The sequence below is a fragment of the Malus sylvestris genome, chromosome 1 (assembly GCF_916048215.2).
Source record: "Malus sylvestris chromosome 1, drMalSylv7.2, whole genome shotgun sequence".
Taxonomy (NCBI): Eukaryota; Viridiplantae; Streptophyta; class Magnoliopsida; order Rosales; family Rosaceae; genus Malus; species Malus sylvestris.
In genome coordinates, this window is record NC_062260.1 from 28,746,098 (window position 1) to 28,884,526 (window position 138,429).

The following is a 138,429-nucleotide window of genomic DNA, read 5'->3' on the forward strand; positions in this document are numbered from 1 at the left end:
CATTTCTCAGCCTATATACCTTGTCTTCAGCCCTTTTAATCACAAAGCCATCCAGTTGATCCACATATACTTCCTCATCAAGAACACCATTTAAGAAGGCTGATTTAACATCTAATTACCATAGTCTCCATCCTTTATGTGCAACTAGTGCAATGAGTGTCCTAATGGTGTCCAACTTTGCCACAAGAGCAAAGGTTTCATTAAAATCAACCCCAGGTTTCAGTGTGTAGCCCTTGGCCACGAGTCTAGCTTTGTGTTTTTGAATGGAACCATCAAGGTTCAGCTTTGTTTTGTAGACCCACTTCACTCCCACAATTGGTTTATTGCATGGTCTATCAACTAACTCCCAAGTAGAGTTCTTTTCTATCATCAACATCTCTTATGTCATAGCATTTTTCCAAGCTTCATCTTATCTGTTAAAATACTCTTAAAATTGACATGTGCTTGGCACATGAGAGGACAAAAACTTAATTTTATTGGACACCCACTAAACTTGGTCACAAGTACATAAATAGAGAAAGTCATTCATTTAAATTTTCATTATGAGATTATTGTTGACTTCTTGTTCGATTTCAGTATAAATGAGACTACATTTGTTCCAATTAAATCTGCACATAAACTTGATCACAAATATATTCCTATATGCACAAATGAAAACAGAAAGCAACTTCAAAGTGAACTCTAGCAAGATCACAAAGAAAACTAATTCCATGCTTTTGTAAACGTAAAAAATAAAACCCATGCTTTAATTCCAAATAGTATAAAATGAAGTTGCTTTGAACTCCACCAAAAACAAGTACTACATGGTCTTTCTCGTACATAGATACCCTACTGCCAAAGAAAAACTAAAACAACTCAAACTACAATCAAATATTCTTTTTCTTTGAACTTGTAGTTGCGTTCGTTGTATAAACAGTTTTGCCAGGTGGTTCCCATGAATATGAAGTTCCAGACATACTTGAAGTTTAAGTTGTAGTTTGTATGCTTAGCCTGGATATGCTAGGCATGTACATACTAGAGCCTGAGGCTGTTTGCGGCATTGGAAGCCTAGCTTGCAAAGAAGTTGGGGTTGCACTTGGCCTTGTCACATTTGGTATAATGAAAGTGTCTTTTCTAGGCCTAGACATATTAGAGCATATGATTGTTTGTGGCATTGGAGGCCAGTTTGCATGTGAAGAAGTTTTGGTTTTGGTCTTGTCTCTATGTGACATGTAATTGGTTTCCTTGACACATAGTGCCCCTTCTAGGGCCTCTAGTGATGGTTGGTTGAACAAAATTATGAGGTGGATGAAACTGCAAATGTAAGTATTAAACAATTGTATCTGATAATATATGTGTAGGTTGGTAGATGTGTTAAGAAAATGAAGCAAGGAATGTAATAGGATAACTTACATTGGCATGATTGAAGTATTTGGGTTGGGAAGTCTATAAGGAGGTCTGTTGAGACTTCATATCCCAAGTCTCTATATATCTCTGACTGAAGCGTTGTCTTCTTAATCTTAGGATCATCTTTAATCCTACCCATATATCTTTCAGAAAGAAAAGTTAAAGTTATGTTTTTGTTAGAGAAACCTTTTTGAACATGAATGACCAGGAGTGTAGCTCTTGATTTGAAAAGTATTTTCACCCTGCATCACAGAAGCAAACAACCTCTAACTGCAACCTTGCTTGCACTTAGCAGACAACCTGATCCTATCATTCTTCCTTATCTTACATTTATATGACCCTAGGACTCCACATTTTTGTATAGCTTGCTTTAACACCTTTTTACTTGGAAATTTCATCCCAACATCGAATTATGGGTTTTCCATATCAGTGTCAACATTAAACTTTTTGCATCTACGACCATGTCCTTCTTCATCAGAGTTCAGTGGCGAATGTAATTCATCTAAGTTATATTGCTTCTCATCCATGTTCAAATCCTCAATGTGTATATCCGCTTACCAATTGTTTTTTTTTTGTTTCTTACTGCATCCAGTGAAACTCTCTGGTGTACCTGCATTGTCATTGAAATTGTCATCTTCAACCATTGCATCATTATCTTCATCATATAAGGAACTGTCTGTATCAGAATCACCAGTGTCACCATCATTATCGCTTTCCTCATAAAGGGAATTCTCTGTATCAGATTTTTGCTCACCATCACCATCATATTCACTCTTTGGTTTGTGTTGGTACATCATAATAATATTGAGGTTGACCATGATACAAAGCAATGCTCTCTTCTTGAAATAAGAATTCATTGCTAAAACCATTTCGGCAATACCTGTTTTCATCAACCTGACTAAACAATTCCGCAGGGAATTCATTAAATGATTCTTCATAATTTATTTGAGCTTGTGATAATGGTGGTTGGGTTAAATCCTCAATAACTTGACGAAAATTTGCACACATAAACAAAATATGCATTATTGTTAAAGAAAGGCATACGCCGATTACAGAATGCTATGGTTATTAGAAAAGAAAAAAAACATCTAAATTCAAAAGAGCTAACTTTGGTAGTCATGGTTTCATATGACAAGTTGCAACCAATAAAAACCAAGTAAAGTGATATCCTGATTTTCCTACCCAGTCTACCAAGCCATCTCAATTATAAAAGCACACAACAAATCCAACAAGTCATACCCTAGACCCTAACAATATTGAAAGCCGAAGACGATCGTCACCTTGATTGTTTGGTTCAATTCGTCTACTTGTCATCTTCTCTGGAGTAGTCACCAAAATCTCAATTGGCAACCCCACAAATTCTGACCGAATGGATGAACCCTAAATCGCATAGTATTCAAGTGGGTGAAACGAAGCGTCAATTCTTAAAGATATGCATTGCATATGTTTAGTGGGTTTACAATAAAATTACGTTTTTATCCTCTCACGTGCCTAGCACATGTTAATTTTAACAGTCCTTTAATTGATTGTTTTGAATTAACTAACGAATATAAACACAGGGACCAATTTGACCGAATTGAAAACATAGGGATTAAATTGGCCGATAAATTAAAACACAGGGACCATGTTGACATTTAAGCCTATTTATTATTATTATTAAACATATCCACCTAAAACAAAAAAATAAACTATATATAAGTAAATACCTAAGTGAAATTATTAAATTTCAAAAAAATATATTAGCTAGGGGCCCATTTATTCGCCTCTAATAGTTGAAACTAATAGCAGCAATTTTTGTTTCGCCCCTATTACTTCTATTAGAGGCAGATTCATATATTCGTTCCTAATGCAAAGTAATAGAAGCAAATCCATATTTTTGCCCTAATCTACCGCCCCTAATAGTCAATATTCTTGTAGTGATGATGTGATTTCATGGAATGAGAGTGCTACAAAGTTGGTATCTCAAGTCAATCACGATCTATCATGTCGAAGACATAAAATGCATGAGCATGTTCGATTGACTCGATATACTGCTATAATGGAATCTCCATAATAGGTAAGTGATATGTCGATAAAAGTTGGTGAAATTATCAATATGATTTGTAACAGAAATAAATGTGATGTTTAATTGACTTGATATACTGCTATGTTGGAATCTCCATTATAATAAGTGACTTGTCGAGAAAAAGCCATTGAAATTAACAATATGATTTGTATTAGAAATAAAATTTTGAGGCCCCAGTGTGATGTTGGTGGTGGCTCATGGCTCTCCAAATTCCAAAGGGTAGATGGTGGTAGGTTTGTTTCTTATTAGTTGATAAACCATACACTATATGAGTGGGTTGGTAGCTCAAAACTATATTGGTTGTTGGATTAAGGTTAATGAGTCTAATAGTTCCTCTTAATGATAATTAAACAATATTTGTTTAGAATTTGAGAATAAGGTCACACTCATGAATCATCACAAAGTGATTAACTATTCTCACCAACCCCCTTAAACCCGATTCACATTCCCTCTAGCTTATTTGACTTGAAGTTCTCTACTTGCTTTTAGCTTTTGCTTGGTAAAAAAGCAACTTTTTAACAGCAAATAAAAAAGGGTAACAAAAATGCTTTTGATATATTTGGCAACAACTTTTGCAAGGCTTTTTTATACAAGATTTGGTGGCATCTGAAACCGTCACCAATACTGCTTTTTAGTTATTTTGGCTGGTGGGAGATTTTTACTATAAAAACTCAGGCGGGATGCCTGACACGTCATTCGTGGAATAATATATCTTACGAAAGCATGAAACTTCTATAGTTTTGTTTTACTGAATCTTATTCTAGTCTAGTATCCTTGTCAAAAGAGAGATTTTTCAGGATGCCAGAAATACGGCTTGTAACACAAAATGTAATATAATACAATTGGCTGTAAACTTAAAAAAAAAAAATTTAAACTAATAGTATTACTGTATTATGACACTTGATATATCAGGCCGTATTCCCGGTATTGAAAAATTTTTCCTACCAAAATTTATATCGATTTTGACGGAGAAGGATCCGACTGTTCATCATACATCGTACGGTCAGAAATCATTTCAAATTTTAAAATTTAAAATTAAATATAAATAGTACCTAACGAAAACTGACCGCATAATATATGAACGATCACGATATCTAGAATCTTAGGATTCCAGAAAAAAGATTCGACGAGGATCCTTTTACGACTTTGACGAAGCACAGGAGTCTCTCTTTTTCAGTGAGCGTCCTTTTGGAGTGGACCAAGAATCCAAGAAAACAAAGGAATGCTGCAATATAAAGCAACATCATGAAACACACCTCCATTATTTCTCAAGGGCTTCTTTTAGGCTCTTTTTTGATGTCTTGATAGTCCCCATTCGTCATGAAGAAAATAATTATTGCTCATCATAAAGATGGTTAAAAAAACTTCATTCAAGTGGTCCATATCTTACTTGACTTGGAAAGGTGAGAGGGTAGGAAATGTACAACACGTGGGAAGGTATTTTATATTTTTAGTTGGAGCAATTTTCCGTTGTAAAATGAGTTGAGTGATGGTAGCTGCCCCTAGTGGGCATATGATGCCTCCATCCATGGGCCCAGGAGTCCGTTACATCATGGTCTGATGGCTCGGCCCTACAAAAATACCGCCAGATTAAAAGCAAGTTGGTTGAGATGGTTTGTATATGATGCCACGATGGAATGTATTTTGAATTGTTGTCCGAAAACAAAAAAGAAAATCACATTAATACAGGTAGATGAAGATGATGATACTCACGAACACTTCATCAATTGGGCAAGTAAGTTTTGGTAGCTTAAATCACATTTTGGTATGTGGTAGGCACCTGTTTCTAAGGTGGGTGGATTTGTTTTTCACATGCTTTTTCTGGTGATCAGTTCCCATCTGTCACCATACAAGAAATTTTTAGTTGTGACGGAAACACAAATGGTATACCACGTGTTTTAATTGGAATGGTGGGAAATTTTATTTTTTAAATTATTAACTTTTTAGCACACATATCCCACCATTTATTTAGTAACACGTGGTGTATCACCTCGTGTACTGATCACACTGAAAAATCTCTTGTCACCATACAATCATTTTCAGGCCTCAATAATTTGGTTAAAGGAGAGGCGGCGCAGAAGAACTTGTACATTTGCAGAATGCATTCATTGGGCCCCATATGTTGCCGACAGTTTTGCCTTGAGAAAACCAGAGCCCATTATTGGCCCAACAATTTTTTCTGTTGCCTGAGATGGGCTATTATATGGGCCTTTTTGGGCCAAATTTTTATATGTGGATCCCAATTTCTGGAGTTAGGATATACCTACATCCTCGGGATGCTACAGTGGCATTATGAACCAATAACGCGATGTCATGTGTTTTAAGTTACTCACGTGACATCACGTTCACCTTCCCATCCCAGTTTCATGTAAGTCCTTCATTTTGCATGCCAAAGAGAGGGTTAAAGGAACATCAACAAGAAAAGAAATTGAGATTGGAATATGAAGCAAAAGAATAAACAAATTTGTTGTTCCCGGAAGGGCCATAAACACAACGAAAGCGGTCAACCAGCTCACAAACAGCTCACAAAAAAACTGAACCAACAATGTTAAAAGAGATCAAACCGGATCACAAAATTTTCAAGAGTCTAACCCCGAACTGTTTTGAATTGCATGATCTAAAGCTCGGTGTCACATAAACGAATCATCAGTCCTGAAACCATTCTTCGAGCAAAAGGAATGTAACTCAGGCTGTACCTGAAACAGTTCAGCCGTATATAAGTTGTCTGGATGAACCATTAGCATCCATATTATGTTTCTAAACTAATATGTTACAAGGTAGACAAGCTGGAAGTTTTTTCCAGATGGGTGACATGGCACAAAGTGCAAATAATATTCGGCTACTTTGACATTGAATTCGGAAAAAGCACAGGGTGCATACCCTTTTGCATTTTTTCACCGAAGTGGAAAATAAAATATGGTAAAATAGGCGAACATGAAAGGGGAACTTACCAAATAAGAGCGCAAATCTCACATATGATTGCAATTATTGTTAAAATCTTGCTACGGATCTGCAAGATGACGAGGTAAATGTCAAGATTTCAATTCAGTCCAATAGATCAATGTATTCGGAAAGATCCAATAATCATGTACTGTGATGATAAATTGACATGTGTAGTGGGCACGAGCCAGTAAGCGGGAGGCTGTGAAGACAAGAAGTTGAAAGAAAGGAAGAGTCAACCAACATAACCACCTTGCTAGCATCACTCAGAAACACAATATTTTAGTTTATACATATTGAAGGTGGATTGTTGGACAATTGTGGCCATTAGGGATGAAAAAGTGTCGAACCAGGAACCGCATGGGCTCACATATATACAGTATAGAAGTTAGAACCATCTCCCTTTAATTACCACGACTTACTGAGAATCAGACCCCAAAAAATTTCCGAAGTTGTAGCTTTCACTCAAATTTCTCCATAATATCATAGGATAAAGATTTCATACTAACCAAGAGAGCGCAAATGAGTGCTAGAACAACACATCCAAGGTAAATAGCTGTTGCAAACACTCGAACAGTATCAAACATCATTCTCAATTGTCGTGCAGGGCCAAACAGGAAAGCTGTGCTGCCAAACAAGAATACAGGTTAGCATCTGAACGACTGTGATGAATTTTAGTCAAACTCAGTCGGAGACACATGCACAAGAAAAAAAAGGTAATTTAAACAAGCTTGAGGAATAACAGTAGAACTAATGCCATCACAAACCGATTCATATTGACCTACCTTCCAACTGCCAACAAATTGCCAAAGGTGAACAAAACGGCAAATTTGATGGGTTTGGCAAAGACAATCATCGACTGCCAAAGAAGCAAAAGTTGTAAGGAAATGAAGTAACAAAACATCGTAAGCAAAAGTTACTTTTCTCATAATTAAGTTGCAACTCCCCATACTTGGTTGCATTATTCTCCCAGTATTACAAAATGGAGATGGAAAGTTCCTCTCATGCATAACTAATCATACAAGAAACTGGCTTTAGCTGAACAAGAAGCAGAAACGAGTTTAAAATCGCCCGATTCCTGCCCATGAATAGAGCTTTCTTTCCTTATCAACAACATTCATGTCGAAAAAGAAATTAAATTCCAATATAGTGAGTGTACATACACAATTACATATTAACTCCACCCTGAAACTCCAACAATTTCACCAAAACACAATGAATCATATGTCGAAAAAACCAATTATTTTCCAATTTCTCTCCCACTATATATAATTCAGTACACCAACAATGCACATTCAAAACAAAATTCAGTAAATAATAAGAACAAAAATTAAAAATTAAATACATAGAGCCTAGAGGGGTGAAGAATTCACATACCAGGAACATACAAAGCATCCCAGCCAAGAAACAAGCTGCAAACGCGTACATTCTCTGATCAACTCAAAAACCCACATACCCAAAAGCAATGTCAAGCTAAAAACAAAGAAATATAGCAAAAATCACACTAAAAATTGAAACTTTATTCGCTATATAAATTGGAACCTGAGTAGCAGAGAGATTAAACAAGCCCTCAGATTCTTCATCCAGTAAGCTCTCTCCTCCCTCTTCATTGTCTCCGAGGACAGATTGGTTCAGCTTCCCCCACATATTCCCACAAATTAGCCGATACTCCTTCTCTCTCTCTCTCTCTCTCTCTCTCTCTCTCTCCCTCTCCCTCTCCTCCTCACTCTGCAAGTTTCAACGGCTTCGAGGAGCTTTACAGCCTGCAGCAGAAAATACTGAGAAAATTCGGGGTTTTATTAAACAAAAAAGAAGAAATTAAAGGGAAATTGCTCAAAGTACCAACTTGATTTTTCACTTTGTGCATTTACCACTAGAAGAAAAATTAAGGTCTCAAAATTACACTTTCGCCTAATTTTTATTTTGCTAAATATGAGCACATGACTTGCATGTAAGCCCTTTTTAGAGGTCATTTTTTCTCTCATGCATTCCCAAGTGCAGTGACGTTTTTGTCAAAAAAAATTCTCCTATTCTTGGACATATAATATTACATACAAACCTATTCCCCGCACAAGTTTTCCATTATTTTCTATACAAAAATTCTAAAACAAATAAACATATGACATACAATCAATAAACTTAACAGTTGTGTTACATTTTCTATAAACTCCTTAACAAGAATAAACTTATAAAACACGGGTCAGAGACTTGTGAATCGATGAAAATGCCCTAAAAAATTGCCCTCGTACAAGTCACGCTCTCATATTTGACGAAACTGTAGATGATAAATGTCTGGGCGGTTGATTATAAAACTTTTCAGTTTGAAGGGTAAATTCACAAGAGTCAAGAAGTTTAGTACCTTTTTTGCAATTTCTCAAGAAAATATTCCTCTTTTTAACGGCCAGGTGGCAGGAGCAGTGTTACTTCTGCAACCGCCTTACTGTAAAACGGCCTCCCTCAAACGATGATAAAACGCTGTCGTTTGCGTATCACCGGTTCCTTCTCGCTCTAAAAATTTGGGGAGAGAGAGAGAGAGAGAGAGGCCCAAAGCCCTAGCTCCTCCGTTTGGCAGAGAAGATGTCGTCGACGCTGCTGGAGCAGACGCGTGCAGCTCACGAGGAGGTGGAGCGGCTGGAGCGGCTGATAGTGAAGGACTTCATGAACGAGCCGCCGTCCAGCAAGGACCGCTTGTACCAGGGCCACCGCGTCCGCCAGCTGATCGACACCATCACCTCCACCACCGAAAAACTTGTACGTATTATTCCCTTCCGTTTCTTCACTTCCTACACTCTGGAATTGCGACTGTACGGAATGTGTGTGGATTCTTTGGAATTTAGGTTTTTTAATTGCGGAAACTCTAGGGCTAGGGTTTATGATTTTGACTGCGATTTGGGGGGTTTCTGTGTGTGTGTGTTTTCAGATTGAGATCTATGAAGATAAAGATAATGCGAGGAAGGACGAGATTGCGGCTCTCGGAGGCCAGACTGCCACTGGCACCAACGTTTTCAGCGCATTTTATGATAGATTGAAGGAGGTATTTCTTTCTTTCTCTTCGTTTTGTCTGTCGATTTTGTTGTATGAAAAAGTTAATAGTTTTGATAGTAATGGTGTTTACTACTTTGGGGATTTTTGAAGTGGGAGCTTTATTCATTTAAGGGTGAGGCTTGTGTCGAAATCTGTGTTTTGCGTGTACGTGTGTGCGCTTTGCGTTCTGATTTTCTAAAACGAGAAGTCCGAGTACTTGGTAGTTTATCGATGAGTATCAATTAGTAGGTGTGGCTTGGATTTTAAGTTTTTTGGTGTAATGTTTGCCATACGTGCAGATTCGTGAGTATCACCGAAAGCATCCAGTTGCTCGTGTTGTTGATGCTAATGAGGAAGAAGAAGCACTGCTTAAGGAGGAGCCTCAAATCGAGTTCAGTGGAGAGGTCACTATCTCTCTCTCTCTTTCCCTGTCTCTGTGTTTATTTCTCTGTATCTATCTCTATGTGTATGCATGCCTGTGTAAACTATGCTTGAAGTTACAAAGACGAGTGAACTTAGATTGATTCAGTTATTTTGCTTCCACACAAGATGTGGAAATATTGATCCGTAAAATGCTACTTCTTTGTTGTTTGTTTGTTCCTGTTGACAGTAACTGTGTAGTTAGGCAAATAATACAGAAATGGGTATATCTGGTTATCATCTTTGTTTATTCAGGTTATTTAGTTGTTACATTTATACTTTCCTATCCTTTCATTAATTTGTTTAGTTCTGTTTTTAGGAAGCTTTTGGACGATACCTTGACTTGCATGAACTATACAACCAGTATATTAATTCCAAATTTGGAGAACCTATTGAGTACTCTGCTTACCTTGATACTATTTCACAACCACAAAAGATTCCTCGCAAGCTGAAGTCGTCAAGGTGAAGTGTTATATTATTTTCTTCCACCGTTGCTTTTAATTCATGTACATGAAATTTGGGAATGACTTTGTTTTATTTTTTTCAGGCAGTACAGGGAATATATGGAAAATCTACTCGCATATCTGATATATTTTTTCCAGAGGACAGAGCCTTTGCAAGATCTTGACAGGATATTTTTGAAGGTTCATATCAATACTATCTTCTTTACTTGTATTAGTGTGATGCAACAGCATCAATTTAGTCTTGCTCTTATAGGAAAGTGAATCAGAAATATATATTTATCATTCTTAATAGTTTCCAGTTATGAATTTTCTTAGGTTTGAATGTAATAATTCACTAGTACTCTAGTAAATTTGCACGAAATAATGATAAACATCGCAGTTGAGCATACCTTGTTATATTTTAATGATTTGAAGGCTTGAATTACAATTGACCGTAGTAGTAATTCATGTTATACATGGGTGTTAACAATGTTAACAATCTCTACGAATGTGTGTGTATGTATGAAGCCAATTTATCATTGTTACCTTTGTCTTTGTGAACTTAATGTTTTTAGTTGAATGGGCTTTTGTAAATACATTTATGCATGATTTGATATAATTCCATGGTATCTATGAACCTGGACTGTAGTTGGATTTGGAATTTTGAACGATGGAATATTTTTTTTTGGCAGGTTGAAACTGAATTTGAAGAGCAATGGGCAGATGGTAAGGTAAAAGGATGGGAAAATGAGAAGCAAGAAAATGGGCATGTTCAAGATCAGCTTACTATGATTGATCTTGATTATTATAGCACGGTGGAAGAACTTATGGAAGTGGGTCCGGAAAAGCTAAAGGAGGTAAGGGTGACATTTATGACCTAAAGAGAAAAGTTATTGGCCAAATATTATACCTTAAATGCACCAGCTTGAGGTAAAAAGTTACTAAATAATGATTATTAAAAGCTCCAAAGTAACTTGTTAATGAATACAAATGTTTTAGTATTAGTGAGACATAAGAAGGGAATGGGAAAAGTGGAGAGGAGTTAGGGAATAGGGTTTCGTTCTGTCTTCATTTTAGAAATTCAAAATCGATAGTTACCAGAATTACTTGCGCAGTCTTTCAAATGTGTTTGAAAATGAATTAAAAATTCTTGTAATCAATAAATTTTGTTAGATGTGTGTGGAATTATAGAACTAGAACGAATTTAATGTCACCCAAAAAAATATAAGCCAAGTTCAATACTATGTTTAAAACACATCTTAAGCGAGCTCTATGTATTTGTTTCTTACAAAATACAAAAGAAACTTACCTTGTATTATCTCTTTAATTTTTCTTCCAGGCACTAGCATCATTAGGACTGAAGACGGGTGGTACTGTTCAGCAGCGTGCAGAGAGGCTTTTCCTTACAAAGGTGATTGTTATGTAACTTTTTCTCCGAGAAAAGTGGCCTATATTATATGTGCTTGTACATTCTCTGTTCTTGTTGTGATGGGGATCAATAAGACTATTAAATTAGCCAGAAATCGGGATGCCCTAGCTTACCCAAATCATTGCACTGCATGCATTGTTAATGATGTATTATCCACAAATATGAATCCTTATGGAAACCTGTCTGATAATTTGACATCCTTTTCACTGTTTCTGATAAAATTTCCATTCCACGTATTACTTAAATCTCTTTGTTTATGTTACGCAGGACACACCTCTGGAGAAGTTGGACAAGAAACATTTTGCCAAAGGTTCGCGTGGTGCTGAACAAAATGGGGCTGCTGCAGCTCCACAACAAGTTGACAATTTAAAAGAAATTGCTTTATTGGAGGCTAAAACGAAAAAATTATGCGACTTACTGAGTGAGGTTGGCATATGTTTACTAATTTTCTAGTCTCACATGTTTGTGTCTGTAGTCTGTTTTTAATGGCCCACTTCTATTGTTTTTGAGGTTGAATATCAGTGCACATTTACAAAAAATAATCGGTGGAAATTGTGCAGGCTATTGAAAGAACAAGAGACAACATCATGAAGAAACAGGCTTTGACATATGAAGAAATTGAAGCAGAACGTGAAGAGGTAAGAAATCACCCCCTAAAGAAATATGCTGACATCAATGAAACCATATGGTTAGTTTTCTTTGTTGGATCACATTTGTAGTGGTTTTGTAACAAATGCTTTGATTGGGTTTTTGATTCCTCACAGGAAGAGACGCAGGCCGATACTGAAAGTGATGATGATGAACAACAGATTTACAATCCACTGAAATTGCCAATGGGTTGGGATGGGAAGCCCATTCCGTACTGGCTGTATAAGCTTCATGGTCTTGGTCAGGTAAGCTAATTTTATTTTGCAGAATGATTTAGTTCTACATATGTTCTTGTTTCCCGCTAGGATGTGAATCATGTTACTTCCAAGGTCCCTGGGGACTATTTTACGTGTGAGATTTGCGGAATTAAAGGTCAGGTGATTACAACTCTATCCATGCATTTCAGGAATTCAAGTGTGAGATTTGCGGGAATTACAGTTACTGGGGACGTAGAGCTTTCGAGAGACATTTTAAGGAATGGCGCCATCAGCATGGTATGCGTTGCCTTGGCATACCGAACACCAAGAACTTCAATGAGATCACATCAATTGAGGTATATTCTTTTCCGAATAATTCGCTAGCTTGGTATTTTACAGAAGTCTAAACCATTTCACTATGCAGGAAGCTAAAGAACTCTGGAAGAGGATACAAGCACGACAAGGCGTGAACAAGTGGCGCCCGGATCTTGAAGAAGAGTACGAAGACAGAGAGGGTAACATATACAATAAGAAGACATACACCGATCTGCAGCGACAGGGACTGATTTAAAGAATGCAGCTGTTTGGTGTTGTATCATTCTTTGCTTGATGTTATGTAATGATGCGGAGTGGGGTTGTGCCAACGTAGCCATAGTCTCTGGGTTGCGACGCGGTTGAGAGCGGGCCGGTGAGATTGTAGGATTTTTGTAACGAAGAGTGACGAAAAGTATAAGATCTCGATGTTATGTAGCATTTGAAAGCACATCAACCCTTCTACTGCCGCTAGAATCTGTTGTGTATGTTCTATCTTTATGGAGTTGCTTCGTGTTTTTTTCGCTCAGTCTGACCCTCGGTTTGATACTGAGGTGATTCTAAAAGAAGTGGCTATCAAAAAAAGCTGGGAGCTTTTTTATGTTTGGTAAACATTCAGCTTCAGTTTTTTTTCACGGTTTTGGGTGAAAAAAAAGTCAAAAACACAAATCTACAAAATCCAGCTTTGAAAAATCAGCTTTTTTTCTTTTCAAAAGCACTTTTACTAAAAAGTTTATCACTCTTCTGTTTTATTTCACAGCTGCTTATTCTCACATCACAGCAGAAAAATATTTTTTCAAAGCACAACAATACCGAACCAGCTCGGGATGTTTTAGTTGCATGTGACCATGAGCGTGCTCGTGCTCGTGTTCGCGTTAGATGTTAATGGAAATCATAGAGAAGGAATAGATGTGGTTTCTCCAAATTGCTATCACTAACAAAAGAGACGACAACTTGATAATTAAACTCGGAACAATTGTTATTTAACAACTTTCATCGAAACCAGACCGTGTAAAAAAGAGTGCAGAACCATTTACCCCACGAAGGACGAGCAGTCTGGAGTCGACGTATGTTCCACACGCGAGCTTCGACAAATCGAACATTTCAGGCGGGACTTGTATTCGAATTTCTTGAACTACATTTCCTGCGCTATTGAGATTTTTACTCAATGGATCACCGAGATTCAGTGTTACATCATCAACGCCGCTTGAAAGGAGTTTTGCCACTGGCAGGCTTGACGGAGATTCCTTAAATGGGAGTGCTTTCCTCCACTTTCCACCTGATGATTTCTGAGCAAAGGCGTCGCGAGCATTAGATGGGCTGAAGGAGAGTTGTCCTGTGTTATTTTCTTCTTCCTTGAGATATAACCGTCTCCCGGCCATTAATCTAAATAAAGAGTTTACTTGCAGTTTCCCCTCTACACCAGTCTTGTCATGGGGCCAGTTCTTGCCGGTCATGACTGTGAAGCCAATGTCAGATGTAAACGACAGGTTCATGTTCAACTTCGATACTCTTGATACAGTTAGGTGTACATGGCCAATGAGGACTTGTTCAGGAGGTTGCCGAAAGGTTAAACCAATGTGCCTTCCAGTACAGTACAACAGACGCCACTTTCCTGGCAGCAATTCCAGCCAATTCTGCATGTTCAAAATATAGAAGAAAAAGAATAGAGTGAGGATAATAAGAGGCGAGAGTATGGAATGTTGTCGAGCAATAGCCGAGCAAGAGACACGTGAAAGAACACATAGTTCACTACCTTTGGCCTTGAATGAGGATTTAGCATCTCCATTAACTCGATGAAGTGAGATAGCCTGCTACGCTGAAACATAAAACTATACAGTCAAGTAAATTTCCCACTCACCAAGTTTCTGCATTCACAAATTATGACGACGAGATTTACTCACTGTGACTCGTATGAAAAAAAGTTCATATATGTTGGAATAGAGACCATATACCTGAGGCTGGCCATAAATATATTCTTCTGAGATTCGCATTGCAGTTGAGCCAAGACCCCATCTGATGATATCAATGGATGGGACTACCCGCCACCGAGGACCACATAGAAATGGGTGTGTAAGAGCATCTAAGCAACTGTGAAGCATTTTAAAAGGATAATTGTATTTGGAATTAGTTCTCTCCATAGGAACACTTCACTTGAAGAGTATCTGCCTCACATATGAACCGTTGCATACCTTACTCTTTTAGAAGGTTTTGTTGCTAGCAACAAGGATAAAAGGTTCCACCCTGCACCCCAATTCCTATCAAGTATCTGCACGAAAGATAATAAACGAAAAGGCTTCACCAAAATGGGAAGGGGTCATGAATCACAGTAAGTTGCACTTAAGGCACAGTACTTACTTGCAGTCCAGCATTTCCAGATGAGGAATTTCTATGGAGTATTTGCAATAAAAATTCACGCAAGCATGAAGGGTCATTTCCCTGAATTTGCACAATTGATAAAAATAGGCGTTAGAATCCATCAACCAAAGACCAAATTAGGAAAAGTTTGCATTATACCTTTGTGAGAAATGACTTGAACTTTGCAAATATAACAGGATCCATAAGTTCCTGCAGCACCATTTTTGCCACCATGAATCCAAGACATCTGTGCAACACGTATTGAACAAAATGAACATTCAGATCCAGCAGAGAAATCAACGTGAAACTTCTTACAAATATCTCTTTGTCATCTCCAAATTGTACCTCATGTCAAATGCAATCATCATTTGTCGCCTATCCAAGTTATTATCCATAGTTCCATCTGGGCGATCCTCATAAAAGTCAGCAGCACTACCTAATATTCCTACCTGATAGGAGAGAAATTCATTACACATAAAAAAGATTCATAAATAGGAGGGAAGTGTTCTTATCAGATTACATATTATAGATCACGTAACTCATTAGTATCTATAAAAAAACTGGAGCTCACTTTAATGTGTCTATCCACTGGACTTATGTGCACGTTCTCCAGCCTCAATTCCGTGTGGGCAAGTCCATGGCTGTGCAAGTAATTCACCTGAGTTGAAATAAGCATTTGAAACATCACAATCCATCATTTTCTTGAAGGAAATACTAGGCACTTATTACTAAAGGAATCGTACATACTCCGATTAAGAGATCTCTCATTAATATTCTAGTCATTCGTAGTTGCCGAGAAACTGCAGATCCTCCAACTGTGTCATCTCCCACCTTTCTAACAGATTCCTTGTCCAATGCAAGAGTAGCCTCCAAGGTTGGAAGCCAATCCGATTGTTGTAGCCAATGTCTTAAAGAAAAACTACCATGATACTGCAACAGAAAAAAAATATTTATCAGTTCTCTCTGTGCTATCTAAGTAGACCAGATGATCAAATGATTCAGAGAAGAACGTTTTCAGGTATACTTTGTTCAAGCCACATGCTATCTATGTAGAATTCATGATACAACAGAGGGACCTACCCCGTGGACCAGAGTGAATGAGGAACGACCACTACTTGTAGCTGAAGAGATGTAACCATGCACTTGCATTGAATAAGAATGGTACATGAGTCTACGACGAGCTAACTTCTTTAACACCTGATGACATCAATGATTCAATAGTAAAGAATTAGAATCGAATAAGACGGAGCCTTACATAACAAAGTATAACAATTTAACGCGTCCACAGACCTCTATTGCTCGTCTACCCCTACGCTGAGCTCGAACACTAGTAAGACGTCGAAGTACAACTTGTGTATTATACAAAGGGCTGCAATTTCATAATACGAATTATCAAGATTGATCTTGCAGAAAAATGTCATTATCAAAACAAAAGTAAACTTACCTATCAGTATCCTTTACTATAGCTTCAAAAACTACTTCGCCTGCCTACAGAAAAAAAAGCTCGGATCATTTAGACAACAACGAAATCAACGGATCACAGGTATAACATTAGCGCTTGCATAAAAGTACAACCGCTTCATACCCGACCACCAAGGCCAGCACTAACACGGTCAAGAATCTTGAAATCAGAGATCTTGAACCTTATGACATGCCCTGATTCTTCCTCCACAGGAACAGACAAGTCACTTGGAGCATTCTCCTCCATTTTCAGCGATGAACAACGGACTCCCAAACACGGTCTCCTCTTCCAATTCGATGTCTTTCCAACGGTCCGCATAAGGCTCGGTCTGATCAGTCTTGTCGACAAGTTTCCACTAACACAAACTACTTCAAAACTTTCAAAACTTGGACTCAAGCCAACCCCACATAGCGCCATTAATCGAGCTTAAAACGCCACGTAACAAAAAAGAGATGATATCAGTTTCTGAAACTTCTCAATTAAGAAGCATGTTGGAACACAACCTTTAATTAATAAACTTCTATGATCAAGTACTTCATACCGTTCCGGTTTAATCAATTAGTTCCATAATCCAACTCAATTAGGTCCGAATTATTCATTTCCAGCATTACTTTTCTTTCCGGTTCAATTTTCTCACCAGCCAAACAAAACAAGTTCCAACACAATTCTTCCTCAATCAATCATAAAAACTGAAGATTTCGAAAGAAATCTGCTTTCACATTTTTCAATTCCAGCTCCCCAAAAGAAACTGCAATCTTCGAAAACTAATTCAGCTCCAATTAAACTAAAAAGTCATTTTTCTTGACAGTTATTGTGAATTAAGTAGAAGTCCGGCAAAACTATTGAATCGAAACCAAAAAGTTCCACAATTTTATGAATTTTCTCAGCAACCAAACACTCAAAAGCTACAAAATTTAAGAGGGAAAATCCATACAAAGGAGCGGAATTTTGCAGGACTTACCGGAAAATATTGAAAAAGGAGGCCACGGCGGTGTTAACTGTTCCTGAGAAATGAAGTTGTAAAGGAGAGGAAGAGAGTGTATGTATATATGTATGTATAGGTGTATGTGTATATGATTGCGAGCTTGAGGAGGAAAGCGGTGCGCGCGTGGAGGAGGAGAGTTGCGTGTGCGACAGACTGGGCGAAGCGTTTCGCCATGGGTTTGTCGCACGTCTACGTCCCGCCCCTCCGAATATCTTGTGGCTTTCCTCTTTGTTTCATCGCGGCCGTTCGTTAATGTATGCCGATCATGAAACGACGGTTCTGATTCGATTGAATTTAATCGGCGTTGGAATCTAAGTTTAAGCAGATGTGGACAACCTCGATGTTAGTTTTATGTTCCGTTTATTGAAGTTATAATAGACCTAAAGTAATACAAATTATATGAGAAAAGTTTGAGCTCGATTTGGATACAGTGTTTGAAATTTCTTAAAACGGTCATTATTTTTGTGAAAATATTGGAAAAATCAAAGAAAAATTTGAGAGGATGAAGTCTAAACTTAATAAGATTTTGGAGAAACTTTTAAATTTCGGCTAAAATCGATAAATTTTGTCGATACTTATGAATTCAGAAATATCAGTTAAATATCGACCAACTGCCACATGACATTCCTTAAATTTCATTTTAAATGTCCATGTTTTTAGCACATTTCCATCATTTACAGCGAAAACAATTAATATGTCCATCAATATTTTCATAAATTTACATATCGGATTATGTATAAGAGTGTGGCCAACTAAAATTTCTCAAACACTCGGGTCATCTTTCATTGTCAAGTTAATTTCATCTTTTCATTATACAATGATATTAAAGGTAAGAGTGTGGCCAACTAAAATTTCTCAAACACTCGGGTCATCTTTCATTGTCAAGTTAATTTCATCTTTTCAATATACAATGATATTAAAGGTTAGGAATTTCCAAAATCACGATCACAAGATTCCTAGAATATCCTTACGTCGATGAATAGTTCTGTTGGGAGGTTTGGCATGTTGAGTTTCGAACTTGGGACTTGGGAGGGCAGCTGTAATTTTTTTTTTTTAATTTCACCATTTTTTTTTCTTTTTAAATTTGTGGTCTTCTTTGTTGTTGGTATGTTAAGCATTTTAGTACACAACTTATAATTTATTTGGATGTGTTTTTAAAATGACTGAAAACGCTTTTAGAGAAAATGTTTTTTGATTCCAAAAGCACTTAGTGCTTTCTGCATGAAGCACCAGTTATGTGCTTCTTCCAGGAAGCACTTTAAGTGCTTTTCCACAATTTACTTGCATTTTTACTAAGGACTGGTTCCAAAAACATTTTCACTAAAAGCGCTTTCAGTCAATTTAAAAGCACATCCAAACGAGCTCTTATTTGACAGACATTCACAGTCACATGCATTAATATTTATTTATCGAAAATTATTATTACTTTTAATGCAAAACGACAAAGAGATATAGGAGATGTCAAAAAATGCACGAAGCTTGACAGAAAAATGATAGAAGAGCAATACTCAATTCTTCGTTACCATACAATTATAATTCCAAATTGTCTCCTTTAGCATATCAAACTCCCTCCCTAATATACTAGTGTGCCAAAACATCTTCATCAATGCAAATACAACTCCCTAAGCCACTGAAACATATTAAATGACAATTGTTCCACCTAGTCACTTAATTTAAAACACAACTTACAATGCATCAAAATTACTACAAGACATTACATCACAACCTAAGATACATGAATCTCAAGTTAATAATTAATGGAATGGCTGAACACCAAAATACCCCGTTGAAAAACTCCTTATGCACTACATCAACTTTTGTCTACATGGAGTTTTGTTTCCTTTTTGTTTTTTGTTTTGTTTCTAAAGATGGACAATTAGTGGCAAACCATAATTATTCATCAATTCCAGGAGTCGGGAAAATTGTTTCCTTTTTTGGGTAATACTTATATTTCAATGAATAATTTATCGAGTTACCTGTTAAGAACTCGTTAACGAGTCGAATCGTTATTAAGTCAGGTGTTAAAAACCTGACAAGATATCATTTGCATTAGGCATGACAATTTTTTAAACAAGCCGTTAACTCAATACAAAACGACGTTATCTAGTCACCTATTAATAATCCATTAAAATAACAGGTTTGACACAACACACTCCATTAAGATAACAGATAAAATACAAAAACAACATAAACACGACCCATATACAGGCCTATCGATGAGTTATTAACAACTTGGAAGAAAGAAAAAAACCCCAATAAAAAGAAAAAAACTCAAAAGGAAAAGATAAGTATTGTTTCTTGATTTTATTTTATTTTATTTTTTCAGGTAGGAAACTATGGAATCAGAGGAATCCCGATCGGAATCGAAATAAACGGAAAATGGGAAGGGCAATCGCGTCAGATAAAAAACACAAAAACTGTCCACCAAGTCGTCTCCGAGTCTCATTTACCCTCTCCAAATCCGATAAACCAACAAGAAACAGAAGCCTCGCCTCTCTCTCTCTCTCTCTTCATTTTTTAACATCACATGTTTTTCCACATTTATCCCCAGCCGACGCCCACTCCCTCTGTCTCAGCCGTAATTTTCACCATTTTCGATCCCAATCTCACACCTTCTATCCCCCGGCGATCCGCCCTCTCCGCCGCCGCCCGCTCTTTCCTTCCGGTTAGGTTTTTTATTAAATTTTATTTTCTAGGCTTGGTTTAACCTTTAGGAATTAGGGTTTCCAATTTTGCACATTGGATTGGAGCATTCGGTTTCGTTACAATTAGGGTTTCAATCTCCAATCTGATCACTGGATCTATCTCGGCGATTTGAATCTGGGATTTCCGCTATTCGGTTTGGGACTTCAATTTTTCGTTAGGGTTTTTTGAAATTTTGAATTTTGTTTAGATTTTGATACTGTTTGAGGATTCAAGATTAGGGTTTTGAGTACTTCGCAGTGATGACGAGGAGTTCAAGGCACAAATCAAGCAAGCATAGCTCGAGGGATGCCAGGGAGTATTCGGATTCGGAGAAAGATTCGAGCTTAAAGGATCGAAAGGGCAAGGAAGAGAGTGGTGTAGTTAGGGTTTCAAAGGATTCAAGTTCAAGTGAGAAGCGGAAGCTTGATTTAAAGGATGGGAAGGACTCGGGAGGCGGCTCCGGGAATGGGGAATATTCGGTGGATTTAGTATCGACTAAGCGGCGCAAGGAGAGGCTTGATGATGGAGGGAGTGATAGGTGGAATGGAGGCGATGATGATCACCGAAGAAGCAGTGAGGGGTCAAAGAAGTCGTTGAAGGCATCAGGGGAGTCCAAGAGTAAGAAAAGAGATGAGAGTGTGGAATTGTATGCAGAGGGTGGCGAAGTGAAGAAGAATTCTAGTAGTAGTGGAAAGGGTGAAGGGAGGCATAGGGATAGGGATAGGGATAGGGATAAGGAGTCAATTCGAAAGGAGGGCAAGGAAGGTGGTGGAGCAGAGAGGGAGAAGGAAAGGGACAGGGAAAAGGAGAGGGACAGGGAGAGAGAAAGGGAAAAGAAAGGTAAAGATGGGAGAACCGAGCGATTGGTCAGTAGCGACGAACAACGTGTCACTGCAAAGCAAGTCAATGAAAAAACTGGTAAGGTAACTGATTGGGGTGTTTGTTATTTTGTAGTTTATACGTCTATATGGATTCTTTTCCAGCAGTGTGTTACTTAGCATGACTAGTTTACTGTGTAGACATATGCTTACAGTTTTACTACCCCTCCCCCACTTTTCCGGCCAAGAGAATGTTGATAACTTTGCACTTATTTTACTTCATCGTAGTTTACTGTGATTTAGTGTGATGAATTACAATATAGTACACCATTATGGTGCATCTGATCCATCTTTGTTTGATTGTAGTACTATATTTCTGAGTAACCGTCATATCATACAATACAGAATGCTGACTCTGATAGGGAATCCATTTTCAAAAAAGCAAAGCAAATTGGAAACAGCTTATGAAGAATTTGTTGGCATATCTAGTTGCTTAGAATTAAAATTCTCTTTCTATCCATCTATGTAGTGATTTCCGCGTGTCATTGTAATGTGATTCTTTTCATTGTTTACTTTGCTAGAATATTTATACGCTTTTCACAAATAATTTATGGTGGAAATTGAACTCTGATGGGGGGTTAGAGATTAGATAAGAGGAATAAAATTTTTGGAGCATGCCGTATTTGATCGGCAAGATTTTTTTAGCACAATTTGAAAGGAAAATATATTTGAGTTCATTGAAGTCAGATTCATGACTTTTGAAAGGTGATCCATCTTGGTAAAATTTGGATTTTGTTATATTGCATAACGTAGGTGGGAGTGGTACCAAATGGAAAGACTAACTTTGAATACGTTCTCTTCAAACGCAGTCACACATACACTTAAAATCATAATACTATCCTTAACGTGTGAAAGTTTTTACATAGATCTTAATGCTTCATTTTGCAGTTGGTGGATAGATCTTACTTTGTTGAATAGATATATAGATTGAACTGGAGTGATGATGTAAAAGGGGTTGCTATTATGGCTTTTTGTAACATCTCATATCTATTGGAAGCTGCAGTCTGCCTTAATCGTGGGACCTACTGCTGTCTTTGAATATTAGTAATTATGTTCCTTGTCATTATTAGTTTCATAGTCACTTAAAAGAGGTTGGGCTCACTATGGTAATTTTTCCTTTACCGTTATGCTCCATTGTACTTTCTATTCCCAAATTTATGATGGATGCAACATCTGGGGAAATGATCCACATGACTGCTTGAGGTATAGTGGGATTGTCTGACCTATTAGTTGCCATATTCTCATTGGTCTACTTGATGTGGCCGTTTCACCTCTAGATTTTGGAATTATTACTCATCTTTTATACCTTAAAGGTTCAAGTAAGACTGTATTTGCAGGGGTGATCCTATCAAGTCTGTGCAGATAACCTCTCTTCTATCACCTTCTGAATGTTTTTTAATGCCCATATGTGAATCGAGGGGGGATCGAAACGTACTCTTGAGAAGTTTGGAGGTGTAGCTGTTTTCTTTAATTTTCACTAATTCTGGAGTGATTATGATTTTCATCTTTATGACACTTTGGTTGGCTTGTTAATGGTTGTTTCCCTTGGGGAAGATGTGGATGTTTTGAGCCAGGTTTGCATTTCTCATATTTATAGGTTTTATGAGTTATCGTTGTATTACTTGTGTGGTTGAAAATATGGTCTTTCCCTTGTCAGTCATTAAAATCTCGTAATCATGTTTATTGATTCAGTTTCTTAATTGCTCTTTTCCACATCTTTTGTTATTTTAATTGTTTTTTCTTAAAATGTTTATTAGCGCAAGGGCTTATCCTGTCGGCTGTTTTAATAATTGTTATAATCATTAACTGATTTTCATTTTAGTTAACATTCAATATTTGTTTGGAATGGAACTAGATGTATGAAGGCACCAATTATGTGTGTCAATTGCTGGATTAATTGCTAAGATATGAATTATTGCTGTTAATGAAGAGGCAAAGAGATCAGATCATTAACTGATTTTCATTATTTTTTTCTGCATGATTCTTCAGTAAGACACAGTAAAAGCCATTGGAATGTTATTTTGTTTCATGCAAAATATAATTTATGTGTTGGACCAATAAAAATTTGTATGTATCGTTTACCCTATGCCAAATGACGTATGTTGTTTTGAGATATGTAAAAAATATTTAGTGGTACATAACACGTGTGACCAAAAGCTAAAAAGGTTTCCAAATGACACGCATCTGGCTTCAACATAATCTTTAGGGGGCATGTAGTATTAATGAGTTGACAATATTCTATAGTATGTAGATGACTTTGCTAAAACTAAACTTTATGTTCACAGTTTTATTTTGGAGTGCAATTCTATGTCTTATTTCATGTGGTTTTGCAGATTTAAATGCATGGGATGAATTGGAGAGTCCGGACTCAGAGAACCAGATTGAGAGACGAATGAGGAAAAGGAGAGATGATTTTGGTGATGGGGATAAGCATCAAGATGATGTGGAAGACATCATTGACGGGCTATTATCTTATAGGGATGATTCTGGCAGGGATAGCAGGCATAAAGATGAGAAGCGGAAGGATGAGAGATACAGAGAAAAACATCGGGAAGATGTGGATAAGGACAATAAGCACCGAGATGACAAGCAAAGAGATGAGCGCCCTCCAAAAGATTATGCTAGCAGCAAGTCTGAAGAGAAGCATTTAAAGGATGAAAAGGATTTGATAGAAATCCAACAGAAGAGATCCAAGATTCAAGATGGTGAACGCAAAGTAGATCATGATCGCGATCGTGATCGCAATAGGGACCGTGATTCATATCATGTCCGTGATCGCGACCGCTACCATGATCGTGAACGTGAACATGGGTGGGATCATGGTCGTGAACGTGAACATGATCGTGATTGGGATTGGGACCGTGAGCGGGAGCGAGATGGGGACCGCGAGCGAGACCGCAATCATGATCGTGATCGGGGCCGAGACCGTGATAGAGATGGTGATCGAGATCGCGATAGGGATTATGACCGGGACTATGACGGGTCACATATTGATGATCGCAGCACGAGATACAAAGATAGTAGCAGGGGAAAGAAAAGATCTCCGGATGATCATGATGATGGTAGTGATAAATCCAGAGGTATGAAAGCTCGGTACTCTGACTTGGAAAAAAAGTCATCCATTGGTGATAGAGTTGAGTCAGATGCTAATAAGGGAAGATCTCAGTTGCGGCAAGCTTATGTAGACACTAAATTGAGTGTCAATAAACGCAGGACTTCCCTCGTTTCTATTTCACATGGTGGCATAGATGAGTACAGGTGCCTCTCTCTCTCTCTCTCTCTCTCTAGTTCTGTATGCAATAGTTTCATGGTTGGAAAGGAAATACTGTGATTGTGTTTAACCTTTTCATTTTTTGATGCATTTTTGTATTTTATGCTAATATGTCATCATTTTTTTCCTGGTCCAAGGTATCTAAATTCAGAAGATTTGAAATATAGGGATTCTGGAGTAGAGCATAGGTCCAAAGCAATGCCTCCCAAAGATGGTTCTGGTCCCACTGGAGTTTCAGAAAGAGGTTCCAAGTACAGATCCATGGAGAAACCCAATAAAATGGATGATGGCCATTTAGGCGAGCTGTCAAATGACAAGTCTTCAAGTTCCAAGGCTTCACCCCTGCCCTTGATGGAAAGGTCTCCTTCATCATCAAGTATTGACCGCAGGTACATGAACAGAACTGGTGTCAGGCAGAGTCTTGACATTGAAGAAACAGGTCGAAGAAGCAGTGCTTCAGTGGACAACAGAGATTTCTCTAATACTGAGGATAGACTGGGTCGGGACCTGCCATCAGAGAAGCCTTTGGCAGATGAGTCATCCCCAGCTGATTCGTCAGCTAACAATAGAAGTAATCAGAGTAATTTATCTTCTTTGTATCCCCCTCACCCCAATTTTAGGGTCGGAGTTGACAGCCCTTTTATTGGTTCAATGGAAGAAGAAGGTAGAGGTAACTCCAGTTCACGTTACAGGAGGAGTAATGATCCCAATTTGGTTCGAGGGCATGGTAATGCATGGAGGGGTGTCCCAAGCTGGAATTCACCAGTTCCAAATGGCTTCATGCATTTCCAACATGGGGCACCTCACGGTGGTTTTCAAGGGATGCTACCACAGTTTCCAGCTCCAACAATTTTTGGTGTTAGACCTTCAATGGATATTAACCACTCTGGGATGCCTTATCATATGCCTGACGCTGAGAGATTTTCCAATCACTTGCGGCCACTTGGGTGGCAGAATATGATGGATGGTTCAGGTCCTTCTCACTTGCATCTATGGGATGGGAGTAATGGTGCCTTTAGGGATGAGACTCACATGTATGGCGGTGCCGAATGGGATCAAAGCAGGCATCCAATGAATGCTCGTGGATGGGAATCTGGTGGTGAGACATGGAAAGTACATAACAATGATGTGAAAAGGGACTTGCCTTCCCCAGCACAGAAAGATGATTATCTTGTGCAGGCTGCCATGGATGATGCTGTGGCTGGGAAGACAGGTCAGATGTCTCTCCATGAGGATAACCTGGATCCTGGAGTTTCTAAAACCGTTGAAAGAAGGTCCACTGTGACCTCTCCATTAAAGGAGCCTATGCCTAAAAGTAGTCACGAGAAGTCACCTGGCCGCTCTAAATTTCAGAGTGATGATGTCCTCTCTTTAAGTCATTATTATCTTTCCAAGCTTGACATTTCATCAGAACTTGCTCATCCCGAGGTGTATAGCCAGTGTATGAGCATACTGGATAGTGAACGAAGTGCAACTGTTGATGAAGATGCTACTACACATACAATTTTGGAGGTGCAGATTCCTTCCAAAACTTAGTTTAGAGCGTTTTGATTTGAGAACCTAGTCTTACTAATTGCATCTTCCTCTTAATGTCACAGGGTGTAAGAGCAGGATTGAAATCGTCCAGAACCTTATTAAGTTCCTCACTTTTTCCTCCTTTGAAGGATTTTGTCTTTCAGGTATGCTTGAATTTCTTGCTTACATAATTGCAGGTATTAATCTTTATGTATTTGCATCCGTGTTGACTGACATTTTATTTTCTGACTTGCAGAAAGCGATGAATCTTTACAAGAAGCAGAGGATGGAAACTATAGGCTTGCCAATTATTGCTGGAGGAGCATTGGATATTATTTTAGCATCTGATCCGGAGAATATGGAATCAAAAGACCGTTGTGGTGTGGAGAAAGTAGAGGGAGTAGTCCTGACTTCTGATGCAGAAATGGAAGGTGCTCCTGTCCTGACTTCTGATGTAGGAATGGCAGATGCTCCTCTTGGCACTGCATTGGGTGATGGTGCTGAGAACCTGGAGGTACCAGTTTCATCTCCGAATCACGAGGTGCAGAACGACACATGCGTCCCTTCTCCTATTTTGGAAATGGCAGCTGGAGATAATGGTGGAAGCAAAGCAGGAGATCCCCATACAATTCCAAATGGGGTGGAAATAGAATCCTCGGAGCAGGTGAAATTAGAGGTCGGCGATGCAAATGGTTTCTCATCACCTGGTATCGAGTCTCTTGCTACCACCACTTTACCTGCAGCTGCCAACGACAATGCGATTAGCAAGACTGAAGATGATAATCCAATTGATCAGGCTTCTACCGAAGGCGCGGCTGACGCAGTAACTGGTCCTTTAATAATACCCGAGGGTTCCCAAAAGGCTTGTGAGGCTTTGATGCCGGGGTCTAATGAGTCTGATTCGGTAATTTTAAGTCGGATACATCATTCTCCTGAAAGTACACATTGAACAATTTCTTCTATATCCATGTTTTTTACGGTTCCTTCTATTGCATTTCAGTTAATCATGCTCATCTTATTTTCTGTGGCTTCTCACTTCAGCAAGGAAATAAAATCAAAATTTCGGTTTTCCGGCTCGTTGAGCTTTGCCCGGAGTCTTGTTTTCTTCCAGCCCTTGACTTTGCTGCGTTTCGTTTTACTGTTGATTGTCTTGCATTGTCGCCATTTTCTTCGACTTCGATAATTTGTTGCTTGAATTTCTTGCATGGTGTGTTTTCTGCTTCTACCTGGCTTTTGTATAGTCCACACACACACACACACACACACACACGTGCAGTAACTTGTGGAGTTTGTGTTTCTTAGGACTTGTGTAAAATTCGTTAGGTTTTTTAGCCAAAATGGTCATTGAGATTTGCATAACTCTTCACTTTGGTCATCGAGATTTGAAATAGATAGAATTGGTCTCTAAGTTTGTCCACAATCAATCATTTTGGTTATTCCGTGAAAAATCTCCATAAAATAAGATTAAAATGATAAAAATACCCTTAATTTTGGTCAAATTATTTTGGCCTATTGTTTATTAAGTTGAGGGTAATTTTGTGATTTTGATCCTTATTTAACGTAATTTTTCACTGAATGACCAAAATGATTGATGGTTGACAATATCAGAGACCACTTCTATTGGTTTCAAATCTCAGGGACCAAAGTGAAGAGTTAACCAAATCTCAGGGATCATTTTGACTAAAAGGCCAATTCGTTAAATGTCTTTAGATGTACAAATGAACATGATTTGGAGTGTATGTTACAAGGAACATGACCAATTCACCATTTGGAGACACAAAATTAACCAAAAAAGCCGACTGCCAATCCAATCAGTAACGGTAAAATATAACATCCGGCAAATATATGGAGTTCTGATCTGAAAACCTCTGTATGTTATCGATACCTTCGTCCTCAAGCCCTACGTAGTCATCTGCACCGCCTTCGTTTTCATCCTCGTCAAGAACCCCAGCTGCGATTCCCTCATTGAGACGCCTAGCTTCATCGGGCATGGACTTGGGGATCGCATAAGCTTTGTCGTCCTGATAATCGCGAAGCCCGACAAGAACAATATCATCTGCTGCAATCCAAACCTTCTTGTGCATCTTACTGCGGATGTGACAAAGTTGCTTCTTCCCAGCAATGCGCATGGCTTCACACCGGCCATTACCAAACATTCGGAGCACTTGGGCATACTCCTGTCCATCTTTCTTAAAGAAAAGCTCACCTTTTCGTCACCAGCCTCATTCTTGCCTCTCTTCCTGTTCTTTCCTCCCTTACCCTTGTTCCTCGCCATGATTACTAGCTCTGTTTCTCTGCTTTGCGAAGGGGCGAAACTTGCAGGTGGATTGGATTCGATGGAGGAGCACAATACAAGCAATAACGAGCAATAAATCCTAATAAACTCATAGAGAAAACTAAAGCAAACCCTAAACGTATAAACTTGACGGGCAAGCAATATAGTTTTTTTTTGGGTTAAAAAACAGGAAGGTAATATAGTTTTTTCTTGGGGTAAAAAAAGGTAATATCGTTTTGGCCATCCTTGTTAACATCGGTAAATCGAAGCTTCATGCTTTCCTTTTCTTTTGGCCAAGCAGTTTGTTTCCTGCATAGAAATAAAATAGTTTCTTGGAAATGCTAAGCTTGTGCAATTTGGGACACAGACGACTACAAGTACCCTATAAGTATGTTACAAATACAATACTGCATTGCATTCTTCTCCAATCTCCCAAGGGGAAGAGCACAAACAAGAAGACGACGAAGACGTTGTTGAGATGGAGTTCACTGAAAAAGACTTTGATGCCTCACAGAACAGGATGATAGCCTTGCTTGAGGTTGCTAGGCTCGCTACCGAGGACCTGGTGCAGGAGGAGCTTATGAAGCAGAAGAGGAAGATCAAGAAGCCTATGCTGATCGATTGGGCGGCCAAGAAAAATAGGTCGTCGAATATTTCTTTCAAAAGAAACTGGGAGATGGTAGATGATCCTGGTGATGTTGGTTGGACGCCTGTGGAACTCAAGATGCAGAAGATGTCGTTGAAGAACAATAACAAGAAAGGCGCAGACACGATGAATATCGCTTTGAAGAAGAAAGAAACGATTAGTCCTTCTGCGCCACTTGGGTATCATGACTTGCCTGAAAAATTCAAGAGAGAAATTGAGAGGTTGGGCGGGACTAAAGTGGAGTTGGTGATAGAGAAACAATTGACCAAGACTGATCTACGTTCGGGTAGGATGTCAATGCCTCTAAACCAAATCGTTTCAATTAGTTTCTTGGAAGACGAAGATATGGAGATGCTTGAGAACGGTGAGACAATGACGGTTCGGTTGATAGACCCTGGTCTTGTACAAGGAGATATCAACTTGCGGCGGTTGGAAAAGAGAGAGGGGAAAAACCCGATATATGTTTTGAGGACTCAATGGGGGGATGTTGCTCGGAAAAACAAACTCAAAGCAGCCGATCTCGTTCAAGTTTGGTCGTTTCGGGTTAATCGAGCGCTTCACTTAGCCCTAGTTTTGGTTAAGAGCAGCAGTGTTGACGGCGATCGTCAGGAGATCATGGAAGAATGGAAGAGGTGGTGACAACTAAGGGAAGCTTGCAGTGGCATGCAGGAAACTAGAAGATAATTAAAGGCTTTTAGTTATACTTTTTTCAAACTTTTGGATTGGGATTTTAAGTTTGACTTCGTGGATCAAAGTTTGTTTGTAATCATTCAGTTTCCATTCAAGAAACATCTTAATTTTTTATGAAAAAATGATTTATCGTTATTTTAATACTTATTTCAGAATCAAGTTTCCTGCATCTTTTAATTTTTATTTCTTCAAGCTTCAAAATCAATAGAACACAAAAAATCTTTCAAGAATATCATGCATAAATTATTACTTACGGGTTTCATTTAATTTAAAGAAACAGAAAATAATCATCGTGAATATTGAGTTGCATGTTGACAAAGAAGCACTAGCAGAAATCTGGCCCAAGGCATTGATTTTCTATGACAATTTTGTCCTCAAAGGCCACAAAAGAGCCACAGACTCCATGTCAGTGAAGTAGGAGAGTTGCTGATCATTCAGGCCCAGATAACGGTATCTGTGGCCCTGTGGGACAATGTGACACAAGGGCCCACATAATTTTTACTAGCTAGTGCTTATGCTAGAAGATATTTTATAAAAAAAAGGTCGTACCCAGTGCACAAGGCTCCCACTTTACGCAGGGTCTGGGAGAGATGAATGTCGGCTAGCCTTACCCCCATTTATGGAGAGGCTGCTCCCAAGTCTCGAACCCGAGATCTACCGCTCATGGGCGAAGGCACTTGCCATCGCACCAAGTGCGACCTCTTCTAGAAGATATTTTATGATTTAAAAAAATAATTTGCAAGGCTGATTGAAAAACATGAGTATAGTCACATTTTTTACGAAAAAAAATGTCTTTTGAGTTTGAAAGTTTTAAGCCATTTGGAAGAAGTGTTCATACATTTGGAAGAAGTGTTCATACCATTCTTGAGTCTCATAAGTATTTTTCTTCTATTAAGTAATAATATGGCGTTGCATGTCATTGCTGCCTCTGTTGCTAGGGAGAATGGTAATTGTCCAGGAACTGAAGGTCCAGACATCTCCGAAATAGTTGCACGAATTACTAAGTGTCAATTCTTTCCTTATCTTTGTGGGCAAGCAGTTTGTTTCCTATATAGATACGGATTTTTTTAGAAATTCCAAGTTCGATTAGTGTTATATTACCAGTGTTTCAGCAACTACTGTACCTAGTTTTGGAAGGATTCCTAAACCTATGCGGGTTTAATTTCCTAAAACCCTAAGATTCCTATACTTGAAGGGCACGCTTTTAGCCGATTAGTAATCCTAATCACACACTGATCGGTGCTGTAAAAACCCTATAAAATCTCAGTAAACCCCTGCAGGGTTAACCAGAATAATACATTTATATTTGTTCTAAGCTCTGTGCCATACTTCGCTTACCTCGTATCTTCTTCAATCTCTCGAAGAAGAAAAGGAAGAAGATAACATGGCGCGGTTATTAAGTGCAAAATACTTCGATGGCTTGACGGAGTGGCCTCAGAACTTTACCAAGTTCGACTGGTTAGTTACAATTGCTGGGGTTGAAGTTGAGATGCATACGCAGGAGGAGAAACTGATGGAGCGAAAGAGAGAAACTTTGATGAAAGAGAAGGCTCTCAAGCAGCCGATGCTAGTCGAGCCGCCCAAGAAACAAAGGTCGCCCCCTATCGGTTCTACAAGAACAGATTATTCGTTGAAAAGAAAATGGGCTAGCAATAGCATAAATGATGATCGTGCGCCGAAGATACAAAGGTCGTGTGGTGGACCGAAAATTATTTTCCAAAGCATGTATCGTGGTGATGATGATCTTGGTAGGGGTGACCTGGGATGCAAGAAACAAAATGTGATGCCGAAGGACAAAGTCAAGAAAGCCAAGGGATCGACCAAGAACTCTCTGAAGACGAAAGAACCAATTGGTAGTCCTTCCACGCCACCGAAATATCACGACTTGCCTGACGAATTCAAGAGAGAAATTACAAGGTTGGAGGGGACTAGGCTGAGCTTGGTGATACAGAAGCCATTGACTATGACTGATGTAAATCAGAACGACAACAGGCTGTCAATGCCTGAAGCTCAAATCGTATCCATGGATTTCTTGGAAGGTGCAGAGAAGGAGTTGCTTAAGGAAAATCAAACAATGTCGGTTCAGTTGATAGACCCTGGTCTTGTAAAAGGAGGTATAAACTTGAGACGGTGGCATATGAAAAAGAAACCGGATAAAAATAGTAGCAAACCGGAGAAAAATGGCAGCATAATCTATGTGTTGAGAACTCAATGGGGTGCGGTTGCTAAGAGGAATAAACTCAAACCAGATCAGCTTGTTCAGGTTTGGTCGTTCCGGGTTAATGGAGCGCTTTACTTGGCTCTGGTCTTGGTTAAGGAGAGTCGCGGTGAAGGTGATCATAAGGAGAGCGATGGCGGCCATAGCGGGGGTAAGAGTGGTGTTGTTGAGGGTGAAACTAGTGGCAGTAGTACTGGTATTGGTGGTAGCGGAGGAGGAAGTGAGATAATGGAAGAAAAGAAGGATGACAACAATGGGAATGCTAGTGGGGCAAGTACTGTGATCAATGGGTCGGACCATGCAAGTCCCAACCGTAGCGGAAGCAGGAAAGAAGATGCCGACGTCGAACCCAAACTCTAAACCCTTAACTGTAAACTCACACGCCAAAAGATGAACTTTTTTTTATAAATCCTTAAATGTGTGCAAATAATTTTTTGGAATAAATTTTTTATTTCTTTGATATTAAGATTTTTTGGCTGCACTATATCACTTTGTTTCCCCTCAATGCTTGGGAATTAGTAATAGTCTACTGATGAGTTTTTTTATTTTTTATTTTTTTTTATGGTGTAAGTGCATTGAAATTTAGTCCAGTCCGAAAGAAGAAAACCTTGATTTTACTTGCTAGGTCAACATTTAAATTTTGTTATGTACACGAAATAAAATTAAACAAACTTGGAGAGGCAGCACCTTATGTCCAACAATCCAGTACCACCAGAGAAAATAGGGTGTTCTACCTTCAGATCACGTGTCTGTATAACCATATACACAAGGTCAAAACCTTTTTATATTTTGTATCTTACATAATCATTCATGAACACGCTCATAAAAGAGTGATACATACTGCTAGTCGGACATAAGAATTCCTTTTTTTTAATATCATAATGATAAAAATAAAAATAAAAACGATCTCAAACCAACAAGACTCTCTACTTTGCAAAAAAAAAAAAAAAAAAAAAAAAAAAACCGTCTATCGTAAAAAATTATTTATACGCCTTACCATTTTGATATGACCTGAAAACTAGTACCAATTAAAATGGTAATGCATAAAAATAATTTTCTACAAGTCCATGTGTGGATGGGTAAAGTTGACCACGTGGATCATTATTTCTGGCCTAAGCCAAGCAGAGAAATTAGGACCGCTCGTGTCCACAATATCTTATCTTTCCTCCTAACAATTTATCGTCACCCTCCACAAATACAAAGGATCAGAAAATGCAGAATTCAGTGGCATATACTTATATAGAACAGAATTCAAGATGTAATGTAAGTTATTAAAAAAACAGAAACCAAAAACTAAGCAGAAGATATGGCGCATCATTTGCTAGCGAGCTACCATATATCAGGAAAACTCAGCAAAGAAATTTCATCATATGGATTTACTCCTTCTAGACCAGCTAATATTTTTAGGACAAGTAATTCATCATCTTCTTCAGTGCAATGCAGCAGCAGCAGCAGCAGCAGCAACAGTTTGACGTCGTCGACCGATCGGGAAGAAGTAGGGTTTGTGGGGAGTGGGAAGTTTGGTATTGACAGAAAGGGAGAGTTCAAGTATTTGGTGAGTGAGTTTGGTTGGAAGGTCAGGAGTTTGTTCAGAAATGGGGATGAGGTGAGGAAGGCAGCTTATGTTCAAGCTGAAGCATTTCATGAACCTGTATCTCTCTTCGATGATTTCTTCTTCACCTTCTTCCAGGTTTTTCTTATATCCTTTACTTTCTTATATAAGCGATATTTTTGTTTATAAATTTAAACTGATCTAAAGTGCAAGAGAGAAATTTAAACTCGGTGCATAAGAGCCATATTTGCTTTAATCCTTTAACGAAAATGACTACGCTTGTTTTTTGGTTACTCTTCAAATTTCATCATCATATATGGTCATAAGTTTAATTTAATTTGGTTTCTGCAAATACAGGCTGAAGTGCTTTCTGGGCTTGTATATAAACTTAGGAATTCACCCCCAGATAGGTAAACAATTTTACTTGAAAATTGCAATGTACATTGTTACAAGTATTATTTAGCGTAATAATTATGCGTTTTTATGGTATCTCATTAATAATTCAACAGATACGCTTGTTTAGTTGCTGAGTCTACCCCTGAAACTTCCGAGTCACAAGAACTTGTGGGAGTTGCGGACGTCACAGCGTCGAGGGACCAGGCCGTCCTTCAGCATCTCCCTTCTAGGGCACCGGAATATCTTTACGTATCCGGCATTGCTGTTTTGAAGAGTTTCAGAAGGAAGAAAATAGCTACTGTCCTGCTAAAAGCGTGTGATGCGCTCTCAGTCGAATGGGGTTTCGAGTATCTTGCCCTCCGGGCATATGAGGATGATTACGGAGCTCGCCAATTGTACTCGAACGCAGGCTACCGAGTTGTCTCCAGCGATCCTCCATGGCTGAGTACTTGGATTGGCCGGAAACGCCGTGTTCTGATGGTCAAACACTCTACTAAGACATGATACGTTAAATCATTGTGTGTATGCAACGTAAAGGTAGCGATTTTTAATGATAAGTGTTAAAATCGCTAGTCATAAATGACGAACTGATACCATCGCTAACAAAGAAAGAACGACGATGTTCGAAAAGCCGGCGAAAACTATTAGCTTTTATAGTTTTATTAAGCTAAGAAGTTTGTCCAAAGAAAAAAAATGAAATTAAGCTCTTTTTTTTTACCTTGGCAAAATTACAAATTTGGTATATGGATGGACTGGAGGGTTAGTTGTTCCTTGCGGAGAAACAATGGCTGTGCAAGTGAGGGCCTATATATCCATCATCCTACTAATTCATGAATTTCCGACAGTTGGGAGCTTTACATAGACACGGGACTTTGAATTCGTCAGGCTCGTTAGGATCGAACAAGTAATCGTACCTGCGAGAGTCAATAACGGAATATGCAGCAGCGTTAAGCTAATAGCTTCCTCGTAAAGAACTGAGAGACGGAGAGAGAGAGAGAGAGAGAGAGAGAGAGAGAGAGAGAGAGTACGAGAGACGCATACGTTAGCTCATCGCCGCAAGTTACATCAGCCTTTGCAATAAGTACAATCCGGCTTTCTTCATCACCCACACTCATGATCCTCGCATAGCAATTCGGCATGCACTGTAGTAAAGATAGGCAACAACAATAAATCCGTAAAGACAAGTCACGGAAACAAACTGACAACAAGTAGATGATTGAATCTATTGAAGAACGGTGGAGGAGCAAATCATGAACGGACAGTACCATAACATTTATCAGAATGACTTACCGAATGGTTGATCAGGCGTGCTATATTTCCTTTATCAGTGGCATCTACAACCACTTCTTCACTGATCTTAAACAACTGCAGAGTAAAACATGAGCCATGAGAAAAGAAGCAAAAACGGAAAGAAAAAGGAATGCAAGGCATTTAAGAGCTGAAATTCTAGCTGGAAACAGAACTTGGGAAACACGTGGCATGAGAGATAACTAGAGCAAATTTTGAAGGTAATAATTACACCACTTGAAAAGAATTCAACTCACATAACAGTCTTTGCCTTCTGATCTATACCGTGTCTCCCTAAGATCTGCAACACTACGTCTCACCTGTTCACCACGATATTCAAGAACCTGAAACAGACGCATGCTTCTTAGTACATTCTGTTTTCAACATAGTGGATTAACTTCTCAAGATACAAGAGCTTATACACTTAATGAAGGGAAATCATTTGAAAAGACAACGTTCAAATTCCATACCATTTCTCCTTCTTGTATGTCTCTACGGGCAAAGAGACCCCATCCATGTATCCCAGATTTACCAAAGCAAACACGATCGTGTTCTGTTCTCTGCATTCATGCACATATAGTAAGAAAATCAAACATTGAAAATTGAATGGGAAATGAGGAGGATACTTGCCTGTAAATGGTGTAGCCGTTCTCTAAAAGACGAAAAAGTTGGAGGATCCTCTACTACCTATTGAAAAAAAAAAAAAAAAAGTCAATTTGAGATTAGTTTATTTTAAATCCCATATAAAAAGGGAAATACTATTTCATCAAACCCTGAAAAGGTAAAAAAGTTACTCTGAATGTGTTCAAACTTCGAATTGCTTCCAAGGGATGATGGGAAGGTCCCTTCACATGGTGGGCAACAGTTTCTTCTTCTGCTCTCTAGAATCAGAGAAAAAAAAAAACAGTGAGAAAAGATCAGGCTAATTACAGATCTAATAATTCAACAATCTAACTGTTTATATCAACTGAGGATGACTATAATGTGTATGGACAGATAACTAGGCATCAAGGTAGAATACCTTCTTGTTATTTTTCAATCTATTGTACACCCGGCACCTTGCAGCAGATAATGGCTCGGGCTCAGACTCAGGCTCCGTCATTTCAACTGTCAAAACCTCTTCAAGCTTTGTTCTATTAGATGAAATTAACCTTGAACCAGGCTTCTTCTTATTTTGGAGAAGGCTTTTCGCTGAAAACACACCTAGAGGAGTCTGTATGATTAAAACCGTATCTGGATTTGGAGCCCTGCACGAACAATGAAAAACAGAAGAGTTGGGAGAAACTTACATATGTACAAGAAAACCAACAATTTGGAAGCAAATGGAAATAAGACAATATGAGAACCCACACCTGTGGTAAGCACAATAAGAAACCATTTTTGTGGTCTGTTTTCCATTTTTCTCCAAACAATGCAACTGCATATTAAGAATGCACATACAAATGCAATTACATATCACCAGATATATGAATAATCTGATTCACAACGAGAAGGTGCCATAGATATGAATATAATGAGAACGAACAAAGAGCAATAAGATACTCACCTCCATGCGATAACCTGCCCTTGAGGCACACATTGCATGGTAATAAGTGGAACACTTGCAACATTGCGTGCATGAACCATGAATTTGCTTACAAATAACGCAAATCTGAAGCAGATGTGAACAACAAAAAAAACCTTAGATTGCATCCTCTAAATATTTCAGGGTTCAATCTGTAAGATAAAATTAAAAGAACAAACTAGACTCGCAATCAATGAGATGCATTCTGGAACATTTCTAGATCCACTATGTCAAAGTTATCGCACAACTCAGTTCTTTATTCACTAATTGTAGATATGAAGGGTCAGGTGTCACTTTTTTACATTACCATGTTTGTTACATTTAAGAATAGAAGTCTTCGAAAGAACAATGTCAAGTTCAATCATATGATTAGATGTAATGTATTGTAACCTTATCCTGAGTTTGCATTGGAATAGCCAAAAAACAATATACGAGAACAAAGAACCCACCTTCACAAAAGAATTTGATGGAATACTCAAGATGCCAAGAGCAGGCTCCATCTTTTCATCACTTGCAAAAGAGACTTCAGGTCTGAACCAAGCACATGTAATATGAACCCACAATCCGTCAATATCAGTTGGCTTTAACGCACCTCCTGCAGGGAAAAAGTAGATAAGCAAGATCAGATCAAAGACATGAGATCATGACAGCTAAGTGAAACTTGATGACAGGACAGTGTATGACTCAACGGATCCACTCTAGCCAGAAACTTGCCTTTGACAGGACAGAGGCAACATTCTTGCTTGACTTTGGGTGCTTCACATGCTTTGCAGACCCACGAAGTGAAATCCCGAACATTTCTTGCTCCATAGCATTCTTGATGGACAGCTATCTGACATCTGATCAAAATGAAACATTAGACATTTCCCGGTTTTCATGCCTTTATAACCCATGGGAGTCTCTAAGGGGCATCGCACAGTTGGTCCTCCGACATCACTGATTTGACAATGATAACTAATGAACTCTATTGATGATACCTATTGCAGATGATGATTTTGTTATAGTCCCAATCTTCAACCCATCTACATACAGCGCATCGTTCTGTTGTCCACTTAGCATGAACAGGTTCATACTTTTCTGTAATAGCAATCAGATAAATACAATTAGTTTACATCAAATGTAGAATTATATGCACAAATATAGAAAACAAATATACCTTGCAAAAAAGTAAGCAACTTCTGCTTTCGTTCTTTAATAGAAGGCCGTTTAGGGGGTTTAGAAGACACAAGAGCATTTTCATGATACTCTGCTAACTGCAACATCTGCAAAGTCAAGCGGGATTGCAATATGAGTATGATTCCCAAATTGAGAGGTCATAGGCCTACTATTGAACGATGGGGAGTAAACTCAAAGAATAGTACCCATTGTTCCAGTGGCAGTAAGGAACCTTTCACTCTGACACTAGTCCTCCAATTTCTCGATTTGGAACCTGTGTGTCGCTCCCATTCACTAAGTGCTTGCTTTTCTGCCCCACAGAATCCACAATTGCACACGACACTGAAACATAAGAAAGAAAATGTATATGAATAAAACATTTTCACATGTCAAACCAAAGTAATAATCAAATTGACTTATTAAGGTAAAATAAATTAACGGTTAAGTAATATGAATTTAACCACCAAGACTAACATCAATTATAAGTCCTAAGAAAAAAGGAAAACCGTTCATTCTTATGCTTACGAGTGAAGACTTGGAAAATAAATGCCTTCCACGCAGTTGCAGAGAACAGTAACCTTGTTAGGCAGCACCAATTGACCATTATTTTTACTCCATCTGCATCAGAAACTCTATAATCAATAGGGACAAGTCGGTGAAATAATAAACCCAATTCACTCATAAAATTAAAATTTGGATAAACTTACTTTGCATTTGGTTGCCCCCTTTCAGAATCTGATAATTCAAAATTAAACTTGACTTTGCACGTAGGGCAGTAGTAATCAGTGGCTCCCAAGTTCTTCAAAAAGGAAATAACATAGTCAGGGAAGTCTAGAATCTCTTTAAACTAATTATGAATGAGAAAAACAACGAAGTTGGGTAATTTGCCATAATAGACGGACCTTAAAAACGTTGCTGGAAATTTTGTCACATTCTGCATGCACCCACACTTTACAACCATCACATCGGACCTACTCCCAATGCAAATATATTACAATAAATTGACAATGAACTGCACTCTAAAAATAGGAAGTATAAATCACAAGCCAAGCATAGTTTGTAGGTTTCCTCACCCAACTTCCACTGTCTGAATCATTCCAAATCTTCTTGCATATCCCACAATAATGTTTCGATTTTACTAACTGCAATAAGAATGATGCAAGTATTGTCAACAATGCACAATATCCAGAACGCAGAGAAAACCTTCTTTTACTTTTATTAAGAACTGAATTTAAAACCAATAAATAACACCTAACACAAGGTAGGTCATACTAACCCTAGCACACGATTTACAAAGATATTGGCCTCTGGGACTTGGATCCTTCATTTTCTTTATCATTTTAAAAGGAAAATACAAGCCGCAGCCTTCACAGGGTTGTATGTCTTTCTTCTTCCCATATACATCCTGCTCAACGGAACCAAATTCAATACACTGGACATAAAAAAGAGAAGTGTCTACTACTGCAGCGAAAACTTCCCCCTTTCAACAGCTGAGAGAAATAAGGAAAGTATATAGTTTGAACCCAAGGTATATTTACACTGGATAGCTAAGCAAAGAAGCACAGTTCTGTAAAATTCTCAATAATTAAGCAAAGCAATAGCCAAACTTCCATCAGCAACCCCGTTCTGATGATATCAAAACTGTTTGAATTAATTTTTGGATGGTGTTTGAGAAATTCTATGCTCAATATTGTGTCCTAGAAACTACACAATTTAAAAGACAGGAAACAGTGCTCTAAGAGAACTTGCCTGGTCCAGGTCATGGTTTGAACCGGTAGCCTCTTGAACCCCTCTCCGTACAGAGTCATCATACATTGCTGCCATATTTATATCCGCTATCAACTTTTCTGTAAACCCTTGTTCCACCAAAAATGCCTCCTCAATTGCCATCTGGAATTCACAGGGCTCGCAGTTGTTCAATTCAGGCTGCTCCTGGAACCTATATCAAGTAAAATGTTACATAACGACAAAGCGGTTACTACATTGCAATTCAAAAATTTATGAAACAACAATAGCCACACACCTGTCCACATAGTCCATAAAGGGAAAAATCTTCCCACGTTCAACCCAAGCATAATCCTGCTCAAGATGATACGAAATCTTAAAATAAATGCCACACTCTTCCAAACATGAAAACATCACAAGTTCATAAAAACAGATGAACTCCGTACGGAAAACAATTCATACCCGTTGATTCCCATTCCCAGAGTATCCAAAGAACATCACACAAGCTGCATCGGGTATGCAAGACCTCAAAACAAGCTCAGGCGCTTGCGACATTGGATCAATGACAATGGCAGGCCAGAAAGGCTCCTTTTTCCCTGGCATTGCCCACACTATATCGCCTGAATAGAAGTCTTCGGGTCCATACAAGCCATCTTTCCTCTCACCATTCTCCTTTGCAGCCCTCACTGTCTCCACTAAACCATTTCCTTCATCTATTTCCACAACTGCACACTTGTCATCTTCACCCAATTGCGCATGCATTGACGAGAGTGGGCTTGGTGAGCTCGAATACTTCCTATTGTCGAAACTCTTAAATGGCACACTCCCCTCAACTTCCTCCTCTTCATCTTCTTCACACAAAGCCGAATACTTCTTACTGTTATATCCAATTCCACCCACATTTCGCATCTTTTTCGTATTTTGGCTAACTAATTTCTGGGCTTTAAAGGTAGGTTTCTCTTTTTTACATTCAATCTCCTCATCTACATTATAATCTCTTAAACTAGTCTTACTTTCTTTCTTCCAATTCTCAATTACCGAATCATTAAACCGAGAAGGAAGTACCTGAACTCGGCCCCGCGACGTCCTCACCAGCGGCGGCCGCGAAACCTCGGTCTTCGCTGTGGTGGCTGACTCTCTGTTCTTCGATTTCGACTCATCCTCAGGGGAGCAGGAGACTCTGGTGCACCACGAAGCAGAGAACCCTGGCTCGGCGGCCCCGACCGAGCCGAGCAGGCCGTGGAGGCTGACGGGGATAATACTGGCGGCGACCTCGCCAAGCAGACTGAGAGGATAATACCCATTAGTCTTCCTCTTCTTCCTGCCCGAGTTATCGTCGTCCTCACCCGGTGACTCGCCGAGTTTGCACCTTTTCAGACTCGGCATTTGGGATTTGAGATTCTTCTTGATAATCATTGTATCAAAAAATGCAAAACTCAGAGGCCCCACGAATCGATGAATCCCATAATCCCAAAAGAGTAAATCTTTTCACTTCAACATCAACACCCACAAAACCCTTTTGATTTCATCAAAAACCCAATTCCCAAATCTCCTATAAACCCTAATTCCCAATTGGGTTTCCCCAAACAGAGTAATTGGAAACGATTCCCGCTACAGAATTTTTTTTTTCTCGGGAAACAAACAGAAAATTGGGAGAGAAACAGAGCAGAAAGAATGCTCGAGAATTAGACGAAAAGGATCGAAATTGAGAAGAAAAATGTTGGATTGGGAAATAGGGATCGATCTATCCAGGAAGTCTCTTCCCAACTGCTTCAGAGCGCAGAGAGAGATGAGGAATGAGACACAGGAGAGAGAGAAAATCAAATTGTTGTAATTGTAAAGTAATTATGTCAAGCAGCTGAAGGAAAACCGTAAAATTCGAGACCTGGAAATGTCTCTCTTTTTAGAGAGAGAAAGAGCGAGGAGAGAGAGAGAGAGGGAGCGGGGAGTTAGAGAGAGAGAAGGGGGTCGGCGTTATCTTTCCAAAGCGTTATATTGGGGGGGGGAGAGAGAGAGAGAGAGAGAGAGAGAGAGAGGCTAACGTGCGCCTGACGCGTATAGAGCGCAATTCTTCCTGGCAAGGTCATGAGAGAGAGAGAGAGAGAGAGAGAGAGAGAGAGAGAGAGGGCATGGTCATCGTGGACAATCTGGTAATATAGTAACATACTTCGGCCGTGTTCTTTTATTTTCGTGATTGTTTTTGCAGATTTAATTCGAGGTTGTTTCGTTTTAAAAAATTTCGTTGCAGAGGCCAAAACATGTCGCAACGTTTTTGTGTTCCAAGAAAGTTGGCAACTTTATATGCGAAACGACAATGTTGGCATCGAATCCAAGTTCTATGTTTTTCGTTTTGTTTCGATTCGCGTTAGTCGAAAGTTGAGTTAACTCGACCGAACTCAAAAATTTTGCAAACTTTAGTACGATGGTTTGTTTGGTCGATTGATGTTTGTTGGATTTTGGTGGTGGTCACCGGAGCACGGCGGCAGGCATAGGTACAGTTTTCAAATTCTTTAACTTTTTTCGGGGGGTATGATAGTTTGAAGCTCCACCAATGGAAATCAAGAATTTTCCCACCAATTTCTTTTTTGTGAGGTTATTTTGGGTATTTTGCTCTCAAAGAGTTTCATGTTGGTTGCCCTGCTAACAGGTCACAATTAATACGACGACGTCTGTGTGTAATTAATTTTAATTTTAATTTTTTCTTATGTTTAATTAGGAATTTAGGACAACCTTTGGAAATTAATCATCTGCGAGCCCTGGAAAAGGAAAAAAAATTGATAACTTTGAAGTTGTCTGGGGACGGAGATGGCCATGGTTGTGTTGGGTTGAAACTAATATGTTTCTGAAATTGAATAGCATCATGGCCTCCCTCTGTTTTCGATTGGCTACCCAACTATGGCGGATATGGGATCCTACTAACCCGAGAGTTTAAGAACGCATTTTGTGTGATTTTGCTCAAAATGAACAAACCTAGACCAATATAATCTTACTTGACTAGACTTCGTGTAGACAATCAATCACTTTAATGATTTGCTATACAAATTCACACTACTATGTTCGACGACCTCTCCTTGTTTTTAGGCCCAAATGAAAGTTGACATTTTCCATCAAATTTTTCGATTTGTAAATTTGTATTTTTCGATAAGTTTTTTCTTGGTTGCATCGATGGATAGCTCGTGAGAGACAGGTGATGATATTTTTCCCAACATTTTTGTATTGTGGGTTATGTTGCAAAGGTGGTTGTTTGTTTTTTGAGATTGGTCGTGTTTTCAGGTGGATGGGTTTTTGAAAATAGGAACAAAGTTTGGTGATTTCGCGTAGAGATTCACCCACCTCCCACTTCAATTTTTTGGGAGGTCAACGTCAACTTGCAAGCACAAGATCATCGCCAAGCAATGTTTTTTTGGGGTTGAATCTACGAAGAAAATGATTAGGCACGGAGAAAATTTTGTGTCCAGCAGTCGAATCACGTGTTTGCTTGTATACAGAGTTCCATGCATTACAATATCAGAACTCTCTAGTCCCACCTTGTGAGAAAGATGGCTTGCGCGGCCACCCGTACTGGCGTACGCAACTTCTTTCTTCCACAAAGCTTTGGTGGTTATGGTGTTTCAACAAAGACATGGATCCGGAAGAGTTTTGTTCCAAGACTAGAGGAAATGTTACTAAAATTGGACACTAAAAGGGTTCGACAGCTGCAGCTTATGTTATGTTTGTGGTCCATCCCTATCCCATGTTTTTGGAAGTCAAAATTTGGAACACACTTTAGACTTTACTTGTTCAGTTTGCATGGAGTTGTATAAGAAACTGGAAATGAATAGTTAGGAGTGGTAGGTAAGAACTAGGAGGGTTGCAACAGGACGACAGCGGCCGGAGCAATGAGGTGGTCACATGGCGGCGCGATCTCTCCTCCAATTTTAAGATGGGATCTGATTTTATTTGGATGAGTGGCATGTAAAGTTGTGAACTATGGGCGGCCGTCAGCGGACCCGCCTTAACGAGGGTCGTCGTCCTTGCATTGGTAGGGTTGTCATACAAGAGAGTTCTCTTGCAAAAGTGAAACTAATATAAAGTCGGATGAGATTAAGATACAAAAAATTTGTTATTCCATAAAATTGGTCAAATCACTCACGTTGTTAGGCAGTCTGATCGAAGATTTTCTCGTAGTGGAGAAACCTATTGGTACTATTAGGAAGATTTTCCGGTTGAGGAGAGAACCCAATTGGTAGAAGTTGAATCTGGAAATGACGAACGATGGAACATAAGCATAGCTTAAGTGTTTAAAAAGTTATTGGCGAATCGATCGAAGACGGGCAGAGAAATCCTCTCGCACGTTCTATTTTGTTTTCTGTGTTCTATATGGTTGAGTTTCGCACTTCTTGGTTGGATTTTGTGCTTGATGGAGAAGTTTTTGATAATTTACGTATTTTGTTAGGATACATATTTGATTTCCTTACCTATTAGGATTTTAAATTTACTTCCAATTAGGATTAAAATTCTCATTGCTCATTTTAATTTAAGTCCTATGCACTATACATAGGACCTTAAGATTAGTTTATATAGTTGCCGTCACCATTTGTGTAGAGAGTTTTCTCTTTTTCGGTTTTGGGGTGGAGTTCACTACTTGAAATTATGAGTATGTAGCAAATTTGTGGCTTATTTGAGTGGCAGATTAGTGAAAGCCAATTTGTGAGTTAGAGAGTTAGAGAATAATTTGGAAGAATCTTCTTCTTTTGTTATGGGATCTGTACTCGTTTGGTTTAGAATCGTCGGGTCAATCAAACTGTATGACTCAAGCCCCATTTTGAGATTGTCTTTTCGTCATGTTATTCTTTGGTTTAAAATATTATTTGAATGCGAGACATAGTAGGTTGAAGAGAAAGACTCTATCCACCGTAACAATCCATCACTAGTAAATATACAAAAGAAAACTAAAATTAAACCGGAAACTGCTTTGGTTCTATACATAATCCCATCAAATTACTTCAATAGTTAATAATTTATTCAATGGTAAATACTTATATAAGGGGGAAAAAAACATGAAACCAACCAAACTGGATTGTGTTCTCACAAGCAAATAACATGAACAAGAAAAGATTACAGCAGTGGAAGAGAGGGACTAGAAAAGATTGCCATTTTATAACATGTAACATGAACAAGTACAACTGTTTGCTTCCCCGGCCCGATTATTCCACATACATACGTATTTACATCCGTTCGTAGATTGGCCGTGTACATACGTAGATCTAGAGAAGAGGTTGTTATTACAGCAGATGATATAAGAGATCAAACACTTAGCAGAGGAGGATTTTAGGGGGTCTAGTTTATTGATGAGCAATACCTAAACTGACTACACTACTACTACTACTGATCTCATCTCTTTCATCACATCATCATTTGACCTGGCTACTTCATTTCTACGTTCATTATTTTATCATATGTATAAGTTAACAGTTATAGCCTCTTGGCATACGATTCTTCGGTCCTTGCAAATCTTCCCCGGATCCTTGGCTGGTTGTCTGCAAGAGCCTTCCTGCATGCGTACTGAAACGAAAGCATTTAATCAGTTTCCCACCTACTGCAACGTATCCGCTCAAGGGCCGAATCCAGTAAATTGGAAGTATATAAGAAAGTGCTTCAATCGACACGAGATGCTATAACAGTTAAAGTATGGATATGCAGCTCTTTTTAATCTAAGCTATTAAACGGGACTGAAAATCATCCACTCATATAAAGCAAACAACCAACCCTGTTTCAACAGCCTCGAGTGTTTAATCACAAAGGTCAATCAGAAAAGGTGAAATGTTTGTAAGATCATTGTCAAATGCTGCAAATGTTGCTTCAGTAGGCTCTATATCTCACTCTGTTATGATTCCATTCAATTATTTATTCAGTATTATAATTATAGTAGTGAGTCCATAGAAACAATGTTGATCAGGATTTTACCTTGATTTTCCTGCCGAAGTTCCTCTTTGTCTTCTTGTTGCGGTACCTTGAAAGCTTTTCCCTGCGTTCCTCACTGCTGTAGTTGCTGGTAACTATGGGCCGCTCTAGGGAGGACTGGATGAGGCTTGTGTTACTGTTACCGAGAGTCTGTCATAAAAACTCAGTATCAATGACCTAGTCCCATCCTGTGGAAATGGCCAGACATGTCTAAACATTTCTCAGTCCAGCAGTCTTTGTTACAAAGCCAATAATTGCATATAGCCAATCATCACTTATTGATTAATTCAAATAAATGAATTATCAATCGGTCTAAAAAACTCCCAGATTTGTAGACATGGGGTCAAGAGATTCACAGACATCGGTTGCACAAATGCATCAATCTCTCAGCTGGAAAATGTTTGATAAGTTCTCTTAGGAATTGCATTGTTTAATAGACCGAAGAACGGTAAGGAATGGGGTTATAGACGGTCTAAAGGCTATGAGAGAAGGATTTAAGTCTTTGTTTGTATGACCTTTTAATTCATAACCTCTTCTCAACCGAATCGTTGTTGTGTAGATAGGTAATATTTTAGTTCTTGTAAGAATATGAATACTTTCAAACCTAAGATATATAGCATAAAATAACTAAACTAACTATATCTGACCTTAATATCACCTTCACTGTATGCTCGACGAATCCCATAAGCACTCAACATTCCAGGAAAATCCAGAAAACTTGCCTTCGTTGAAGTTCCATGCATCCAGTCCATCGAGGTTAAACATCCTGAGCTCCCACTTTTCTGGAATGACACGTCGCGAAGCGGTTTGTTCTCCTGAATATGATTTCCATCCACCGTCGAAACAGAAATTTTGATATCTACGGCCTCAGAAAGTGGTGCTCCTATCGCGTCTTTCCCTAAGAGATCCTTGTCATAGAAGACATCATTCAAAAGCTGCTCGCTTTGAAGTGATTCAAGGTCTGCAACCTTGAGTCCTTGAGAGGAGGTGACATCTTCGCCGCTAGATATCATTGAAATGGCTGCTGTCATGGGATCAAGGCCAATGGCCGGTTCTTCGATGATAGGCTCTGGAGCTTTGAACAGATCCCATTCTCCTCCCAGGTCATATTCCGAGATCATCGAGGCCTCGGAGAAGCAATTCTGCATTAGACAAAGAAAGAACTGAACTTCAGAACTAAACTAACATCAAAAGTGACTCTGGCAATACCTAAAATTTCAGACCAAAACAAAGAAAGAGGAAAAGTTTGCAAGCTCTCAACTTTATGAAACTCACTAATGGATGGGGACCAAAGCAATTACTACTGCTGAAAGTTCCATACAAATTTTACTGCAAAGTAATTCTTTTAACACATAAGTTACAGTTCCAGGAAGATTCAACTTTCTTTACTTTTTACCACAAAGGTGAAAAAAAAACAAAGTCAAGTCTTTTCCTTTTTAGCATTCAGATTGCATTTAGAGGAAAAGAAAGTTTTTTCCTTCTTTATCCAGCACATAAAGCAAAGTCCAGCTGTTCCATCGCATGCCCTGATGAAATAAAAACAAGACTGTACAGACCAAGATATTTTTATTTTCCTTTTCTTTTTCCATTTTTTTTTCTGGAAACACAGACACTGTTTTGGACTGAAATTTATGATTAAAATTTGACATTTGTGCCTTGTTTTGATTGTTACATCTTCCAACTTTACAATTAATTAGTCAGAGAAATTAACAATTTTCTCACTTTCCCACTTCCTAACTTGAATTAACCAAATTTGGCATTTTCCCACTGGTTTTCTCAGCAACCAAACAGGGAATTAGGTGAAAAATTAAACCAATGAACATAAATATATGCCAAAAACTTGAACTTTGAGCTTCTTTGGTTCTGACAAACAATGAATACATAAATAGTCCCCATTTTCTCGAGAAACAAGCAGAGGGTTGTTGATGGTATCATACAGAGTACACACTAAATCACAAGAGAGCAACCCAAATTCACAAACTATCTACTAATTCACCTAAAACCCATCTCAGAATAATCAATTCAATGCAGATCATGCAAATCTATGAGAAAAACCAAACAGGTGCATATATTTGTTTGTAGAGAGAGAGAGAGAGAGAGAGAGAGAGAGAGAGAATAAGGGTACCATTGAAGCATTTGACTTTTGGGTTCTGCAGAACTCATCCAGCTGCTGGAAATCTTGAGAAAAGTTCTGGAAATATGGGAACAAAAGCCCAGTTTCTGCATACATTCTCAAAAGAGAACCCAGAAAACAGAGCAAACAGAAATCACACTGAAATGACTGCAACAGAGCAGCCAAAAATTTCTAGAGAGAGAAAGAAGGAAGGAAAAATGAGTCTAGGTTGGTTTGGGTTTGGAGATTACAATTTATAAGTTGAGAAGGAGGAGAGAGAGAGAGAGTAGACAGAGAATTTATATAAATAATTATTGAGTGGGGGGAGTAGTAATATTGGCAGAGTGATGATAATATCATATAGTAAAGGACAAATTAAAGAAAAGGACACAATCATTTTTATAATGCAGTGTCCCCACGTCTTTTATCATGCTTCCTTTTTAATATTTATTTTTTACTATTTAAAATATTATTTCAATTGCAGATATATGCTATTTGTGTTTATTAATTTATCGCAATTTGCAAGAAATGCTATTTGTGTTTATTAATTTATCACAATTTGCAAGATATGCTATTTGTGTTTATTAATTTATTGCAATTTGCAAGAGAGTGAGGGTGAATTGCACCAGGCCAAAAAACTCTCTTGAGATGTTTGTGGACTTGACTGTTTGGTTGGAAGTTGGAAAGATCATCCTAATTAATTTCCCATTTGGCAATTTGGCAATCTCAACTTCAAGTTCATTGTATTTGGAGTTCACCGTAGAACTCAATGTAATTACATATCTTCTCCTTTTGTATAATTTTAGGTCAAGGTTGACTAATCAGGGTAATTATGATATCGGATGACGTGATCGAACATCCGTACGTATGTTGTAGGCTTGGCTTGTATTGTAGTCTATGTTTTACAATTCAACGACTTGCATCTAGCTAGCTATACACAAAGGCTATTTAGAGCAAAACGTAGTCTTTGGTTATGTTTTAGCCCTCTAAAATTAATATTTTAAAAATTATTAAGGGCTAAGTTTTTCCATCTTCAACCATAAAGGGCTATATTGATTTCACTTTAATTTTTATTACTTTTTAGAGCCAAACTTAGTCTGATTCTTTTAGCTCAATTCCCCTAAATGCTTTGATTGGAGACTAATTTTATCAATTTTAAGGTTGAATGTGACTTTATAACTCTTGGCTAGAGATAGCCAAAGTTACATAAAGCTATAGTGGATTAGTCCCCGCTCCCCAGTTATTAGCTACAAAATTTAATTAACTTTTCAAATCGTAGGTGGGAATCACTTGCCAAAAATGATATTGAGTTGGAGCTCCTTTTTTTGGTTTCCTTTTTCCTAATTAAGGTTGTATTTTATTTGCTTTGCTTTGTTTTTACAAGTCTTATGACAGACCAATATGCAAAATTAGCATTGTTGTGATTATGTTTCAAATGACACATCATCTCAAAGTTCTTGTTTTGTGAATGCCTTCAAGTTGTTTAACAATTTGAAAGGTCATATCAAAGTGCTTCTACTTTCCTTTATATTTGCTCATCAAACACTTGAAAAAAACTTTACATGTTTAATTATTTTTAAGGTAAATTGCACTTTTGGTTATGTGTTTTGCTTCGATTTCAACTTTGTTTATTGTGTTTTCTTCAGCAATTTTGGTTATGTGATTTGCTTTGATTTCATCTTTGTTCAATTTGGTAAAAACAATCCACTTGTTTTTTTTGTAAAAACTGTTGGGGGATTGAAAGACCACCTTACAGACTCTCTAAAACTAACTCTAATTTTGTGTTTATTTTATCGTTAAATATTAAAGTTATTATCATTTTTAAGGTTATAATTTTAAATGTATAAAATAAATCGATAGTCTAGGTACTATAATATATTCATGATGAATTTTTCATTTATTTAATACGTTTGAAGAATTAAATGATCTTCAATTCAATTTTTTATTTTTTTTTGTAGGATTGATCTTAATGAAGAGTAATAAATTAAATGGTTTCAATCATTCATTTTATTTAGTCAAGATATCTTATTTGCAAATGAAAGAATATGTACGTCATATTATCTTATTTTTAATCATTGACATATAGTTGATTACAAATTTTCCCGTAAATAAAACGAAAACAATATTATTTGAAAATACACAACAAAAGCCCATACACATGCAACCATATATTGTTGGATACACATAATGAGATATACAGTACACTTGTAGGTAAGGTTATGTGCTCGTTGCTCAACCATATGTAAGCTCATCAAAGTCACTATCGATCTGAGATAGATTGAAAATAGTTCACTAAATTTGGATCGACGAAAAGTTTGAAAGAAAGAGTAGTCGCTTGAGCTAACAATAAATATATATAATAGAAAGGTCGTCTTGGGATTAGCTAGTGTCACACAATCGACTAGTTTTGCCTGTAATTATTGACATTTGATTTAGATATGTGCGAGGACAGAATATAATACTGTTGTAAAAACACAAATATCAGCACTAGCTTATCAATCCAGGATGTTATCATAATGGGTTGAAAAATAGGGAAAGAGGACAACCAATTTTACGTTGAATAATACTATATAGATCAACTTTTTAGATTATATTTGCAAACTATATAATGTATCACTAATAGGAAATAAGTATGTTAATCAACAAATAAATAATAATGCAATCATAAAAAACCACATCATATAGTTTACTAAATATGATTTAAATAGATGGTCTCCTTAGCATTACACTTTCCATGTTTTATGCATATATTGTATCGACTGTGAGGTGAGAGATTTGGTTTTAAGCCACACAATAAGTTAGTCATAATAGTCTGATATTGAACTCATCATTCACTAGAGTCAAATTTAAAATTTCCCACTTATAAATAAAAAAGAATATCATTAAATTGTAGTCAATGCCAAACAAGTTAAGTATAGTAGTTCCATCATATCTTATTAGTGTAAGACTATAAGTTTTGTTTTGATTTTTGTTTATATATACAAAATAAAAAGTTACTCTCGAGCATGACAAATTGAAGGAGTATGTCTATATACATCCAAGCATAAAATATGTCATCTAATATTGAAGCCAACAGTCATCGGAAAATATATAAACTGTTAGGAAAATGACTTATTAGCTGTAAAACTAAAAGGTTTGAAGATAGATTCTGCATGTCCTCCAATTTGATCAAATATTCAAATTCTCCTTCGATCGACGTAGAGACTTCTATTCGTTCACACTGCAATTTGGAATTAAGGGGAAAAATCATGTTAAAGAGTCAAATGAAATTTAGTCCTTTCCTCAAATCCAAAGCATAAAGAATAAGCCTGCTGTATGAAATGAAAATGCAGAATTAACATTAGAACAAAGTAAATTACCATCCTTATAATTAGGATGGGTGGTAGCAAATGTCTTTGAATTTTACCTCATGTTTAGTTTTCGTCTTTGAATTCTTATATTAGTTTCTTCCGTCCTTCAACTTAATTTTGCGTTGCATAAGTGGTCATTCCGTTAAATCTAATCTTCTTTTCCGTAAAATTTAAGGGTATAGTGATATTTTCATACATAAAAAACTAATTTATTTAAAAATGAGAAGAGCTTTTGGCTCCTTAAAATTAAGGAGGAGTTCCTCCTCAAAATACTTCGTGACATATTCACAAAATTTCGTGATTATAATCGGTGTCGTTAATATTATAAATCACTATGTAAAGATCATATTTGCAAAACATCAGTTAAAACTAATTAAGATCGTTTAGTCAATCATTAAGGAGTTATGTCATAATAAGCACGAAATAATTATGTGAATAGGTCACGAGGTATTTTAAGGAGGGTTACTCCTCAATTCTTGAGGAGCCACGTGTTTCTCTTAAAAAATTATTTTCTTATTTGGATGAAATTCCTATTTTATCCCTCAACTTAATAGAAATATTGTTGGAGTTAATGAAAATAACTATTAGTGCAACAAATGACATAATTCGAAGATGGAAGAAACTATTAGTAGAGTTCAAAAATGAAAACTAAACCTGTGGTATAGATTAGGAACCTTTACTACAAACAGCCTTATAATTATTTGAATAGTTGTTTTCTGGTGGGAAAAAGGAAAATCCTGATTACTTTATAGAGAGGATTGTTCTTCTTGACAAGTATACATTGATGATTTCTTTATTAACAAAGTGGTACTTCACTTGCGGTCCCAAGCACTTTTAGTATGAGAAATTTTGTCATGATACCGATTTATATACGACCTTGTGCCTATAACACACATGATACATATAAGTATATTGATGTAAGTTATAGGCATAAAGTTGTATATAAGTTTTGTTCATGAGATCGATGAAAAGGAAACCCTACTTTTGATTAGCTGTAATTAACAATGCCTGGGCAAAAAAGAAATATATGGATATAGTGACGTATATAGGCATAGCATGTAGCTTCTAGTTTTATCAAACTGGAACTGAAGTGTGTTGTTATTAAAAGGAAGTGGGAAAGTGAAACCCAAATAGGAATAGGAATAACCCACTAAAAAATGGAATTTCTTTTTCAGACGTGTAGCTTTAAATAATTGTTCAGTCAAATAGCTTTCAAGTTTGAAATAAAATTCCATGTGACAAATATGGAGTCGGGCTGTAAAGTTAGAAAAGTAAGAAGCAGCTTCTACGAAAGTGCTTAATTATAGGGGAATTTCAACCAAGGAATGTACATAAAACCTTAACTCTCCCACATTGGGAAAAAAAGAAAATGTAAAAGGGAAGCTCTCTCAAGCCATATATAAATTAACTTACCATAGCTGGCAAGGAACCTCCTTAACAAAAGGCTTTAAGGTGCTCACACTTTGCTAGCTAGCTCATTCCTTTGCATGTCCATGTCATGGGAGATAGATAGATTGCATGAATCGCTCGCTTCCATTTGGCGCTTTTGGATCGGTACACTTGGCAGCTGAAATTTGGTAGTGGACACACTTTAGCAGACAAAGAATGAAATAATGTCTTTGGCTTTGCCAGTTATCACGGGAAATGATTGTACATATGGCTGCGCAACACATACATATTTATGGGTCGGCTAGTTTTTTTCATGTTTTTATTTATTGTTATATAGCATAAGTCAAGTATATATGAAGACACGAACTCTGCAAGTGCTGACGTTGACTTGAGAGGAAAGAGAGGTGAAGTGAACTTAGTCATTTTGTATTAGCATCTTTAAGCTACACGACTCTATTTTCTGAAGACACTAATTATTCCTCTTTCTCAAAACCCTAATTATTCCCCTTTCTCGGGAAACAAGAGGTGCGCTTGAGAATCTATACTTTGGGTTCCATTTCTGTTAATCTGATTCAAATCACATTGCTAAATAGCAAATGGTACAAGCTTTAGATGAATATATAGGTGCTCATGAAAGTCAACTGATCGTGAATCCTTACATTTCACTTCATCATGCTGATGCATGCATGCATGCTGCAAGAAAAAAAAGTAGTAAAAATTGAGAGAAGTATTTAAAACTGAAATAGGATTCAAAAAATAAAAAATAAATAAGAGCATGTAAAATGAGAAAATTTGTGTGCGAAAATTATTTTTCAAAACTGAAATAGGATTCAACCTCCTCTAGTGATTTATAAGTTTTGAGGTGAAATCGTAGTGGTCAAAATTACAAGTATAAATAGAAGAGATGAATGGGGATTTTTAAAACTGCAGGAGAGGAAACAATTACAGACCTACAAATTAGACAGTAAATGCGACAAAATCTTCTCATTGCAATTACTAAATATTTGGCAGAATTAGGGTTTTGTAAGTTTTGAGTTGAAATTTGTGCATGGTGCATGGTAGAAAATTGCGAGGCGAAGGTGCGAATATGGAAAGAGATGGGTGGGAGGGGTTGGTGAAAAACACAGTTGGAGAGGAATATTGTCTGGTACCTAATGGAATTTTGTCTTCCTTCACCAATTGCAATTGTAATTGCTTTGGTATCAATGGGGTCCTCACTCCTCACTCGAAGGCGCTTTTTGGATTCTTTTGGATGTAAACCCTGAAGTGATATGTCTGTTTGTTGTGAAGAGTTCCTGAAGAGAAAAAGAGAGGAAGGAAGGATATATCGAGCCAAATGGTGCTTTAGATTTTGGCCCTTACAATTCATGATTCCTAGATAAAAACTCATTTACATATAAACGTTTAATAAAGTTCAAATTTAAAATTTGTAGCCACATCGGAACACTATTGACTTACTAATACAATTTATTTACATCCAGGCCACTTTCCCAAATCCCTAAATTTATTCCAAATTAAAAGTTGTAGAAAAAGTGAAATAAAATATATAAATTGTTGTATTGCATTAATTGTATCCATATCATACCAAAAATTTTCCTTTTTGTGATATATATATATATATTGCATTAATTGGGAAGTAAATTAATTTGTTCCAATTATTAAATAAAATTATACTAAATCCGTATTATATATTTTGAATCAAATAACACTTCTCTAACTTGTAGGTAAATTATTTTTCATGTATTATTACATATATTAGGCACGTTTATTGTTACATATTTTGTAGGTAGGTAAATTAATTTGTTCCAATTATATAAACAAATATATATACTACACCTAGATTATATATATATATATATATATATATATATATATTAGAGAAAACCTAGATTATATATTTTTAATCAAATAACATTTTTGTATACATGGTAGGTAAATTAGTTTTCATGTATTATTACATATATTAGCCTATTAGGGACGTTTTTTGGTAAAAATATATATAAAGTAATATGTATATGATTGTTTGTAGGGAAAAGATAAAACCAAAAGCATGATCCAATTCCTAAGTTCATGCAATATTTTGTTGTTGGTATACAATATTTTGCATCATTGGAAATGAACATTTCAAATAGTAGGTGGGTAAATTAATATGGTCTAATTATATAAATACACACACACATGTATATATATTTATACACATTTTGAATCAAATAACATTTTTGTACATGGTAAGTAAATTTTTTTTTATGTATTATTACATATATTAGGTTTTTTTTTGTATAAATATATATATGAACTCATAATGCCAGATACATAGAATTAAGCCAACAATTCTCATATTTGATATTAATATGCAATGAATTTTTTAACATTAATGTCTTATTTTTCTTTTTGAAAAATCATTAACTTTCTCTTTACAATCTGCATAGAATTAATTGCGCAATCAAATATGCAATAGGGGTATTTTAGGCATCTAAAAATGTAAAATGTGTAAAGTAATATGTAATTAATGAATTCACTTAGGTGGATCCTAGTCACTGGGTTTTTTTTTTAGTAAAAAACTTATAACGGGTTTTATATGGAAAAAAATTAAATTTGAAGGATTAAAGTCATATTTTCAGTAAAAATATAATCTCTTTAAATTGTCATCAAATGGATGTCCTAATCAAATACTCAAATTCGGATGTGAAAGGCAGATCACGCGGATTTGTGTACCTCACTTCATGAATGTAGTAAGTCTTCAGTCAGTATAACAAAGGAAAAAAAGTGTTGCAACTTGGCAGCGTAGTCGTATTTGGTTTCATTTTGGTTTAGCAGATAAAGCCGAACAATTGGACTTCGGCATGCAGTGTAGCAACTTGCCTCTGATTTAGTTAATCTTTACTCTTAATTACGAGAGATTCTGCTTTGTAATCATATGTGTTTTCACATATTTTTATGTGAGTAGAAGAAGAAGATGACATGATGAAAGGATTTGGAGGCGTTGGTGAGGGACAAGGATTGTCTGCCCTCCTAGTTGTGGTGCCCTTCCATGCCCTCCTATTTTGTGCGGTCACGGTTAAGCCACGTCAATATTTTATATTTTTATTGTTTTTTGTCTTATTATCTCATTAAAAAATTAATATAAAATATTAACGTGGCTTAACCGTGACCGCACAAAATAGGAGGGCATGGAAGGGCACCACAACTAGGAGGGCAGACAATCCTTATCCGTTGGTGAGACAAACCCTAGAGCCTAGTTAGGCGGGTACCATGTAGAAATATTATTTCTGGATTGAGCGTACAATGTTTACATTATATAGGATATTACATGACCTATATGTGGTAGGAATCTAAATTATAATTACAATTGAGTTAACCTATAGTATAAGGAAACATAACTCAACGACAAGAATCCGGAGATGATCGTTGAACTTTAACATATTCATATAATTAAGATGATGAAGGTATTCGTACCGACATTCAAGATTTTCTCAATATATACTACTAGCTAGCTAGTTTAAGAGTTGTATACAATACTAACTTTTAAATTTTCTTAAATGTCTACGTCAATGTGCAATATTAGTAATTTGTAATTGGTCATAATACTGCAAGTGATAGGACCATCGTCCAATACAAGCATAAGTGAGTCAGTGGAAAACAAAGTTAAGTGATATGTACATATCATATATGTTTTTTTGCTTTGGACATATCATTTCATATTTTATCATGTAATTTTGTTTGGTTTCCGCTCGTTGAAAACAAACACTCTTTTCCAATTGCAAATTAACTTGCAATGGTACGTTTTGAATTTTTTCTTTTTTACTCGCTAATATTATTAATTGGATTTTCTTTTTGGTCTCATCGCTAGCTTCCATTGTATAATTGTGTTCACGCATCCTTTTCTCTTATTTTTCCAGCACGATTAGTACGTAGAATGCCTTGGATGGATCATGGATGCTAGGGCATTGAGAAGGAGGGACAATCTGAAAGAGCAAAAAGAGGGGAGATGCACTAGTAAATGTGACCTTTATTATGTTGAATTAATTCTCTCAAATTTTGGAAGGTGTGGTAGATGTACGGTCACTTTCATAAGTTTTCTTTTCGAATAATATTTGCATCCTTCATGTGGGGATGCACATATCTTCTCGATTTGTGTATAACCTATTTTAATTGAATAAACTCAACGATCGGAACTGTTCAATTTATCAATCTTCATTTGAATGTGACTCTTACAAAAAAATCATTTAAATAGGAGATCGTTTTATTATCTAAACATATCAAGTAAATGAACGGGTCATCATGAATATGTTGCTTGGTACCTACATCGTCGCTCTGTACACTTCAATGATCGAAATAATTTTTTATAGGAGTGATCTTCAAATGAAGATTAAGAAATTGAAGAGTTCCAATTATGAAATTTGTACAGTCAATATACATTATTTGTAAGGGAGAATGAGCTCGTCCCCAAGAGAGAATGGAAGTATTATATTTATTTTTTTCTTGCTAATGAAAATTAAACTAAACTGCATAGTATAACTTGGAAGATAATAAAATCTGTCCAGGTCCACACTCAGAAAATCATTCCAAAATAGAGGAAAATTATGCATATTCCCGCTCATTTGACTTTATTATTTCCTAGTATACATATTTGTGGTGCTCAGTTACTAACATGTCAAGGTCGCTTGGTTGGGGAGGGTTACATCCTGCATATAATATAATATTCAGTTTCATATTGCTTTTGTAATTATGTCAAAACTGTAAAAGCCTTTTAAACATTGGAAGCTAGGACCCAACTTTTTTCAGACAGGTAGTAGATAGTTTTCGGGAGATATTCCATATTTCACTCGATGAGTGAAACACTCATTTGGAGATATGTATCGATCCGGATTACATCTATAATTTTTCAAAATTATGTATAAGATACTTTGAAGCATTATAAGGTTTTGGTGAATTTTGATCAAATTTTTAGAAACTGTATGTGTGATCAGTTCATATCACTGTCACCAATAATGGGTTTCAATTTGGGTTACAATTCAGACTACCTCCTCACTTTCAGAAAAAGTAGCACCATTCCATGTGTAGGACACGTTGTCTTACTCGAATTATTTGCAGTACAAGTTCCCTTATACTACATATAAAAACAACCCTAATAGGGTTCGTGACCACCCCACTTGCAGAAGAAGATACTAAAACCTAACAACCAAGCAGAGACTGAACAAGAAATTTCTTCTGGTGGGAGCAACTCGGAAAACAACTAAGAAATCCTTATTATAGTATGGCTTAAACCCACTAGATAATACCAATGATTTCAAATGATGATGAATCACGTTTCCAATATTACAAAAATTTCAATGTAGTAGTGGAAAGTGCAAAGTGATGAGAAAAACATAATAAATGAGAGGCGGGAATGGAGTTTTTCGATTTGAATGACAGAACTTCTTCAAAGATAATGCACATATGTAACTATAGTATGCAGCTTAATAAACGAATTAATTCAGTGAGGGCATCTACCCCCAGTAGGCCTTCGTTGGATCCATGACAACCAGGCATGCGAGGGAATGCAATACATCATCTACCATCCATACATGCATGCCATATTGTTATTATGTAAGAGAGTTTAGAAAATTAACTATATATATGTAGTTTTGACCTAATTCCCTCCCATTGACATGTTGTCCTATGCGATCGAGAGAGATAAGGTGTCAGTTCGCATTATTGAGCCATTTGGAGTTTTATGCAAAGTTACATGTGTCTTGTTCCACTTGTGGAATATCTAACAGTTCGTGTATGAAAATAACTTGAGTTTTTGGAAGAAGAACAAAATGTTTTTTTTTTTTCGTTTTGGTAATCGAACAAAATGGTTTTTGGACTTAAAAAAAAGGCTAAAATAATCATAAGTTAATTTCAATTGTTTGAATATTGATCAAATATTTAACGATATAGCGATTAAAGATTGACAATATATATCGATCAAACATGGACAAGATGGTCATCAGATATTGACGACATATTGAAAAACTAGTTATTTTAGCAATTGGGATTTGAAAAATAATGATCATTTTGACCAATTTTTCAAACAAACAAGAAAGGTTATACGGGTTTTCTTTTCTTCTAATATGTTATTTTATTAAGAGGTTATTTGAAATAACCATTCCGTTTTTAGTTTTCACTTTTTTTGAAAATTGAAAATCAAAAAGTAAAAATTCAAGGCCAATATTTGCATACTTGAGAAAGCAGTTCCGTTTTCATTTTTTTGAAAACCGTAAACTTGAAAGTAGTTACCAAACAGGATTTCAGTTTTTAAAGTGAAAACTGAAAACGAAATGGCTATCAAATGACCCCTAAAGAAATGCTCCTTTATGGCCAATTTTAAGATAAAATATACAATTGTTTGAGTTTTAACGAGACTAGTTTGAACGCATAAACAAATAATGAACTTTCTATTCTTGTTTTCTCCTTCACATGCGTATGCATCTTGAGCAGTAAAGGATGCCCTCGCTAGCTACTTTCACAAAAAATGTATCTGTTAGTTCAATAACTAGGATCGGATCAAACTATAAATTGTAGTCATGAAACTGTTTCTAATACCCTAGCATCACGCTTTGACTCATTGACCAAAACCCTACCATCCAAACTAGTCTAAATGCTAATTAATCTAGAAGTAAATCGATTGTCTCTTGCCTGCGAAACTGTTGGAAGAGTAAGAATGCATCGCTTTCGGATCATTTTGATTTTTCAACTAAAAGGGTTAAATATGGGCAGCTTAAAGAAAGAAGCCTCAACGTATCCCAACGCACATAAACTAAACAAAGATTGGGCAGCTTGATTAAATCCCGTTTTTCTTATTCTTTTAAGGGAACGAGTCGGCCGAAAACGACTGCCACTAGCCCCGGCCATCACACTAGCAAAACAATCAAAATCCTGTGTTTGCAAATGGGAATAATAATAAACCAAATGATAGTGGCATTAACCCTAATTAAACCAATTTAGAATTGTAACACGATCTGTAATGCCTATCTTCGATATTAACAAAGGCGCAGGGTAGCAATTTAGGGTTTTAAGTGATAGAGAGATTAACTATTCCGATAACTAGTAACGCGTAAATCATGTCAAACAACGATGAGACAAAGCATGCATCGTAGTCCAAAGAAAAGATGCACAACCCTACAGAAAGAGAGGATCATTTAAATGTGATTACAGCGAGGAACAAATCCTGAGTGAGTGAGTGAATCTGCCTCCCAAATCCAAAAGGGAATCGGGTTTGTTCTGGAATAGCGGATAAAACAAGGGGTCCTTTTCTAGGGCTATAGGGTTATGTGACTTCCCTCCCTCCCTCACAACAGGACAATTTGTGGGGGGATCCCACTACCTTTTTAAGGAAAGCGGCAGCCGAGGATGACCCAACTGGCATTTATGGACACGTGGCAGCTTGTGGTGCCCTCTGGTTGAACTGTGCACATCTCAAGCCAAGGATGCTTGAGCGTGGGACTAGGTCGAACAATTTTGACACGTCCCTCGCTCGTTTACTTACAACAGAAATGTTAGTGTGTTGATTCATAATTGTGAATAGTTAGAGATAAAGTCATATTGATATCTCGTTGTAGTTAAGCTTTTCTCCCCAATTTTGAGGCATATACGTCGCAAGTTTTCAATGCCAAATGGCAGAGTTAGGTTCGATGTCATTGCAAAGAATGTACAAGTCAAAGGACACGTACGGAGAACAAAACATGAACGTCGAGGCTACAGATGCAAACAAGAAAAAAGTAGAAACCAAGCAACAAATCAAACTCGAACGATAAAATGTGCAGGAGAAAAAATTATACTAAAACTTGAATCCATAAATGAAACAGATCCCACAATATTAACAGCGTTCGAAACAAATTAGACGTCCAAACCACCCGTAAAAAGATCACGCACCGATGACATCAATTTGTTTCCTAACTCAACATTAAGCAGTAGCTGAACGAAAATGTGTTTTTTTCCCTCTCTCCCTTCTGATCAATGAATACAAAGTTATTAAACAATGTCCGCGAACCGAATAACTCAGATTTACTTTCTCTTGGCCCTTGAGAAATCCATCTCCGGATGCTGCAACAGAACGGTATATAAACAATGTAAGTAAATTTCTTGATTGAATGACTAGAGCGTAGAAGAGCCTCAAGAAATTACCTCAGACATGAACTTCTTTAACATTTCTTCTTTTTCAATCTCCTCGCTGGTGGGGAGCCCCAACTGCTTCTGTCTCTGATCAAACTGTAAAATCAAAACATACACCTCTCAGTAACTATGAATAAACAAAACGTACAAATAGGCAGCGACGTGAACATGAATGGTGAACATATAAATTCGCGGAGGACCAAACTGCAATGAATGATAGTCTCTACTTGGAAACATCACGGCAAGTGAACTGCCTTTCACAGATGTTACTCGGTTAAAAACAATTAGCAGCGAAAACAAAATACAGAAAAAAGCAGAAGTGGGAGAATTACCATCATCTTTTCAACAGTCCGGCGCATTTCAGAATCCAGTTCAGACAATTTGCTGGGCTCAGGCTCAACCTTGTGAGTGTCGATCTCAGGATCACCTTTCACCAGACACTTCCACCACTCCATTTGGTTGTGCTTGGTCAGAAGAATTGAGACAGCCCTCTGATCCTCTGCAATTAGCATGGATATTACGAATTCAAACAGCTCAGATGCTCAAACCCATGGATTATAATTAGGATATCACAAAAACATGATACACGCACTTAAAAGACACTACATCCTAAAAGCTGTGTGTGGAAGTGAAACTCATAACCATGGAACCCTACAGGCATTCCGACGTGTTTAAAATTCACGATGTAATTATGAGTTATGAATTTATTTATTATTCACAAAAGTGAAATATTTTTCAATGCTTATTTATGCTCCAATGTACATAAGCAAAATGATAAGTAATAAGTTGAACAATGTCAATCAATATACCTATGCTCCAGTAACAATCATCGGGCTTGATAGACTGCAAAAGTTCGCCCTGCAGGTATTAAAGTTTACATTAGACGAGGGATATATAACCTAAACGAAACAAACTGGCAGAACGAAAGGCATTGTCTACTGGACAAGCATCCGTTGTCTCAGATCAGTCAGATGAACAACCATCTTCCTTATTTTCGATTACATTCACACTCTCCAACTGAATCATAGACAATATGTTCATCACAAAAGTCGATAACTATCCAAAATGAAACTTACATCAATGATCGGAGGCTGCCCCTTCAGTCCAACCTTCAGATGATTCTTCTTGATCTCGCACACAACAAAGCTAGATTTAGTTCCAGGCGGCACATGGACAACGACATTAATCTCCTGAAGGCTCTGCGTCCACGAGTACTTCTCCAAATCCAGTCCATTCCCTTTGTTTGGATCTGTTCACATAGATTAGTGTTAAATAGCGAAAGCAAGATTATAAGTTACACACATCCAAAAACACTTGTATCCCAACAGGCATTGGTGAACAATCATATCAAATTTTACCCGAAAACTCACGTCGAACTGGTTAAAAGATTCAAACTATGTTAGTAATTTATCTTTCACATAACAAAAACACATTATCCCACCTTCCAATTACTCTTTAAGAACAAAATTTAGGAATTTATGGACAAAAGAATTGAAATTTAAGATATATCAATACTAAATGCTCAAAGAAAGTAGAATTCTAATCAAATATGAAGCAAAGATAAAATATTTGATACTTTTTAAGCCATTTTCCTCCTCAGTTTCATCCTTTATCACCTCCCCCCTCAGCTCCGCCTCCGCCTTCTTCTCCGCCTCCTCCTTCTTCCTCCTCTCTTCCTCCTCCTGCCTCCTCTTCTTCCTCTCCTCCTCCTGCATCTTCCTCTCCTTCTCCCTGAAGCGGCGCGCCAGCGCAAAGACCTCCCTCTCCGACGACTCCCTCTTGAAGAAATCGCTCTCCCGAGCAATAAATTCCAACGTCTTCTCCACTAAATCAAGTGGGTTCCTGCGATCAATCTTCGCTGTAAATGTATACTCTTTCGACGACGGCGACGCCTTCGAAGGCTTCCTCTCGGGCGCCCTCTGCTCTTCCTGGATGTCGGAGATTATCGCCATGGATTCGATCAAAGTTTGAGACTTTAAGCGGAGTCTTTCGATTTCGAATTTTCGAGTGTGCAGGTATTTATACTGTTCTTATTATGACGATAATGCCCTTGACGAGTTCATCGGATCCGGGTCCGGAAAGTCTCTTTTGTGCTTTGGCTTGGTCTTTCTATGAACTCGTTCTTACACAATACCCAAAAAAGGAAAGTGGGAATGTAATTAAATTAGTAAAAAGTAAATGACCTATTAAAACGGGGACACCCGTCAACTCGACAGATTTATTCGTTTCAGTGTGACTGGATAAGTTTCAATGGAACCACATTATTTTCGTTTAGTAGCGTGTTCTATACGACTTTTTCGAAAATTATATAAGATAATTGTTACATTTTCTGTTTTTATTGTAATGCAGTCAAATATATTATTAAATTTATCTTAAACACAAAGTTTTACAGTGGTATTGTTTACCATTATGTTCTTACACAATACTAACTTATCAAATTTTAATTTTTAGTTTTTTATTTGTTGCAATTGGTGTGTTCATAATAATTTATCGAAAAACCGTATAGGAAACATTTTTAGAAAAGAACTAAAGTGAAAAAGTGTGGAATGGCTATTTCTGTCGTCAATTAGAATTCTTATTCTATTCATTAAAATAAGAAAAAGTAGGAAGTTGGAGAGAAAATGAGTGTAAAATTGGAATTGAATTATTATTATGCCTCTAATTTTAAAGCAAATATTAAACTCTTTGACATTTATAGAAGTACTTTTTGAAGAAACTTTTCCAAATGCTTATTTTAGAAGCACTTCGAAAAAGAAAAAAAAACGCTTATAAGTGCTTCTTAAAGAAGCAGTTCAAATCCCATAATACTCAACTAAAAGTGAGAAATTTAGGTTTCATTTCACTGTGTAAAGGTTTTGTATATAACAGAGAGAAGCTCTCCTTCACTACATTCAACCAAAGCATACAACCAAAAGGAGACAAACACTTTCAAGCAACTGGGATATTACAGTGACGGTATTCTAAGCGATCAACGATAACATGAGAATGAATGCTCAATCAAGAAAAACATCGCACCGGAGTTGAGCCGACTACATGGCGTACAATAGCAAGGACAATCACATTTCCCATGCAGCTGTTTGAGCTGTGTTTGCACTTGTGTCCACAAACACCTACAGAAAGGCAATACTCCATGTGCATAACAGAACGCTTAGGTCATCTGCTGATTCTACTCTCTAGTCACAACAAACTGCACGCCACCTTTGGCGCTAGACAACTTCCGCAGGGAGCCCTCTTTCCATGACAGCGTGACAAATGAGTTTAAGCGATTCCTCTAAATCGTCCAACAGCTTCTCAGGATCAGGTATTGCGTTTGGATCAACGATTAAGGAAATCATCATTTCATCCCCGTAGCTTTGCCAATGCATATGCAATGCCTGCAACATAAGAAGCAACATTGAACATAAACAAGTCCAAAACAGAAGCAGTTGTTCGTGGTTTTCTTTTAATTGTAGTTGAGTTGGTAAATTTTCAGAGGCAACTTTGTGATCAAGGAGAATTATGTGTGCGATATATAAGATATTCTAGTTTTCGCTCCTTCAAGTCGAAAATATGTTGGATGAAATAGAGGGAAGTGTTGATATCTTAGCTCCTATTATTTTGGTCACGAACGCGAACGTATCAGACAGGGCCCATAGGCTGTTATGCAAACAACATTAGAGAAGCAACATAATATGTGAGCTAGGCCAACCGAGCATCTTCCCACGATAATAACGATGTAACGGCTGAACCGCGGCAAACGGAACAAGCGTGAAGCCGGACTTAGACTCGGAAGCTGATGATCTTCTTTTGTGATTGACTCCTCATGAGTACTGCGGGTGCTATATTTGTCTCAGCTGGCTCCATGGCCACCGCCCTCACGCTTCACGCCCAAAATATGAACAGTAAAAATGTCGTTTTGGCTTGTTAAAGTTTACTCTGCGTGGAAATTATTAAATTTAAATAGGATGACTAATAAAAGAACCATCAATCGGGGGTGTAGCTCATATGGTAGAGCGCTCGCTTCGCATGCGAGAGGCACGGGGTTCGATTCCCCGCACCTCCAACCTTTTTTGCCTTATAATTTTATTTTTTAAACAATCTGGGCTCAGCACTCTCTTTTTCTGATTTTGGGCTTTGTGAGCCCACAATATAATTTTAAACAGATACAAGAGTTTCGCCCATCTAAGTTCTTAGTTTGTCACATGAAAGGGTTTTTTTTGGGGAGTTTTAACGAAAAGTCCGTGGTATTGTTTATTTTAACGAAAAATCACATTTTTATACTAAAAAGTCAAACATTATTCACTTTACCCTTTATTAACATGCTTATTTCTTATTGGTGACGCATCATTTGGTTTGCAAATTTAGTTTAAAAGTTTATCTCTCTAACATTATCCTAGATAATAATACTTTTGTCATACAACGTCCAAAGACTCCAAACTCCTCAAAGAACTTTTACTATGTCCCCTCCATCCATTAACTCAACATGCATGGGCCATGCATGATCCCTCCATCTTCTTTTTCTCCTTTTTCTCGTCCCGTAATAGGCAAAGGTGAGGCCAGAGAGGTGACTAAACGTATAAACGACAACCATATAACATGTGGTTTGTATGACTACTTATCACAAACATCGCAATTTCTCAATGTCTTTGATATTGATATCTCTCGATCGACATAGTGGACAGGTGCCTTACAATCAGGGCCGGCCCAGGCCCAGTGCCACAGGGGCAACTGTCCAGGGCCCCAAAATGAAGAGGGCACCAAAATAAAAAAAAACCCATATAACTAAGTATTAAAAAAAAAAAAAATTCACAGCCCAAATAGGGGCTGGCAAGAGCCCAAAGGCAACAAAAGGGCCCAGAAGACCCAGCCGAAAAGAAAAAAAAAAAAAAAAAAAAAAAACATAACAAGACATAACAGGACCAGTGGTCCCAATCAAACCCTAATCCCTAATATATTTTAACCTTTCCCGATTCCCCACCCACCCACCTCCCTTTTGTTCCCTACATCCCTCACTTTCCTTCCCTGCCCATCATTTTTCTTTCTTTGAATTATTAGTGTTGTGCTTTGGTTTGCTCTGCCTCTGCCGTTCAACTTCTTTGCTAGAAGCTTTAATGGTTGCTCCAAACTCTCAAGCATGGAGACAAAATTAGTTTTGAGGTAAATTTTTAAATTTTTAATTCTCAATTTATAATTTAATATAAAATTTTGCAATGCAAGTGATATAGAATTATATAATAAATTGATAATTGATGTATAGAATTATTGTTGTTGATGAATGATGAATTGAATTCTTGACTAATTGATTATTGAATTATTTGATTTCATTTCAAACCCAATTTTAGGTTCAATTTTTATAATATGTTTGACTATGTGTTAGTGTTTTTATAATATATAATGTGTTGGAATGATAATTTTGATAGGAAAATTTTGTTATATCATGTGTAGGTAATTTTTGCAAACAAATTATTGAAGCCATGTCTTTTAGGAAACAACTCTCTGGTAATATGAAAAGAAAAAAAAAGGCAAAGGATAACGAAATTGCCGAAAGTTTAAGAGGATCTCTTAATAAATTTTTCTCTACAAAGAATGAGTCAGTTGAAAATTTGAGAGAAAATAATGTTGGTGAAGAGCCACAAAATGTTATTGGGGAGTCTCATGATCATGAAAATGGTAGTGATTTAGAAGAAAATGTTGGTGATGAGTCTCAAGATCATGAAAATGGTGGTGATGTGGATTTAAATGTTGATGATGATCATATTGGTGTAGAGGAAAATATTGAATCTTCTGAACCTATTTTCCATATAAACATTTATGATCCAAGAGTTTGGGATGGTCTTAATGCAGAAATGAGAGACTTGCTTGTAGAAAATGGGCCAATTCGAGAAACTAATCTCACTTATCCTAAGGACAAACTCTCTAGAAAATTTTCCTCACACTACTATGATCGAAAATTACCAACGGGTGAAATTTATGATAGGAAATGGCTCGTGTACTCAAAAGAGTTGGATAAAGTCTTTTGCTTTTGTTGTAAATTGTTTAAAACAATTGCCTCAAAAAGTGAGTTAGCAAAAGATGGAATTAGTGATTGGAGACATCTTGGTGTGAAACTTGACCAACATGAAAAGAGTAAAGAACATCTTACTAATTTGAGAACTTGGGTTGAGTTGAAAAGTAGATTGACAACAAATCAGACAATTGATAAAGAATTTCAAATGCGAATCAAGAAAGAGACAAATCATTGGAAACAAGTGATGCTTAGAATTATTGCTGTTGTGAAATGTCTTGCTATACGTAATTTAGCATTTCGTGGAACAAATGAAAGACCTTATGAAGACTCTAATGGAAACTTCTTAGGTTTACTTGAAATGATTGCGGAGTTTGATCCAATAATGCAAAAGCATTTTCGACTCATTGAGAATAAAGAGATTCATCACCACTATTTGAGCCATAAAATTCAAAATGAGTTGATAGCTACTTTAGCTTCAAAAGTCAAAACCGCAATCATTAAAAAGGTTAAAGAAGCCAAATTTTTTTCTGTCATTCTTGATTGTACTCCTGATGCAAGTCATGTGGAACAAATGACTTTAATTTTGAGATGTGTTGACTTGTCAAGTAGGTCAATAAATATAAGGGAGTATTTCATGGAGTTTTTAAGTGTGGAAGATACATCAGGACAAGGACTTTTTAATGAGTTGCAAGATGTCCTAAAGTCTCTTGATCTTGATATTGATAATGTGAGGGGACAAGGTTATGATAATGGATCTAACATGAGAGGGAAACACCAAGGTGTCCAAAAAAGATTGCTAGACATAAATCCCAGAGCATTTTACATGCCATGTGGTTCTCATTGTCTTAATTTAATAGTTTGTGATATGGCAAGTTCATGTCTTAAAGCAAAATCTTTTTTTGGAGCTTGTCAATGCATATATACGGTGTTTTCCAACTCTACAAAGCGTTGGAATATTTTGCTTGAACATATTGATGGTTTAACTTTGAAGTCATTGTCAACTACTCGATGGGAAAGTCACATTGAAAGTGTTAAAGCAATTAAATCCCAAGTAGCCCAAGTTAGAAATGCTTTGTTTACGTTGGTGGAAATTACTGAGAATCCCCAATTGAGTAGGGATGCAGAATGTTTAGCATCAGGAGAACTTTCCAGTTTTGATTTTGTATTAAGTTTGGTTATTTGGTATGACATTTTGTTGAAGATTAACATGGTGAGCAAAAAATTACAATCTGAAGACATGCGTCTTGATGTTGCTGTAAAGGCTTTGGAAGCACTTGTTACCTTTTTTGAAAACTACAGAGAAACTGGTTTTGCTTCTGCCATGCGTGATGCTAAAGAAATTGCACTTGAATCGGAAATTGACCCTGTTTTTCAAACTAAACGTCATAGACCTAGAAAAAGACATCATGATGAAGTTGATGGTAATGAGAGGGAACAACAGTCTGCTGAAGAATCATTTAGAACATATTATTTTCTTGTTATAGTGGATATTGCTCTTTCTCAACTGAAACACAGGTTTGAACAGTTAAAGGCTTTTGAATATATTTTTGGCTTCTTGTTTGATGCACCGAAGTTGATTTCATTGGATGATCAACAACTAAAAGAAAATTGTATGAATCTTGAAGCACATTTGAAACATGGAAATACCATGGATGTAGATGGAGCCGACTTATGTTCCGAGTTACAGGTGTTGCAAATGATGTTACCTGAAGAAGCATTTTTCTCTAATAACCCTTGGACATCCATGGAAATAGCAAACTTTGTAAAAGAAACTGACATGTGTCCTAATGTCTTGATTGCTTATCGTGTACTGTTGACTGTACCTGTGACCGTGGCATCTGCAGAAAGAAGTTTTTCAAAATTGAAATTATTAAAATCTTACTTGCGGACCACTATGACTCAAGATAGGCTAAATGGATTAGCAATCTTATGCATTGAAAAGGATGAGATTGAAGACTTGGAGTATGATGATATAATTGATGATTTTGCTTCAAAAAATGCCAGAAGACAATTTCTTAAAGGTTGAAATTTCAAGGAGTTTTGCTAGGAATGGTTGTATATGATTGTATTTTTGATTGTCGGGGTTTAGGTATTATGTCCCCCCCGTTGTATATTTTCTCAAGTAATATAATTTGGGCGTGAGGGCCTAGCCCCCCAGCTTTGACTGGGTTCCAGCCCTCGTTAAATAATTTTTTTAAACATATGTTTCCGTATTAAAAAAGGCCACATTTTGAGCTTTCGCACTGGGCACCCAAAAACACAGGACCGGCCCTGCTTACAATTGTATCCAATACCATCTCTCTCTGTTTCCATTTGCACATAATATTAGTCAACGTTTTGTGTTTCAATGCTTGGTACAATCGATTGTCTATATATAATTTTTCAAGTGATGCTAGAGGTCAGTACAAACAAAAAAAAGCATTTGTCAAAAGAAAAGTTTGCCTCCTAAAGCAGGAGTTCTTTGAGCAAAGATTTCGTCGGTGGGTTTTTTTACACATCATTTTGGGCCTTTGTTCAACTATAAACACACTTGGACTTATGAACTGGGGCACCGGGCAAAGTTAACTTAGCCGACGAACCTCAATTTTATCAGGCAAACCTTCAGATATTACGCACCATTTTTCCCTCCTGGCACCAAAACGTTGCATGACAAGTTTCACTTTGCCCTACGACTCTCTTCCGTCGCATCAAGATTTTGAGTACAACTTTAATGTTGACCAGCTTTGCCCTCCAATTGAAAAAAATTGTCGAGTAAAATCACTTTAGCCAACAAAATTTGATTCGTGGGAAAAACTCTTGTAGAGCAAACCATAATTTCTTGTAGTGCGTGCTCTCAAACCAAAAATACTAGGAAAAAAAAAATAAAAAAAACAACAACAACAACGTCTCCTTGGCCAATCATTCATACCTTTATATTAGTATATTTGTCGGTGTGAAAAAACACGAAAGGCAGCAAAAAGAACGCAACAAAATCTTGATTATCATTATCTTATACTTTATTAGACTAATCCTAGTTATATGGAAGTTAATTAGCTTAATCCTTGGCCTGTGACTGATCTGTGATTTACCTATATATCTAGCCAAAAGTGAAAACGAGGGGTGGAAGTTGTTTTCTATCATTTTTCTCTTGTGAAATGTCCCTACGTGTAGGGAAAGTCATGTCGTTTTAATTAACTCCTGTTGCTTTTAGAAATCCTAGTTTGGTTTAATGAATATGATTATGACGTCCCTCTTATATATGTGTGTTATATGTGTTTGTGTGTCGAATTTATATATAAAATTATAAATGGTATATACAATTTAAAAAATGATGCATGTATGATTGTCTACAACGGATCATAGTGCGCTGTTTTAGTTAGGGAAGCATGTGGATAGCTCCCCCATGTCCATGTCGATGCTCTTTAAAGAAAGCCTAACTATATATGAGACACTCATTTATGCATACATACAATTTAAAATAAACGAATACAGTGTTGTTGACAAATAGTGAAATGCTCACAACAATAATAAAAAAATGAGCGATTCAGATTATGAGAGTATTTTGTGAAGTGAACTCATATGAATGGTTAGATCCGTATTAAGTTACTAACTAGTTAGCGCTTGAACCCTCATACATATGGCGAGTAAATTATTTTGAGAAAACATAATTGATGAATAGTTTTGTCAAGCATTGCTTAGAGGAGCTGTAGCATTAATCAGTGCATGGCTCCAAATAATGATAAATCAACGTGTATGCAGAGATACGTTAATTAGAAACCAAAATTAAACAAACCATGTGATTACGAAGCGAGCAAGAGGCCCTGTGTTCCCTACCTTCATATAATTAGGCACATGCAGTTGCATGGCAGCATGGCTTTCAATCTCTTGCCTTGTAAGCTTCGCTTGGTGTGAGTGTGACCACTCTCCTCAAATTTTATCAATCTGGTCAAACCTTTCCCTTTCCACGGATCCCTACTGGATTTCGTAGGCAGCCAAATCATTTTTTTCCAGTTGCATATACAACTAATTACGTAGAGGACGTATTTAAATCGAAATAATTATTCATTGATAATACTCAATATAATATTCTTCGTAAGCATACTGTAAATTAAATACAATTTTGAGATAAACACTGTCGGTGAATCTCACTGGAAACTTTATGGTTCAGAGCATAGTATATACTACAGTTACTATACAATTTTGAGATGAACACTATTGGTGAATTTTAGTAGGACCCATGTTTATCTGACTATAGTTTCAATGTGTATGATGACACTAATTCATTTTAAGAGATCGATTTTTATGACATGAGTATATTGATGTGGGGCGTAACATGCTAAAACATAATCATACAAAACATAACTTAAACAAAACATGATATCATTTGCACAGAACGTTCCGGTGTCAGTGCCCGTGAGTCCGTGAGGTGGTATGACTATAAACAAGTTAATTTGCTCCATATTTTAATTGAACGCTAAGCCCACAAAATAATGATAAAAAATTCATATTTTCTTTTCTCTCTTTCCTATTATAATAACCCTTGCTTACTAGATTTTTAGTGCTGCACAGATTTAAATTACAATTTTACTAAAGTTTTATTTATTAAATATATAAATTAATGTCACGGGCCTCTCCAAAATCGTGAAAGATTGCTTTTTCCCAATTTTTTTCTTCACCACCAAATGGTTTGCCTTCCTCATCGGGTAATCAATCATGCACCTTTTGAGTCCCTTTTCTTCTTTTGCCTGTAACTGCACATCTTGGCACAAGCTCCCCACATCTACAATCCATTTTGTTATTATTTGGTTTATTATTGAGTTGCTTTCACAAAAGTGGGTATATATATAAAGGCCTACATCATGGAGTTGGGCATTGAAATTTGAATGAGAAAATATAATTAAATTTATAACGTCTTAAATGAATTTAATTTATGAAAGCATGAGAAAATCTAATTAATATAACATCTTAATTGAAATTAATTTATGAAAGCAATCTTAGCTTTGACCTATTTTGGTTAAGTTATAATTATAAAACTGATCATAGTTCGTTTTCATACTAAATGTGAAAAATATAGGGGTGGGTATTACGATTTAAATCTTAGCAGGGTCGACAACTGTAAATGCATTTAATTTGTACCAAAAACCCTTACATATTATCATTATATTTGTAGACACACACACACACACATATGACGCTACCTTTATACATAACTTTTGGACTTTTTAGCCAAAATAGTTTATGAGATTTGCATAACTTTTCACTTTAGTCCTTGAGATTGTCCATTTGGCCATTCCGTGAAAAATCTCCATTAAATAAGAATAAAATGACAAAAATATCCTCAATTTTTGCCAAATCATTTTGACCTATTGTTTATTGAACTAAGGGTATTTTTATCATTTTGATCTTTATTTAACATAATGTTTCACAGAAGGACCAAAATAATTGATGGTGGACAATCCAAGGGATCACTTCTATTGATTTCAAATCTGAGGAACCAAAATAATGAGTTATGCAAATCTTAGAGACCATTTTGGCTAAAAAGCATAACTTTTGACAAACGTTTTTTTGGGAGCCCACTTCCTAATGTGTTTCAAGAATCTAAACCGTCTATCTTTTAGGTTATCATTTATAGATCATTTTTCTAAAAAATTAGACAAATCCAAAACCGTTAAGACATTTATTTGTAGTAAAGAGAAAATGGACGAATATGAGTTTTTTTTTTTTTTAAAAAAAAGCCCTAAACCCTTAATCCAACAATCATATAATTGCATATTTGGGTTTTTTTTTTTTTTTTTTTTTTTTTGTAGGCATAATCTTTGAAGAAAGACATAAAAGATAAACATACGGATAGTTAAATATATTATGACGTGATTTCCACAAAAACATGTGCCAAAAGTTGTAAAAAAATTGATTTTACGTATCCGCCATCATATGAATATGGTTATGTATTGGTAATTAGGAGGCAACCCTAGTGTAAATCGGACCAAACGAATAAACCCTGAACGGCTAAACACCAGTAGTCCTCATCAGTAGTCGGTGGTCAATTCGTGGACTCTGTGGATGCATATTGTTCTGCTTACTGTAAGAGAACGTACGTCGTGGAGACGAAGAGGTTTAACTTGTTACCATCATCATCATCGTGTTTCATCTCACTTTTTGGTTATCAAACCCTTAAAAGGTACGTATTAGTCCTATTCATATTGTTATTAATTAATACAATATTATAAGGAGAAGATCAATTTGATGTGGAAGCCAGCATCACATCGATCTATATATACATGTCACTACATACATTAGCTCCAATATGTATTTTGGCAAAATCTACAAACAGCTACGTCATGAATCTATCACTCGGAAATTTCTATTTTAGATTTAAATGATTGAAAACGATTTTGGGTTCCAAAGCACTTGAAGTGTTTCCTGCAAGAATTACCAATTATGTACTTCTTGTAAAAAATACTTCAAGTGCTTTTTTTTTTCTTCAAAATTTACTTACATGTTTATTAAAAACTAGTTATAAAAAAAATTTCATCAAAAGTAATTTTAGTTGTTTTAAAAATATTGCCAACAAGTTTTGCTGGATTGACATAAATCTATACTTCAAGAGTTCTCCCTGGTTTGGCTTAGCTTAACTTTTTTTAAAAATGGGTATGAAAAAAAGTTGAAGCATTTTAAGTGTTTGGTAAACACTTTAAATCAGTTTTCCAAGTTATAGGTGAAAAAAAGCTAAAAACTAGAAGCTGGAAATAGCAACTTCAACAAAATAACTTATTTGGGTAAAACAAGGAGGAACAATAAAAATAAATGAACTTGGTAATACGTCGGGTTGCAAACTTCAATCTGATTGACGATGACGATTTGACCCTGACCATCGCACCGAACAAACACTGATCCTTTGATTCAAAGATACAATAACGAAGACGCAATGAGACAAAGAAAACATTTTTCTTCGATCCAAAATCAACAAAACGACGTTCAAATTGTTTTGCATGACCGAAACAGCGGATGGGAATGAGTCAATTGCAAACGTTCCGAGCTGCAAGGTGATCTCCTTGTCAAATGAGATGTGTTTTTCGATACAGGGGACGAAAAACGAGAGAGAGGGGAAGGGTACAAAGGTAGGTAAGGATTGAGAAATTTCAGGAGGGTGATCGTTTGTTTGTCGATTGTTGTTAAAATGAAGAGAGATAGAGATATATTATTGTGAAACCATGGTGGGGCTCTTTTGGTTTTGCTGGGTTACTTATATATTGCGAAACCTTTCTATCTCCCCCATTTCTCAATTTGTTGGTTGAAAAAGGATAAGCATTATCCATCTAAGTCCTTAAAGTAAGAATTGCTAATCCAATCCCCATAACAAATCCAACACTTCAACCTATGTTCCTAAACTACAAGATAAACGATGAGTAGCATCAATCTAAAATCAAAATCCAAAACAAAAACCAAATCTAAAACCGAAACGAAAAGATGGAAGGAGCAACATCAATTAAGAAGAAAGAGCAGCTCAATCAAAGAATTCAATTGTGCAAGCGGATGTGATTTCAGTTCGTGATGCCTTTGTTTATGAATAGGGTGTGACTACGGAAGAGATGAACTGGAGAGGATGAAACGACCGTCTTATCCTCATATGTGAAATTTTTTTTTTAAATTTCTTAATTATAAATATTTAAGATAAAATTTATAAATATTTTTATTTTAAAAAATAAAGTATGTTTAGTAATTCACCTTTATTTGTTAAGAAAATTAAATTAATGGCATATCTATTATTATACATTTTTTGGTCATTTCACACAGTTATAACGGTTTTACATAAAAATTTACCAAACACTATCATACTGCTATTTTTTTTTCCAAAAGCACTTTTATAAAAAAGTTTGTCAAACACTCTACTGTTTTATTCTCAGTTACTTATTCTCACAACACAGCAGAAACAATTTGTTTTTTAAAGTACAGCAATACCAAACCAACCCTTCATTTTTTGTTTTTAATTTGACTTTTCCGCATATATTACTTTTTGATATTAGGTCCTTCCGAATATTATTAGAAGTCTAAATAATTAAATTAGTTTCATAAAAAGTTATATCACTAAACAGACATGGATCCTCTTCGGATCCATGCATCCTAATTCTAAGGATCCACTAATCCAGATTATTGAAATTTGATCAAACGGTTAAAGTTATTATAATTTTTAAAGTGTGTCCATATTTATAGCCGTTGGATCAAATTTCAATTGTCTGGATTGGTAGATTCCTAGAATTAGGATGCATGGATCCAGAGAGGATCCATGTCCTCACTATACCAGTTTTCATTTGAAAACAAGGGGCGCATGCATGTTTCGGATATATGGACAAAGTATTATTATATATGCTAAACTGTGGGGAACTTTTGACTGAGTCTGACTCTTTCAATATATATTGTTTAACAAAACTACCTAGCCCCTTCTGAAACTTCTAAAATATACAAAGACAAAAGTTTAATTACTAGATAAAAATGAGCTTGTAGTTAATATAACCAAGGGAAATTGAAACCTTTATACAGCTAGCTAAAAGCCTAGAAAGGTGATTCTTTTGTACAAATGGATTAAAACTTAAAAGTTCAACAATGCTGAAACCCCTAATTAATACAAATATACAATATAATAACTAATGCACATCCAGCCGTTTAATTTAACCATAAAACTTATACATACCAGCCTGATTAAGCTGTTTGAGGTCGATGGTGCATCATGTAAGTTCTTTTGGTATTCATCTCCAGAACCCGGTCAAATGCTTCAATCCTTAATTCATATTTAGTTTAAACATTGATCTACTCTAAAAGTTTGTAGTGAAAAATTTACTTCGCTAGCAAGAAGCCTTAAACAAGTGATATTTCTTGTTGAAACTGGATTCTCTAGGTACATAGCATAAAGGAAAAAGAGCAAGAAGCACTAGTCTTAGCATACAGTTAGCTTAAGAGCTAAGAGAATCATGCAAACAAAATCTTGCAAATGCATGCACTGCGTGCAGCACTCAATTTTGATAACGATTTTGACCCTCCTAGATACTCCACTTGTCAAAGTAATATTCAAATAAATTAATCAATTAAACCCAAAATTAAGTAAAAATTTAAAAACAAAGAAGAAAGAAGATAGAAAGAAAGAGGAGTAAAAAACCTCTTTTGGGTTTTGGGTCTCTCTATAAATTATGCGAAGAATAATTTACATACCACGGGCACAACATTATTGCAACGTTTTGTGTTAAGTTATTTGTGGTAAGTTTGTGGAGATGAAAGTTGCAGCCAGCTCATCCCCTCTTCGACATCGACCTCACAACAACCTCTTTTATTCTCCCACGTCCCTACTTAGTTCATATTGTTTAGATTTTAAACCTAATTAAAAAATGACTTAATTTCCCAATCATATATATATAGAGCCCGCACTCTATATTAAAACCCCACACTTCTTCGATCTTCTTTCTTGCCTCCCTCAGTCTTTTAGCTGCAGCAGAGCGAGCTGTCCATTAGTCCTAACAACGTCGTAAACTTTCCACTCTCAGTTCTGCTTCTGCACCTAAAGAGAAATGGGCTACGGCAGACTCCAGCCGTCTGACCCTGGAGGCTCCCCCAGTCTCTACGTGGCGGAAAACCCATCACTCCCACAAACTGCCACGTCATCCTCCTGCTCCAACGGCCGCAGCCGCAAGAACAAGCTCATCCTAATGTTCCTCCTCGCCGTGGCACTCATCCTCGCCTCCGCCGTCTCGGCGGTGGTACTCATCGTCGGAAAATCCAAAGCCTCAAACCCCGCCGCCTCCTCCGCCCTCCGCCGCAAGCCGACGCAGGCCATCTCAAACGCGTGCGCAAAGACGCGCTTCCCCTCCCTCTGCGTCGACTCCCTCCTCGACTTCCCCGGCTCCAACGCCGCGTCGGAGCAGGACCTCGTCCACATTTCCTTCAACATGACTCTGCAGCGACTCAGCAAGGCGCTCTACCTCTCCTCCTCCCTCTCCTACCGCCAGATGGACCCCCACTCCCGCTCCGCCTATGACGACTGCCTCGAGCTCCTCGACGACTCCGTAGACGCCCTCTCCCGGGCCCTCACCTCCGTCGCCCCCGGCGTGGAGTCCTCGTCCACACAAGATGTCCGGACGTGGCTGAGCGCGGCGCTCACGAACCAGGACACGTGCGGGGAGGGTTTTGCGCAAATCAAGGGCGGCGACGTCAAGAACGAGATGGACCAGCGGCTCAAGGACTTGTCAGAACTGGTGAGCAACTGCCTCGCGATTTACTCGGCGGTCGCAGGCGACGATTTCTCCGGGGTGCCGATACAGAACAAGCGGAGGAGGTTGTTGGGGAATTCAGAAATGGAGCGTGATATAATGGGGGATAATGCTGACGTCTCGCGAGATTTTCCGAAGTGGTTAGGAAGGAGGGAGAGGAGGCTGCTGTCGGTGCCGGTATGGCAGATGCAGGCGGATATTATCGTGTCAAAAGACGGCAATGGGACGTACAAGACGATCGCCGAGGCGATCAAAAAGGCGCCGGAGTATAGTTCTCGTCGGACAATTATTTACGTCAGGGCAGGAAGGTAACTAGAACTCACTCCATAAAGTTGTTTCACTTTGGTACTTTTATTCCTTCCATCTTTTTTCTTTCTTTTCGTTCAATTATTTAGACACACTATACTGCTCATACTCGCTATTGAAGTTGAATTTTCTTTTAGCGCAATTATAAGATGGACCATAACATTGTATTTAAATTCGATAGCTGTGATTCGTGCGAGTGCGTCGCTAATATAGCCAATTTTATCTGTCTAAATAACATTATTTATATATTTTAAGAGCTCTTTTTGAAAAAGATTTCATCTAAACACTACTTTTCCCTTTTTCGTTTAATTACTTTTTGGCATCCGATGTGATTTAGTTGCTTTAGATTAACATTTTGTCGGTGAAAAGAATTTTCTCCCAACTTTGTGTTATTCCTTGTGTGTATCGACTGTAGCATTGACTTGAGCGAGCTCCCTCTTACCATACACAACCATAATCATGTGAGAGAACTTATTAACCCTTCTCCCTCCCCCCCTCTCTCTCTCCTCCTCTACAAATCACGTTTACGAAAATACCCCTTGTTTTCTTTGAAACTGATAAGTGATGTCATGTTTTTAATTAATATGGTGCCCATCCATGGAATTTGAATTCTTTATTTTATCTTCGTTATGTTGTGTGTGGGGTGGTTGTCGGTGGAGATTGGTCGCAAGTCATGACACACATCCATATATTAACTGTACAGTGCACGTTGGATTTTTGCATGTAATGTGACACCTACTTGACTTGTGTGGTCATCAATTTTACTCTGCTGTCATGCACTTCATAGTTCAACGAATAGGTTCCTCTTCGATCCCTTCCATCCCGATCCTTTATTTTCACCCTCATCTTCTGTTCAACTTCTTTCATCATCTTCTGTTCATTTCTTTTTCTATTCATATTTTTATGTTCATCTTTTTCCCTCTTCTCCATCTCTCTCTCTTCAACTCCATAATTGAAGGATCCAGAGCATCCGGAGAGAATCCCCATTGATAGTTCAAAATGTATCTATGCATGTGAATTTCGAGTGGAATTTTCCTGCATTTGAATGTTACGATGACAATATTTCAAGTTAACTATTGTTATATATGATCGTGTAAATGACTTGTGATACTGAAATGTGACATTTTTTATATAAGTAAATTTTTGTCACGGACAATATTTTACTATAGTGACGGAAAACAATAACGCATATGCACTATGATGCGGGTTTAATCCTCATGGATCTTCCTTCCTTGACACTTAATAATTTAATCCACCAACACTATCAAGTTTTTGTCGTTAGTTGGTTTTCATTTTTCGGCTTTCGGTAAACTATTAAGGATGATTACTTGTTTATATTTTAGGTACGAAGAGAAGAATTTGAAGGTGGGGAGGAAGAAGACCAACTTGATGTTCGTCGGAGACGGGAAGGGCAAAACCGTAATCACCGGCGGGAAAAGCGTCTCTCTGAACCTGACCACATTCCACACTGCATCCTTCGGTAAGTTCCGTCAAATACCGTCGTCTTTCACGTTGTAATTTTGAATCACTGTCCTCTTTCTCTGTGGTCACCGTAAACATGTGGGCCACATCACTCATTACCATGCACGACATGCGTTTCTACTTGCACGTGGTCTGTTAGGCTACAGAAACCATTCACCCTCATGCAACTTGGTGATGTTTGTCTGACCTCATAGCCTCAAATTACCTTTCCAACCCCATCTCCCAACAAGGGAAGCCTACCTACTTTAGAAAGTTGGGAAGTGATTTTCACTCACTCACTTTGTACTCATTTAGTTTTGTTTTTGGCTTTAGATTGAATAAATCAATAACAATCGAAGATGAGCTTTAAATATGGGTGGGCATAAACTATTTCCTCCGACACAATCCTAAGGCAAACCGGTCACTAGCTTATAATTTCGCATAAGGGTGTGCTATTCTCACAATTTTTTTTACTTCATACACATCTTTTTAATTTGCAGTCGTTGGATTGAATGAATTAAAAAAGATCAAAGAATAAAAATTAATAAGGAGTGTATGAGAAGTAAAAATAGGTGTGCGGATAGCACACCCCTTTCGCATAATAGAAAGTCACATTGCATGAAAGTTCCTCTCTTATTGTTAAGATGTTATGTTAGCCGTTTTCTTCCACTTTTTACTGCAAATAGGTGGCATCTAAATTATTCCATTGGAGGCTTTGTAAGCTTACTAATTTGGGAATTTAGGGTTAGCATCATATAAAGAAACTGATTAGTAGTTTTCGTCATTTCAAACCCACAATAGTTGAAAACGAGACAAATCACATTATTGGAGGTAGGTGACTTGTCAATGGCCATATTTCATAGCCATATTTTATAGGTGAATAGAGAAATATGGTTTATTGAATTTATTTCTTGTTGGTCCACAGCTGCCACCGGAGCTGGTTTTATTGCACGTGACATAACGTTCGAGAACTACGCCGGACCGGCCAAGCACCAAGCCGTTGCCCTTCGAATTGGGGCGGACCATGCCGTGGTCTACCTTTGCAACATCATCGGATACCAAGACACATTTTACGTGCACTCGAATCGTCAATTCATCCGTGAAACGGACATTTACGGTACAGTGGACTTCATTTTTGGCAATGCGGCCGTAGTGTTCCAAAACTGTAGCATCTACGCTCGCAAGCCCATGGCCTTCCAAAAAAACACAATCACTGCCCAAAATCGAAAGGACCCGAATCAGAACACGGGCATTTCAATCCATGCTTGCCGGATTCTCGCCACTCCAGAGCTCGAGGGATCAAAGGGTAACTTCTCAACGTATCTAGGCCGTCCGTGGAAGCTGTACTCTAGGGCAGTGTACATGTTATCGTTCATTGGTGATCACGTACATCCACATGGATGGCTTGAGTGGAATACCACTTTTGCTCTCGATACGCTATATTATGGTGAATACATGAACTATGGCCCCGGCGGAGCGATAGGTAAACGGGTAACTTGGCCGGGGTATCGCGTCATTACATCCCAGGTGGAGGCGGCTAGGTTCACCGTGCGACAGTTTATATACGGTTCGTCGTGGTTGCCATCCACCGGGGTGGCATTCTTGGCCGATCTATCACTCTAAATTACACTCAAGCGGTAATTCATGGCCCAAACCATGCATTAGTGGATAAATGCTCTTTTTACCCTTGGTAACTGTAAGAATATAGTTATTGTTTATTTTTGTTGTATATTTTTTAACATTATATAAGAGAATAAGTTGCTTTGTTCTTTTTGGTCATTTAACTCAATGATTCCTTGTAGTCGTTGCCACTTTTACATGGTTCCTTGGATTTTGATTTGAAGTGTTTGTGGCGGTGCGGTCGTGACGATTTGGAGAAAAAATTGTGCTGGGAGAGCCAGGAATCTGACCTTCCTCGAAGCAGCTCAGATTATATATAGCCAAACTATAAAACACATTTCATCAAAATGGAAATACCATGAAACTTAGGCCACAACTCCACAAATGCGGTTTCTTCTTGTACAGGAGAGAAACTTGCATGTAATGCGTCCATTACGTGTAACTTATTTTTTTGTCTTTCGAATTTAGTGACCTGCAATTATGGCCGCCAACATGGAGATTTCATTGTAGTTATATCTCAAGTCCAGTACTATTTTTGTGTGTTAAACTTTAGTACAACGGTGATATTTCATTGGTGCTAAGTTTATCTCATTAACACGGCCAACCACTGCCAATTAAGTTGTCATAAATCTACCCCGGTTTCCTGAGGGATTAAAAAATATGGACGACATGACTATGTGATTGTCCACTGCAGGCACAAACATCCCCCATCTGCTCGGCTGAACGGCCTGATTGTCCCGGATAATATTTTCCCGTTTCCTTGCAAATTTTGTCAAACGAAGTGAGAAATGAGTGAAGCATGTCTTGTTAGAAATCACCATTCGCTCGGAAAACCCACCTTAAAGGCCGATTTCTTGGGGTGGACAAATTGCATAAAGCTAGCTAGTGACTAATGGTGAATTATATTGTCTGTGCAAGTAATATTTTGTCGTTGTATTTAGGTCAAACCAGGTGCCCCTTTCTTTGGTCCCTCCTATAAGTGAAGGTTGGCCAGGGATAGATTGATAGATCTAGATGGGTACCCTCCATTCCCAAGACCAAATGCAAAGGGCATGGCCAGCTCACGTGGTGCTGCTGGTGGTGGTGGTGGGAGATGACTGAGTCAAGTTGATGTGAATGTGACTTTCGAACTTTTTATCCATTTTTTGCCACCAAGCACCAAATTCTCACATGGCTCTTCCCATAAGGATGTTCACTACCCAAAATTTGATATGGTTCAAAACATCATGTATATTGAGTATTATTTTACTTTCTTTTGCTTTTGGTGAATGGTATATGGCCTTTTGTATTCTTTGAAATGATTTGAAAATTCTAATGCTAAATAATGATTTTAGCAATTGGAATGGAAGCTTAATGCTTGTGTAGTTTTTATTCGCTTTAGTTTTGTATTTTCAGCTTATTACTTCCAATCTTGTTAAAACTCGTGTATTGTGGACATTGTTGGTGCTTTGTTAAAAAACTTTAATGAAAGATTCGAGAAGAAAAGAAACCTTTATCAACCAGTCTTGTTAACGAAATACCAAAAAGGAGATTTTAGTTGCTAAGCTGCGATGGCGTCGGCTGTGGAACCTGGTTGATCCGCGGCGGCAAGGCCGACGGCGCTGAGTGGAGAGCCTAGTTTTCTTCCTTTTCAGTTTGAACTAATGCGTCTGATGCCTATGCGGATAGTGATAAGTGTAGACATCAAATAGACTGTGAGTGTGTGCCATGTCAGCTGCCATGTCAGCTAAATATAGTTGAGAACTGTTGGTAGTTAGATGAGTTGTTAAAAGTTAGTTAGAGGTGAGCTGTCAAAGTGTAAAATGCTATATATAGCATATCTTGTAAACGTTTACATTTTTATGAAAAGTAATTTGAAAAGTCTCAAACATTTCTTTCATTCTCTCTGTCTTTCTTCTCTATAAATCTTCATACACAGTTCTTCATTTTCTTCATCTTTTACAATGTAGTTAACATGGTATCAGAGCCACCAGGCTCACGCCATAGATTCTGGTGGTTTCGTTTTTCATTAGTTTTCATCGGTTTTTAGTTTTATTTTCTATCTTGATTTTTAATAGAAATTCTGTCAAGTTCTTCGGTGCTTCCGCGATCTTTCTGTAACTTCTTGGTTGATTTTTCGTCTGGGCTATGAACAGAGATTGTCAGTGAAGTCTAGGTCGTCAAAATTGTTTCTTCAGGCCAAAGAGAAGTCGTCATTTGTTTTTCTTTTTAGTTCTTGAAGTTTTGGTTCTTGAATTCGGGAAATTTTCAGATTTTCATCGAGTTCTTGATACAAGGAAAGAAGATGGCGCCGACCTCACCACCGCTAAGCGCCGTCTCTGGGTGGTCATGCAGTTCATAACCTTTTGCTCTCTGCAATCTGTTCATGCCACGGACGCTTCCACGGTGACATCATGCCATTGGAAACATCTTGGTTGACTCTGATGGGTCCATTAAAGCTCTGATCCTTTTGCCGTTTATTTGTATCTCGGGGTTGTTGGGAAGCAATTTACTGCTGTGATCTTTATTAAGGAAAGAATTCAATGATGAGATTCTTGAAGACCATCGGGTTATCACGTGTTTTTCTGGGTTTTTGGAATTTGCTGTAGCTGAGGATTGAATTTGATGGGTTTTGCTCAGGGCATGGTGCGGTGTTACGAATCACATCTGGTCATCAATTTATGAAAGTTTAGACCTATGTGCAGCCCAGGTGTATGACGAAATGCCCAACTCAAAAGTTTTAGGTGAAGGTTAAGTTTCTCAGTTACATGATTTGATTCTTTTAGTATTGCGTAAATCAATTAGTTTGTTATTATGGGCAAGAAGCCATTTAAGTTGAGATGTTGAGATTTAAAAGCATGAAATCATCTTTCTAGTGCATCTTTTCTGGGTTCTTCAAGTTGTTTTTGATATTTGGGTTCAAGATTCTTCATTGCTTCAAGATTAGTGTTTGTCATGGACTTCATTTGGTATGCTGGATTTTCGAATCATGAATTGTGCAATTTTTATGGTGTCCAATTCTGTCTCTCTGGCTCACTGAAATTCTACTGTCTCTTTATTGGGTTTGAATTCTTCAGAAGCTTATAACAGCCTATAATGTTGAGTCTAACCAGCTCAGTTGTTAGCATGTATCTACCATAAGTCCGGTTATACGTATTTTAGAGAAAGATGAAGTTTGAAGAAGTTGTTGACGGTAAATCCCACAAAGGGTAATCCCGTGTTATGAGTAGGTAAATCCCACAAAGGGTAATCCTACTTAGATGTTAATTTTTTGTTGTTAAAATTGTGAAGGCCGATGTCATTGTTAAAAGGAGTTGTTTCTGGTAAAATCCACAAAGGGCGATCCTGTGGTACTATAGTTAAGGCCGATGCCACACTATAGTTTGTTAATTTCCTGTTTGTAAATATTAAAGGCCGAAGCCAATGTTGAATGAGATGTTAATGGTAAATCCCACGAAGGGTAATCCCGTAAGAATTTGTATACCGGCATGAGGGTGTGCTACGACTCCTTTATAGAAGGATGTTCTTTGTGAAGCTCTTGTTAGAGGCAGAGGAAGGGTGTCATGATTTCAATCCACTGGTTCACTTGCTTAAGTTTTTCAGTTTGTATGACGTCAAGTGTTCTTAGAATGATCTGGCAAATCACACTCCTTTAATAAAGGATTCTATTAAACATAATGGTGCCTTACCAAGACGCAAGTTGTTTGTGAATTTTCTTGAAGAGAAGTCCACAAAGAGGAAACTATTTGAGTTGTGGTTGATGATATAAAAGATGATATGGTTATGATGCAGAAAATGAGTCTAATGACATTGATAACATGTTTAGCTCTCTGTGCTTTCTATATAGATTAGTTGATTGAAGTTTGTGGGCACGAAGCCATGTTTTTTGTAAAGATTAGTTAATTAGAGTTGTAGCTGTTGAAAGGCTTGGTTTGCAGGGGATTGTAAAATTCTCCATCTACTGATGGCATTACTTGTTGGGCAAGTGACATCCTTTGGTGGAGAGGAGACTCAATTTTCCCATCTTTTGGTGAAAACAAGGAACTTAAAAGTCTTTGGAGCTTCAGACTTGACAGAACCACCACGAAGAGATTGATTGTGCAATTGAGAGGGTTGCTGTTGTTCAACTTTGGTTTAGCTTTCTTTAGACATCGCTGCAATCTCAAGCTTGGTACACTCAGCTGAGATTGAAGGGGGAAGATAAGTGTAGACATCAAATAGACTGTGAGTGAGTGCCATGTCAGCTGCCATGTCAACTAAATATAGTTGAGAAATGTTGGTAGTTAGCTGAGTTGTTAAAAGTTAGTTAGAGCTGACCTGTCAAAGTGTAAAAGGCTATATATAGCATATCTTGTAAACCTTTACATTTTTGTGAAAAGTAATATGAAAAGTCTCAAACATTTCTTTCATTATCTCTGTCTTTCTTCTCTGTAAATCTTCATACACAATTCTTCATTTTCTTCATCTTTTACAATGTATTTAACATATAGGTGTATTGGTGGGAATCACTGGTCGAGCCAATGAAGGCTCAGAACCTTCTCACTTCCAAGTTTTTGTTATTTGATTGTTCTATTTGTTCTTTTTGAGAGTTTTAACAAAACACTTCAGGTACTGTTCATTTTTAACGAAAAACCACATTTTTATCTTTACCTGTCACTATTTACTATACCTTTAAAAATGACTTTTCATTAAAAGGGAAGTTTTTTTTTTACTTTTCGTTATTTTTTTATTTTTTTTTATTTTAATCAAAACGTTTACGGTTTTGACCCTTCTGGTCCATTGAAAAGTATGATACTTTGATTTCTTGACTTATATCCTCAAAGATATGAATGAAATTTACCATTTGTATTTTTTTCCCTCGATTGTGTCAACAATCACTAATTAGCTAACTACTAACCCTAATTATACAATTTATGTCTAATCATGTCATATTAGACATGTAGAAATTAACATACATTATACATTTAAAATTGTCTTCAACGGATTTTCAACCTATGATTGTGTTGTTATATAAGCTTTCGTAATTTTTTTCCTTTTTCACTTTAATTTTATAGATATTTAAGATTGAACCCAACCCCCCCCCCCCCCCCACCACACACATAATAGAATATATGACTTCGCTACTAATGGAGTGATGGTCCTGCTGAAGAATATAGCTGGGCTATCTTTGGACCCAAAGCTTAATTAGTTTCAAAGATAACCTTATGTAATCCAATCGGCGCGTTGTATTGTGTCTCATGGTCAAAAGGAGCCTAAATTCATGTTCTCTGATAAGGCTTTGGAGAAGCTATGTCGTCCTTGGAGTAATGCGCTGACCATCAAGTTGTTGAATGAGAAAGATGATAGTAGTCACATCACAGGAAAGCAGACCATGAAGGAGGTGATATGATCATTTCAGGGAAGGGAAGGGATCAAGATTTAATGTCCTTAATATGGCTGATGAGATGTTGAATGAGAAATATGTTGATACCAGTAAGGGCTATCCGGAAAAAGAAAGATTAGGTGAAGAACAAAGGCGATGGTGTAAGGGACGCTCTTGGGTTTCCGTGTTTTGAGATTGTGGACGCTGTTAGGTTCTCTGGAGGGCTGTGGATGCTTTGGAAGGATGCAAGATTAAGGTTGGAGGTGATGGCCACCACCGTTCAAATTATTTCTTAATGATGGCAGTCAAAATCCATGGCATTTACTGCTGTTTATGCTAGCACTTGTATCGCTCTTAGGGCAAGGTTGTGGGAGTATCTAAATTTTGTTGTTGGTTGTCACCAGTTGCCTTGGTTGTTGGTGGGGGATTTCAATAAGAATCTTTTTATTGACGATAAATTAAGATGAGTTCCTTTATCTAGATTGAACGAATTCAAAGATTCAATGGATAAGAATTCTATACTTGCTTTGGGCTTTATTGGTCCAAAGTTTACTTGGACTAATAAACGAGTGGTTGGTGTTAAATTCAGCCAAGAAATTGTTGGTTGTAGCAAGAAGAAATTGACGAGTCACAAAGGAATAATCAGAGAATGTACAGTGCAAAACGTTGCGGCTACTGCAGTGATTATTTCATTGATTCATTCACATTGGATTCCTCCATTGGTGTAGTACAAGCTTATCAACAAGCTGTTCAAATACACTAATAATTGTTAATTCAATCCAAGCCTTACAACACACTCTCTAATCTAAGCCTTACGTGTGGTTATAAGATAAAACTTCATCACCTAACCTATTTTGCATTTTAAAAGCAAACTAACCGTTAGACTCTTAGGGTTCCTTGCTGGATAAGGAAAAGGATCCGGTGGATAAGGAAAAGGATCCCGCCGGATCCTTTTCCTTGGAATCTCGGGATCCTATGATCGTGACCGTTCATCATACATAGTGCGATCATTTTTCGTTAGATACTATTTATATTTAATTTTAAAATTTGAATTTAAAATGATTTATTACCGCATGATGTACAATGAACGATCACGATCACAGAATCCTCAGGAAAATAATCCGGCGATGATCCTTTTCCCCTGGCTAATCCAAGATCCAGGGCTAAGATTCATTTGATTCCAAAACTTGAGGGATTGATAAAGGTGTTTGTAATTTGGCTTGGAGGAATCTTTTTTCGGAGGCATATGTGCACCACCTCTCTAAAACTAAAGTCTCACCACTTTCGTCTCAAAATTTGTCTCAAGTCTAATCACCTCCCTAAATCCCAATATAGGCCTTTTTTCGCTTTGAGGCGCACCACCTCTCTAAAACTAAGTCTCACCACTATTTACCTAGTTTAGATACCATATGATTAGGTACCACATTAGTAGGCTTGACAAAACTCTTGGATAACTTCCTTAATTTATCTCAAGTCTAATCACCTCCCTAAACCCCAACATAGGCCTTTTCGCTTTGAGGCAATGTGACTAAATTAGGCATAATAATTTTGATGAGTTTATATATAAAAATTGGGCTAACAATGGAGGATCCATCATGAATAAATCTTGTGCTCATAAAGTCGTTAAAGAAGTAGAATATTGAAATCCTTAACCATCACATTTTTCGAGAAATTTTTTCTTATGCTGATTATTTAGCTAGTAAGAGCTACAAAGATCTGGGTTTATATTTTTCGTGATCCTCCTATATGTGGATTTGGATCGTGTTTATGGATGATTGCTCAGTGATCTCAATGACTCGTTTTGTTTGTTCTCGTGTTATTTCTTAGTTTTGTTTTGGTTGTTTAAAGTTTAAACCCCTTATTTAACCAAAAACATGGTATTATTTCAAACCAAAGAAACCGGTACACGACAATCGGCAACGACACAAGGTACGAGATCTAACGAGGACACGTGTTGCTACATTTTTCCACAAGTCAACATCCTTGTCAGCGAGGCAAAAACATAGAAAAGAAAAGTAAAGGAGAGGCACCACCCCATCCCCTCACGGCTCGCCACGTACACATTTTCTAGCGACAGCGGGTAGGCCCCGCCCTGCACCAAAAGATCTCCTACCAATACAGAATCACTAGCGGCACGTCCATCGTTCCACGTGTCCAGGATCGCATCCACACCGTCCACGTCTCTCTCATAAAATCAAAGCCAGTGGTCCGCACAAAGCATGCCTGGCGATCATCCGTTTGCCGTGAAAACAATCAACGGCTGAGATTAGAAGCTGGTCTACGCCTCTCAGCTTTTTCATCTAATTTAAAAGAAGCCCTTCACGTTCAGGCTGGGGAGTGAATGGAAAGATGAGGCCACGGAGTTTCGTCATCGAAACCAAGAATGCCCGGCGACAACGACTCAGAGTCCGACGATTGAAGTACACGTGTCAGGCGAAGAAGATCCAGGTGCAGATCACCGGCGGCAGCGGCCGGAAACATGATTCCGAAGATTGCAAGACATTGGAGTTGAAGGAACAAGAGAAAGATGTTGGGAGTTCTATGGAGATATTGTCGGTGTCATTTTCAGCATCGAAAAATGACGTCGTGTTGACTAGTGGATCCGTGGCCGGATCAGATGAAGGCGGAGAGAAAAGGAGTGGTGAGGGTTCGGAAGAGAGGGGAGGGTATGGCATCGTCTCGGTGAAGGGGATGAGGAAGGAGATGGAAGATGCAGTGAGAGCGGAGGTAGGGTTTGGGAAGTCTGACTTTTACGGGGTGTATGACGGGCACGGTGGGGCTGACGTGGCTGTGGCTTGTAGGGAGAGGATGCATGAGGTGGTGGCGGAGGTGGTGGAAATGGAAGGGACTAAAGGTGATGCGATTGATTGGGAGACGGTGATGGAGGGGTGTTTTGAGAAAATGGATGTGGAGGTGAGTGATATTGCAGCGGCGAGGACGGTTGGGGCGACAGCGGTGGTGGCTTTGGTGATGGAGGAGCAGGTGGTGGTGGCCAATTGTGGCGATTCTAGGGCTGTTTTGTCGAGAGGTGGTGTTGCCTTGGCCTTGTCCAATGACCATAAGGTGCGTAGTTACCAAACTTTATGTATGTATCTGTGACAACGATGACATTGTAGTTGATTTTCATTGATTTTAAGTGCTTTGTTATAACTATATGCATCGTACATTTAACTAATTAGTATCCAACAAAAAAAAAAATTAGTGTCAGTAAATAAGCCCCAAAAGATGTAGAACTCATGGCAACAATTCTGTTCCATATTTTGAAATTAGTATAAATTCACATCCCATTGTATATTTTGCAAGATAGGATGCCTTGTTGAGTGGAAATATTGCATAATATTGGCTATAAAATTGAACAGAAAGATAGAAAATATGGCTCGTTTGGAAGAGTTTTTTAAAATGTGTTTGATGAAAGTATTTTTGAAATAAATTAAAAAAAAAAACTAGATTTTAATCGTTAAATAATATGAAGTTTAGAAAAAATATCTTATACAAGATTAAAAATTGATTTTAGTGCTTATACTTTATTTAATGCTAGTATATTAAATGTCTCTTTTTTTATTTATAATTTTATGGTGTTCATAAATTAAATTTTATGAAAATATTATGAATTTTAAATCCCATTATGGTAAGTATCTAATATAAGAAAATATTTTTGTAAAGATTTTTTGGTACACATGTTTTTGCATATTTTTTTTATGTGCCACTAATTTATTACAATATATTTAGGTACGAGTATTTCGGTATGCTAGGTTAGTATAATATGTTTAGGTATGAACATTTTGATATATTAGTTTATTATCATATATTTAGGTACGAAATTTTACGGTACACTTATGTTTTTGTAAATTTTTTTATATGACATTAATTCTTTATAATGTATTTAGATATAGACATTTCGGTACATTAATTCAGTAAAATATATTATGATATGAACACTAATTAAAGGAAGTAAAATAAATATAATGAATTAAAATGTGTATAATAATAAATAATTTTAATTTTAATATAATGATATTAAATAATATTTTTATTAAATATTAAAATAAAAATATTATATAAATTTGTATTAAGTACACATTAAAGAACTAAAAACAATATCCAATCAAATATTAGGTTTTTATTGAATTTTAATCTTCTTCAACAATTAAAGTTCAAAAATTCCATAAATTTTTAATAAAAATATAAGTAAATCATGAAAAAAACGCTTGACGTGCTTCTTTCACATCACATAACCCGTGCTTTTTGCAAGAAGTACATGACATAGTGCATGAAGTATTCTAAGTGCATTTGTAATATAATAATTTTAAAATAACTTCAAGTACATATTAGAGGACTAAAATCAATATCCAATTAAACATCAGGTCTTTATTGAATTATAATTTTTTTCAAGGATTAAAGTTTAAAAAATCCATAAATTTTTAATAAAAATATAAGTCAATCATGAAAAGTGTTTGACGTTCTTCTTACGTATCACATAATTTATGCTTTTTGTAAGAAGTACATCACATAGTGCATGAAGCACTCTTAAGTGCATTTGTAATATAATAATTTTAAAATAACTTTCAAATGAGCGTATAAAGCTGTATTGTTTGAACTTATTGTCTAGAGATATGTGATGCAGGTAGTGTCAATATTAGACAAAGTAATCAGTACTTTCAAGTCAAAATCTAACGAAAAGGACTAAAGTTATTTAAGAGCTTCCTGAAAAAAATTTACTTCAATCACGCTCTCTAATCGAGGGAGTCATAGTAATTGTGAACCAATAGGAATAAAGTTTTTTATTTAAAATATTATTAAAACGATAATAATGTGATGAGCTCCTTTCTCACTTCTTAAATTTAGAAGATCTATAGATTGGAGATGAAAATTTTCCACTCCTTCCCATATTTTGACTAGGAGTTCATTTAGAGAGTTCATTGGTGAGAGTTAAATATTTTTCACCATGTAATTTGTGTGCAAACAGTTGGAGATGAGGGAATTGAACACACGATCTCAGGTGTAAGGATAAATTTATGCTCTTAATTGTTTAAGTTACGAGTCTCTTGTGCAACCAATTAATTTTATTACATGTATTTATGTTTTAATACTCACTATTTATTACATGTATTTATGTTTTAGTACTTACCGTAATACTGAAAAATTTCTCCAGTAGAGCCCTATGTACTTTATTATTAAGTTCAACTAAACACATTCATCGCTGCTTTAAAATTTAATTCCGCTAGCTGAGTACATTTATTATTTTGTTGATATAATGGTTTTTAATTTCTACGTGCATATATAAGCCGGACAGAGTGGATGAGTTGAAGAGAATTGAAGCTGCAGGTGGGAGGGTCATCAACTGGAACGGAAGCCGTGTACTTGGGGTGCTTGCCACTTCCAGATCAATAGGTGCGTACATTATACAATCGGCGGGATATAAACTCTAAATCTCTTAGTAACGGCATTATAAATAAAATCACTAGGCATCTCGGGCCAAATTAAATCCTCGCAATTGGACAAAGCAAATCGAGGAGCCTAATTCAAGTGAACAACCAAATTTAGCTTTATTAACAGTTGTAACATTCACCTGCATTAGGTTATAACAACAAAACTTTATCTCACTGAAGTGGTCGGCTGTATGAATCTTAGAACGCTACTGCATTTGGTTTTGCACTAACTCATTCACTTCCATTTGGTTGATTGATTTAATTTTCAAATGGATCCCCTTTTGGATTAATTTGGAAATATTGCTCGGACATTTCTCAGACTTGGTGGTGTTTCAAATTGATTGGGGGTGCAGGTGACCATTACCTGAGGCCATATGTGATATCAAGACCAGAGGTGACGGTGACCAGGCGAACCGACCAGGATGAATTCCTCATCCTTGCCAGTGACGGGCTGTGGGATGTTATGTCAAACGACGTAGCATGTCAGGTTGTTAAAAAGTGTCTTCGTGGCCGAATGAAGAGAATATCCATTCACGACGAACATCGTGTTCTCCTAAATGTAGGAAGTCGCACATCTGAGGCAGCAGCAGTCTTGGTTGACCTAGCTATGGCTCGGGGAAGCAGAGATAACATTAGCGTGATTGTGGTCGACCTCACAAAACCCAGCTAGCTGTAGCGAGCATGCATTTTACATTTTATTTTATAGTAAATATAGAACGTTTTCTTAAATTAACGTATATTTTCTTTGCCCCTTTATACCTTTGGAGTTGAAGTCACGTGATTTCACACCAGTCAGGCACCACATGTGAAGCATATGCTTCAGGCATTATTCGTACAGTAAAAGCAAAGAATCAAAATCAGTCGGCATGTTTTCCAGTAAAAGTATCAATTATTCCCGCGAGTTTACCATTTATCAACAGTAGAAGCAGTTAAATATCTTATACTTAAACAGTCAAGAACTCATCTTTAAAGTCTCCTTTTCCCAGTATATAAAAATAAGACTCCCACAAAGAAAGCAAGTCAATTTTCATATATCTTCTTGGCTATTTCATTACTCCAATATTAATTCAATATAATCATAGAATGTGTGCTGTTTCATTTAATGGGATACTAAGAAAGTGTAAATAAACCCTTAGGTAGATCCTAAAAAAAGGGGCAATTTTCAATTGCTTGGTTAGTTTTATATATATTTTTTGTTTATGTTTTGAGTAATGTGATTCACCCTTCTATTTTTATTTTCAAATTTCTAGTTAATTTTTGTTATTTGATTTTCTTCAGTTCATTGGATTTGATGATCGGAATTGAGAGGTGTGGAGAGTAAAAAGGAATGTGTGGATACCATCGGTTTTTTTTTTTTTTTTTTTTGTGCTGTTTCATTTAATGGGATACTAAGAAAGTGTAAATAAACCCTTAGGTAGATCCTAAAAAAAGGGGTAATTTTCAATTGCTTGGTTAGTTTTATATATATTTTTTGTTTATGTTTTGAGTAATGTGATTCACCCTTCTATTTTTATTTTCAAATTTCTAGTTAATTTTTGTTATTTGATTTTCTTCAGTTCATTGGATTTGATGATCGGAATTGAGAGGTGTGGAGAGTAAAAAGGAATGTGTGGATACCATCGGTTTTTTTTTTTTTTTTTTTTTGAGGAGATGATATTTCAAATATTATTGTGTTATCACCATAAATTAATAATAAATAAAATCAGGGTTAAAGTCTGGATAATTTGTAACATCCCACATGAGTGGATCCTGTAAGCCTTATATGTATATTCCTATTTCTACTTAGCACGAGGCCTTTTGGGAACTCACTGGTTTCGGGTTCCATTGGAACTTCGAAGTTAAGCGAGTTCACGTGAGAACAATCCCAGGATGGGTGACCCACTAGGAAGTTCTCATGTAAGTTCTTAGAAACAAAACCGTGAAGGCGTGGTCGGGGCCCAAAGCGGACAATATCGTGCTACGGTGGAGTCGAGCCCGGGATGTGGTGGGGACTTAGGTCAGGATGTGACATAATTACTCGACCTTTAGAAGTGAATTGAAATTGGTCCTAACTTTTTACAACATTCTAAAAAAGTACCTAAGTTTTGAAAAATGAACATCTAGTAGGTTCACTAGTGTTCCATGATCATATAGTTAAATATCAAGCGTGTTTTAACTCCCAAGTCATATATGAAAACTTGAATATCCAAATTGATGTTGTTGATGCACAAAACCGAAGGTCTTGGAACAACGTAAATCCGACCATGAATCTGCAAGAAATGTAAATAACACAAGATGTATCGTGGTTCACCCCAAGGTTTGGGTTACGTCCACACTGATTGTATGTATGGATTACAAGGGTGAGGGGAGTCCCCCAGAAAATGAGATAGTTTGAGGGAGCCTCTATGTATATGAGAGAGTCTGAGGGGGTGAGGAGGCTTAAGAAATGGTCTTCCCTAATAGTGAAGGTGAGGAGTCATTTTATAGAATAAGGGATTCTCACTTATTACATATATGCCCCTTCTTTTATTACATAATTACATTTAAGTCCCCTGAGTATTTGTACGAGATCTAAATACGGAGGCCCTAAATATGGTATAAACAGTAGTCTCCCAAGTCTTCAGTCAAGAGAGTCTTTTGGCTAAAGACTTGAAATTCAGTCCATGTGTGGGCCGAAGTAACTAGATGTTGTCTTGAACTTATGCTCGATATGAGGCGGTGCTCAATCTGAAATGATGCTCAACTAGAAGTAGCACATGCTGCGAGGCTACTCGACTCGTGGCTTATGTTGCCTTGGTTGGCTCGGCTTGTGGCGTTGAAGGTGAGGGAGTCCCTTTTATAGAATAAGGGATCGCTCCTCAATACATGAATGATGGGCTAGAGTTGATGCTCTCTAATGATGGTAAGGGAGTCTCTTTTATAGAATAAAGGCTCACTCCTCAATACATAAGTGATGGGCTAGAGTCCCCCAAATATTTTTCATGAGGCCCAATATATGGTACATAATGTAGTCCCCCAAGTCTTCAGTCAATAGAGTCTAAGGGTTTGAGACTTCAAATTAAATCCATGTATGGGCCGAAGTGGCGGTTGTTCGGATGCGATATTTGTATACCCTGCACTGAAGTTTTGTAGGTAAAGCTTTGCAAGTGAAGCTTTGAAGTTGGAGCTCTGTAAATGAAGCTTTTGAAGCTGATTGACATGAGTGATGCTCATGAATGTTTATGTTGATTGATATGAGTGATGCTCATGGATGTTAACATGAGTGATGCTCATAGATGTTGACATGAGTGATGCTCATAGATGTTGACATGAGTGATGCTCATGAATGTTTATATATGATTGACATGAGTAATGCTCATGTATAATTTGAAGTACTGGACGTACTTTTGATCATCTGGTTGGCAATAATAGTGGCGGGGTGCCGAATAATTTTTTGTAGTACTGGGCGTACTTTTGGTCACTTGGTTGGTGATAATAGCGGCAGGGTGCTGAATAATTTTTGTAGTACTGAACGTAGTTTTGCTCACCTGGTTGGTGCTATTTTGGGCTTATGGGTCTTCGCCTTCAAAAGAACATTCCAACCCATTTATTTTGGGTTTTGCCGTTTTTTTATTACCCTCTGATGGGGTTTATACAGATATCTCCGAAAGATACGAAAAATAAATTACATCATTAAAAAAATAGGAAAAGTAAACCACATCATTCTGGTGGGGTGTTTATTCCTTGCTTTTGCTTGTGTTTTTCTGCTGCCCTCTCTCTGTCTCTTCACTTGGCAGACAGAAGGAATCATAATAATAGGAAAATCTTTTGCTTTTCTTATTTTCTCTTTTCCTTTTTTTTCTTTTCACTTTTGCTTTGCTCTTTTCTTTTTCTCTGCTGCATGGTTTTTGCTTTCTCCGTTTACTGCACCTCTTTCTGTTTCTGAGATGTCATGCATGTGCACCCTGTAGTAAAGTAGGTATTGGAAAAGAACACTGACACCCATGGGGACGCCGGACCGAGACGCTGTTGTCGCCGAGCTATCATCCATAGCTTATTTCTCACTGCCCCTGCATTCCACACCTATTCCTAGCCGACCCAGACTTCAATCTCTATTCCCAGATGGTTTCTGAATCAATCAAACCTGAAATGAGGGGTTCTTTTAAATAGCTTTTAGGGTCGCTGATGGGGCCAACGAATGGGAGACTGTAGTCTCCGGGGAGAGAATGGAGATTGAAGGACGAGTGAAACTCGGGTAGGAAAGAGTCGCAACTCGATTTGAGGAGGTAGAAAATGACCCGCTTCAGCTTGTCGTGCTTAGGGTCTGACTGGTCGAGGTAGGAGAGGATGCGGTAGTTGCCGGTAAGCTCCAATGAGGGCAAGTAGGTTCCGGTGAAGATGTCATTCTTCTCGACTTTCGAGACGTCGAAGAGCACCGTTGACTGTTATTTTTGGATGCGGGACTTGAAGAACTCATCCCTGCCCTGGTTGTCGAAGTAGTCCAGGCGGTCGATGATGGGGCCCACGAATGGAAGGCCATAGTCTCCGGGGATGTTCTTCAAAGGAATGGGCTTGTTGGCTTTGCTTTTTTCGAGGTAATCATCAATGACACCGGCATTGGTAGCGGAGTTGGATGAAATAGCGGTGAAAGCAACGACCGCCAGGGAGGGCAGCATAGCCTTCTTCCAACAGCTGCTTGACTATTTTGTGTGCTAGGCTGTTGGGCCCTGATTGTTACTATTTTGGTCTGAGCAGCTGATTCAACTAAAAGCATGCAAGTCGTCTTTGCTTTTGCAAGTTCAGATCTTCCGGCACCGGAGACTGCATAGTTTTATGCCAACACACTAGAGTTCATCGCTGCCATTTGTTCCTCTCCTAGTTTCCTCTATAGCTTTTGAGGAGAAGAATGTAATCTGGATGTATGATCAAGAGTGATTGTGGTGGGATCGTGGCGGATAAGGTGATTGGACATACTCAGGAGCTCCCTTCGCTGAAAGAATAGGAGGATTCGCTTGCCCAACAAGACCCAACTTTGATGCCAACTGAACTTGTTTAAATCTGTGTATTTTGTAGAAAAAAGGGGAGTGTTTGAGATTTGGATCTTTTATGTTTATAGGTTTTTTGTGATTTTGTAGATTCACGGCGGAGGTGAAAAAATGAAAGAGAACCGACACAACTTTTAGTATCGTTTCCCACAGACGGCGCCAAATGTTGATGCATAAAACCGGAGGTCTTGGAACAACGTAAATTCGACCGTGAATCTGCAAGAAATGTAAATAACACAAGATGTATCGTGGTTCACCCCAAGATTTGGGCTACGTCCACACTGATTGTATGTATGGATTACAAGGGTGAGGGGGAATCCCCCAGAGAAGGAGAGAGTTTGAGGGATCCTCTGTGTATGTGAGAGAGCTTGAGGGGGTGAGGAGGCTTAAGAAATGGCCTCCCCTAATAGTGAGGGTGATGAGTCATTTTATAGAATAAGGGCTCCTCACTTATTACATATTTGCCCCTTCCTTTATTACATAATTACATTTAGGTTCCCTGAGTATTTGTACGAGATCTAAATACGGAGGCCCTAAATATGGTATGAACAAATGTCATTTAGCTAAGCAAATTTATGGTTTAAGTGGGCTAAAATAGGTCGATTTGGAGGGTTAGAACTATATAGACGTTCAGTGCATGAAACCAATTTTAATATTTTTCCACCTCATCATTCAATGCTAGTAACTTTATTACCTAATGTTGGTAGAAGTCTCAGGTGACTTATCAGATGTCAAATTTTCAAAACGTTCGGTATTTGAAATGTTTTAGAAAGTTAAGGCTAATTTAAAATCACTGAAAATGTTGGGTTGCTTTTTATACTTAACCCATAAAATAAATAAAAAATAATAAGTTTCATAATGTTAAGGAGTTATTATTTGCACACCAAAATCATTATGTATTTCTTATAAATGTATATTTATTTTTTAAAATAAACTGTTTGAAGTGATCAATGAAAATTTTGAAGTGCGAATAACGATTTCTGATTACATATGCAACGTAATTTATCATTCTTTAATTTAATAATAGCCGTAGTTGAGAATTGAGAGGGTATTTCGTCATTCGATCTGCTGAGTGATTGTCGACGCAAAAAATAGTAACAAAAAATATATCTGAAATATCAACTTTGGTTATGATCATGAGCTGTGAGAGAAACTATACTCCCCTACCTTTTGAAAAGATGATGTTATGATAACTTTACATGCATGCTTGTTTACATTACAATATATGCACACCTTTTTCCATATATTTACTTTGGCATGCCATCCACCAGAAGACATACTAGGATGATTGCTATTCGTGCACCTATTAAATTTTTTTTTTTCACTTATACATTATTGTTAATATTTATTCAATTTTTTTTTTAATTTATTTGATCCGATGAATAGAAATATATAACACTACCTAAATATCTGACTCGGTGATTCCGTATTAAGACTCGACTGTTGCCACATCAATTCAATTGTAGGTAAGATAGGTTGAGGAGTGCTAATCACGTAATTAAAGGAAGAATATGGCATCATTGCGGACCTAGCTTTTTAATGGAAAGTCTTTGAGGGCCTGAGGTTGTAAATTTATTCGAAGACGTATGATAACACGTGTCATGGATTTACGGATGCCTTTGTTTTTTTTTTTTAAGGAAAACTAATAAAAATGGTTTAAAAACTTTGAGTTTTAATGATAAGGGCAAAATAAAATGTAAAGTGAATAGTACCATGTTGACTTTTTAGTGTAAAAATGTGGTTTTTCGTTAAAGTGAACAGTACCAGAAAATTTTCGTTAAAGTTCAATTCTTTTAATGGTTTATTGTAGTCCATTGTTATAGTCCTTTAATTTTTTTTTTACAATGTTATCTACATTAAATGATGAACGAACATGTTAAATCTCACAATAGACTAGTAATAATATGGTTTAAATTCGCCTTGACGATAATCGAACATAAAACCTTTCACTTATAAGTAACAAAAAATAACACTATACCGTAATATTAAATGGTTAGTTCTCTAATTTTTATTTATTTATTATCTTATATATCTTTTCTCTAGAAAGGGGGATCATTGGACATACATTTGAGAAAGACTTTTATAGCATGTGTGCAACGGAATTGGATCCCCTCCTGAACAAATGGTGGGGATCCTCATGACCAAATAACACGGACCGTTGAATTTTAATCTAACGGCTACAAACATGGATCTCTCTAAAATTTATAATAATTGTAACCATTAAATCAAAATTTAACGATCCGTGTTGTGTGATCATGAGGATCCCCACCAATTGCTCAAGGGGATCCAATTCCGTGTGCAACATTGTCACCGAGAATCATTTCCGCTGGAGAAAACTGCAATGGTCCAAACCCTCGATAAGATATGATTGACATGAAACATTATAATAATGATGTATGCATATCGTGAAAATTGCTCTTTATACTCAGAAATAAGATCTTTATTTATCATTCTTGCTATAAATTCGACGGGGTGCTTTTACTAATTCTTAATACACGTGTTGAAAGAATGACCCAAATTTTGGTTAATCAACAAAGGCCAGAGAGCTATCACTGCATGGGGGGCCTAATCCAACCAGTATTGTTCGTTCTAAATGGAATCGAATCCCTGAATGACAAGGACATATTTCAAAAGATAAACGTGTATCCGAAATTGGAATTGATCCGCGAAAGAGACCACTAAAACTTTGACAGCTATAACTTAAAAGAAACAAACAATCAACTTTTTCTTTTGAAAAATACTAGAATTTTTTAGATAAATTTTATAAATAAAATGATATGGCAGACGATGATTAATTTTTTTTTAATAATTTAAAAAGAAATCTAGCACTCGCAATTGTAATAATTGATATAACAGAAATATAATTAGAAGGGTATTATTGTAATTAAGATATATGACTATATAAGGGATTGTATAACTATCATTTCCTTAAGTTCAGTTGTATGCATTTTCTATAATCAATCAATACAATATCTCTTGTTTCTCTCTACCAATTCTTTCTCTTTCTCTTGTTCCTCACTTGTTATTTGCACCACTTTTCATTTCAATTTTAACCCCAAATTTCAATCTAATTAACTAAATTACAGGGGATTCTATGGTAACCTGGAATGACTATGGCAACCACAAAGAGCAAACATTCAAACCAAACCTCTAAAACTGTATAAATAGAACAGAAAATTAAAAATGAGAGTATAGGTCCTCTGGGCATAAACACCTTGTTCCTCACCTGCTATTTGCACCAATTTTCAGTTCAATTTTAACCCCAAATTTCAATCTAATTAACCAAATTACAGAGGATTCTATGGTAACCTGGAATGACTCGGGCCTACTCGTCTTTGAACCAAAAGTCGGACGACCTGAGCGCCTTCCAGCATGACTCGAGAAGCTTCTCAGAGACGTCAGAGCCGAAGGCGTCAAGCTCAGGGCCAGAAAAGAAAAGGATTTGGAAGGGGCGGTGCCGTCGAGGAAGTGGAAGACGCGGATGTGGATGGAGGAGGGGCGGGCGGAGATGACGATGCTGAAGAGGGTGGAGTGGGAGTGGGCGAATTTGGGGGAGAGGTGGAGTTTGTGGGTTACTACGCAAACTGGGAAGTGGGAAAAAGGGAGAGATCGAAAGATGAGGATTCGGGACCTAGGTTTAGGTTACACTTTGGGGTAAAAATGGTGCCGTTTTAGAATTAGGATTATTAATTAATAAATTAACTTCGGTTCTGTTTGGTTTCCGAACCCCAGAAATCGAAACCGAACCAACTAGATTCGATTCGGTTCGGTTCAATAGATTTGATTCGGTTTATTCAGCCTCGGTTCGGTTTTTGGTCCGATTTTTTTCGATTTTCGGTTTTTCTAACCCACCCCTAGTCAATTCCTTTTCCCTTTTGCTTTTCATTAGTTTTTTTTTTCTTTCTTTCTTCTTCATTTTTCGGATTGAGATTATGACTATTGGTGGTGTGATCTTTACTGCTTCCGCTAGTAATCTGTGATTCTAGAGATGAATTGTTTATGGGTTTTCATCTATATCGTCTAAGGTTTTAAAATCAAGTTGTGAATTGGATGCAATAGTCAAACGTATTCTTGCACACTATCTGATCGACGAAATGCAAAGAGTGATTATGTTGGTGTCTTGGTGCAAGATCAGGCTTTTGAATTCTTGGTGGTGTTCTTAGATCAACTCTCTGAATTATATTTTATGTGGCTTTGATCCATGCTCTGTTCTCTACTGTGGAGGGAAGCTCAAAACTTTGTACACTCCATATGTTTGACGAAATGTACAACTCAAGATTTTTTGTGAAGGTTATGTTTTCAGTTCATTTTCTCTGAATTCTTGAACAATTAGAATGGATCTTTTATGGGTTTCTCAAGTTTTTTGGTGCTGGTTAAGAATTACTGTTCTACTACTTGGATGTGGCTTGTGTTGCTTTTGGAAGTATATTTGTTCAAGATTTGGATATTCTTTTTGTGTTTCTATTTCTCTGCTTCACTGAATTGCAGCACAAGTTTCATTTATATTGGGCCTTTTGGCATCCATATTCGTTGTCATCCTTGCAATCAGGAAGTATATATGAATGCATGCAACTCTTGGTATGGATCTCTCTGTGAAAGTATGAGGTGGTTTGTTGTTACATTCTTGGTGTTACTGTTGAGATAAATCCAACGAGATAAACTATTGTTTCATTTAGTAATTTTGTTAGATTACAAGATTTCAAGAAAGTGTCATTCTTTCTTGATGGTTAAGAAAGTATCATTCTTTCTTTGATTCCATAGAATATGTCAAGAGTATCATTCTCTTGTTGCCTTAGAATTTGTCAAGAGTGTCATTCTCTTGTTGCCTTAGAATTTGTCAAGAATGTTTGTGGACATATAGGAAGAAAAAAAGATGATGCATTGCGGCATTGAATGTATGGTGGGGATTGAAAGACTTATGGTTGTAAGTGTGGATGCCTTAATAACTCTGCAACTGTTGGTCTGTGTTCTGGACTTTTCCTGAGCATGCTCTTGATGACTTGTTTTCAATGTGGAAGAGTACACAATTATCATAAGAGTATTAAGGTGTGGGAATGAACATTCAATTGTGGATCACTTTATCTTTCGAGATAGCAGGGTTGTCCAAATTATCATACACTGGTGGTTTCGTCTTCACTGTTGCTCTGTAGCTTGTATCTGTCATAAGAGTCGCCCTTGCTTGCCTGAGATTTCAAGTCGATCTCATTTCCTTTTGATGCAGTAGAAGTCGTTGTGTGGCTTAATTTGTCCTCGGCATCATGGTTTCTTCTCTTCGAGAAAACATTAGAGCAAGTCCACCCCTAAGGACTTTGTGCCAACACCCAGCCTATTTATCCACTCCAGTGAACAGTAATAGACTCCAATGAACAGTAATAGGCCAATGCATCTCCATCCTTAACAAAAAATAGTCTAGTCAATTTTATTAAAAAATAATTATTTTTTATTATAAAATAATAAAAATAAAGCTAGGCACCAAGCTAAGAGGGGTTTTGTTTCTTACATAAAAAATGAACAAACTTGGACCGGAAAGAAAAAACAGGGGGATTTTTCGCAGCGGGCGGCTGTAGTTTAGGCGACTTCTAAGGGGGGAGGAAGGTTGAGGTTGAGATCGAGCCGCCCGTTGCGGAAGGTGCGCTCGAAGTCAACGACTAAGGACGAGGACGAGTTGCTATGGCCCGAGCCTGATGTGGGGGCGGGGGGGGGTCGAACCTGCAAGTTTCGCAAGCGTGCTGGAGGGCAGCAGCACTGTCGGCCGGTGCGAAGGTGTCGAAGAAGATCACGAGATGGAAAGCGGGAAGTATGCGGAAGCCTTTCGCGGCGGTGAAGTAGCCGCCGCCAGTGGACAAAAAGGGGGTTTTGAGAGTGAGGTCGAGCGGGCGCAGAGATGGTGGGGAGGAAGACTCCATGGTGCTGCTGTGGCTGTTGGGGCTGTTGCTGATGTTCGTCGTCACAGCTAATTTGGAGGCGTTGTTCATGTTGGCGATGTTGATGGCGTCGAGATGGAGCTCAGTGGGGGTGGGGAAGTTGGTCTTCGCCTTGCCACTTCCGAAACATATATGTTTATCCCTGCTCCGTGGCTCCTTGCCCTCCGACACCACGTTGGCGTCAGTTGAGCCGGTCCCAAGGTCTGTCGATTTTAGGCCGGCCTGTGGACTGGCTTGGGCTGGGTGCCAGTCGATTCCACGGGCTGGAGTGGATTGGCTGAGTCTCAGCCTGTTTTTTCCACTGGGTGCCGGCCTATCCCACCCCCAATGAACTTGCTCTTATCCTGCCCTTTATGTGATTTGTGCATATTGTTATCGCTGTCAACTGGAGACCTATACCTATGCTGACCTTGGTCAGGTGTAGGCGAAGTATACAGTTTCTGTTCCAAGGCCTTTGAATCCCATTCAATTGAGAATTCCCATGCTATGTCATGCATTAACTGAATCTTCATCTCCTTCGTTGGAGGCTTTGATTTCAACCTCTTCACAAACTCTTTATTCAGAAAATGTTGGAGAGAATTTCCATATTTTTCACTAAACAGAGTTCGGAGGTCACACAATTCTAGCAAGTAAAAAAAATCGTGTTGCAGCGTACATGAAAGATGGAACAACTTCCCTACATTCCTCAGGGCACTCACTCTGACTTTGCATGAGAGATAGATGACTCGAGATGCATCCAAGAAAGTTTTCAGTTGATTCGTAACAATAATTGCAGATGTATTTCCACAAGGATTGCACAGTCCAATGTTCTTGAAGCATTGCAGACATCTTAGTCTCGTAGTTCCATATCAGTCTCAAATACTTAGCTAGTTCAAACTTCACTTAGATACTCCAAGTTTAGTTTGAGGGGGGAGTAATAATTGATATAACAGAAATATAGTTAGAAGGGTATTATTGTAAATGGTATATATGGCTATATAAGGAATTGTATAGCTATCATTTCCTTAAGTTCAGTTGTATACATTTTCTCTAGTCAATCAATACAATCTCTCTTGTTTCTCTCTACCAATTCTTCCTCTTTCTCTGTACCAATTCTTCATTTTTGCAATGTAGTTAACAGCAACATCATGTGGCCTATAAAATATAGTCTAAAAAGATAATCTCTCTCGCATCACATTTTTTTTAAATTTTTTATGAAACCTTGATTAGTTTCTTTCCAGCTCAATCGAATGGTTCTTTAGTACGTACCAAAGTAAGAAACACATGGAGTTTCTTTTGTTTTGTTTTCTTTTGTTTTTATAGCACCCACTAAAAGAAAAGTGAGGAACCAAAACCACTCATTATTTGTCAATTAAGGAGTTGTGTGCATAGCTTACTTTATACGAAAAACTGAAACCGAAGGCATGCATGCATTCAGATAGAAAAGAGATAAATCTGCTGTTCTATGCTGTGGCGGGTTTCCCTTTGATTTTAGCCACTGAATCATTGAAGGAAACAGCCCAACAACAGGACGTAGTGAGACAGTACTACATGAATAAATAAATAAAACACCTAATAATTTTATTTAATAATAAATACTAGAAAATAAGAAAGAAAAAAAAAAAGACATTAGCCCAGCGCCTCCCACCATACACCCCCACCTTTCTTCCTCGTCCGTAATGGTTTCTCAATTCTTTGATAAAAATCAAAGATGATACTCCTTGCCACAAATGATGGTCCTATATCTACATCAATCTCTAGGAAATTGGCTTGCCTCAAATATTACATGATACAACCTTTCATGGGCAAGTTTTTGTTCCAAAATCACGCGGGCTTGACCATCCAATATTCTTTAATAATGCTTCGAATTAACTTTAATCTTTCATTGCAAAACATGTCACTTCCATTCACAAACTTAGCTATCAAAGAATTTAGGTTTGGAGGTCTGTCAGCGGCATAGTGAAGTACCAATTATAATTGGGAACTTTAACGAAAAGCACCTGGTACTGTTCACTTTAACGAAAAACCATATTTTTACACTAAAAAGTCAATCCTGGTACTATTCACTTTACCCTTTATTTTGTCTTTATCATTAAAACTCAAAGTTTTCAAGCCCTTTTCATTAGTTTTCCTATTATAATTTGGTTTAGATGAAGCCTGAAGATTGAAGACTAGTACAACTTACAAATGGAAACTTACAAATTGAAGCTTCTTTCTGGCTTCGACTAGACAAGGCACCTGGGATGCAGTGCGAACCTATTTATGATTTTATCAGCTTTGAACCTATCTACAGTTATGAGCTTGAGAAGGGGATCTCCTCCCATTACCTTAAAATTGTGATGTCTTTGATAAAAAGGAAAATTAATGAAATAATATACGCATATTTCACTTGTATCTTCTTAAAGCAAAAGAAATAACATACGTATATAAACAGTGTAGTATCGTTAATGTTCATAAACAGTGTTGTATCGTTAAATTTCATAAACAATGTAATAAGGTTCATAAACAATATAGTATCGTTAAGTTTCATAAACAATGTAGTATCATTAAGTTTCATAAACAATGTAGTAAGTTTTATAAACATTATATCACCAGTAAGTTTCATAAATAGTATTATACCATTAAGTTTCATAAACAACATAGTAAGTTTCATAAATAGTGTAGTAAATTTTTTAAACAGTGTAGTACTGTTAAGTTTCATAAACAACGTAGTAAATTTCATAAATAGTGTAGTATCGTTAAACTTCATAAATAGCATAGTAAGTTTCATAAACAATATGTGTGAGGACGCGTGCACCCTGCACGTCAATTTTTTTTAATATTAAAATTATGTTTTTTTCATTAAAATTTAAGTTCTTTTGTCTTTTTATTAAAGTTTAGGAGTTTTTTTATATTAAAATTTAAATCTTTTTCATTAAATAAAATTATAGCATAATTTTTTATTAAAATACTTGGCCCAAGCCATTTTTATGAAAGTTCCTTATTAATTTCTATCATTTACTCTTCTTCAATTCATTCGACGTGACGGCCAAAAATTAATAAGGTTTATGAAAAGTAAAAAGAGGTGTGTGGATAACACACCCCTGTAGATATTATATACATGCATAAATCTTATGTGTAGTAAAGATATAAAGTGCGAAGCAGGGCCAATTTTGAGATTTTAGAATCCCTGTATGGAAGATAGCGAATGAGTAATTGTATAAAAATTCATGCTACAAAGCTAATTATATGTTTATAGTTGTATTACGAAGACATCTATATGGGGTATCATTGCTTGTGAGTTATCCTTCAAATCAACAAAAATAATGAAAAACATAAATAGAAACACAATTTAGAGATAAATCGATATGAGCAAACTAAACACATAAAAGTGATTCCTCTTAATGCAATATAGATGTCAGATTTCTCTTACTCACACGCAAAACTTATAAGATTTTCAAAAATGAAGTTATTTTTTGCCACAAATCAACTTAGTACACATACAAAGAGGCAGATTGTCTGCTCTTCTGTTTGGATGTCATTTCCATCTCCTCCTATTTTGTGCGATCACGGTTAAACCATGTCAACATTTTATATTCTTATTACTTTTTATCTTATTATCTCTATAAAAAAATAATATAAAATATTAATATGACTTAACCGTGATCGCATAAAATAGGAGAAGATGAAAATGACATCTAAACAGGCGGGCAGACAATCTATCATCCACATACAAATGATACCCCCTTTTCGGGACCTTTTAGAATTAGAGTCTTGTGCTAGGACACCTATTACACATGCTCAAAACCGATACGGATAAAACTTTTTTTACTCAATTTCCGTTTGTGTTGATCGGCTTATAATTGACTGAGGTGACTACCCAATAAAAAACTAGAGATGTCAAATTGAAGCTCTGAAGTGATGATTCTAAATGACCTCTGCAGCCAAAAGGGTCACTACCTACTTATACTGATCAGTCCCTAATGACTATAAAGTAGATTGTCATTAGTTCCTAATGAGAGATACTGATTGAAAGTCAAGGTGATAAACTAGAGTTATAAACGACGAGAGATTTTTTAGTGTGTCGGAATACGGTCCGGTACATTAAGTCTAAGAATACAATTAGTTAAAAACTTAAAAAAGAAAAATCAACTAATTATGCTGATTAATGTATTATATTATCGGCAAAGTAAATAATTTCTCATATGTACTAATTAATAAAACACTCATTGTCAACCAAAACCTTATAAAATTACTAATTTAACCATCTAATTAAGACAAGATATGAATAAGAAATATGAGGTAGAAATGTAATTTTACACAACCAAAATTTGCTACAGTTTTTCAAAGCCTCACTACATGTAATAATAATATATCTCTAATTAAAAAAAAAAAACAAACTTCCCACTCCCACAATCTATTTCACTATCTTCCCCTCTCCTTCTATTTCAAAAACAAAAATAAAAAATGTTCTCAAACTTTGTGTGTGCCGATATGCTAGTTAATAATAAAAAAGCTGCCTTTATTCGTATCTGTAAATCTGTTCCCCAAAATTGAATTAAAAACTGATTTACACTTTCACATTCCAAAAATAAATAAAAATGTATGAAAATTTTGAGTTTTAACGAAAATGATAAAATAAAGGGTAAAGTAAAGGAGCGTTTTGATATAGGCGCCTTATTTTTTCATTTTTTAGACTAAACATACACTCATTTGGAAAATTTGATTAAACATTTTCCTAAAATTTTGGTTATTAATTTCAGCTTTTTCACTTAAGTTCAATTTTGTTTAGAATTTTAGTTTTTCACAACTTCTTCTGGGCATTTCGTTTGTTTTTCTTTTCCTATTATCTCTATATTTATGCATTTATTATCCATCTCTATGCATTTTTTTTATTGTTTGTTATAATTTCTACTTTTTTGTGTGAATATAGTAGAATATTTATAAAAAAAATTGTCAGATTTTATTATTTAGAACATCCAACACATAATAAATATTTGTTTGATTATATAGCTACGTCTAGTTACCTATAATATGGACACATTTAGTTTTATAGTGGATTTGATTTTTTGTATTTCTCGGTACATTTGGAATGTAAATGTACCAAAAGGGTTATCTAATAGAGACATTTGATTTTGCGTTACATTTGAGATTTTTTGTTCATTTGGTATTTTGGTACATTTGGAATCTAAACGTACCAAAAGGGTTAACTGACAATGGGCACATTTGAATTTATGGTACATTTGATTTCTTTGTATATTTGAAATCTAAATGTACCAAAAGGGTTACATAATAATGGGTACATTTGGTTTTATGGTACATTTGATTTTTCGGTACATTTTTAATATATCTATACGTGAAAAAAATATGTATTGAAGACTTTTATTGAGACATTTTTAATAGAAAGATATATTTTTTTAAATATTGATAATAAGGAAATGAGGAATTAGTTAATTAATTTTTTATTTTATTTTATTAAAAAATTGTCATTTAATGCGTAGAAGGGGATTGAAGAAATTAAATTCCTATATTATAGGTAATTAGTTGCTAAGCTACTTTATGCCTCTATATAAATGCATTTAAATTAAGGAAAATTAATGATATGGAAATAAATAAATAGAAAATTATTGAGGTGGTAATTGATCAAAGCACCTTAATCAAATCTTTAAAAGGGATATATGTTTAATCTAACAATTATAGAAAAGATGTAGGGCATTATAATTTTCCCTAAAGTAAAAAATATTAAAATTAACTTTTAATATAAAAATATAATTTTTCATTAAAATAAACAATACCGAATTTTTCGTTAAACTTCCTATAAATAATTGGTCTCGATAGGCGGTCTCGTGCAAACCGAATTGGAGCAGCAGACAGAACCAGAGAGAGGCAGAGCAAAGATTTAACGACAGACTTCTCAGAGAGAGAGAGAGAGAGAGACTGCGAGTGTGACTATTTACCCAGTTCGTACTAATTTTCGTTTCCCGCTCACTTGAAGCGCCACGAAAACCCAATTTGTGATCAACCCAGGCAAGATCAACCCTTCTCTTTCTCTCTCTGCATCTATATCTCTAGGTTTCTGCTTCTCTCCCTACATCTGTATCTACCCGCTGTACGTTTTCTCATTCCTTAATTTTAATCCTTGCCGCTCTGCAAGTTCTGAAGAAAAGATGGGTTCTTTTGATTTTATTTTCCGATTTTTTATTTTTGAAATTAATTTCGTAATTTGGACAAACAGAGTGGTATTCACTATCTCGGGCTTCGCTTTTGGGAACGGTCTTTTGTTAATGGCTTAAAGCCCTGGACTTTTGTTTGTTTCCCGGGAAAATTGTGGCCGAGAAAATCGAAAAAATACTTTTACTTTCTTTGTTCGTGCAATGAATATATCAATTTTGTTTATTTATTTTTTAAATTTCCCATTTTTTTGCTTTTGGTACTTGTTGGTATATAGATGATCCGATTTTTGAAGTTTAGTGTTTTTGGGATTTTCTGGGTGGGTAATACTTCTTTATTTGGGTGGAATCGTTTTTGTGATAGTTCTTCTGGTATGTCATTAGTTTAACATTGTTTGTTTTAATCTGATTGTTTAAGATAGATGGTTTAACTTGGTGCAACATGAGTGTGTTGTGCTGTGCCAGAAGAATCGTTTTTTAATTCTGAAAGATGGTTTTTGTAGTGAATGTATTCTTTCCGCTATATGTTACTTATGAGTATGTATTGATTGTTAGAGACTGGAGACGGAGAAGAAGAAGATAATATATGGAGGACGGCGCAGGAAGAGGTTTGGAATGCCAGAGGACTATGGATGGGAAGGGGAGTAACGGGAATGGTTCGGAGAAGGCCATCCCTTCTTGTTGCTTGAAGGCTATGGCTTCTACCCCTGAGGCCGAGGCAAAATGTCATTCCACTGTTGTTTCTGGGTGGTTCTCAGAATCCCAGTCTCGCTCTGGTCATTATCTATGATTTTTCACTTTTGTAAATTGACTTCTTGTTGGTTGTTTGTAATTGACTCGTTTCTTTTCTTTTCTTTTTTGTAATTGCAGAGAAGGATTGTAAAAAGGTTTATTTCAACAACCCTATGTGGCCAGGTACACACTTGTATGCATCCACACATTTCGTGTTCTCATTTGTAGTTTATTTATATACCACACAACGCATGCTTCATTTTTCACTTCTGGATCAAGATCCCTTTCTTGTGTTATTTACTGAGGTTGCTAAGTTTCATTGCTGGTCATGATCTCTTGCTTATTTTGTGATCCTTCATTCTTAGTATAACTTTAGGAAAACTTGTCCATTAGAGGACCGCTTTGTCAAATTTACCCTGTTTTCATGTAATGAGGAAAAGATAAAACGAATGGAGTAGTTTTTCTTGCTTCAGTGATATCTTGTATTGGCAACTCCATGATCTGAATTTCATTTGGTAACTTGTTGAAGCTTTTGGTAATTGTTTTTTTTTATTCTCTTCTTTTTCTCACTATTCATAGTAAAGGAGTGCTTCTTTTACAATTATCACTTCTAATCGGAATACTCCTTTGTAAAATTTCACACCTCTAAATTTAGAGTTTTTCTGCATGTAATTGTGTTGAAGGTTTTCATTTTTGTTATTATTTTTTTTTTTCAGGTGAAGCTCATTCACTGAAAGTAGAAAATATTCTGTATAGGGGAAAATCAGAGTACCAAGAGATTTTGGTGTTTGAGGTTTGTCATTTTTGTCTTAAGACAGTTTAATTTGCTTGTGTATCACCCTTGCGTTCCTTTTCTAAATCTTATTTATGAATTCCTTTTTTTATGCAGTCCTCAATATATGGAAAAGTGCTTGTTCTTGATGGCATTATCCAGCTGAGTGAGAAAGATGAATGTGCATACCAGGAGATGATAGCACATCTACCTCTTTGTTCAATTTCCTCCCCCAAGACAGTAATTATACATGATCCATCCCTCCTCATGTTTTTTGTTGTGTGTGTGCGTGTGTGTGACTGTGTGTAAAGTCTGCTGAATCTCTTGATCTCTTGATCTCTTGATCATGATTACCCGTGACCATGAGAACACATAGTATAACTAGATTGAAATCAATTTTTTGCTTTGATTTTAAAAAATGAAACACTTTATCTGGGATTTGAATAGAGTTTGAATGTTCTTCATGCACTTTTCTTTTGCATATTCTCTGAAAGCTTAAGATGGTTTTCACTGCAATGGTGAGCTGAACCTGAATACACGAGCTCATGGTCATGTTACTGATCGTAGTATGAATTGCAAAGGCTATCTGTACATTTAGGGATCCCTTGTTCGTTACGAGCCAGGCATCACATATGGTGTTTAGCCCATAAAATTGTATTATTCTGCCTCATTTTGGCTTGACTTGGATGCAATGATTTTGTATCCATATCTGCACAATGGTACTGCTCTGCCAAACTTCGGATTTGGCTGAAGTTATCCTGTAGATGACCATTTGCACTATGAACCAGCTTCCCTAGTTGGCAGAGAATAGAATGTTGAATGTGGAATGGTGTTATTATGAAATTTAAAAGCCCACATTTTTATAATAATTTGAGTTGGTTACAGCCTGGTGAATGCAGTTTGGTCTACTTTTGTGCTTGGAATATAGTGATAGAAATTAGAAGTGATAAAAATGGGAAGCATTTATGCCCTCATAAAGTTGTTATTGTTTTGTTATTGCGGCGACAGCGCTAAGTGCTATATGATTTTCGATGCAGGTTCTGGTTGTTGGTGGTGGTGATGGTGGGGTTCTTAGGGAGGTTTCTCGCCATCCTTCCATTGAGCATATTGATATATGTGAGATAGATAAGATGGTTATAGATGTAAGTGGTGTAAGTACTCCTTTGTGTATTTGATTGTTAAGAATTTGAGCTGACTATCTGTTTTCTTTTGATTGCCTTTTTGTAGGTGTCCAAGAAGTTTTTCCCTCAGTTAGCCGTTGGATTTCAGGACCCTCGCGTCCACCTTCATGTCGGTGATGGTAGGTTTAATACTTACTATTTGTTGATCCAATTGGTAAAATCAAATTGACTTTGTATTTGGCGGGCTGTCCCATTATATCTCATTTTAAATGCATGTCAGCTACTGAATTCTTAAGGCTTGCACCTGAAGGGAAGTATGATGCTGTAATTGTTGATTCATCAGACCCTGTCGGTATGAATTTTCTCTTTACAATAGTTTTGCCGTGCATTTTTTGGCTGGCTGACTTCAAAATTTTGTCGTATTGATTTGTGAGCATACAATGATGTCTTTGAGCTGTTCGTATAAATCCTACGGAGGACATGTTTGTTTCTTGCTACTCTCTATTTTCTGTGCCCCCATAATAAGGTTCTAAATCTAGTGCTTAAATGTATGGTTTCCTTTGGATGCAGGTCCTGCCCAAGAGCTTGTAGAGAAGCCATTTTTTGAGACAATAGCTAGAGCATTAAGGCCTGGTGGTGTTCTCTGTAATATGACAGAGAGCATATGGCTCCATACGCATCTTATTCAAGATATGATCTCTGTTTGCCGTCAAATATTCAAGGGGTCTGTCAATTATGCTTGGGCAAGTGTTCCTACGTATCCAAGGTAATACTTTCCTTTTCACGCATTAATCTACTCTTGCTCTCAACCTTTATATTTATATATATGTGTATGTATATATATATATATATATATATATATATATATATATATATGTTTTTTTTGTTATGGCAAAGAAGTCTCGAGTTTCTCTGTGAACTTGTGTTATTTATGCATTGACAATGACTAGACTACACACCTCGCTTAACTGCTGATTCTTGATCCTTATTAAGACCGGGTTGATATCATGAAATTATTCTTACTTGTGAGATTACTTGTTGCGCAGTGGTGTGATAGGTTTTCTGTTGTGCTCAACAGCGGGGCCTCCCGTTGATTTCAAAAATCCCGTCAATTCTATTGAGAAGTTAGAAAGAGCTCTCAAACATAGGAGAGAACTTAAGTTCTATAACTCCGAGGTAGGACACACTTTACATAGTAATCTGCTATATTTGCATCCATTTCTTTTGCTTTGGATATACTTGTAAAGCAAAATAACGGCGTTGTTTGTTTGGCAGATGCACTCAGCTGCCTTTGCGTTGCCTCCTTTCTTGAGGAGGGAGGTGAGTGCACTACGTGAGTCTTCAACACCGGCAAGACAAATCGGCGAGAAGTAGTTACTAGTAGCGACATCGGTTGCTTGAATAGCAGATGGGAAAAAAAAAAAAATAGAGAATAGGTAATTTGTTAAGTGTGTAGATGGGGGGTTCTTGAGCTCTCCCTTGAAGGGCATTGGTGGGATTTAGGTTTATTTGTGTGTAGATGGGGTTCCTGAGCACCTACTCCAATAATTATTTGTGGATGATAATTATATAGCCATTTGACATTATGTTATTGGGAATTTACCGTGGATGATAATTATATTATGAATCAGACTTTTTAAGTTATTGTTGTACTTGAAATTTCGACTATTTCAGGTGCTTGATATTGACATGCCAAAAAAAAAAAATCATCATTCACATTTTCGTAACAAAAAATACAAGGAATTGACGAGTTTAGGATAAATGTTTTGATGTTCTAATGACAATAAAATAATGACTTGTGATTGTTTTGGTGTGCTACTTACTAACAATAGCACAATGGCGTATCTAACTCTTTTGGTGTGATAATAACAATAACATAACAACTGTTTTGGAAATTTAATTAGGTTTATGATAGATATGTGTTTAGTGCCTTTCGTTATAACAAAAACTATTAAGTGGTTCTTTGTACAATCATTTTTTTCATCTCTGGATGCGCATAAATTTTATAAACGCTATTAAAGAAAATTCATAGCACTTCAAAATACTATGATTTATATTAATAGCATTTCTGAAACGTTAGACCATCTCCAATGGTTGGGCTAAAAGCTAAATATTTTAGCCCGGAAAATTTAGCTTTTAGCCCAGAAACAGCTTTTCTGCTCCAACCGTTCTAGCTTAAAATTTTAGTCCGAGATTATTAAAGAATGAACTTAGGCCTTTTTTTTGTTAAATTAAATTAAAAATAAATAAATAAATAAATATGTAGACTATCGTAAATTAATTTTATGAACATTTTAATCTAAAAAAATTTAAATTCTGATAAATATTGAAAATTTTAAAGGGAGCTTTTGATATTGGTGCCTCATTCCCCAACTTGTTTGATTAAACATCTATAGGTTTTACGTTTTAGATTGTACCGCCTCCTTTAAATGAGGAGCCAAGTAGATTACAAAAACTGATTTCATTTTTCTAAAATTTACGAACACTGCCATTCTTTCAAGCATTGGGAATTTATTTATTTTTACCAGTAGATTTTCTCCTTCTGAATTTAGTATTTCAATTCCATTAAAAATTGTCATTATCCTTTTTATTTTGTTGTTATCCTTGGAATCTGGAAGTGTTATCTCATTGGCTTTTGAATTTGAATTGTTAATGGTTGCTTACTCAATATATGACAACAATTGTACCCAAGTTAAATATGATATACAAACCCGCTTGGTACACTAAAAATGTATACCACTGTTAATGTACCTATTTGGAAAACTATCAATAAAAAATTTAAAATGTATCTAATAACTTTAAACAGACGTACCCAATTATTGACAATCGTACCAAATACATTCCAACAAACGTACTAAATTATAACTTCTAACGTACCTTTTTCTTATTATTTTGATTCTTGGGTGCATTTTATCTCAAATGCTTTGGTACATTTGGGAAATAGAATTTAGTGGTACATTTTCTTTTAAAGGATAGTTTGTATTGGGTAGATTCAATTTAGCATTGGTATATGTTTCAAAATGATGTATTGGTACGTTTTAAGCTAGAATGGGTACGTTTCAATTTAGCATCGGTACGTTTTAAGTTGTTATTGAATGTTTCAAGCTAAAATGGGTACGTTTCAATTTAGCATCGGTACGTTTTAAGTTGTTATTGAACGTTTCAAGGTGAAATGGGTAAGTTTCAATTTAGAATCCTTATGTTTCAAGTTGTTATTGGTACATTTCAAATTGACCTGAGTACGTTTCAAATTGATTTCAATTTAAAATTCACATTTATATATCTCATGCCGAATAGCACTAATCTCAGTCCAAAGACTCCAAACTCTTCATTTTTATCAACAACTTTTATATTTTAATAATAATTTTATGATGTGAATGAGCCAACAAAAGGGGTATAAACCCTGACGCCAAAAAAAATTTCAAAATTCAAAGTTTATAGATAATATTGGTGATTTAGTTAATAGCCATTAATAATATCCCTAAAAAAAGGTATAAATCCTGACAAGCCAAAAAAAATCCCCTTATCAACTAAAAGGATAAAGTGGGAAATTAACATATAGCATTTTTATTTTAAAAAATAAACCAATGACATGTAAATAAAATAAATTTAAAAATAATTAGGTGGACATTAGTTAAAGCATCTTAATCAAATTTTTAAAAGAAACAAATGTTTAATAAAAATTATGTAAAAAAAGAGAGGGGGATTCTAATTTAATTCCGATTTTTGGGTTAAATTTTAGGGGGGAATCTGGCCTTGATTTAGCATTTAGCCCAAAATTTCCCCTTGGGTTGGATTGGGTTTGGAGGGAAATTTTGGGGGGTAATTTGGCTTTTAACCCACAATTGGAGATTGTCTTATAGTGGAAAAGGCTTCAGCTATTATAGCGTGGGCTGAATAGCATTTTTCTAAAACGCTATTGTATATTATTATGACATCAATGCACATTTTTTAAGTTGCCATGATCTCCACCTCTTGAGAACGCATCTCGTTTTCCTCCCACTTTAGCCGGTGTTCGGAAACTACAGCGTCCAAGTCGTTGGCCATGAGCAGAAATGCTTCTACTTTTGTCTGACATTTGACATGTTTGCCGGAGGCTGGAAGTTCGGTGAAACTGTCTGATGCACAATCGAGAAGCTCTACGCCGTAGAAGTCACCTTTCACGAGGCGCTTGGTGGCCAATGATGAGATTCCTTGCCCAGCTTGACCATCACTCAACGCGTACGTCCACACTGTCCCTTCAATAATGAACAGTATGCAGTCGACTGGATCTCCCATTCGAAAAACGAATTTGTTCTTATTGTACGTCACTGGCTTCAGACAGTCGCACATCGACTTCAACACTTCGGCAGCCATGTTTTGAAGCTTTTTTACCTAAGCACATGCGAGCGCGCACAAACATATATTATCAGAACAACATTGCAGTGAAAATGGATGATATTACCTAGCTATAGTAATAACAATGTTACTCCGTGTTGTTAACTAACTTAGCATTATTATATAATATTGGACTATAAACTTTAAGATTATGTTGTGCAACCTTATCTTTATTGTAATTCGAATGTTGAATGTTAATATCATTTTGTTTCAAAACAATGTATAACATAAATGAATGGTGAGAGATGGAGGTTGAGGAACATACTTTCTTAAGTCTTTTCATGCAAAAACGAAGCATCTGATGTGGTCTGATATTCTTGGGACGAATATAGAACAGAGAATTATGGAGATCAGCATCACTCTGTTGTTCCAATTCTTGTTCTTCTATGCAACTCAAGATTTGTCCCTTTGTATCACCAGGGACTTCATTTCTGGACATCCACTTGTCTACGTCATCTTGTGCATATTTTCGTCTCCTCTCCTCTTGTTTTGTAGCTTCCAACTGCATAAAAGTCTGTCTCGGCACAAATCAAATGGTTACTTAACATACTCGAAGAATGATCTCCGCATGCAGTCCCAAACACGGGAAAATTTGTTGAAAGTTAAAGTACAGAGAGATTAAATATACCAACATGCACGTTTCCAATGAGATATGTAAACAGTAGCAAGCCAACGATAGAAATGAAAACCACAAACAAGTTTTCATACACATACGTACTTGTTGTCAGATTAGTCCCAAAAGTACTGCAAAATATTTAGGTACATGATATCATATTAGACAATGTTGTTGAATATGATAACACCAAAAATTTTATTCGTTGCATATTTTATAAAAGGTTTATTTTGGTACCGGTCCATATTCAACCTAATTGTTATAATGAAATCTTAATTGTTTAAATAATGGGTAATGTTAGGGAGACTAAATTTGTAAAAATGATGTGTCACCAATAGTAATGAGCACGTAATTAACGCTTAAGTAATAAACTAATCATCAACTTCCATGTTATTTAGTTTCTAAAATTTAGTTTACAAATTTAGTCTCCTTAACATTACCCTTAAATAATTTGATCAAGCTATGACATCATTTAATGCATTTAACTCCTGCATTTATACATTTAATATCCCACAAATTATGAAATTTAAACAAATTTAAATAATGTTTTTACAAAATGTTATAATTACTTAAAAATCAATAATAGATTAATATTAATCTTCCCATAGTTCTAGCAAAAGAATAATGTACCCACTTAAGTATTAATATATTTTTTTAAGAAATATTATTGATATATTTGAAAAATAAAATCAATATATATAATTAGCATGGGTACATTCACAAAAAAAATATAGGTAGAAATAAAAACTAAAAAGAATATTGGCACAAATAAAAAAAAAAAGAGTACAAATTATAAGTACAAATATATGAAAAAAAAAACTAAAAAGTGTTGCAGTCCTATTTAGAATGGGAATGTGATTGTGTAAATCCTAGAAAATATGGGAATGTATCTTATATTCCTATTAGGATTAGATTACCTATTAAATGTTGTAATCCTAAAGGGAAAGGTTTTACTCTTCCTACTACTATAAATAAAGGCACAATGGGGTGAGATAACACACACCCACAATTACACATCTCTCTATTCTTCTATCTATTGCCGCATCCCCTCTCTCTCTAAGGCCTCCATAATTGTTCAGTAAATTATGCCTACAACACGTTATCAGCACGCTCTTGACGCTACGCTAACAAGAGAGTTTGATCTTCAATTTGGGGAGTATTACGTTTTAATCATTCTTTTCATGATTAATTTATTATTTTATTAAATTGATCTACATGCTATTGATTCAATTTAATTTTTCTGTGTTGAACGTGATACAATGCATTGGAGAATTCCGTCTTTCAAGAAGGATCTTCTACAAATTCAAAGGCTTTTGTTGTTTTCTGCTACTCAGGTACGCTTAAAATAAAGGAAGATATTTGAAATGACCCATGAAGTGTGAAAACATTCCCCATGATGCATGAACCCCCTACATTTATATTTACCTTCCGATATATATATATTGTATATGTTCATATATTTGTCAATATATATACATTTGTTTCATGCATTACGCAATAATTGCTATGTGGAATTTGTGAGTCAAAGTATTAAATTAAATTAGAAGCATATTTAGGGTTTCCTAAACCCTAATGGATTTTGAACAAAAAAAAAGGGATATTGGACATTGCTTGGCACCCCCCCTGCGGCACAACCTTGGCAGCAGCCCTATGGGCTCCTGCTGCACCTAATAGGATCCCCAGGCCTTCGGCCTGATTGAGTAAAAAGGGCCTGCAGCCCTAGTTCTTCCTCTGTGGAAAGCCTGCAGCTTTCCTGGTCCCAAAACCGAACCCACAGCAAGCCTCGCTTGCTGGATACTTGTCCCGCATGCGCCTAGGGCCTACATCCCCTTGCCAAACCCGCTGCCAAGCCCACCTGCTTGGGCTTTTGTCCATGCAGCCCGCAATCATCAAGCCAGCCCATGAGGCTGGGACCTTTGTCCACCCGTGCTAACCCACAAGCTAGCATCAGCTGGGCTTGTCCCGTGCACCCTTCCCGTAGCCCAAAACCAAAACCTAACTGCGGCTGGGGCTTCGTTCCCTCCCCGTGTGGCCTGCAACCCACCCCTTAACCCCATGGGCCGTGTCTTATGCTTAAGACAACCACCCCTGCCAAAATTATTTTTTGGGGCATCTTTTTTCAACCCAAATGCTATTATTTTAGCATTCTAAATAATTTAACCTGTATGTTAATATTATTTTGCTTCTACGATCGACCCCGTATGGTCCCGATCTATTGAATTAATTAAAAGTGACATGCAGTCCATTAATCTGATAATGAATCCAAAATTATTGACCTGAAGATCACTTTTGGACATTAACAATTCAATAATTTATTTTTATACTTTGAACTGTCACATACTTTCGTAGTAACGAAGCTCTCACACTTGAGTTCCTGAAGCAAACTCAAATCCACTACACTAAGTTAGTATATTGCATTCTGAGTTTCTTGCAGGAACCTCTATTTTATGAACTAAATGTTCATAAACTAAATCGAACCTGTAGTTTCGAATTTAGTGCCTTTGAAACCAGAAGTTTTCATAAAACAATACACCCATGAAAACTCGACGTTTTTCATGAAAACCATGTCTTAGAACTCGAATGTTCTAACTTTGATGCTTATGGATGATTCATTCCCATAGCACCAATCGCAATCTTGTTCCCTCAAATTCAGTGAATTGTCGAACCGTCACAAGTTTGATTTTCCTGATTTGGACGTTTCTAATATAAACCACTTTATGTGGGGTACAATATGTGAATCTCCACATGACTATTAAGAAGCTGAGAAATCATTGAAGCCAACAATGGTATGGAAGAGCTGAATAAGCCTCTGCCATGATCTTCATTCGAAGACTTATGCTCAAAGCATTACAAATGGAAGTACCTCCCGAACGAGGATTCCATGGCTCAAGAATAAGGGATAATATTCCCAAACCTTAACCCTGCAGAATCTACTTCCGTCTTGATGGAATAGACCATTGGTTATGCACCTGTTTGTGCCCTTACCAATGTTGTTGAAGAGTACCATTCTAGTAGTCAATATGTGAGATTGATTTTGCTCCACCGAATATCGTTGGAATAGCAAAATTGTGACATGAATGGCCTTGTTGGCCGAATCCACCAAAGTAACTTTGGTTTACTTTGTGAACATTTTTCCATGTTCTTGGATTCAAGTTTGGTGTATGTTTTACTTATGGATAATCTTATTGATATTGTCCTCGAATATGAGTTAATTGAATCATGTTTCTTAATACATGTGACCAATTCAATTAACCACGTGATTAGGTAGGAATGTGGGAAAGTTAGTTGTCTGGATGAATGCGTACTACGCACACTAACTTTACACCTAAATCACATCTCTAACAACGACTTCAGGTCTATCCAACCTGATTAAGAGCATTGGCACGCTCCTCGTTGTATGAATGATACTGAATTATTATTTAAGGGACCTTAAATTCTTCTTGACGTTGAGTTTTTAAGGATATTCGAGATGACAATGATCATAAATGAAACCACTGAAGAAAATAGAGTGAAATATCTTCCACCTCCAAAAATGAGCCCGAAGCTTTGATTTGGGGCCAATGGGTTGTCTCCTAACTGGGAATACACCACATGTGGCCGGCCTATAGCCTGGTGATTGAGCAGTTTACTTGCTTTGGCACAACCTTTTGGGACACTTAGGTCGAACAATGATGCTACAACGCATCTCCTTATCTAAAGTAAGGATTTTGTGCCTACAAGCACACTTTGCCAATCTTGCTCATTAGGGAAATTGATTTTCTATAACATTTCTTGCAAAGATACGAAACAACTCCATTTTCGCAATGGATTCAAGGGAATATATGTGGACTAATCCAACCAAAGATTTTATATTTTTATTATAAGTAGTGTCGCTTATAAGCGACATCAAATTGAGGACGATATTATAAATTATAAATTTTTATATAGGTAGTGTCGCTTATAAGCGACACAAAGTGTGATATTTTTAATTGTTATTTATTACTTGGTGTCGGTTTTAACCGACATCATATCAGGTTTCTATGTCGCTTTAAAGCGACGTCAGTTTAAAGCGACGCCGTTGTTCCTTTTTATTTTATATTACTTTGTTTTATGGTGGCAGATTAAGGGGCCTAAGCGACATCAATACCCTTTTGTGACGGTAGCATTGGTGTCACTTTCTTAATCCGACATTGCACGATTTAATGTCGATTTTTTTCCAATAATCCGACAGTAAGTGGCTTTTCTTGTTGTTTTTAATTCGACAGTATTATCCCCTTTTGTAGTAGTGATATCATATAATACGCTAGAAAAACATCATTAATCGGAGAGATTTTTATTGTATCGGAAACACAATCTACTCTCAAATGAGTATCACATGCAAGTAACATGACTTAAATTGATGAAAAATTGAATATAGTAGCTTCGAATATAATATTATGAATGTGATTGGAAGATTTGTATAATTGAAGGACTGATTTTTCTTAAAAAAATAGTTTAGGGATCTAATTTTCACTCGGGTGATAATTTAAAGATTAAAATAACATTTCATCCTAGATTATATGATTGACATCAATAAAATATTGAGTAGGAAACACAAAAACCTCAGTTACATCTTTTAAAGAAATATAATATTTTGTCTACACGTATGGGAAAAGCACAAAAACAAAGACAAAGAATAAAGAACAAAGAAAAAATAACAAAGAGACAGAGCGAATAACAAAGAACAAAGGGACAAAGAGCGAAGAACAAAGAACAAAGAACAAAGAGGAAAGAACAGAGGGAAAGAATAAAAAGAGAGAACAAGAAACAACAAACAAGTGAACTCAAATTTTGTTCACACAAAGAATCTCGTCTTGGTGTTTAATATATGGGAAAATGCCAAGATATTTTCTCCACAAGGGACCAACAACATCAAATTAACATAAAAAATATAGATAATGCTTGAGTTCTCTATAACGATTTATTTGTCCTACCACTTATGGTCAGGGCCGGCCCAGGCCCAGTGCCACAGGGGCAACTGTCCAGGGCCCCAAAATGAAGAGGGCACCAAAATAAAAAAAAACCCATATAACTAAGTATTAAAAAAAAAAAAAATTCACAGCCCAAATAGGGGCTGGCAAGAGCCCAAAGGCAACAAAAGGGCCCAGAAGACCCAGCCGAAAATAAAAAAAAAAAAAAAAAAAAAAAACATAACAAGACATAACAGGACCAGTGGTCCCAATCAAACCCTAATCCCTAATATATTTTAACCTTTCCCGATTCCCCACCCACCCACCTCCCTTTTGTTCCCTACATCCCTCACTTTCCTTCCCTGCCCATCATTTTTCTTTCTTTGAATTATTAGTGTTGTGCTTTGGTTTGCTCTGCCTCTGCCGTTCAACTTCTTTGCTAGAAGCTTTAATGGTTGCTCCAAACTCTCAAGCATGGAGACAAAATTAGTTTTGAGGTAAATTTTTAAATTTTTAATTCTCAATTTATAATTTAATATAAAATTTTGCAATGCAAGTGATATAGAATTATATAATAAATTGATAATTGATGTATAGAATTATTGTTGTTGATGAATGATGAATTGAATTCTTGACTAATTGATTATTGAATTATTTGATTTCATTTCAAACCCAATTTTAGGTTCAATTTTTATAATATGTTTGACTATGTGTTAGTGTTTTTATAATATATAATGTGTTGGAATGATAATTTTGATAGGAAAATTTTGTTATATCATGTGTAGGTAATTTTTGCAAACAAATTATTGAAGCCATGTCTTTTAGGAAACAACTCTCTGGTAATATGAAAAGAAAAAAAAAGGCAAAGGATAACGAAATTGCCGAAAGTTTAAGAGGATCTCTTAATAAATTTTTCTCTACAAAGAATGAGTCAGTTGAAAATTTGAGAGAAAATAATGTTGGTGAAGAGCCACAAAATGTTATTGGGGAGTCTCATGATCATGAAAATGGTAGTGATTTAGAAGAAAATGTTGGTGATGAGTCTCAAGATCATGAAAATGGTGGTGATGTGGATTTAAATGTTGATGATGATCATATTGGTGTAGAGGAAAATATTGAATCTTCTGAACCTATTTTCCATATAAACATTTATGATCCAAGAGTTTGGGATGGTCTTAATGCAGAAATGAGAGACTTGCTTGTAGAAAATGGGCCAATTCGAGAAACTAATCTCACTTATCCTAAGGACAAACTCTCTAGAAAATTTTCCTCACACTACTATGATCGAAAATTACCAACGGGTGAAATTTATGATAGGAAATGGCTCGTGTACTCAAAAGAGTTGGATAAAGTCTTTTGCTTTTGTTGTAAATTGTTTAAAACAATTGCCTCAAAAAGTGAGTTAGCAAAAGATGGAATTAGTGATTGGAGACATCTTGGTGTGAAACTTGACCAACATGAAAAGAGTAAAGAACATCTTACTAATTTGAGAACTTGGGTTGAGTTGAAAAGTAGATTGACAACAAATCAGACAATTGATAAAGAATTTCAAATGCGAATCAAGAAAGAGACAAATCATTGGAAACAAGTGATGCTTAGAATTATTGCTGTTGTGAAATGTCTTGCTATACGTAATTTAGCATTTCGTGGAACAAATGAAAGACCTTATGAAGACTCTAATGGAAACTTCTTAGGTTTACTTGAAATGATTGCGGAGTTTGATCCAATAATGCAAAAGCATTTTCGACTCATTGAGAATAAAGAGATTCATCACCACTATTTGAGCCATAAAATTCAAAATGAGTTGATAGCTACTTTAGCTTCAAAAGTCAAAACCGCAATCATTAAAAAGGTTAAAGAAGCCAAATTTTTTTCTGTCATTCTTGATTGTACTCCTGATGCAAGTCATGTGGAACAAATGACTTTAATTTTGAGATGTGTTGACTTGTCAAGTAGGTCAATAAATATAAGGGAGTATTTCATGGAGTTTTTAAGTGTGGAAGATACATCAGGACAAGGACTTTTTAATGAGTTGCAAGATGTCCTAAAGTCTCTTGATCTTGATATTGATAATGTGAGGGGACAAGGTTATGATAATGGATCTAACATGAGAGGGAAACACCAAGGTGTCCAAAAAAGATTGCTAGACATAAATCCCAGAGCATTTTACATGCCATGTGGTTCTCATTGTCTTAATTTAATAGTTTGTGATATGGCAAGTTCATGTCTTAAAGCAAAATCTTTTTTTGGAGCTTGTCAATGCATATATACGGTGTTTTCCAACTCTACAAAGCGTTGGAATATTTTGCTTGAACATATTGATGGTTTAACTTTGAAGTCATTGTCAACTACTCGATGGGAAAGTCACATTGAAAGTGTTAAAGCAATTAAATCCCAAGTAGCCCAAGTTAGAAATGCTTTGTTTACGTTGGTGGAAATTACTGAGAATCCCCAATTGAGTAGGGATGCAGAATGTTTAGCATCAGGAGAACTTTCCAGTTTTGATTTTGTATTAAGTTTGGTTATTTGGTATGACATTTTGTTGAAGATTAACATGGTGAGCAAAAAATTACAATCTGAAGACATGCGTCTTGATGTTGCTGTAAAGGCTTTGGAAGCACTTGTTACCTTTTTTGAAAACTACAGAGAAACTGGTTTTGCTTCTGCCATGCGTGATGCTAAAGAAATTGCACTTGAATCGGAAATTGACCCTGTTTTTCAAACTAAACGTCATAGACCTAGAAAAAGACATCATGATGAAGTTGATGGTAATGAGAGGGAACAACAGTCTGCTGAAGAATCATTTAGAACAGATTATTTTCTTGTTATAGTGGATATTGCTCTTTCTCAACTGAAACACAGGTTTGAACAGTTAAAGGCTTTTGAATATATTTTTGGCTTCTTGTTTGATGCACCGAAGTTGATTTCATTGGATGATCAACAACTAAAAGAAAATTGTATGAATCTTGAAGCACATTTGAAACATGGAAATACCATGGATGTAGATGGAGCCGACTTATGTTCCGAGTTACAGGTGTTGCAAATGATGTTACCTGAAGAAGCATTTTTCTCTAATAACCCTTGGACATCCATGGAAATAGCAAACTTTGTAAAAGAAACTGACATGTGTCCTAATGTCTTGATTGCTTATCGTGTACTGTTGACTGTACCTGTGACCGTGGCATCTGCAGAAAGAAGTTTTTCAAAATTGAAATTATTAAAATCTTACTTGCGGACCACTATGACTCAAGATAGGCTAAATGGATTAGCAATCTTATGCATTGAAAAGGATGAGATTGAAGACTTGGAGTATGATGATATAATTGATGATTTTGCTTCAAAAAATGCCAGAAGACAATTTCTTAAAGGTTGAAATTTCAAGGAGTTTTGCTAGGAATGGTTGTATATGATTGTATTTTTGATTGTCGGGGTTTAGGTATTATGTCCCCCCCGTTGTATATTTTCTCAAGTAATATAATTTGGGCGTGAGGGCCTAGCCCCCCAGCTTTGACTGGGTTCCAGCCCTCGTTAAATAATTTTTTTTAAACATATGTTTCCGTATTAAAAAAGGCCACATTTTGAGCTTTCGCATTGGGCACCCAAAAACACAGGACCGGCCCTGCTTATGGTTAACGAACATATCATCACAACATCATAATCAAAATTATTCATTCTCTTTATCATTATCTAAAAATCATGTATGCAAAAGTTATTCAACTTGGAGAGTATCTTTTAGCCTGTCATATGCATAAAAAAATAGATAGTTCATAATAAGAATGTTACTTGTTATCAAAATCGTTGATCGGTTTAGCATGTATAGATGACTAAACGATATCCAAATTAAATGATTAAGAGAGTAAACAATTCCGATTATGATGTTCGGAAAATAAATATTTATTAATCGTAAGTGAATGACAAGTACTCCTAAAGAGACAAGCATTATCCAAAAAATATTGACTTAATATGATTGTTTGGTTTCACACTGCTACCGCCAGCTACATGTAGCAATATAATAACTATCTAAGTCAAGTTTTCAACTGTTTCCACACAAAAAAAAAAAAAAAAACAAACAAACAAATCAAGTCAAGTCAAGTCGTCAACGTAAGATTAAAAAGTTAATCAAAACATGAATAAGTAATGGAAATTCTCAATTCTTTAGATTATTTCAAGTGTCTTGTAATTCAGAGAGGTGGTACTCGAGGTTTCGTGTTCAAATGCCTCTCTTTAACATTTTTGGTGAAAAAAAGTTTAGCGGGAGATGAGGCTGCCCCGTCTTAGGGTGAGGGCATTACCACAAACATTTCTGAGGACTTACAGAGGGAGTGGTAGCCCCTTATGTTTTTCACAAATCGCTCACCAAGAAGGCTTGTCGGCAACAGGACTCAAACATAACCTTTGTTCTACCGGAGGAAACAATCTTTACTAACTCAGCTAATTCCCGTTAGCACCTTATAATTTAAATGAGAATAGTATATGGATTATCATATTATTTACTGATTAAATGGTTTTGGGCTTGCATTTTATCCATAAAGAAAAGAAAAAAACCCCACAATTCTTTCACGCGAGATAGCCTTTTGTACATGAACCAATAGAGCCCAAACCGTTCAAAACTTGAAGTTGGATTTAAAAAGAGAGTTTTAACAAAAACATTCACGGTACTATTCATTTTTAATAAAAAATCACATTTTTACCTTTAACTGGAACTATTCATTATACATTTAAAAAGAGATTTTCGTTAAAAAAGATTTTTTTTTGAAATTTTCGTTAGTTTTCCTATTTAAAAATGGCACCGGCTCTAATATGTTGGGGATTCACTTGGTTAAGGCCTTGTTTGGTAGCTCGGACTGTACTGACTATTTCTGTCGGATATGATAAATAACCACCGGATAGTACTGACTAAATTAGTTGGGCGTTTGATGCAGTATTGGACTAATGACCGTATTATTTATACTGTGTTTGGTATTATACCGGATAGGAGGAATCAAACTTAAAATAAAAAAAATAAAAAAAAACTGAAATCATCTTTTTGGTTCCCAGCAGGTCTATCCATCACACCTCCCAAACTCCCTCCCTCTCTATCCCTTCTTCTTCCCTGTTTGCTCCCTGAACCAAACCCCACCACAAAGGCAGCAACAAGGAACCCAGCAAAACCCACCTTTCAAATTCTCATCGTTTTTTTCCCAATCCTTCTCTTTTGTTTTAGCTACAAATCAGCCCAGCAAAAGTACTTCTTCTTCTTCTTCTTCCCCATCTGCTCCCCTGAACCAAACCCCGCCCAACACAAAGGCAGCAACAAGAAACCCAGCAAAACCCACCTTTCAAATTCTCATCGTTTTTTTCCAAATTCTTCTCCTTTTTTTTTAGCTGCAAATCACCCCAGCAAAAGTAGAATGGTTCTGAAGAACCCAAAGGGGGTAGATGGGTTCTTTAGCAATTGAAATTTTATAAAATCAATTGCAAAAATTAGAGAGAGAAAAAAAACAATCTGATTCAATTTGATTGAAAAAAAAAATAGTTGGAAGAAAAATAGGAGGGCAGAACAGAGAGAGAAGACGAAAAATTGCAAGAAAAATAGGAGGAAGGCGGAATAGGGAGGAGGAAATAGAATCTCAGATTCAGAAGAGGAGGAAGAACCTTGGATTTAGAAGAGATAGCAAGTGACGTGAGAGGAGTAGAGCGAGAGGCGTGGGGAACAGAGAGGGCGAGAACCCGACTAAACAATACAGAGCTTTTTGGTTGGATAACTTAGCAGCTCTACACCGTATAAAAGGTGTGGGGTCAGTATAATTAGTCCGGGTATTATTTAGTACAAGACAACACCAAACACCTGGAACCATATTAGCTATCCTATCCGGTCTGTTATACGGGCTACCAAACATGGCCTAAGGGTTCTGTTCAGCCTATGGAATAGTGTAATACTGGTAGACTAAAACTTTTATGCAATGATGATGTTACCGCAGCAGGATACTAATCTACTAAAAAATATCTACGGAAAAGTTTCAAACACATAATTGACTCATAATAACACCGATTTGGTGACATCTTAAGTAAATGCCGGCAATCACGCCGTTGAACATATAATTATTCTAATATTTCAAAAAAAAATTGTGTTAAAAGAATATGGTAAGAATAGCACGCTATTCATTCCGAACAACTGTCAACCACTCTTTTGATTTGCTTATTATTCTATCTTGTAGGTAGTTTTTTATTAACTCGTAAAAAAAAAAAAAAAACTAGAAACTACAATGTAGGTAAGATAGATGCCTATCTGTAAGGTTACTAAATTGACTATATATTATATGATCGCAAGCATGCACGTGGAAATTTGATCTCTGAATAAGGAAATTAGATCTTTTATTTATTTTTGGTTTAATATGTAAGATCCTACATTGACCAACGGAGAAGGGATGATGTGCCTTATATGTACATGCTCCTCTCCCTATAGCATGAGACTTTTTGGGAACTCACTGCTTCGGGTTCCATCGAAACTCCGAAATTAAACGAGTTCGGGCGAAAGCGGTCCCATGATGGATGACCCACTTAAACAAAACCGTGAGGGAATGGTAGGCCCAAAGCGGACAATAACGTGCTATAGCAGAGCCGGTTTGGGATATGACAATTTGGTATCAGAGTCACTTTGCCGTGTGGTGCAAATGTGCCAACGAAGACGTCAAGCCCCTAAGGGGGTGGATTGTAAGATCCCACATTGACCAACGGAGAGGGGGTGATGTGATGTATATGCCCACCTCCATATAGCACGATGACTTTTGGGAACTCATGGACTTCGGATTCCATTGGAACTCCGAAGTTAAGCGAGTTTGGGCAAAATCAATCATAGGATGGGTGACTCACTAGGAAGTTGCTCGTGAGTTCCTAGAAACAAAACCGTAAGGGGATGGTAAGCTCAAAGTGGACAATATCGTACTATGGCAGAGCCGGTTTGGGATGTGACGTAATACTTTTTGATCTGTCATTTTATTTTCTTCAAAAAATTCATTATTCAAAACGGATGATGAATATCAGTGAGTGATCAGAGAATGACTAGATGACTCACAAATGAGAATGTTCCTCAATTGTTTGTCCATTCCAAAGCACTTGTTATGCTGATCGATGATTGGAATTTAAAAGAACAAAGGATCGATTATCACAGCAACCACATATGATATTGTAACTATCTTGTTCCACAGTGGCTGTAGTTGATTACAAATAGCCAAAGTTTTCCTACTGAAAAATATACAACAAACTAACAAGAGAATCAGAATCGTAAGCTAAAGCTACAACATTCGAGATACAACCAGCTTCTTAGCAGAGATTTCCAGTTCATAACAAACAAGAGGGAGCCTTCACAAAGGTTGCTTAGAAGAAGTCCCAGCAGTCTGTAGAGCTCCAGAAAGAGAAGGCACTGGAGGGGGATCATTCGGAGTCTCAGTACTGGACAGAACCCTAGAAGGAGGAGGCATCAGAGGTTGATCATTTGGAGCTTCATCACGCGGTACAGCCCCAGAAGACGAAGGCAATAAATGCCTTTGGAACAAACCCATAAATCTCTGATGATCAAGTAAAACCTGACCATCAGATTCCTTCATCTGGTCAAACTTCCTCTTCATGTTTGTAGCATAGTCATGTGCGAGCCGGTGCAACTGTTTATTCTCATGCTTGAGCCTTCTAATCTCCTGTTTGAGACTCATCACTTCAGCCGCCAATGATTCAACTTGGCGGGTTCGAGCAAATAGGCGTTGGGCCATATTAGACACAGAACCTGTACACTGAACACTGAGAGCCAGAGAATCCTTAACAGCTAACTCATCAGACCGTTTGGAAAGTAGTCTGTTATCTTTGGGAGTGAGAAGGTTCCTGGCCACCACGGCAGCGGTCATATCATTCTTCATTACGGAATCCCCAACGGTAAGATGACCAGTAGGGGAGACGAAGGATGGGCGCCATATGTTGTCTGGAGAAGGCGGGGCTGCCTCTTCAACAAGGTTCAAGTCAAAACGACGGTCGGAGGGGCCAGACATTTTCAAAGGTGTTGAAGAGAGAAGAGGTCGGACAAATCAAGATCTTAGAAGGGCAAGAATGAAGCTTCTACTGGTGGAGATTCAAGTGTGCTTTGGAACTTAATGCCAGCCCCTATAAAAATCTGCACTCGACGGAGCTTCAGAAATCGAAGAGGCGCCTGCTCAGAAATCGAAGAGGTGTTTGCTTTCTCAAAAGCTGGGATGCTCAGAGACCACGAGGGTCGATCTCAGAAATCAAAGAGGCATCTGCTTTCTCAAAAGCTGGGCTGCTCAAAGACCACGAAGACCGATTTCAGAAATCGAAGAGGCTTGCTTTCTCAAAAGCTGGGCTGCTCAGAGACCACGAGGGCCGATCTCAGAAATCGAAGAGGCACCTACTTTTCCAGCCTTGTCAGCACTTGTTACACGCACACTCAGCTTTGCGGAAATTATGGGCATTCTGTCGAAGACTTCTGGTGAAGTAGAAAGCACATGAGTCTTACTGTTCAATCACCCACTTCCCACACGCAACAGTAGCTCATGGGTACCACATATAACTTTGCCAAAGTTCTCTGCCAAAGTTGAGCACGTGAAGCTTGCAACTCCCACTACATCGCTCTGACCAAGAAGGGTAAAAGAATAGCAAAGAAACAGCACTAACAAAGTTTAGACACATAAATTTTGAAGGTCTAGCTACCATATTATTACCCACAAGGGTAAAGGAACAATACCACTGCTGGATAATTGGAAAGTCCCTGTGTGTCAACCTCTGTGCTTCGTGGCAAGGTAGACTAGCAAACATGCCCAACCTTTACTTACATTCGAGAAAACACTCCCAACAAGATTGCTTGCTCCAAAATCGAAGAGGCACAGTCCTCCGAATCTCGAGAGCCAGACTCCCAACATGACTACTTTCTCAAAAATCGAAGAGAGGGTAAAGGAACAGTACCATTGCTGGATAATTGGAAAGTCCCTGTGTGTCAACCTCTGTGCTTCGTGGCAAGGTAGACTAGCAAACATGCCCAACCTTTACTCACATTCGAGAAAACACTCCCAACAAGATTGCTTGCTCCAAAATCGAAGAGGCACTGCCCGCCGAATCTCGAGAGCCAGACTCCCAACATGATTACTTTCTCAAAAATTGAAGAGACACCGCTCTCCGAATCTCGAGAGCCAAACCCCCAGCATGATTGCTTTCTCAAAAATCGAAGAGGCATCGTTCTCCGAATCTCGAGAGCCAGATCCCCGATAGGATTGCTTGTTCGAAAACCGAAGAGGCAACACTTTCCCAACTGCAAGAGCCGGATCTCCTTGGATAAAGCTGTCTGTAATCTTCACACGCAACATCAGTTTTCCAGATACCACAGACCACTTTTTCAAAGTGCTCTGACAGAGTTAAAACATGTGAAGCTGGCAGCTCCCACTACCGTGCTATGACCAAGCAGGGTAAAGGAATAGCATTACTACTTGTTGTTAAGGAGACTCCTATATATGTCGACCTCCATCCCCAACGGACAGACAGACCTGCAAAAATGCTCAACCCTTCCTCATATCTGAGAGGGCACTCCCAACGAAGCCTTTCGAAATATTCAGCTTTCTTTCCCCCCGATAATACCTCTGCAAACAAGCTATACTAGAGCAAGAATATCTCATATCATCAGGGTTAAAAGCAAGAGTATCCCATATCATGCTTTTTCCCTGTCTTTTCCTTTGGCATTGTTCTTACCTGCAAGACAAGGAGAAAGAGAGCAATCAATCAGCACTTGGAATCAAGCTTCCAGCCAGGAACTGACTGCCTGGAACCTCTTACTTGATTACTTACCTGGCATTGCTCTCGAGTACTCATCTTCAACATCTTATGCTTCCAGGGAAGATACCGCATCTGCTTGAGGAACAGATAGGGCAAGTGAGAATGATACAAGGAAACATGTGGGGACAAGCGTAACAGCACACGTGCCGATACATCCATTACTTTGTCAAAGAAAAAGTATCCCATATCAGCAGGGTCGAACGTACTCTAGATTTGATGGACTTGTTTTGACCCTCAAATTCTTCAGTCGGCCTTATACTCTGGAGGAAACCAGAAAACCCTCAAGCTCAGTTCAAGAATAAGCCTGTGGAAAGTTACTTCTTCAAAAGAAAAAGTATCACATATCATCTCTTCTCATTTTTCTTCTCTTTATCCTTCATGCTGCCTGCAAGATCGGGAAAATGTGAACAATCAGCCGGAGCTCTGATTGCTTACCTTGTCTGTCACCTCTTTCAGCAGATCCCATAGGTCGGCGACTTGGGGGACTCCTACTACATGGTTTGTATCGCGCTTGACCAAGCCTGAAACTACAAGTAAGCTTCAAGTGAAATTGATACATTACCTTGTGCATCTCCACCAGTTAAAGATACCACCCCTGGATGGAGGAAGAGTACTTCCAGAGAAGATGCCACATCTACCTATGAGACAGATAAGGCAAGTCAAGACGATACCACACTCCGATACTTAGAAGTCTCGTGATTACGAGATCATTCTCCCACAATATTTCCTAATGTCATTTGTACTAAATCATTCACCTGTACTCACTAAAGGAGAGTTTGAACCTATGTACTTGTGTAAACCCTTCACAATTAATGAGAACTCATCTATTCCGTGGACGTAGCCAATCTGGGTGAACCACGTACATCTTGTGTTGCTTTCCTATCTCTATCCATTTATATACTTATCCACACTAATGACCAGATCAATCTAGCGAAGATCACAAAAAGCGACCGTTTTCGCTACCTAGGATCTATCGTGCAAGAGAACGGAGAATTAGATGGAGATCTCAACCATAGAATACAAGCTGGATGGATGAAGTGTAAGAGTGCATCCGGCATGTTGTGTGACCGTCGTAGGCCACTGAAGCTCAAGGGAAAATTTTATAGGACGGCAATAAGGCCAGCGATGTTGTATGGCACAAAATGTTGGGCGGTGAAGCATCAACACGTACACAAAATGGGTGTGGCGGAGATGAGGATGCTTCGTGGGATGTGTGGGCACACGAGAAAGGATAAGATTAGGAATAAGGATATCCGAGGTAAAGTAGGAGTAGCCGAAATTGAAGGAAAGATGAGAGAAAATCGGTTCCGGTGATTTGGACATGTGCAAAGAAGGCCTACTGACGCTCCGGTTTGAAGATGTGACTACGGGACAGAGGTTCAGGGCCGAAGGGGTAGAGGAAGACCTAGGAAAACTTTGGAAGAGACTCTAAGAAAAGACTTAGAGTACTTGAATCTAACGGAGGACATGACACAAAACCGAGCGTAATGGCGTTCTAGGATTCATATAGCCGACCCCACATAGTGGGAAAAGGCTTTGTTGTTGTTGTTGTTGTTGTGATCACATAGTGATTACTATATAGTATAGGTGGTCCCATCGACAGTGGGGCGGGATCCATCTTAAGAAGGGACTTCAATATATTCTTTTTTAAAAAGAAAAAAAAAGCAGTATTAATATTGTAAAGAAGAACTAACACCTTTGATTGCTCTGTTAGACTCTCCAGATCTATAGCTAGTCTGGTGCAAACCATAATTTGTGATACAATGACCCTGATTAGTATTTAGAAGATCTTGTAGTCCAAAGCCTTGTAGGCTGTAAGAACCCTGCTAAATAACCTGATGGTGACGGATAAAATGTGGTTGGTTTTTGAGAGAGAGAGAGAGAGAGAGAGAGAGAGAGTGAAGCTGCAATCAACTCAGTTTAAATTGAATCCAAATCTTAGACACAAACAACTCAGTTCAAGTTGTAACTAAATTCATAACATGCAAACACAAAACCCCACTGACATTTCAATAAAACTGCATCCATAATCCAACATTAGTAATTACCAAAGTATTAAAATAGATAACAATTGAGGTGAAACTTACGTGGCTGGCAAGAATGTAGAGAAACAAGTTGTATAGACCCTTAGCCCATATCCCATTAGTCCTTTTGAATTCGTTGGCCGATAGGTAAATTCGATATATATGTAAATTAGCTGCATTATGTTGTAATTAATTCACTTGAATGAAGAGAATTGGAATTTACTGCTTGGATTCATGATTTTAATCAGCTATCACTTTATGTGTTTTTGTTTTTGTCTGTGCAGATTTTTGAACGTGAGCATGGCTTAGAGACAAAGTGGAAAGTGGTTGTGCCACAATAGCGTGTAGGCAGTATTTACACATCAGTGACGAGATTTTTCAATGTATCCGAAATACGTACCGGTACGTCATATGTTTTATACAAATGGACGGAAGTTTTTTTTTTTTCCCAAGTGTCTCTCCATTTATATAAAGAAGTTGATGTATGTGCCCGTGTTCCGGACACACTGAAGAATCTCTCAAGTTAAGTGGGTCAATGTAAGCTTCCCTTAGTAGTGGTTGTAGCTTTTAATTTTATGCATGTTACAGAAAATAGCAGGTAATTCCTCTCATATATTTCAAGAAGATCAGAGCTTCAATTCGGGCAAGTCATCCTAAATCAAAGTTGAATACTTTTGAAGTCCTGTTTTAAAATTTTGGGTAAAAAATTGTTTACTAACCTCATGTTTCGTGGTTTTCAACATTTAGTACATCAAGTTTTTTTCGTCCCAGAGTCATACCTAAAGTGTTAATTTTGGGACAGTCTTATACATCTGTTAGTCAAACTGTTAATTCTCCCGTTAAGTGATGGTGTGGCACCCATGTGGACAATGACTGGGCGCCACGTGTCATTAAAAATATTAAAATAAATAATTAAATAAAAGCAAAAATAAAATAATAATAAAAAAATTCCCCATATCCCCTTTGTCTTCGCTACCCCGACTCCCCTCTCTTCTCCCTCTGTACCTCTGCACATCCATCCATCCTTCCCCCTCCCTCAAACTCAAACTCTGAAACACAAAATCCATGGAAGATCGGAGATTCCTGCGTTTTTTCTCCCTTTCCCTCTGCACAACAAACTCTGCCTGGTGCATAGGCATAGTACGTCTCCGACCTCCTCGACTGCACAACAAACTTCACCTGGTGCTCGTCCAAAAACTGCATCCAATCTAAACCCCTATCCCAACGCCCTGCCTCGAAGACCACAGCTCTGACACCCCCCACCACCCTCTTGACCCCCTCACCATCCAAGAACTCAACATCGTCCACACCATCCTCAATTCCCACGTGCTCTTCACCTTCACCTCGTCATACGCGCTCCACTCCGTCGAGCTCCAGGAACCCGACAAGTTCCTCGTCCTCGTGGTCTGTGAGCTCGCTCAACGACCACCCGTCACGGCCCTTGAACTTGTGGCTAACGGAGAACACCAAGTTTGCCAACGCATCGGAAAACAACGTGGAGATAATAAGAAAACAACCCAGAACGGCGGCTCTTGAAATTTTGTGAAGATCCATCTGAAATTAAAGAAAGCATAAATCTTTGGGGTCGGAATCAAAATTGAAAACAACCCAAAGACTCAATTTTTGGATTTTGGATTGGTGGTCCCGAAATTTGAAGCTTCTAAGATCTGGATTATTATGAGGCAGAAGGGAAAAGAGCTGGTTCATTTGGGAGAAAACCCGGATTCGAAAATGATTCTTGGATTGGATTCTGGGGATTTAGAGAGGTGGGTTTTATGGGGATTTCATTGGCGAGTTGGGTGGAAAAAGAATAAGGAGGTCGGCGAGGTATGAAGGAAAGGCATGTGTAGAAAGAGAGAGAGAGTGAAGGAAGGAGAGGGAAAGGAAGAAGAAAGATGAAGTACAACCGCAAAGTAAGACGGCAAAGAGACGTCAGAAGACTAGGACCGAGAGAGTTGCGCGTTTTCTGGGGAATGATGGATGTGCAGACGTGCAGACGTGCAGAGGGATCTAGGGAGTGAGAGTGGAGAGTAAGGGTGAGCAGATGTGCAGAGGTGCAAGGGGAGAAGGGAAGGGGATCGGGGTGGGGTAGACAAAGGGGATCTGGGGGTTTTTTTAATTTTACTTTTATTTAATTAATTATTTTAATATTTTTTAATGACACGTGGCGCTCAGTCATTGTCCACGTAAGCGCCACATCATCAGTTAACTGCATGACACGCCCCGATCCCGATGTCCTCGTGACATCGGGATTATCACGTGCTAGCCGACACCCAAAGGGTGACGAAAGCCATTTAAATTAAGTAAAAGCTCATAAATAAGCTAAAACAGGCAGCAGGAACTAGCCACATAATACTAAAATTCAACTTCTAATTAATAAAATTAGAATTAAACGCATAATGTTAGAGCATACGTCTATTACAGAGTACAAACAGAATTTAAGATAGAGATGTGCTATATTACAATAGATATCGAAGCAGAGGAAATATAGCATTGGATCACTGGTAGGGAAATGCCTCGTAGCTTAAATCGTAATCCTCGTTCATAGGTTCTGAAGGGGGCGCAAAACAAACATGAGTGGACCAATTTGATATAAATATAATAAAACAGTTATCAACATACTAACCCCCAGGTTTATGAAAACATATATATAATGTAAGGTTTTCCGAAACCTAGCATGATGTGCAGTATCTCAAATTCATAACTTGTATAAGTAATAAACACTAGTGAATTGTCCGATAACCCTCAGTCCCCATGCCGGCTCCCCGTCTCTGAGCAGACAGTCAGAGGAAAATACACTACAGGCCCCTTGCCGGCTCCCCGTCCCTGGTCTTAAATGCTAGAGGAAACACCTTTCAGGCCCTATGCCAACACCAAACCGTCGCCCGGGACAGACCGGAATCTATCCCTACGTCCCGTAGCGGAAAGGACCACTAGGTAAGTACAAAACCATTGAATATTTCAATATTGAAAAACAACTTCATAGTATAAAGTCATCCATCATCTATACTATAAAGAGGTGTTCTAAACATGTTCTAAATAGGAGTGTGATATCCACACACCTCATTTTACTTCTCACACACCTTTTTAATTTTCGGCCGTCGGATCGGATGAATTGAAGAAGATCAACGGACAGAAATTATCAAGGGGTGTGTGAGAAGTAAAATAGGGTGTGTGTATAGCACATCCCTCTAAATATCATATCGTCATCCATCGGATATTCTATAAGAACATGGGTTATAAGAAAAATAGTAATAACTCAAACTAGCCTCAGTAAACATATTATCTCATAAAGTACTTTATATTAAATCATGTTTTTCATGTATGCATTTCTATTATTAAAACATGCTTTTGAAGGGGTCTACTCACCGTACACCAATGGTGCAAAGCTGTACCAACGAGGAATAACGGAATCACCGTTAATAATTGCACCTATTCACATATAGGAGTATCTTTAGTCAAACTCTATTCAAAAGATTGAATTTGGGAAAAAGGACTTCAAAAATGGGTTTAGGACGTCGAAATTAGCCTAGGAGAGGTCCTGAACGAAACCCCGAAAAGTCAACTCAAAAAGTCAACGTTGACTTGTCAAAGTCAAAGTCAGAGGTCAAAGTCAACTGGGCTTGGATTGGGTTGGGCCGAATAGGCTTTAAGGGTTTTAGGCTGGATTAAAGGTTAGTGGGTTTTGAGAAAGGGCTGAAAACCCACCTTCTAAATGGCCTAAGGCCTTAATTTCTAAAACAGAAATTAATTAAAACCTTAAAAAGGTTTTTGGGTTGGGCTATTGGGCTACAACCTTAAGTCTAATGGCCCGAAGGCCTTTTAGGTCTTAAACAATAACAATTAATTAAAACAATTAAAAGGAAATAAATGGGCTAGGGCTTGGGCTCCCTCACCATACGGGCCTAAGGCTCGCTTGACATGGAACCGGCCTGGGAAACCTGTCTCACCGGAGCACCACCACCGGAGCTTCACAGCTCCGGCCGACTACCACACACAACCCTAGACCCCGATCTAGGTACCAAAACGAAGAGCAAGACGAGATGAGTGTTTTTATACCTTCATTTCGTCGTGGAACGGCCGGAGATGGTCGGAAAAACCCCCGAGGTCGCCGGAGTTGGGTGTGCTTACACCCGGCTTTGATTTCATCCTATAACCTCCAAATATACGAAAAACAACTCAATTAAAACCCATTCACACAGATTCTAGGACGAAAGAGAGGGATTTGAGGCTTACCAAACCGGAGGAAAAAGGGAAACTCGTCAGAGTTCATCTCCGGGTTTTACTGGGGTCGCGGGAACGAGAGGGAGAAAAAGAGAGAGCAGGACGAGATGATGATGACGATGGACTTCCTCGCGCAGGGAGATGGATGCGTGCGTGCGTGCTGCTGCGGTGTAGAGAAGAGGGAGAGAAGTGAGAGATGAGAGAGAGCTGAGAGGGAGAGAGAGACAGGAAGACAAAACAAAAAAGAAGGAAGAAACCAGGAGTTCACGGGGGGGGGGGGGGTGGACAGAGAGAGAAGAATAAGAAATTGCTTGGGGTGCTACCACGTGGCAGATTTAGAAAGAAAGGGATCCAATGCTTTGGATCCTGATTTGGTAGACAAAAAGGATGAAATTGATATATTTAAAACATTTTTGGGTAATTGCAAACATATATTTTTATAAATAGGGGGTGGGTGTTACAATCTACCCCCCTTAAAAAAAATTTGTCCCCGAAATTACAACCTTAAGCAAATAAATACGGATACTGACTCTTCATCAGGTCTTTCGTTTCCCACGTCGCTTCTTCAACAGCGTGGTTCCTCCACATCACCTTCACCAACGAGATAACCTTGTTCCTCAACACTTTATCCTGTCGATCAAGAATAGTCACTGGTTCTTCAACATAACTAACATCCTGACTTACTTCCAGCGACTCTAGCTGAATAACATGAGAGGGGTCTGATACATATTTCCGAAGCATAGAAATATGGAAAACATTGTGAATCAGAGACAAGTCCGGTGGCAACTCCAATCTATAGGCAACGGCGCCAATTCTCTTCGTAATCTGATAAGGACCAACGTATCGAGGACTCAACTTTCCTCGCTTACCAAAACGAACCACACCCTTCCAGGGAAACAACTTCAAGAATACAAAGTCACCAACCTTGTACTCATGATCCTTGGAATGTTTGTCCGCTATGCTTTTCTGTCGGTCTTGAGCTGCCTTGAGGTTTCTCTTTATCAGCTGGATGTTCTCATTGGTAGTGTCTACAATCTCCGGTCCCAACAATACTCGCTCGCCGACCTCTGCCCAGCACAACGGCGTCCGACACACTCTCCCATACAAAGCTTCATAAGGTGCCACACCAATACTCGAATGGTAGCTGTTGTTGTATACAAAATCAATCAACGGCAGATAGCTATCCCAACTACCCTTCCACTGGAGAACAAACACTCTCAACATGTCCTCTAATGTTTGAATTGTCATCTAAGACTGACCATCAGTCTGTGGATGATAAGCAGTACTAAACAGCAACTGAGTACCCATGGCAGTATTAAAAGCTTTCCAAAATCTGGAAGTAAATCTGGGATCTCTGTATGAAACAATAGAGACAGGTACACCATGAAGTCTAACAATATTATCGATAAACAACTTCGATAATTTCTCCAGTGAATAGGTCTGTCGAACAGGCAAAAAGTGAGCGGTTTTAGTCAATCGATCGACAATTACCCAAATGTCGTCCAATCTCCACCGCGTCCTCGGCAGACCATACACAAAATCCATGGTTACGTCTTCCCATTTCTATGCTGGTATCGGAAGATTCTGCATCAATCCTCCAGGTCTTTGCCTTTCAGCCTTCACCTGCTGACAAATGATGCATTTACTCACATAATCCGCCACATCTTGCTTCATTCCCAACCAATAATAGAACGGACGGATAGTGCGATACAATTTAGTGCTTCCCGGATGCATGGCATATGCTGACAGGTGTGCTTCATCCAGAATTGCCCTTTTCACTGCTTCGTTATCATGAGGAACATACAATCTGTTTTCCCACATCAAGGCTCCATCCTTTCGGATAATAAAATGCTTCTCTTTTCCTTTTTTTCCACCGAAACCTTAATGTCGGCACTCTCCTGATCAAGCTCCTGGGTTTCTATGACCATATCCACCAAA

The 138,429-nt window shown here is 37.2% G+C and overlaps 14 protein-coding genes, 1 non-coding gene and 2 pseudogenes across 20 annotated transcripts; 9 read left to right on the forward strand and 8 right to left on the reverse strand.

Moving 5' to 3' along the window:
- Nucleotides 1-5,871: 5,871 nt before the first annotated feature.
- LOC126624343 (uncharacterized) lies at nt 5,872-8,163 on the reverse strand. The gene is made up of 6 exons (XM_050293413.1): nt 7,934-8,163; nt 7,769-7,822; nt 7,177-7,250; nt 6,901-7,018; nt 6,403-6,461; nt 5,872-6,147 (listed from the first exon to the last, which is right to left on the reverse strand). Exons 1-6 carry the CDS (start codon nt 8,036-8,038, stop codon nt 6,069-6,071), a joined length of 489 nt encoding a protein of 162 aa, XP_050149370.1. The 5' UTR covers nt 8,039-8,163; the 3' UTR covers nt 5,872-6,068.
- A 667-nt stretch (nt 8,164-8,830) lies between these two features.
- LOC126624332 (splicing factor SF3a60 homolog) lies at nt 8,831-13,393 on the forward strand. Its single transcript, XM_050293403.1, has 12 exons — nt 8,831-9,142; nt 9,312-9,425; nt 9,715-9,819; nt 10,155-10,297; nt 10,383-10,479; nt 10,971-11,135; nt 11,618-11,689; nt 11,975-12,133; nt 12,268-12,345; nt 12,472-12,600; nt 12,762-12,908; nt 12,977-13,393. The coding sequence occupies exons 1-12, from the start codon at nt 8,969-8,971 to the stop codon at nt 13,121-13,123; spliced, it is 1,530 nt and encodes a 509-aa protein (XP_050149360.1). The 5' UTR covers nt 8,831-8,968; the 3' UTR covers nt 13,124-13,393.
- A 406-nt stretch (nt 13,394-13,799) lies between these two features.
- LOC126624326 (probable plastid-lipid-associated protein 14, chloroplastic) lies at nt 13,800-17,857 on the reverse strand. Its single transcript, XM_050293393.1, has 14 exons — nt 17,646-17,857; nt 16,808-17,109; nt 16,667-16,710; nt 16,513-16,591; nt 16,303-16,419; nt 15,970-16,152; nt 15,794-15,880; nt 15,568-15,671; nt 15,382-15,469; nt 15,223-15,303; nt 15,057-15,133; nt 14,820-14,955; nt 14,621-14,683; nt 13,800-14,501 (listed from the first exon to the last, which is right to left on the reverse strand). The coding sequence occupies exons 2-14, from the start codon at nt 17,099-17,101 to the stop codon at nt 13,848-13,850; spliced, it is 2,007 nt and encodes a 668-aa protein (XP_050149350.1). The 5' UTR covers nt 17,102-17,109; nt 17,646-17,857; the 3' UTR covers nt 13,800-13,847.
- Nucleotides 17,858-20,038: 2,181 nt separating this feature from the next.
- LOC126624353 (uncharacterized) lies at nt 20,039-27,087 on the forward strand. 2 transcript variants are annotated; one of them, XM_050293427.1, is made up of 5 exons: nt 20,039-21,272; nt 23,566-24,490; nt 24,671-26,015; nt 26,102-26,182; nt 26,275-27,087. In XM_050293427.1, the coding sequence occupies exons 1-5, from the start codon at nt 20,615-20,617 to the stop codon at nt 26,965-26,967; spliced, it is 3,702 nt and encodes a 1,233-aa protein (XP_050149384.1). In that variant the 5' UTR covers nt 20,039-20,614; the 3' UTR covers nt 26,968-27,087. The 2 variants fall into 2 exon arrangements, with proteins under 2 accessions (XP_050149384.1, XP_050149379.1); XM_050293422.1 differs by having other exon boundaries at nt 20,045-21,272; nt 24,641-26,015.
- Nucleotides 27,088-27,829: 742 nt separating this feature from the next.
- On the reverse strand, nt 27,830-28,430 carry LOC126615403 (eukaryotic translation initiation factor 1A-like; annotated as a pseudogene).
- A 4,580-nt stretch (nt 28,431-33,010) lies between these two features.
- LOC126624380 (uncharacterized) lies at nt 33,011-34,375 on the forward strand. Its single transcript, XM_050293436.1, has 3 exons — nt 33,011-33,537; nt 33,757-33,809; nt 33,909-34,375. The coding sequence occupies exons 1-3, from the start codon at nt 33,154-33,156 to the stop codon at nt 34,297-34,299; spliced, it is 828 nt and encodes a 275-aa protein (XP_050149393.1). The 5' UTR covers nt 33,011-33,153; the 3' UTR covers nt 34,300-34,375.
- Nucleotides 33,807-41,686, reverse strand: LOC126624370 (histone-lysine N-methyltransferase ATX4-like). Its single transcript, XM_050293428.1, has 24 exons — nt 39,989-41,686; nt 39,825-39,880; nt 39,551-39,740; nt 39,078-39,206; nt 38,875-38,943; nt 38,704-38,772; nt 38,509-38,600; nt 38,327-38,419; nt 38,008-38,143; nt 37,803-37,908; nt 37,624-37,723; nt 37,361-37,485; nt 37,096-37,241; nt 36,629-36,733; nt 36,435-36,499; nt 36,104-36,329; nt 35,877-35,963; nt 35,713-35,769; nt 35,553-35,642; nt 35,340-35,426; nt 35,086-35,160; nt 34,837-34,937; nt 34,514-34,709; nt 33,807-34,285 (listed from the first exon to the last, which is right to left on the reverse strand). Exons 1-23 carry the CDS (start codon nt 40,940-40,942, stop codon nt 34,619-34,621), a joined length of 3,249 nt encoding a protein of 1,082 aa, XP_050149385.1. The 5' UTR covers nt 40,943-41,686; the 3' UTR covers nt 33,807-34,285; nt 34,514-34,618.
- A 2,960-nt stretch (nt 41,687-44,646) lies between these two features.
- Nucleotides 44,647-47,869, reverse strand: LOC126624387 (zinc finger protein CONSTANS-LIKE 4). Of its 3 annotated transcripts, none has more exons than XR_007624097.1 (4): nt 47,595-47,869; nt 46,117-46,611; nt 45,473-45,657; nt 44,647-45,070 (listed from the first exon to the last, which is right to left on the reverse strand). XR_007624097.1 is itself a non-coding variant. In XM_050293451.1 (4 exons), exons 1-4 carry the CDS (start codon nt 47,697-47,699, stop codon nt 44,981-44,983), a joined length of 762 nt encoding a protein of 253 aa, XP_050149408.1. In that variant the 5' UTR covers nt 47,700-47,864; the 3' UTR covers nt 44,647-44,980. The 3 variants fall into 3 exon arrangements, 2 of the variants coding, with proteins under 2 accessions (XP_050149408.1, XP_050149405.1); XM_050293451.1 differs by having other exon boundaries at nt 45,473-45,619; nt 46,192-46,611; nt 47,595-47,864; XM_050293448.1 differs by having other exon boundaries at nt 45,473-45,619; nt 47,595-47,861.
- A 12,237-nt stretch (nt 47,870-60,106) lies between these two features.
- LOC126624406 (protein BOBBER 1-like) lies at nt 60,107-62,551 on the reverse strand. Its single transcript, XM_050293466.1, has 6 exons — nt 62,037-62,551; nt 61,537-61,709; nt 61,270-61,318; nt 60,793-60,959; nt 60,473-60,556; nt 60,107-60,391 (listed from the first exon to the last, which is right to left on the reverse strand). The coding sequence occupies exons 1-6, from the start codon at nt 62,410-62,412 to the stop codon at nt 60,353-60,355; spliced, it is 888 nt and encodes a 295-aa protein (XP_050149423.1). The 5' UTR covers nt 62,413-62,551; the 3' UTR covers nt 60,107-60,352.
- Nucleotides 62,552-64,429: 1,878 nt separating this feature from the next.
- Nucleotides 64,430-64,502, forward strand: TRNAA-CGC (transfer RNA alanine (anticodon CGC)). The gene has a single exon. It is a non-coding gene; the product is annotated as a tRNA-Ala (tRNA).
- A 637-nt stretch (nt 64,503-65,139) lies between these two features.
- Nucleotides 65,140-68,635, forward strand: LOC126624422 (uncharacterized). The gene is made up of 2 exons (XM_050293485.1): nt 65,140-65,596; nt 65,885-68,635. Exon 2 carries the CDS (start codon nt 65,914-65,916, stop codon nt 68,470-68,472), a length of 2,559 nt encoding a protein of 852 aa, XP_050149442.1. The 5' UTR covers nt 65,140-65,596; nt 65,885-65,913; the 3' UTR covers nt 68,473-68,635.
- Nucleotides 68,636-75,839: 7,204 nt separating this feature from the next.
- Nucleotides 75,840-80,232, forward strand: LOC126624482 (probable pectinesterase/pectinesterase inhibitor 34). The gene is made up of 3 exons (XM_050293549.1): nt 75,840-76,989; nt 78,331-78,467; nt 79,374-80,232. The coding sequence occupies exons 1-3, from the start codon at nt 75,983-75,985 to the stop codon at nt 80,069-80,071; spliced, it is 1,842 nt and encodes a 613-aa protein (XP_050149506.1). The 5' UTR covers nt 75,840-75,982; the 3' UTR covers nt 80,072-80,232.
- Nucleotides 80,233-81,618: 1,386 nt separating this feature from the next.
- Nucleotides 81,619-91,720, forward strand: LOC126615408 (protein phosphatase 2C 51-like). The gene is made up of 6 exons (XM_050283234.1): nt 81,619-81,640; nt 82,320-82,453; nt 82,657-82,676; nt 87,722-88,472; nt 90,695-90,800; nt 91,192-91,720. The coding sequence occupies exons 1-6, from the start codon at nt 81,619-81,621 to the stop codon at nt 91,506-91,508; spliced, it is 1,350 nt and encodes a 449-aa protein (XP_050139191.1). The 3' UTR covers nt 91,509-91,720.
- Nucleotides 91,721-101,409: 9,689 nt separating this feature from the next.
- On the reverse strand, nt 101,410-102,277 carry LOC126615415 (ethylene-responsive transcription factor 4-like; annotated as a pseudogene).
- Nucleotides 102,278-107,553: 5,276 nt separating this feature from the next.
- LOC126624492 (spermine synthase-like) lies at nt 107,554-112,162 on the forward strand. 3 transcript variants are annotated; one of them, XM_050293560.1, is made up of 11 exons: nt 107,554-107,832; nt 108,449-108,669; nt 108,764-108,808; nt 109,342-109,418; nt 109,515-109,637; nt 110,435-110,539; nt 110,625-110,697; nt 110,799-110,870; nt 111,089-111,284; nt 111,565-111,694; nt 111,794-112,162. In XM_050293560.1, exons 2-11 carry the CDS (start codon nt 108,480-108,482, stop codon nt 111,890-111,892), a joined length of 1,110 nt encoding a protein of 369 aa, XP_050149517.1. In that variant the 5' UTR covers nt 107,554-107,832; nt 108,449-108,479; the 3' UTR covers nt 111,893-112,162. The 3 variants fall into 3 exon arrangements, with proteins under 3 accessions (XP_050149517.1, XP_050149530.1, XP_050149524.1); XM_050293573.1 differs by having other exon boundaries at nt 107,554-107,795; XM_050293567.1 differs by having other exon boundaries at nt 107,554-107,750.
- Nucleotides 112,163-114,469: 2,307 nt separating this feature from the next.
- Nucleotides 114,470-115,403, reverse strand: LOC126615418 (putative cyclic nucleotide-gated ion channel 13). Its single transcript, XM_050283253.1, has 2 exons — nt 115,161-115,403; nt 114,470-114,892 (listed from the first exon to the last, which is right to left on the reverse strand). The coding sequence occupies exons 1-2, from the start codon at nt 115,401-115,403 to the stop codon at nt 114,470-114,472; spliced, it is 666 nt and encodes a 221-aa protein (XP_050139210.1).
- A 5,249-nt stretch (nt 115,404-120,652) lies between these two features.
- On the forward strand, nt 120,653-123,972 carry LOC126624413 (uncharacterized). The gene is made up of 2 exons (XM_050293477.1): nt 120,653-120,933; nt 121,222-123,972. The coding sequence occupies exon 2, from the start codon at nt 121,251-121,253 to the stop codon at nt 123,807-123,809; it is 2,559 nt and encodes an 852-aa protein (XP_050149434.1). The 5' UTR covers nt 120,653-120,933; nt 121,222-121,250; the 3' UTR covers nt 123,810-123,972.
- The last annotated feature ends 14,457 nt before the right edge of the window (nt 123,973-138,429 follow it).

What these genes read in the sequence shown, in the direction of transcription:
- LOC126624343 (XM_050293413.1), bottom strand. Translation starts at nt 8,038, where the DNA reads ATGTGGGGGAAGCTGAACCAATCTGTCCTCGGAGACAATGAAGAGGGA. An exon ending in TTAATCTCTCTGCTACTCAG is followed by an intron (nt 7,823 to 7,933) that starts GTTCCAATTTAT and finishes TGAGTTGATCAG; the next exon opens with AGAATGTACGCGTTTGCAGC. An exon ending in GGATGCTTTGTATGTTCCTG is followed by an intron (nt 7,251 to 7,768) that starts GTATGTGAATTC and finishes CTTCTTTGGCAG; the next exon opens with TCGATGATTGTCTTTGCCAA.
- LOC126624332 (XM_050293403.1), top strand. Translation starts at nt 8,969, where the DNA reads ATGTCGTCGACGCTGCTGGAGCAGACGCGTGCAGCTCACGAGGAGGTG. An exon ending in AGAGGCTTTTCCTTACAAAG is followed by an intron (nt 11,690 to 11,974) that starts GTGATTGTTATG and finishes TATGTTACGCAG; the next exon opens with GACACACCTCTGGAGAAGTT. An exon ending in ATGAGATCACATCAATTGAG is followed by an intron (nt 12,909 to 12,976) that starts GTATATTCTTTT and finishes TTCACTATGCAG; the next exon opens with GAAGCTAAAGAACTCTGGAA.
- LOC126624326 (XM_050293393.1), bottom strand. Translation starts at nt 17,101, where the DNA reads ATGGCGCTATGTGGGGTTGGCTTGAGTCCAAGTTTTGAAAGTTTTGAA. An exon ending in CATTCACTCTGGTCCACGGG is followed by an intron (nt 16,153 to 16,302) that starts GTAGGTCCCTCT and finishes TTTCTGTTGCAG; the next exon opens with TATCATGGTAGTTTTTCTTT. An exon ending in TCAAGTCATTTCTCACAAAG is followed by an intron (nt 15,304 to 15,381) that starts GTATAATGCAAA and finishes GTGCAAATTCAG; the next exon opens with GGAAATGACCCTTCATGCTT.
- LOC126624353 (XM_050293422.1), top strand. Translation starts at nt 20,615, where the DNA reads ATGACGAGGAGTTCAAGGCACAAATCAAGCAAGCATAGCTCGAGGGAT. An exon ending in GGTGGCATAGATGAGTACAG is followed by an intron (nt 24,491 to 24,640) that starts GTGCCTCTCTCT and finishes TCCTGGTCCAAG; the next exon opens with GTATCTAAATTCAGAAGATT. An exon ending in CTACACATACAATTTTGGAG is followed by an intron (nt 26,016 to 26,101) that starts GTGCAGATTCCT and finishes TTAATGTCACAG; the next exon opens with GGTGTAAGAGCAGGATTGAA.
- LOC126624380 (XM_050293436.1), top strand. Translation starts at nt 33,154, where the DNA reads ATGGCGCATCATTTGCTAGCGAGCTACCATATATCAGGAAAACTCAGC. An exon ending in TCTTCTTCACCTTCTTCCAG is followed by an intron (nt 33,538 to 33,756) that starts GTTTTTCTTATA and finishes CTGCAAATACAG; the next exon opens with GCTGAAGTGCTTTCTGGGCT. An exon ending in AGGAATTCACCCCCAGATAG is followed by an intron (nt 33,810 to 33,908) that starts GTAAACAATTTT and finishes ATAATTCAACAG; the next exon opens with ATACGCTTGTTTAGTTGCTG.
- LOC126624370 (XM_050293428.1), bottom strand. Translation starts at nt 40,942, where the DNA reads ATGATTATCAAGAAGAATCTCAAATCCCAAATGCCGAGTCTGAAAAGG. An exon ending in TTTATGGACTATGTGGACAG is followed by an intron (nt 39,741 to 39,824) that starts GTGTGTGGCTAT and finishes TACTTGATATAG; the next exon opens with GTTCCAGGAGCAGCCTGAAT. An exon ending in GGGCAGGTTATCGCATGGAG is followed by an intron (nt 36,500 to 36,628) that starts GTGAGTATCTTA and finishes CTTAATATGCAG; the next exon opens with TTGCATTGTTTGGAGAAAAA.
- LOC126624387 (XM_050293448.1), bottom strand. Translation starts at nt 47,699, where the DNA reads ATGTATGCAGAAACTGGGCTTTTGTTCCCATATTTCCAGAACTTTTCT. An exon ending in AAAAGTCAAATGCTTCAATG is followed by an intron (nt 46,612 to 47,594) that starts GTACCCTTATTC and finishes TGTCTAATGCAG; the next exon opens with AATTGCTTCTCCGAGGCCTC. An exon ending in ACAGTGAAGGTGATATTAAG is followed by an intron (nt 45,620 to 46,116) that starts GTCAGATATAGT and finishes TTTTTATGACAG; the next exon opens with ACTCTCGGTAACAGTAACAC.
- LOC126624406 (XM_050293466.1), bottom strand. Translation starts at nt 62,412, where the DNA reads ATGGCGATAATCTCCGACATCCAGGAAGAGCAGAGGGCGCCCGAGAGG. An exon ending in GGAGGAAAATGGCTTAAAAA is followed by an intron (nt 61,710 to 62,036) that starts GTATCAAATATT and finishes CTATGTGAACAG; the next exon opens with ATCCAAACAAAGGGAATGGA. An exon ending in GGACTGTTGAAAAGATGATG is followed by an intron (nt 60,557 to 60,792) that starts GTAATTCTCCCA and finishes TTGATTTTACAG; the next exon opens with TTTGATCAGAGACAGAAGCA.
- LOC126624422 (XM_050293485.1), top strand. Translation starts at nt 65,914, where the DNA reads ATGTCTTTTAGGAAACAACTCTCTGGTAATATGAAAAGAAAAAAAAAG.
- LOC126624482 (XM_050293549.1), top strand. Translation starts at nt 75,983, where the DNA reads ATGGGCTACGGCAGACTCCAGCCGTCTGACCCTGGAGGCTCCCCCAGT. An exon ending in ATTTACGTCAGGGCAGGAAG is followed by an intron (nt 76,990 to 78,330) that starts GTAACTAGAACT and finishes TTTATATTTTAG; the next exon opens with GTACGAAGAGAAGAATTTGA. An exon ending in ATTCCACACTGCATCCTTCG is followed by an intron (nt 78,468 to 79,373) that starts GTAAGTTCCGTC and finishes GTTGGTCCACAG; the next exon opens with CTGCCACCGGAGCTGGTTTT.
- LOC126615408 (XM_050283234.1), top strand. Translation starts at nt 81,619, where the DNA reads ATGGCGTCGGCTGTGGAACCTG. An exon ending in CCTTGTCCAATGACCATAAG is followed by an intron (nt 88,473 to 90,694) that starts GTGCGTAGTTAC and finishes TGCATATATAAG; the next exon opens with CCGGACAGAGTGGATGAGTT. An exon ending in TGCCACTTCCAGATCAATAG is followed by an intron (nt 90,801 to 91,191) that starts GTGCGTACATTA and finishes TTGGGGGTGCAG; the next exon opens with GTGACCATTACCTGAGGCCA.
- LOC126624492 (XM_050293560.1), top strand. Translation starts at nt 108,480, where the DNA reads ATGGAGGACGGCGCAGGAAGAGGTTTGGAATGCCAGAGGACTATGGAT. An exon ending in CAATTTCCTCCCCCAAGACA is followed by an intron (nt 109,638 to 110,434) that starts GTAATTATACAT and finishes TTTTCGATGCAG; the next exon opens with GTTCTGGTTGTTGGTGGTGG. An exon ending in AGTGTTCCTACGTATCCAAG is followed by an intron (nt 111,285 to 111,564) that starts GTAATACTTTCC and finishes CTTGTTGCGCAG; the next exon opens with TGGTGTGATAGGTTTTCTGT.
- LOC126615418 (XM_050283253.1), bottom strand. Translation starts at nt 115,403, where the DNA reads ATGCAGTTGGAAGCTACAAAACAAGAGGAGAGGAGACGAAAATATGCA. An exon ending in GCATGAAAAGACTTAAGAAA is followed by an intron (nt 114,893 to 115,160) that starts GTATGTTCCTCA and finishes GCATGTGCTTAG; the next exon opens with GTAAAAAAGCTTCAAAACAT.
- LOC126624413 (XM_050293477.1), top strand. Translation starts at nt 121,251, where the DNA reads ATGTCTTTTAGGAAACAACTCTCTGGTAATATGAAAAGAAAAAAAAAG.